The sequence below is a fragment of the Mustelus asterias genome, chromosome 15 (assembly GCF_964213995.1).
Source record: "Mustelus asterias chromosome 15, sMusAst1.hap1.1, whole genome shotgun sequence".
Taxonomy (NCBI): domain Eukaryota; kingdom Metazoa; phylum Chordata; class Chondrichthyes; order Carcharhiniformes; family Triakidae; genus Mustelus; species Mustelus asterias.
The window spans coordinates 77237874-77368302 of record NC_135815.1 but is presented as its reverse complement, the minus strand read 5'-3'; the positions used below and the strand labels follow the sequence as shown (position 1 = coordinate 77368302).

At 49.0% G+C, this 130429-nt stretch overlaps 2 protein-coding genes across 3 annotated transcripts; both read left to right on the top strand.

The window, feature by feature from the left end:
• The first annotated feature begins 10322 nt into the window (after positions 1 to 10322).
• On the top strand, positions 10323 to 55306 carry LOC144504839 (solute carrier family 22 member 2-like). Of its 2 annotated transcripts, none has more exons than XM_078230592.1 (11): positions 10323 to 10824; positions 28280 to 28383; positions 28490 to 28644; positions 32294 to 32462; positions 32553 to 32667; positions 33729 to 33835; positions 36542 to 36756; positions 40400 to 40508; positions 41566 to 41678; positions 51402 to 51501; positions 54897 to 55306. In XM_078230592.1, exons 1-11 carry the CDS (start codon positions 10414 to 10416, stop codon positions 55003 to 55005), a joined length of 1707 nt encoding a protein of 568 aa, XP_078086718.1. In that variant the 5' UTR covers positions 10323 to 10413; the 3' UTR covers positions 55006 to 55306. The 2 variants fall into 2 exon arrangements, with proteins under 2 accessions (XP_078086718.1, XP_078086717.1); XM_078230591.1 differs by having other exon boundaries at positions 51402 to 51519.
• A 15064-nt stretch (positions 55307 to 70370) lies between these two features.
• On the top strand, positions 70371 to 102780 carry LOC144504740 (solute carrier family 22 member 3-like). Its single transcript, XM_078230484.1, has 11 exons — positions 70371 to 70781; positions 75007 to 75110; positions 75195 to 75349; positions 80454 to 80622; positions 80725 to 80842; positions 93947 to 94053; positions 97036 to 97250; positions 98215 to 98323; positions 99365 to 99477; positions 102521 to 102620; positions 102720 to 102780. The coding sequence occupies exons 1-11, from the start codon at positions 70371 to 70373 to the stop codon at positions 102778 to 102780; spliced, it is 1662 nt and encodes a 553-aa protein (XP_078086610.1).
• Positions 102781 to 130429: the final 27649 nt, after the last annotated feature.

The window sequence follows — 130429 nt, the reverse complement described above, 5'->3', positions numbered from 1 at the left end:
TATTGGTGTGGGGGGGAGTGTGTATTGGCGTGGGGGGGTGAGTGTGTATTGGTGTGGGGGGGAGCTTGTATTCGTGTGCGGGGGCAGTGTGTATTGGTGTGGGGGGGAGCGAGTGTGTATTGGTGTGGAGGTGAGAGAGTGTGTATTGGTGTGGGGGGGGGAAGTGTGTATTGGTTGCGGGGGGGAGAGAGTGTGTATTGTTGTGGGGGGGAAAGAGTGTGTATTGGTGTGGGGGGGGAGTGTGTATTGGTGTTGGGGGGGGAGTGTGTATTGGTGAGGGGGGTGAGTGTGTATTGGTGTCGGGGGGGAGTGTGTATTTGTGTGGGGGGGGGAGTGCATATTGGTGGGGGGGGTGAGTGTGTATTGGTGTGGGGGGGAGTGTGTATTGGTGAGGGGGTGAGTGTGTATTGGTGTGGGGGGGAGTGTGTATTGGTGAGGGGGGGAGTGTGTATTGGGTTGGGGGGTGAGTGTGTATTGTTGAGGGAGGGAGTGTGTATTGGTGAGGGGGGGGGAGTGTGTATTGGTGAGCGGGGGAGTGTGTATTGGTGAGGGGGGGAGTGTGTATTGGTGTGGGGGGGGAGTGTGTATTGGTGTGGGCGGGTGAGTGTGTATTGGTGTGGGGGGGAGTGTGTATTGGTGTTGGGGGGGGGAGATTGTATTTGTGTGGTGGGGGGGGAGTGCGTATTGGTGTGGGGGGTGAGTGTGTATTGGCGTGGGGGGGTGAGTGTGTATTGGTGTGGGGTGGAGTGTGTATTGGTGTGGGAGGGGGAGTGTGTATTGGTGTGGTTGGGGTGTGTATTGGTTAGGGTGGGGGAAGTGTGTATTGGTGAGGGGGGGAGCGTCAATGTGTGTTGGTTGCGGGGGGTGTGTCAGTTTGTATTTGTGACGGGGGGGTGTGTGTGTATTGGTGAGGGGGGGGGCGTGTGTGTATTCGTGATGGAGGGGGAGTGTGTATTGGTGAGGGAGGGGGAGTGTGTATTGGTGAGGGGGGGGAGTGTGTGCATTGGTGAGAGGAGGGGGAGTGTGTATTGATGGGGGGGCTGAGTGTGTACGGGCATGGGGTGGTGATGTGTGTATTGGTGTGGGGGGGTGAGTGTGTATTGGTGTGGGGGGGTGAGTGTGTATTGGTGTTGGCGGGGAGTGTGTATTGGTGAGGGGTGGAGAGCGTGTATCGGCGAGTGGGTAATGTGTATCTGCGATGGGAGGGAGAGTGCATTGATGGGGGGGGAGTGTGCATTAGGAGGGGGGGTGTGTGTATTGGTGGGGGGGAGTATGTTTTGGTGAGGTGGGGGGGTGTGTATAGGTGAGGGGGGAGTGTGTATCGGTGAGGTGGGGGGGTGTGTATCGGTGAGGGGGGGAGTGTGTATCGGTGAGGTGGGGGGGTGAGTGTGTATTGGTGAGGGGGGGATTGTGTATTGGTGTGGGGGGGAGAGAGTGTGTATTGGTGTAGGGGGTAGTGTGTATTGGTGTGGGGGGGGAGTGTGTATTGGTGTGGGGGGGTGAGTGTGTATTGGTGAGGGGGGGAGTGTGTATTGGTGAGGGGGGGTGAATGTGTATTGGTGTGGGGTGGAGTGTGTATTGGTGTGGGGGGGCAGTTTGTATTCGTGTGGGGGGGGAGTGTGTATTGGTGTGGGGGGGGGAGTGTGTATTGGTGTGGGGGGGTGAGTGTGTATTGGTGAGGGGGGGAGTGTGTATTGGTGAGGGGGTGTGAGTGTGTATTGGTGTGGGGGGGGAGTTTGTATTGGTGTGGGGGGGGAGTGTGTATTGGTGTGGGGGGTGAATATGTATTGGAGTGGGGGGGTGAGTGTGTATTGGTGTGGGGGGGGAGTTTGTATTCGTGTGGGGGGGGAGTGTGTATTGGTGTGGGGGGTGAATGTGTATTGGCGTGGGGGGGTGAGTGTGTATTGGTGTGTGGGGGAGTGTCAGTTTGTATTGGTGAGGGAGGGGGGCGTGTGTGTATTTGTGATGGAGAGGGAGTGTGTATTGGTGACGGAGGGGGGAGTGTGTGCATTGGTGAGGGAGGGGGAGTGTTTATTGGTTAGGGAGGGGAAGTGTGTATTGGCGAGGGGGGGAGTTTGTATTGGTGTGGCGGGGGAGTGTGTATTGGTGTGGAGGGGAAGTGTTTATTGGTGTGGGGGTGGAGTGTGTATTGGTGTGGGGGGGAAGTGTGTATTGGTGTGGGGGGAGTGTCAATGTGTGTTGGTGAGGGGGGCAGTGTGTGTATTGGTGAGGGAGGGGGGCGTGTGTGTATTCATGATCGGGGGGGAGTGTGTATTGGTGAGGGAGGGGGGAGTGTGTATTGGTGATGGAGGGGGAGTGTGTATTGGTGAGGGAGGGGGGAGTGTGTGCATTGGTGAGGGAAAGGGAGTGTGTATTGGTGAGGGAGGGAGAGTGTGTATTGGTGAGGTGGGAGGGTGTGTATTGGTGAGGGGGGGTGTGTATTGGTGAGGGATGGGGAGTGTGTATTGGTGATGGAGGGGGGGAGTGTTTGCATTGGTGAGGCGTGGCGGAGTGTGTATTGGTGTGGGGGGGGAGTGTGTATTGGTGTGGGGGGGAGAGAGTGTGTCTTGGTGTGGGGGGGGAGTGTGTATTGGTGTGGGGGGGTGAGTGTGTATTGGTGTGGGGGGGAGAGAGTGTGTATTGGTGTTGGGGGGAGTGTGCATTGATGTGGAGTGGGAGTGTGTATTGGTTGCGGGGGGGTGTGTATTGGTGTCGGGGGGAGGAGTGTGTTTTGGTCTGGGGGGTAGTGTGTATTGGTGTGGGGGGGAGATTGTATTCGTGTGGGGGGGTGAGTGTGTATTGGTGAGTGAGGGGAGTGTGTATTAATGTTGGTGGAGAGAGTGTGTATTGGTGTGGGGGGGGGAGTGTGTATTGGTGTGGGGGGGTGAGTGTGTTTTGGTGTGGGGGGGTGAGTGTGTATTGGTGTGGGCGGGAGTGTGTATTGGTGAAGGGGGGGAGTGTGTATTGGTGTGGGGGGGAGTGTGTATTGGTGAGGGGGGGGAGTGTGTATTGGTGTGGGGGGGGTGTATTGGTGTGGGGGGGAGTGTGTATTGGTGTGGGGGGGGAGTGTGTATTGGCGTGGGGGGGTGAGTGTGTATTGGTGTGGGGGGTGAGTGTGTATTGGTGTGGGGGGGTGAGTGTGTATTGGTGTGGTGGGGAGAGACTGTGTATTGGTGTGGGGGGGTGAGTGTGTATTGGTGTGGGGGGGTGAGTGTGTATTGGTGTGGTGGGGATAGACTGTGTATTGATGTGGGGGGGGTGAGTGTGTATTGGTGTGGTGGGGAGAGACTGTGTATTGGTGTGGGGGGGTGAGTGTGTATTGGTGTGGGGGCTTGAGTGTGTAAATTGGTGTGATGGGGAGAGACTGGGTATTGATGTGGGGGGGAGTGTGTATTGGTGTGGGGGGGAGTGTGTATTGGTGTGGGTGGGAGTGTGTGCATTGGTGAGAGGAGGGGGAGTATGCATTGGTGAGGGGGGGAGTGTGTGCATTGGTGAGAGGAGGGGGTGTGTGTATTGGTGTTGGGGGGTAGTGTATATTAATGTTGGGGGTGGGTGTGTGTACACCAACTATTGGTGTGAGGGGGGAGTGTGTATTAATGTTGAGGGTGGGTGTGTGTATTGGTGTGGGGGGAGTGTGTATTGGTGAGGGAGGGGAAGTGTGTATTGGCGAAGGGGGAGTTTGTATTGGTGTGGGGGGGGAGTGTGTATTGGTGAGGATGGGAAGTGTTTATTGGTGTGGGGGTGGAGTGTGTATTGGTGTGGGGGGGAAGTGTGTATTGGTGTGGGGGGAGTGTCAATGTGTGTTGGTGAGGGGGCAGTGTGTGTATTTGGTGAGGGAGGGGGGCGTGTGTGTATTCATGATGGGGGGGGAGTGTGTATTGGTGAGGGAGGGGGGAGTGTGTATTGGTGATGGATGGGGAGTGTGTATTGGTGAGGGAGGGGGGAGTGTGTGCATTGGTGAGGGAAAGGGAGTGTGTATTGGTGAGGGAGGGAGAGTGTGTATTGGTGAGGTGGGAGGGTGTGTATTGGTGAGGGGGGGTGTGTATTGGTGAGGGATGGGGAGTGTGTATTGGTGATGGAGGGGGGAGTGTTTGCATTGGTGAGGCGTGGCGGAGTGTGTATTGGTGTGGGGGGGGAGTGTGTATTGGTGTGGGGGGGAGAGAGTGTGTCTTGGTGTGGGGGGGGAGTGTGTATTGGTGTGGGGGTTATCGGTGAGTGTGTATTGGTGTGGGGGGGAGAGAGTGTGTATTGGTGTTGGGGGAGTGTGCATTGATGTGGAGTGGGAGTGTGTATTGGTTGCGGGGGGGGGTGTATTGGTGTCGGGGGGAGGAGTGTGTATTGGTCTGGGGGGTAGTGTGTATTGGTGTGGGGGGGAGATTGTATTCGTGTGGGGGGGTGAGTGTGTATTGGTGAGGGGGGGGAGTGTGTATTAATGTTGGTGGAGAGAGTGCGTATTGGTGTGGGGGGGGAGTGTGTATTGGTGAGCGGGGGAATGTGTATTGGTGAGGGGGGGGAGGGTGTATTGGTGTGGGGGGAGTGTGTATTGGTGAGGGGGGGAGTGTCTATTGGTTTGGGGGGGAGTGTGTATTGGTGTGGGGGGTGAGTGTGTATTGGTGAGGGGGGGGCAGTGTGTATTGGTGTGGGGGGGGAGTGTGTATTGGCGTGGGGGGGTGAGTGTGTATTGGTGTGGGGGGGTGAGTGTGTATTGGTGTGGGGGGTGAGTGTGTATTGGTGTGGTGGGGAGAGACTGGGTATTGATGTGGGGGGGAGTGTGTATTGGTGTGGGGGGGAGTATGTATTGGTGTGGGTGGGAGTGTGTGCATTGGTGAGAGGAGGGGGTGTGTGCATTGGTGAGGGGGGGAGTGTGTGCATTGGTGAGAGGAGGGGGTGTGTGTATTGGTGTTGGGGGGTAGTGTGTATTAATGTTGGGGGTGGGTGTGTGTATTGGTGTGAGGGGGGAGTGTGTATTAATGTTGAGGGTGGGTGTGTGTATTGGTGTGGGGGGGGTGTGTGTATTGGTGTGGGGGGGGAGTGTGTATTAATGTTGGTGGAGAGAGTGTGTATTGGTGTGGGTGGGTGTTTGTATTGGTGTGGGGGGATTGTGTATTGGCGTGGGGAAGGAGTTTGTATTGGTGTGGGGGGGGAAGTTTGTATTGGGGTTGGGGGGTGAGTGTGTATTGGTGTCGGGTGGGGGGTGTGTGTATTGGTGTGGGGGGGAGAGTTTGTATTGGTCTGGGGGGGGAGTGTGTATTGGTGTGGGGGGGAGAGTGTGTATTGGTCTGGGGGTGGAGTGTGTATTGGTGTGGGGGGGGCGGAGTGTGTATTGGTTCGGGTGCGGGAAGTGTGTATTGGTGAGGAGGGAGTGTCAATGTGTGTTGGTGACAGGGGGAGTGTCAGTTTGTTTTGGTGAGGAGGGGCAGTGTGTATTGGTGATGAAGGGGAGTGTGTATTGGTGAAGGGGGGGGAGTGTGTATTGGTGTGGGGGAGAGAGAGTGTGTATTGGTGTTGGGGGGAGTGTGCATTGGTGTGGAGTGGGAGTGTGTATTGGTTGCGGGGGAAGTGTGTATTGGTGTCGGGGGGAGGAGTGTGTATTGGTCTGGGGGGTAGTGTGTATTGGTGTGGGGGGGAGATTGTATTCGTGTTGAGGGGGTGAGTGTGTATTGGTGAGGGGGGGGTAGTGTGTATTAATGTTGGTGGAGAGTGTGCGTATTGGTGAGGGGGGAGTGTGTATTGGTGAGGGGGGGAATGTGTATTGGTAAGGGGGGGGGAGTGTGTATTGGTGTGGGGGGGGAGTGTGTATTGGTGAGGAGGGGGAGTGTGTATTGGTGTGGGGGGGGTTGTGTATTGGTGTGGGGGGTGAGTGTGTATTGGTGAGGGGGGGGCAGTGTGTATTGGTGTGGGGGGGGGAGTGTGTATTGGCGTGGGGGGGTGAGTGTGTATTGGTGTGCGGGGGTGAGTGTGTATTGGTGTGGGGGGTGAGTGTGTATTGGTGTGGTGGGGAGAGACTGGGTATTGATGTGGGGGGGAGTGTGTATTGGTGTGGGGGGGAGTATGTATTGGTGTGGGTGGGAGTGTGTGCATTGGTGAGAGGAGGGGGTGTGTGCATTGGTGAGGGGGGGAGTGTGTGCATTGGTGAGAGGAGGGGGTGTGTGTATTGGTGTTGGGGGGTAGTGTGTATTAATGTTGGGGGTGGGTGTGTGTATTGGTGTGAGGGGGGAGTGTGTATTAATGTTGAGGGTGGGTGTGTGTATTGGTGTGGGGGGGGAGTGTGTATTGGTGTGGGGGGGAGTGTGTATTAATGTTGGTGGAGAGAGTGTGTATTGGTGTGGGTGGGTGTTTGTATTGGTGTGGGGGGATTGTGTATTGGCGTGGGGGAGGAGTTTGTATTGGTGTGGGGGGGGGAAGTTTGTATTGGGGTTGGGGGGTGAGTGTGTATTGGTGTCGGGTGGGGGGAGTGTGTATTGGTGTGGGGGGGAGAGTTTGTATTGGTCTGGGGGGGGAGTGTGTATTGGTGTGGGGGGGAGAGTGTGTATTGGTCTGGGGGTGGAGTGTGTATTGGTGTGGGGGGGGCGGAGTGTGTATTGGTTCGGGTGCGGGAAGTGTGTATTGGTGAGGAGGGAGTGTCAATGTGTGTTGGTGACGGGGGGAGTGTCAGTTTGTTTTGGTGAGGAGGGGCAGTGTGTATTGGTGATGAAGGGGAGTGTGTATTGGTGAAGGGGGGGGAGTGTGTATTGGTGAAGGGGGGAGTGTGTATTGGTATGGGGAGGGCAGTGTGTATTGGTTAGGCTGGGGGAAGTGTGTATTGTTGAGGTAGGGTGTGCATTGGTGAGGGGGGGGAGTGTGTATTGGTGAGGTGGGGGGGTGTGTATTGGTGAGGGGTGGAGAGTGTGTATCGGCGAGGGGGTAGTGTGTATCTGCGATGGGGGGGAGAGTGCATTGATGGGGGGGGGAGTGTGCATTAGGAGGGGGGAGTGTGTATTGGTGGGGGGGAGTGTGTTTTGGTGAGGTGGGGGTGTGTGTATTGGTGAAGGGGGGAGTGTGTATCGGTGAGGGGGGAAATTGGTGAGGGGTGGGCAGTGTAAATTGGTTGGACTGGGGTAAACACAGTAAGAAGTTTAACAACACCAGGTTAAAGTCCAACAGGTTTATTTGGTAGCAAAAGCCACACAAGCTTTCGGAGCTCCAAGCCCCTTCTTCAGGTGAGTGGGAATTCTGTTCACAAACAGAGCATATAAAGACACAGACTCTATTTACATGAATAATGGTTGGAATGCGAATACTTACAACTAATCAAATCTTTAAGAAACAAAACAACGTGAGTGGAGAGAGCATCAAGACAGGCTAAAAAGATGTGTATTGTCTCTCTACACTATCTAGAGATGTGATGCTCTCTCCACTCACGTTGTTTTGTTTCTTAAAGACTTGATTAGTTGTAAGTATTCGCATTCCAACCATTATTCATGTAAATTGAGTGTGTCTTTATATGCTCTGTTTGTGAACAGAATTCCCACTCACCTGAAGAAGGGGCTTGGAGCTCCGAAAGCTTGTGTGGCTTTTGCTACCAAATAAACCTGTTGGACTTTAACCTGGTGTTGTTAAACTTCTTACTGTGTTTACCCCAGTCCAACACCAGCATCTCCACATCATGACGACTAAGAAGAATATCACAGCTGTACTGTGGGAGGACACCTCAGAGCGCTCATGCAATGGGGCAATATGGATAAAGCTCAGGAATAGGAAGCATGTAGTCACAATGTTGGGGGTTTACTATAAGCCTCCCAACATCCAACGGGAGATAGAGGAACAGATATGTAGGCAGATTTTGGCAAGGTGTGAAATAACAGGGTTGTTGCGGTGGGTGATTTTAACTTCCCCTATATTGACTGGGACTCAGTGCAAGGGGCGTGGATTGGGCAGAGTTTGTAAGGAGCCTCCAGGAGGGCTTCTTGAAACAATATGTAGAAAGTTCAACTGGGGAACAGGCCGAACTGGACCTGGTATTGGGGAATAAACCCGGCCAGGTGGTCAATGTTTCAGTAGGGGAGCAGCTCGGGAACAGTGACCACAGTTCAGTAAGCTTTAAGGTACTGATGGATAAAGACAAGTGCAGTCCTCAAGTTAAGGTGCTAAATTGGGGGAAGGCTAATTACAACAATATTGGGCAGGAACTGAAGAATGTTGATTGGGGGCAGATGTTTGAGGGCAAATCAACATCTGGCATGTGGGAGGTTTTCAAGTGTAAGTTGATAGGGATTCAGGATCGGCACATTCCTGTAAGGATGATGATAAGTATGGCAAATTTCAGGAACGTTGGATAACGAGAGATATTGTGAGCCTGTCAAAAAGAAAAAGGAAGCTTTTGTCAAAGCTAGAAGGCTGGGGCCTTGAGAGAAATCTTTGTATTCTCACTGGCTACAGGGGAGGTCCCAGATGATTGGAGAATAGCCAATGTTGTTCCTTTGTTTAAGAAGGATAGCAAGGATAATCCAGATAATTACAGGCCGGTGAGCCTTATGTCAGTGGTAGGGAAATTATCGGAGAGGATCCTTCGAGACAGGATTTAGTCCCACTTGGAAATAAGTGGGTGCGTTAGCGAGAGGCAACATGGTTTTGTGAAGGGAAGGTCGTGTCTCACTAACTTGATCGAGGTTTTCAAGGAAGAGACGAAGATGATTGATGAGGGTCGGGCAGCGGATATTGTCCACATGGACTTCAGTAAGGTCTTTGACAAGGTCCCTCATGGCAGACTGGTGCAGAAGGTAAAGTCGCATGGGATCAGAGATGAGCTGGCAAGGTGGATACCAGAACTGGCTCAGTCATAGAAGACAGAGGGTAGCAATGGAGGGCTGTGACAAATGGCATTCCTCAGGGATCAGTGGTGGGACCTTTGCTATTTGTAATATATATGAATGATTTGGAGGAAAATGTAACCAGTTTGATTAGTAAGTTTGCAGACGACATAAAGATTGGTGAAATTGCGGATACTGATGAGGACTGTTGGAGGATACAGCAGGATATAGATCGGTTGGAGACTTGGGCGGAGAGATGGCAGATGGAGCTCAATCCGGACAAATGTGAGGTAATGTATTTTGAAAGGTCTAATACAGATGGAAAACTACATCATCAGTCATCTTCGTCACTTCCTCGAAAATCTCAATCAAGTAAATGGCAGAACCCTTAAGAGTATTGATAGGCAAAGGGATCTGGGTGTACAGGTACACAGGTCACTGAAAGTCGCAACGCAGGTGGAGAAGGTAGTCAAGAAGGCATACGGCATGCTTGCCTTCATTGGCCAGGGCATTGAGTTTAAAAATTGGCAAGTCATGTTGCAACTTTATAGAATCTTAGTTAGACCACATTTGGAATATACTATTCAATTCTGGTCGCCACACTACCAGAAGGATGTGGAGGCTTTGGGGAGAGTGCAGAAAAGATTTACCAGGATGTTGCCTGGTATGGAGGGCATTAACTATGAGGAGAGGTTGGAGAAACTTGGTTTGTTCTCACTGGAACGACGGAGGTTAAGGGGCGACCTGATAGAAGTCTACAAGATTATGAGGGCATGGACAGAGTGGATAGTCAGAAGCTTTTTCCCAGGGTGGAAGAGTCAATTACTAGGGGGCTTAAGTTTCAGGTGCAAGGGGCAAGGTTTAGAGATGTACGAGGCAAGTTTTTTACACAGAGGGTGGCGGGCACCTGGAACTTGCTGTCGGGAGATGTAATGGAAGCAGATGCCATAGTGACTTTTAATGGGCGCCTTGACAAATACATGAATAGGATGGGAATAGAGGGATATGGTCCCCGGAAGGGTAGGGGGTTTTAGATCTGATGGGCAGCATGGTCGGTGCAGGCGTGGAGGGCCGAATGGCTTGTTCCTGTGCTGTAATTTTCTTTGTTCTTTGTTCTAATATACTCTCGCTGGTTGACCTATTTTCCCATTTTTGCAATGATGTCATGGTGCTTTTACAAATCTAATGTTCCTCCCTACATGTGAGCAGCATCTCAGAGAGTGCGATTGTCTTCAATATGCCAGCCTTTTCACTCAATGGTGCCTCTGTTCCTAATTCTCAAAGATGACATTTGTTATTGGGATGGTGGCTGTGGAGATAGGAGGAGCAGCAAATTGGAGGAGCGTACCGTACCGTTTGCTGCCTTTACAATGTTCAGTCCTTTCAAACTGCAGGAATTTGCCAGCGGGATTGCAGTTGCTAATTTACAAAACTGATATCAAATGGTTGGCTCCAATGTGAACTGGTCTTGCTCCTTTTATATATTAACTCCATTATTTACACAAGTGCTTTAAAGACCTTTGTTCCCAAACCGCTTCGACTCGGATACTGCCTGGGCATGTATAAAAATCATTGTGCCGACTGAAACTATTTAGTGAAGAGCTGCTGGAAATATCCTGGGGCGATGACCACCTTTGATGATCTTTTGGAGGAAGTTGGAGGATTTGGCATTTACCAAAAGACAGTTTTTTTCCTCATCTGCGTAGCAACGGCAATATTCAACTACTTGTACGTTGGGATTATTTTTCTCGCCGTAACCCCCAACCATTGGTGCAGGAGCCCCGGGGTGGCTGAGCTGAGGGATAGGTGTGGTTGGTCGCTTGAGGAAGAATGGAACTATACGTTGCCTCCTGACCAGACTGGCAGCTCCTTGTACAGTCGTTGTGAGAGATACGATGTAGACTGGAATGCCTCTTCCACCGACTGTGAAAACCCACTCTCGTTTTTCCAAAACAACTCAACCCAACTGCCGCTTACAACATGTGAGGATGGGTGGGTTTTTGAGGATGGTTCGTTCCCCACCATTGTGACAGAGGTAAGCGTGCTAGCCCAGCCATTGTGACAAATACATGTTCGCAAATTAGCGGTGACAACAAGGAAAATATTCGACAGTGAGAACCAAAGGCTGCAAGCTTTTGAAGAACATGATTTCACTGCCTCGGTTGTCCCGAAACAATAAAATCCCGCCCAAGGTCAACAGACCTTCCCATTGTCCGCCCCTTGCCACCTCCAATTCCTATGGCAGGCAGGGCAGTAAAATTCTGTCCCTAGTAGTTAAAAGTGAGTGATACTGGACAGCCCAAAGCAGACCCCCCGTGAATGTGACACTGAATAAATCGCATTATCCCACACGATTCACACAATGAAGCAAGTCTGCTTATCCAGCACAGTTCACCAAGATGCTCAAAATGCATACCTAAACTTCAAAGCCAGGGAAAGACTTCATCAAGCACTTGTCAGCTATCAGAGGCTAGCTTAGACAACTTCATCTCTTCATACTTAGCCAAAAATGTAATCTGTACGCCCAAACAACATGATTTGATTTGAATTCTTATTGTCACATGTATTGCTTCTTGCACGATATACAGAAAACATACTGTTCATAGAGTACATAGGGGAGAAGGAAAGGAGAGGGTGCAGAATATAGTGTTACAGTCATAGCTAAGGTCTAGAGAATATACAAAATAGGTCCATTCAAAAATCTGATGGCAGCAGGGAAGAAGCTGTTCTTAAGTTGGTTGGCACATGTTGCAAGAATATGGGTTAAGACCAGGGGAATTACTGCACATAATGGCAATATTGGCACAGGTGAGATAGACTGAGAAGTTTCTTGATGTACTGTTCTTTCTCTGATCCCAGGGCACAGGCATTAAAGGACATTTGTCCAAATCTCCTGGTATCAGTATGGTTGAAATTGGTGTTAAGTTGGGAAACATGCAAGAGGTCCTGAGGCACAGACATACGAAGAAATTATCCGGGAAGTTTAAATTTCCGATGGGCTGATTTCTGCTGTCTGCACCCTCGGCAAGTGTCTCCAATTGAGCTCGGCTCAAGCCACTTGGGCTGGACACTTACCCAGCAGAGGCTCCACAGGTTAATCTCTAGTCTAACTCAGTCATTAGCCAGCAGAGCTGAACTGAGAACCATACTGATCACCCCGATTAGGCACTGACTTGATCCAATTTACACCACACAACAGGATTCTACCTCCTACCACCATCACCCTGACCCAACCCAGCTACCCCACTCAACCCAGCTTCCCCCCTCAACCCAGCTACCCCCCTCAACCCAGCTACCCCCCTCAACCCGGCTACCCCCTCAACCCAGCTTCCCCCCTCAACCCAGCTACCCCCCTCAGCCCGGCTACCCCCCTCAACCCGGCTACTCCCTCAACCCGGCTACCCCCCTCAACCCAGCTACCCCGTCAACCCAGCCACCCCGTCAATCCAGTTCCCCCTCAACCCAGCTACAGCCCCCCCTCAACACAGCTACCCCCCTCAACCCAGCTACACACCCCTCAACCCAGCTACACCCCCCCTCAACCCAGCTACCCCCTCAACCCAGCTAACCCCCTCAACCCAGCTAACCCCTCAACCCAGCTACCCCCCTCAACCCAGCTAACCCCCCAACCCAGCTACCCCGTCAACTCAGCGACCCCCCTCAACCCAGCTACCCCATCAACCCAGCTACCCCCTCAACCCAGCTACAGCCCCCCCCTCAACCAGGCTACCCCCCTCAACCCAGCTACACCCCCCCTGAACCCAGCTACCACCTCTCAACCCAGCGACCCCCCTCAACCCGGCTACCCCCTCAACCCAGCTACCCTCCTCAACCCAGCTACCCCCCTCAACCCAGCTACCCCATCAACCCAGCTACCCCCTCAACCCAGCTACAGCCCCCCCCCTCAACCCAGCTACCCCCCTCAACCCAGCTACACCCCCCTCAACCCAGCTACCACCTCTCAACCCAGCTACCCCCTCAACCCAGCTACCCCCTCAACCCAGCTACCCCGTCAACCCGGCTACCCCCCCTCAACCCAGCTACAGCCCCCCCTCAACTCAGCTACCCCCTCAACCCAGCTACAGCCCCCCCTCAACCCAGCTACCCCCTCAACCCAGCTACCCCCCTCAACGCAGCTACACCCCCCTCAACCCAGCTACCCCCCTCAACCCGGCGACCCTCCTCAACCCAGCTACCCCATCAACCCAGCTACCCCCCTCAACCCAGCTACCCCCTCAACACAGCTACAGCCCCCCCCCCTCAACCCAGCTACCCCCTCAACCCAGCTACACTCCCCTCAACCCAGCTACCACCTCTCAACCCAGCTACCCCCTCAACCTGGCTACCCCCTCAACCCAGCAACCCTCCTCAACCCAGCTACCCCCTCAACCCAGCTAACCCCCCTCAACCCAGCTACAGCCCCCCCTCAACCCAGCTACCCCCCTCAACCCAGCTACAGCCCCCCCTCAACCCAGCTACCCCCTCAACCCAGCTACCCCCCTCAACCCAGCTACACCCCCCTCAACCCAGCTACACCCCTCCACCTGGCTACCCCCCTCAACCCAGCTACCCCCCTCAACCCGGTTACCCTCCTCAACCCAGCTACCCCGTCAACCCAGCTACCCCCCTCAACCCAGCTGCCCCCTCAACACAGCTACAGCCCCCACTCAACCCAGCTACCCCCTTCAACCCAGCTACCCCATCAACCCAGCTACCCCCACAACCCAGCTACAGCCCCCCCCCCCTCAACACAGCTACCCCCCTCAACCCAGCTACACCCCCCTCAACCCAGCTACCACCTCTCAACCCAGCTACCCCCCTCAACCCGGCTACCCCCTCAACCCAGCTACCCTCCTCAACCCAGCTACCCCCTCAATCCAGCTACTCCCGCAACCCAGCTACCCCGTCAACGTGGCTACCCCCCTCAACCCAGCTACAGCCCACCCCTCAACCCAGCTACCCCCCTCAACCCAGCTACAGCCACCCCTCAACCCAGCTACCCCCTCAACCCAGCTACCCTCCTCAACCCAGCTACCCCCCTCAACCCAGCTACCCCATCAACCCAGCTACCCCCTCAACCCAGCCACAGCCCCCCCCCTCAACCCAGCTACCCCCCTCAACCCAGCTACACCCCCCTCAACCCAGCTACCACCTCTCAACCCAGCTACCGCCCTCAACCCGGCTACCCCCTCAACCCAGCTACCGCCCTCAACCCAGCTACACCCCCCTCAACCCAGCTACCACCTCACAACCCAGCTACCCCCTCAACCCAGCTACCCCCTCAACCCAGCTACCCCGTCAACCCAGCTACCCCCCCTCAACCCAGCTACAGCCCCCCCTCAACCCAGCTACCCCCCTCAACCCAGCTACAGCCCCCGCTCAACCCAGCTACCCCCCTCAACACAGCTACACCCCCCTCAACCCAGCTACCCCCCACAACCCGGCTACCCTCCTCAACCCAGCTACCCCGTCAACCCAGCTACCCCCCTCAACCCAGCTATCCCCTCAACACAGCTACAGCCCCCCCCCTCAACCCAGCTACCCCCTCAACCCAGCTACACCCCCCTCAACCCAGCTACCAGCTCTCAACCCAGCTACCCCCTCAACCTGGCTACCCCCTCAACCCAGCAACCCTCCTCAACCCAGCTACCCCCTCAACCCAGCTAACCCCCCTCAACCCAGCTACAGCCCCCCCTCAACCCAGCTACCCCCCTCAACCCAGCTACAGCCCCCCCTCAACCCAGCTACCCCCTCAACCCAGCTACCCCCCTCAACCCAGATACACCCCCCTCAACCCAGCTACACCCCTCCACCCGGCTACCCCCCTCAACCCAGCTACCCCCCTCAACCCGGTTACCCTCCTCAACCCAGCTACCCCGTCAACCCAGCTACCCCCCTCAACCCAGCTGCCCCCTCAACACAGCTACAGCCCCCACTCAACCCAGCTACCCCCTTCAACCCAGCTACCCCATCAACCCAGCTACCCCCACAACCCAGCTACAGCCCCCCCCCCTCAACACAGCTACCACCCTCAACCCAGCTACACCCCCCTCAACCCAGCTACCACCTCTCAACCCAGCTACCCCCCTCAACCCGGCTACCCCCTCAACCCAGCTACCCTCCTCAACCCAGCTACCCCCTCAATCCAGCTACTCCCGCAACCCAGCTACCCCGTCAACCTGGCTACCCCCCTCAACCCAGCTACAGCCCCCCCCCCTCAACACAGCTACCCCCCTCAACCCAGCTACACCCCCCTCAACCCAGCTACCACCTCTCAACCCAGCTACCCCCCTCAACCCGGCTACCCCCTCAACCCAGCTACCCTCCTCAACCCAGCTACCCCCTCAATCCAGCTACTCCCGCAACCCAGCTACCCCGTCAACCTGGCTACCCCCCTCAACCCAGCTACCACCTCTCAACCCAGCTACCCCCCTCAACCCGGCTACCCCCTCAACCCAGCTACCCTCCTCAACCCAGCTACCCCCTCAATCCAGCTACTCCCGCAACCCAGCTACCCCGTCAACCTGGCTACCCCCCTCAACCCAGCTACAGCCCACCCCTCAACCCAGCTACCCCCCTCAACCCAGCTACAGCCCCCCCTCAACCCAGCTACCCCCTCAACCCAGCTACCCTCCTCAACCCAGCTACCCCCCTCAACCCAGCTACCCCATCAACCCAGCTACCCCCTCAACCCAGCTACAGCCCCCCCCTCAACCCAGCTACCCCCCTCAACCCAGCTACACCCCCCTCAACCCAGCTACCACCTCTCAACCCAGCTACCGCCCTCAACCCGGCTACCCCCTCAACCCAGCTACCGCCCTCAACCCAGCTACACCCCCCTCAACCCAGCTACCACCTCTCAACCCAGCTACCCCCTCAACCCAGCTACCCCCTCAACCCAGCTACCCCGTCAACCCAGCTACCCCCCCTCAACCCAGCTACAGCCCCCCCTAAACCCAGCTACCCCCCTCAACCCAGCTACAGCCCCCGCTCAACCCAGCTACCCCCTCAACCCAGCTACCCCCCTCAACACAGCTACACCCCCCTCAACCCAGCTACCCCCCTCAACCCGGCTACCCTCCTCAACCCAGCTACCCCGTCAACCCAGCTACCCCCCTCAACCCAGCTACCCCCTCAACACAGCTACAGCCCCCCCCTCAACCCAGCTACCCCCTCAACCCAGCTACACCCCCCTCAATCCAGCTACCAGCTCTCAACCCAGCTACCCCCTCAACCTGGCTACCCCCTCAACCCAGCAACCCTCCTCAACCCAGCTACCTCCTCAACCCAGCTACCCCCTCAACCCAGCTACCCCGTCAACCCGGCTACACCCCCTCAACCCAGCTACAGCCCCCCCTCAACCCAGCTGCCCCCTAAACCCAGCTACCCCCCTCAACCCAGCTACACCCCCCTCAGCCCAGCTACACCCCTCAACCCGGCTACCCCCCTCAACCCAGCTACCCCCCTCAACCCGGTTACCCTCCTCAACCCAGCTACCCCGTCAACCCAGCTACTCCCCTCAACCCAGCTACCCCCTCAACACAGCTACAGCCCCCCCTCAACCCAGCTACCCCCTTCAACCCAGCTACCCCATCAACCCAGCTACCCCCTCAACCCAGCTACAGCCCCCCCCTCAACACAGCTACCCCCATCAACCCAGCTACACCCCCCTCAACCCAGCTACCACCTCTCAACCCAGCTACCCCCCTCAACCCGGGTACCTCCTCAACCCAGCTACACTCCTCAACCCAGCTACCCCCTCAATCCAGCTACTCCCTCAACCCAGCTACCCCGTCAACCTGGCTACCCCCCTCAACCCAGCTACAGCCCACTCCTCAACCCAGCTACCCCCCTCAACCCAGCTACAGCCCCCCCTCAACCCAGCTACCCCTTCAACCCATCTACCCCCCTCAACCTGGCTACCCCACTCAACCCAGCTACCCCCCTCAACCCAGCTACCCCATCAACCCAGCTACCCCGTCAACCCAGCTACCCCGTCAATCCAGCTACCCCCTCAACCCAGCTACCCCCTCAACCCAGTTACCCCCTCAACCCAGCTACCCCCTCAACCCAGCTACCCCCTCAACCCAGCTACCCCCCTCAACCCATCTACACCCCCCTCAACCCAGCTACCCCCCTCAACCAAGCTACCCCCCTCAACCCAGCTACCCCCATCAACCCGGCTACCCCCCTCAACCCGGCTAAACTCCTCAACCCAGCTACAGCCCCCCCCTCAACCCAGCTACCCCCCTCAACCCAGCTACACCCCCCTCAACCCAGCTACAGCCCCCCTCAACCCAGCTACCCCCTCAACCCAGCTACCCCTCTCAACCAGCTAACCCCTCAACCCAGCTACCCCCCTCAACCCAGCTACACCCCCCCTCAACCCGGCTACACCACCTCTCAACCCAGCTACACCCCCCCTCAACCCGGCTACACCACCTCTCAACCCGGCTACACCACCCCTCACCCGGCTACACCACCCCTCAACCCGGCTACACCACCCCTCAACCCAGCTACACCCCCCTAAACCTGGCTACAACCCCCCTCCCCCCCCCCTCAAACCAGCTACACCCCTCGTCAACCCTGCTACACCCCCCCTCAACCAGGCTACACCCCCCCCCATCAACCCGGCTACACCCCCCCCCTTAACCCGGCTACAACCGCGCCCTCCCCCCCCGTCAACCCGGCTACACCCCCCTCAACCCGGCTACACCCCCCCCTTAACCCGGCTACAACCGCCCCCCCCACCCCCCGTCAACCCGGCTACACCCCCCTCAACCAGGCTACACCCCCCCCCCTCAACCCGGCTTCACCCCCCATCAACCCGGCTACACCACCCCCTCAACCCGATTACACCCCCGCTCTACCCGCCTACACCCCTCCTCAACCCGGCTACAGCCCCTCCCACCTGCCTCCCCCGCCTCAATAACATAAGAACATAGGAAATAGGAGCAGGAGTAGGCCATCGAGCCCCTTGAGCCTGCCCCGGCTGATCTGAAGTGGATCAGTTCCACTTACCAGCCTGATCCCTATAACCCCTAATTCCCTTACCGATCAGGAATCCATCTATCCGTGATTTAAACATATTCAACGAGGTAGCCTCCACCACTTCAGTGGGCAGAGAATTCCAGAGATTCACCACCCTCTGAGAGAAGAAGTTCCTCCTCAACTCTGTCCTAAACTGACCCCCCTTTATTTTGAGGCTGTGCCCTCTAGTTCTAGTTTCCTTTCTAAGTGGAAAGAATCTCTCCATCTCGACCCTATCCAGCCCCTTCATTATCTTATAGGTCTCTATAAGATCCCCCCTCGGCCTTCTAAATTCGCACGAGTACAAACCCAATCTGCTCAGTCTCTCCTCATAATCAACACCCCTCATCTCTGGTATCAACCTGGTGAACCTTCTCTGGACTCCCTCCAAGGCCACACCACCCCCCCCCTCCCAACCCGGCTACACCCCCCCTCAACCCAGCTACACCCCCCTCAACCCGGCTACACCCTCTCAACCAGGCTACATCCCCCCCTCAACCCGGCTACACCCCCTCAACCCAGCTACACCCCCCTCAACCAGGCTACACCCACCCCTCAACCCGGCTACACCACCCCTCAACCAGGCTACACCCCCCCTCAACCCGGCTACACCCCCCCCTCAACACAGCTACACCCCCCCTCAACCCGGCTACTCCACCCCTCAACCCGGCTACACCACCCCTCAACCCGGCTACACCACCCCTCAACCCGGCTACACCACACCTCAACCCATCTACACCCTCCCCTCAACCTGGCTACACCCCCCCCCCCCGCGCCTCCTCAAACCAGCTACACCCCTCGTCAATCCGGCTACATCACCCCTCAACCAGGCTACACCCCCCGCAACCCGGCTACACCCCCCCTCAACCCGGCTACACCCCCCCTCAACCCGGCTACACCCCCCCTCAACCCGGCTACACCCCCCCCTCAACCTGGCTACACTCCCCCCTCAACCTGGCTGCACCCCCCCTCAACCCGGCTACACCCCCCTCAACCCGGCTACACCCCTCGTCAACCCGGCTTCCCCCCCTCAACCCGGCTACACCTCTCCCCTCAACCCGGCTACAACATCCCCCCTCAACCCGGCTACACCCCCCCTCAACCCAGCTACAACCCCCCCCTCAACCTGGCTACACCCACGCCCTCAACCCGGATACACAGACCTCCCCCCCATCCCGGCTACACCCCCTCAACCAGGCTACACCCCCCCCCTCAACCCAGCTACACACCCCTCAACCCGGCTACACCCCCCTCAACCCGGCTACACCCCTCCCCCTCAACCCAGCGACACACCCTCAACCAGGCTACACCCGCCCTCAACCCGGCTACGCCCCCCTCAACCCGGCTACATCCCCCTCTCAACTCGGTTACACCCCTCTCAACCTGGCTACACCCCCCCTCAACCCGGCTACACCCCCCTCAACCCGGCTACACTTCTCGTCAACCCGGCTTCCCCGCCTCAACCCGGCTACACCTCTCCCCTCAACCCGGCTACAACACCCCCCCTCAACCCGGCTACACCCCCCCTCAACCCAGCTACAACCCCCCCCTCAACCCGGCTACACCCACGCCCTCAACCCGGATACACAGACCTCCCCCCCATCCCGGCTACACCCCCTCAACCAGGCTACACCCCCCCCCTCAACCCAGCTACACACCCCTCAACCCGGCTACACCCCCCTCAACCCGGCTACACCCCTCCCCCTCAACCCAGCGACACACCCTCAACCAGGCTACACCCGCCCTCAACCCGGCTACGCCCCCCTCAACCCGGCTACATCCCCCTCTCAACCCGGTTACACCCCTCTCAACCTGGCTACACCCCCCCTCAACCCGGCTACACCCCCCCTCAACCCGGCTACACCCCCCTCAACCTGGCTACACTCCCCCCTCAACCTGGCTACACCCCCCCTCAACCCGGCTACACCCCCCTCAAACCGGCTACACCCCTCGTCAACCCGGCTTCCCCCCCCTCAACCCGGTTACACCTCTCCCCTCAACCCGGCTACAACACCCCCCTCAATCCGGCTACACCCCCCCTCAACCCAGCTACAACCCCCCCCTCAACCCGGCTACACACACGCCCTCAACCCGGATACACAGACCTCCCCCCCATCCCGGCTACACCCCCTCAACCAGGCTACACCCCCCCCCCTCAACCCAGCTACACACCCCTCAACCCGGCTACAGCCCCCCTCAACCTGGCTACACCCCTCCCCCTCAACCCAGCTACACACCCTCAACCAGGCTACACCCGCCCTCAACCCGGCTACGTCCCCCTCAACCCGGCTACACCCCTCTCAACCCGGCTACACCCCCCCTCAACCCGCCTACACCCCCACTCAAACCGGCTACAACCTCCCTCAACCCAGCTACACCCACCCCCCTCAACCCGGCTACACCACCCCCTCAACCTGGCTACACCCACCCCTCAACCCGGCTACACCCCCCCTCAACCCGGCTCCACCCACCCCTCAACCCGGCTACACCCCCCCCTCAAACCGACTACCCCCCCTCAACCCGACTACCCCCCTCAACTCGGCTACACCCTCCCCCTCAACCCGGCTACACCCCCCCTAAGCCCATCTACACCCGCCCTCAACCCGACTACCCCACCTCAACTCGGCTACACCCCCCCTCAACCCGGCTACACCCTCCCTCAACCCGGCTACACCCCCCCTCAACCCGGCTCCACCCACCCCTCAACCCGGCTACACCCCCCCTCAAACCGACTACCCCCCCTCAACCCGACTACCCCCCTCAACTCGGCTACACCCCCCCCCTCAACCCGGCTACACCCCCCCTAAGCCCATCTACACCCGCCCTCAACCCGACTACCCCCCCTCAACCCGGCTACACCCCCCCTCAACCCGGCTACACCCCCCCCCAAATCCGACTACCCCCCCTCAACCCGACTACCCCCCCTCAACCCGGCTACACCCCCCCTCAATCCGGCTACACCCCCCCCCAAATCCGACTACCCCCCCTCAACCCGACTACAGCCCCCCTCAACCCGGCTACACCCCCCCCTTCAACCCGGCTACAACCCCCCTCAACCCGGCTACAGCCCCCCTCAACCCAGCTACACCCCCCCTCAACCCGGCTACACCCCCCCTCAACCCGGCTACACCCCCCCTCAATCCGGCTACACCCCCCCCCAAATCCGACTAGCCTCCCTCAACCCGACTACAGCCCCCCTCAACCCGGCTACACCCCCCCCTTCAACCCGGCTACAACCCCCCTCAACCCGGCTACACCCCCCCTCAACCCGGCTACACCCCCCCCCTCAACCCGGCTACACCCCCCCTCAACACGGCACACCCCCCCTCCACCCGGCTACAGCCCCCCTCAACCCGGCTACACCCCCCCTCAACCCGGCTACACCCCCCCCCCCTCAACCCGGCTACAACCCCCTCAACCCGGCAACACCCCCCCTCAACCCGGCTACAGCCCCCCCTCAACCCGGCTACAGCCCCCCCTCAACCCGGCTACACCCCCTCTCAACCCGATTACCCCCCCTCAACCCGGCTACACCCCCCCTCAACCCGTCTACACCCCCCCTCAACCCGGCTACACCCCCCCTCAACCCGGCTACAGCCCCCCCTCAACTCGGCTACACCCCCCCTCAACCCAGCTACACCCCCCATCAACCCGGCTGTAGCCCCCCCTCAACTCGGCTACACCCCCCCCCCCAACCCGGCAACACCCCCCCTCCACCCGGCTACAGCCCCCCCTCAACCCGGCTACAGCCCCCCCTCAACCTGGCTCCGGCCCCCCCTCAACCCGGCTACAGCCCCCCCTCAACCCGGCTACACCCCCTCTCAACCCGATTACCCCCCCCCTCAACCCGTCTACACCCCCCCTCAACCCGTCTACACCCCCCCTCAACCCGGCTACACCCCCCCTCAACCCGGCTACAGCCCCCCCTCAACTCGGCTACACCCCCCATCAACCCGGCTATAGCCCCCCCTCAACTCGGCTACACCCCCCCCTAAACCCATCTACACCCACCCTCAACCCGGCTATACCCACCTCTACCTGTCTACACCCCCCCTTCAACCCTGCCGCACCCCCCCTCAATCCGGTTACCCCCCTCAACGCGGCTACACCCCCCCTCAACCCGGCTACACCCCCCATCAACCCGGGTTCAGCCCCCCCCCTCAACCCGGCTACACCCCCCCCTCAACCCGGCTACCCACCCCCTCAACCCGGCTACACCCCCCCTCAACCCGGCTAAACCCCCCCCCTCAACCCGGCTACAATCCCCCCCCTCCTCAACCCGGCTACACCGCCCACCCTCACCCCGGCAACCCCCCCTCAACTCGGCTACACCCCCCCTCAACACAGCTACACTCCCCTCAACCCGACTACTCCCCCTCAACTTGGCTTCACCACCTCTCAACCCAGCTACACACCCCCTAAACCCGTCTACACCCGCCCTCAACCCGGCTACACCCCCCCCTTCAACCCTGCTACACCCCCCCTCAATCCGGTTACCCACCCTCAACCCGGCTACACCCCCCCCTCTCAACCCGGCTACACCCCCCCTCAACCCGGCGCCACCCCCCCCTCAACCCAGCTACACCCCCCCCCCCCCAACCCGGCTACACCCCCTCCTCAACCCGGCTACAGCCCCCCCCTCAACCTGGCTACCCCCCCTCCTCAACCCGGCTACACCCACCCCCTCAACCCGGCTACACCCCCCCTCAACCCGACTACCCCCCCTCAACCCAGCTACACCCCCTTCAACCCGGCTACACCCCCCCCCCTCAACTCGGCTACACCCCCCATAACTCGGCTACACCCCCCCTCAACCCAACTACACCCCCCCTCAGCCCGGCTACACCCCCCCTCAACCCGGCTACAGCCCCCCTCAACCCGGCTACACCCCCCCTCAACCCGACTACCCGCCCTCAACCCGGCTACACCCCCCCTCAACCCGGCTACACCCCCCCTCAACCCGGCTACACCCCCCCCCTCAACCCGACTACCCGCCCTCAACTCGGCTACACCCCCCCTCAACCCGGCTACACCCCCCCTTAACTCGGCTACCCCCCTCCTCAACCTGGCTACACCCCCCCTCAACCCAGCTACACCCCCCCCTCAAACCGGCTTCATCCCCCCTCAACCCGGCTACACCCCCCCCCTGAACCCGGCTACAACCCCCTCTACCCGGCTACATCCCCCCCTCAACCCAGCTACACCCCCCTCAACCTGGCTGCACGTCCCCAACACAACTATCCTCCAATCCAATTCTCTTATCCACAACCCTGATCCAACTACTCCCTCACCTGACTCTCTCTCCCACCCCAACCTACCCAACTGACTAACCCACTCACTCACCCACCTACCCACCCGTTCGCCTGCCTATTCGCTCACCCAACCACTCACCCACTGAAAGAGAAAGGGACAACATCTTCACTTGCACTCTCTCGCCATTTTTCTGTGGGGTTGTCTTGTCCTTATTGGAACGCAGATGTCCCAAATTGTATATCCGCAGGTTTGAAACAGACATCAGACACCACTCTGAAGACCATGGAACTGAACCATTGATTGATGCAATGTTGCGATTTCGAAATATGTTTTTTCCATCCAAATCACCTGGTCTAATCTCGGCCTCTCTTCATGCTATTAATGTTTTAATTCCCTGTTGCTACCCTCTGAAGTGTTTTTTAGCAGCAAATCTCACATTCCAATCACCCACTGTGTAAAGAATACATTTTGCATAAATTCCTGTTTCACTATTTTTGTGATTATCTTCAAATTGTGTCCTCTTGTTGACCAGTTGAAATAATTGGTCACCAATTACTTTATATAATCCATGATATACTCCATGACCTTTGTGTGGCCTCCTATTAATTTTCTTGGCTCCAGTGAAAGAATTCCTAACTGCTCAATGATGTTTTCCTACAGTTGCCCTTTCACCTCCGGTTACAGCTCTGTGAATCCCTGCTGTAATGTTTCCCGTTCTTTTCAAACTCCTTCTACAGTGAGGGTTTTTTTTCTCTATTTGCCCAATCCTAATTGCCCTTAAATGAGCAGGTCAGACTGAGCCACTGGGTCAATGGTGGAAGGAGTGAATACTTTTTGTAGATTGGGTGCTGATCAAATGGCCTGCTTCATCCTGGACCGTCTCGAGCTTCTAGAGTGTTGTTGGAGCCGCACTTATCCGGGCTAATGGAAACATACATCTGAGATAGTGGACAGGCTTTGAGGAGTCATGAGCTGTGTTACCACAGAATTCCCAGATCCTGACCTAATCTAAGAGCTACAGTAATTATATGGCTTGTCCACTTAAGTTTCTGGTCAGTGGTATCCCCCAGGATGTTGATGGTGGGGATTCAGCAATGGCAATGCCATTGAATGTTAAGTGGAGATTGTTAGATGCTCCTTTTGCATATGTTCATTACTTAGCAGTTGGACAGTTATCAGCTCAAGTCTGAATGTTGCCCAATGGGCACAGACTGTTTCAGTATCTGAGGATGGTGCTGATTATTGTGAAATCAGCAGTGAACATTCCCACTTCTGACCTTAACCATAGAGTCACTGCAGTGCAGAAAGAGGCCATTCAGCCCCATTGAGTCTGCACCTACTTTCTGAAAGAGTATCTTACCCAGGCCATCACCTCCGCCCTATCCCCGTAACCCCCATGCATTTACCTAACTAATTTCCTGTAAACTACAGATCTTGGGACACTAAGGGGCAATTTAGCATGGCCGATCCACCTAACCTGCACATTACAAAGATATGTAGAGGGGCAGGTAGTATTGAGGAAGCAGGGGGGCTGTAGAAGGACATGGACAGGTTAGGAGAGTGGGTAAAGAAGTGGCAGATGGAATACAATGTGGAAAAGTGTGAGGTTATGCACTTTGGAAGGAGGAATGGAGGCACAGACTATTTTCTAAATGGGAAAATGCTTAGGAAATCAGAAGCACAAAGGGACTTGGGAGTCCTTGTTCAAGGTTCTCTTAAGGTTAACTTGCAGATTCATTTAGCAGTTAGAAAGGCAAATGTAATGTTAGCATTCATGTCGTGAGGGCTAGAATTCAAGAGCAGGGATGTCCTTCTGAGGCTGTATAAGGCTCTGATCAGACCGCATTTGGAGTATTGTGAGCAGTTTTTGGCCCTGTACCTAAGGAAGGATGTGCCGGCCTTGGAAAGGGTCCAGAGGAGATTTACAAGAATGATCCCTGGAATGAAGAGCTTGTCGTATGAAGAACGGTTGAGGACCCTGGGTCTGTACTCGTTGGAGTTTAGAAGGATGAGGGGGGATCTTATTGAAACTTACAGGATGCTGCGAAGTCTGGATAGAGTGGATGTGGAGAGGATTCCATTGGTAGGAAAAACTAGAACCAGAGGACACAGCCTCAGGCTAAAGGACCGATCCTTTAAAACAGAGATGAGGAGGAATTTCTTCAGCCAGAGAGTAGTGAATCTGTGGAACTCTTTGCCGCAGAAGGCTGTGGAGGCCACGTCATTGAGTGTCTTTATGAGATAGATAGGTTCTTGATTAATAAGGCGATCAGGGGTTATGGGGGAAGGCAGGAGAATGGGGATGAGAAAAAAAATCAGCCATGATTGAATGGCAGAGCAGACTCGATGGACCGAGTGGCCTAATTCTGCTCCTATGTCTTATGGTCTCACATCTTTGGATTGTGGGAGGAAACTGGAGCACCCGGAGGAAACCCATGCAGACATGGGGAGAACATTCAAATTTTGCACAGGTGAAGTCACCCAAAACTGGAATAGAACCCGAGTCCCTGGCGTTGTGAGACAGCAGTGCTAACCACTGTGCCACTGTGCTGTCCTTTGCCATTGTGCCACCCATAAGATATAAGGAAGGTCATTGATGAAGCAGCTGAAGATAATTGGGCCTGGGACACTGCCCTGAGGAACTCCTGCAGTGATGTCCTGGAGCTGAGATGATTGACTTCCAACCACCACAACCATCTTCCTTTGTGCCGGGTATGACTCCAAGCAGTGGATTCTCATTAACCTCAATCATGTCAAGGTTCCTTGATGCCACACTCCAATAAATTCTACCTTGATGTCAAGGACAATCACTCTCACCTTACCACACAAATTCAGCTCTTTGTCTAGATTTACACCAAAGCTGTGATGCGGTTGGGAGCTGAGTAACTCTTGGCTGAACCCAAACTCTGCGTGGGTGAGAGCTGTTGACAACACCCTCCATTACTTTAATTTGTTGATTGAGTGTAGACTGATGGGGCTGTAATTGGCTGGATTAGATTTGATCTGCTTCTTGTGTGGATAGGACATGTACCAAAATCTTTATGCAACACACAAAACTATATTCCAATTCAGATCCTGTGCAAGTTTCACCTCCCCTCCTTGCTACTGCCACTATCACTAAGCATAGCGTGGCCTATCTGCCCGTCTACTTTGTTAGAAGCTGACTATTTAAGGTTTATGAATTTTTCCTATTCTTACTTCCAAAACATATTGTGTCATGGGTCAATTTCCATTTTCACAAAAGTTTAGGTAATATTCTAAGTCCGAGCCTCTACCATTTCCTCCCTAAAGTCCCTCCCAGATGTAAACAATGAGGTTCTGGTGATTTTTAGATTGAAGTAACTTTCTCTTGGAATAGTAACCTTCCCTACGTATACCTTTGGAATTATAACCTCAAACCTCACCCTCTCTGTGAAAACGATGACAATTTATTGACTATCAACCATTTCCCTCATTACTCACTATCCTTTGTCTCCTTCACAATCATCCTCTTATTTGCCTTTTGTTTTTTGCTAGCTTTTTCCCCCTCATTTTCACATTTAGCCTCCCTAACCTCCCTCTTTAGCTTTGCTGCTGTCTGGAACAGAAAATCCTGATCCCAACAAATTAATAACTGGGACCTTAAGCCCGGGATTCTGGAGGTGAAAATGTTCTTCATTGTTGGTGCTAAATGGATTCCATTTCAACTCTTTAATGTTCCCAGTGGCACGGTGGCAGAGTGGTTAGCATTGCTGCCTTACAGCGCCAGGGACCCGGGTTCGATTCCCGGCTTGGGTCACTGTCTGTGTGGGTTTCCTCCGGGTGCTCCGGTTTCCTCCTACAGTTTGAAAGACGTGCTGGTTAGGTGCATTGGCCATGCTAAATTCTCCCTCAGTGTACCTGAACGAGGCGCTGGATTGTGGCGAATAGATTTCACAGTAACTTCATTGCAGTGTTAATGTAAGCCTACCTGTGACACTGATGCGCGATCTAACACACGAGAGGCTGGATGTACTCGGGAAATAAAGGCTTTTATTGCCAACAATAACAGAGCTACTATATACAGTATACGATCCCAGACTAAAGGGTCACCAGGCAGAGCAGTGACCTTTATACCTCTCCCAGGAGGCGGAGCCAACTGGGGTGTACCATAGGACTATATTAACAGGTAGAACAGCCCAACCCTAACCCCAACAGTAACATATCTACAGACTCATAGTACTGGCCAGACCATGGCTCAGCACTACCTAGTGGGAACCAACAATGGTTCACCACAGACACTAATAAATAAACTTTAATCATAGAATTCGTAGAATCCTACAGTGCAGAAGGAGACCATTTGGCCCATTGAGTCTGCACCGACCACAATCCCATCTAGGCCTTATCCCCATAATCCCATGCATTTACCCTAGCTCATCTCCCCGACACTAAGACCAATTTAGCATGGCCAATCCACCTAACCCGCACATCTTTGGACTTTAAACTTTATAAGCGCAGCTCTTCACGAGACTACCCAGTTCAGGATCCACAGAAGGACTTCTCAAAGGAGTGGCTGATAAAGAGGCAGCGGCATTGTTGTACTGTTGCTGTACTAGTAATCCAGTGAGCCAGGGTAATCCTCTGGGGACCCGGGTTTGAATCCCACCATGGTAGATGGTGAAATTTGTATTCAATAAAAGTCTGGAATTGAAAATCCATTGATGACCATGTAACCATTGTCTATTGTTGTAAAAATCCACCTGGTTCACTAATGTCCTTTAGGGAAGGAAATCTGTCATCCTTATCTGGTCTGGCCTACATGTGACTCCAGATCTACAGCAATGTGGCTGATTCTTAAATGTCCTCGGGGATGGGGAATAAATGTTGGCCCAGCCAGCGACGCCCACATCCCATGCACCATTTTTTTTAAAAAAGGGAACATTAAGAGGAACTGAACTATATAGATCATGAAAATCCCAGGTTGAGTCCATGGTCCATTCCAAGTTCACCATTCTCAGCTTGATCAGGGCGACATCACACTTAACCTCAGTATATTTGTGCTAAGGAGTTAGAACATTAGCAAAGGTCCCTTATCACACAATCAATGATCTTGCTGGATAGAGGATATGCATGGGTGTGTGATGTGCACAGTATCAGGCTTCACTGTGGCAAAAAGCAGTTTAGAAGTATGGAATGTTGGATTAATAATGTAACGTTGTCATGCTTGTTTACCCACAACACTTTTACAGTTCGGGCTTGTGTGCGCTGAGGCTTGGAAGGTGGACCTATCCCAGGCTTGTCTAAACCTGGGCTTTATGCTTGGAACAATATGCCTGGGTTTCGGAGCAGACATGTACGTATAACTCAGAACTACGCAGTCACTTTCCAATGACACATTTGATAATATCCAATCTTTTTTCACATTTTGAAACATGAAACTGCTCCTTTGCTTTTTGTAGATACGGTAGAAAACGGTGCTTCCTGTTTTCCGTATTTGCCACCTCGGTTGCTGGACTGGCAGTGGCGTTTGCACCAAATTATATTTGGTTCACCATTTTCCGCACTTTGCAAGGTTTGCTGAGCAAGGGTGGCTGGCTGAGTGCCTACGTCTTAAGTAAGCTTTTACATTTTTCTATTCATGATAAATATTGAGGGGGGCACAGTGGTTAGCACTGCTGCCTCTCAGCACCAGGGACCCGGATTCAATTCCGGCCTCGGGTGACTGTCTGTGTGGAGTCAGCACGTTCTCCCCGTGTCTGCTCCAGTTTCCTCCCACCGTCCAAAGATGTGTGGCTTAGGTTGATTGGTCATGATAAATTGCCCCTCAGTGTTAGTGGGGGGGCTAGTGAGGGTAAATGCTGGGTGTTATAGGAATAGGACCTGGATAGGATTGTGATTGGAGCACAATGGGCCGAATGGCCTCCTTCTGCACTGCAGCGATTCTATGATTCTCTGATTTGTCCCCACAATGATTATTTACTCCCAGTAAACAATCCTCTTTACTTGCTTATTGCACGGGCATCATTTTCAGTATTCCATTGGCCAAGAAACACTTTGGGATGTCCTTATGAAAGGCACTATATAAAATAACTTTTTAAAAAGTTTTTATTAGATTGGCCTCAGTTGTTGATTGTAGAGGCTCCAATTTAATCAACTATTCAACATAAGGAAGATAAGGAAGAAGAGCAGGAATAGGCTGTACATTCCCTGGAGCCTGCTCTGCCATTCAATAGGATCATTACTGACCTTTGACCTCAATTTCCATCGAATCCCTGGAACCCTTGATTCTCTTTAGAGTTCGGAAATCTATCTCATCCTCAGTGTCTAAGCATTCTGTCCTCTCTCTGGAGTACTGGACAGGGAAAACTTACCAATCCTCTTATTGAATGGGCCATTGGAATGATCCCATTTGTTACTTGTAGATATTTGGATTTAGATGAACCTGCACCGTCAGAGTGTACTGGTAGACATTCCTGGCAGGCAAAGCCAGTTATAAGTAGGTTAGAGGGATTAGTGGGTAAATATGTAGGGATGTGGGGGTAGGGCCTGGGTGGGTTTGTGGTCGGTGCAGACTCGATGGGCCGAATGGCCTCTTTCTGTACTGTAGGGTTTCTATGATTTCTATGATTTCTATAAACCACTCAACTGGAATTCAATCATGCAATCTACAAAGGAACAGAGCAGTGTCCGTCATAGAAAGAGCTGGTGGCTAAAGGGTTAACATGCGATAATTGTATCCCTGGTTTAATGTCTATGAGGCACCACCTGATTCTGAGCATGGTGGCAGGGACTCGGGTTCAATTCCAGCCTTGGGTGGCTGTCTGTGTGGAGTTAGCACATTCTCCCTGTGTCTGAGTGGGTTTCCTCCAGGTCTCCGGTTTCCTCCCACAGTCCAAAAAATGTGTGGGTTAAGTAGATTGGCCATGGTAAATTGCCCCTTAGTGTTACAGGGATTAGCAGGGTAAATATGTGGAGTTACTGGGATAAGGCCTGGGTGGAATTGTTGTCGGTGCAGGTTCGATGGGCTGAATGGCCTCCTTCTGCACTGTAGGAATTCTATGACCTGGCAAAGTATTTGCTCTTTGAGTAAATGATTGAAATCAGTTATAACGTACAGTACCATCCACACAGTGATGAAAGAGGACACAAACGATAATTTTCCATCACTAACACCCTTTATTGTGCACCAAAGGAAAGGGTTGCGCCTGTGGTTTACAGTCAGGTAGTCTTCACCTCGGGACTCACTCAATAACACAGCTTGTACTCCACAAAACTCACGGGGGAGATCTATCGATGATCCCCTCTGGCCTTCGTGGCCATCATAACATGACCAAGGACTACAACCTAGAGGTGAATGTATAAGGAGCTGGTATGAAGACCTCTCCATACCCACTGCAAGTATGTACGTAGTTCAGTCTTGTTAATAAAGACTTCCTGGTTAATTATGCAAGCACTATCCTTCAAGTGTAGCGATATATATCATGGCTCCAGCAGTAAGATCCATCATTTTTCCAGTAAGGGTCAATCGATTGAAACAAAATCATAACATTCCTACAGTGCAGAAGGAGGCCATTCAGCCCATCGAGTCTGCACCGACTCTCCAACAGAGCAGCTTGCCCAGGCCCACGCACCCTCCCCCCCCTCCCCTATCGCTGTAACCCCATGTAGTTAGCCCACTGATCCTCCTTGTTAGGAACACCCTGGGACTGATTCCCTTCTTCTCCTTTTAAACAGAAACAGAATAATCAACTAATGGACAAAACAATTTCATCCGATTGCATTAACTATTTGGATGCTAATTTGGGATGAATTCACTACAAAGCACAAGATTTAAGTGAGAAGTTAACTTCCAATTATCTGTGCTCTTTTTTACAATGCAACTGTCTATTGGGAACATCCTTTCCTTCAGCCTGGGGCCACCACCAAAGAATGTGTCCTCAAATATAATTTAGAGTGTGTAAAGTCACAAGGAAACTTGACAAGGTGTAGGCAAAGAATTTTGTGCAGATGAAAGAAAGGGGCAGATGCATTTATATAGCACCTTTCACAACCACTCGTAGTCTCAAAGCGCTTTACAGCCAATGAAGGACTTTTTTGTTTGTAAGTGTAGTCACTGTAGGAAATGCAGCAACCAATTTGCCCACAGATCAGGCAGGATCTTATTGAATGGCAGAGCACTCCAGGGATAACTCCCCTGCTCTTCTTCAAAAACAGTGCCACCTGAGAGATTTAACATCCCACCTGAAAGATTGCATCTTCAGCAATGCAGCACTCCCTCGGTGCAGCATTGGAATGTTAGCCTTGATTTATGCCTTCCAAGTTGATTGAGACTTGGGGGGGGGTTGGTGGCACAGTGGCACTGGTTAGCACTGCTGCCTCACAGCGCCAGGGACCCGGGTTCAATTCTGGCCTCGGGTCACTGTCTGTGTGGAGTTTGCATGTTCTCCCTGTGTCTGCGTGGGTTTCCTCCAGGTGCTCCGGTTTCCTCCAAAGATGTGCAGGTTAGGTGCATTGGCCATGCTAAATTGCCCTTTAATGTCCCAAGATGTGTAGATGAGGGGGATTAGTGGGGTAAATACAGGGGGTAATGGGGAGAGGGCCTGGGTAAGATGCTCTATCTCTGCACTGTAGGGATTCTGTGATAACAGGGTGTTATTAATTGAGCCGTAGACAACACATCAGAAGCAGGAAAGAGAATCCAGTGGAAAAATAGATTTGCAGAACAGAAGGAAGTCACCCAGCGCTGATAATATTTAATATTATAAGTGGGGAGAATTGCAAAGTGATTGTGTGTATACATAACATGGTGGATAAGCTGGCATCCAGCACTGTGAATGCTGCTGTTTGCAACATTCAGGAAGGAAGCTTGATTCCTGCCTTCTGTTGATTCGATGCGAGGCAATAGAATCATAGAATCCTACAGCACAGAAGGAGGCCATTTGGCCCATCGAGCCTGCAGCGACAACAATCCCACCCAGGTCTATCCCACGTATTTACCCTGCTAATCCCCTGACACTAAGGCGAATTTAGCATGACCAATTCACCTAACCTGCACATCTTTGGACTGTGGGAGGAAACCCACGCAGACACAAGGAGAATGTGCAAACTCCACACAGACAGTGACCCAAGCCGGGAATTGAACCCGGGACCCTGGCGCTGTGAGGCAGCAGTGCTAACCACTGTGCCACCGTGCCGCTTGTTGCTAAATGGAATGGAAATGACCAAAGCAGGCCCTGATTAATGTGCTGTTTTTGCCTCTCCAGTTACAGAAATTGTTGGAATGGAGTACAGAAGGACAGTGGGGATTGTCAACCAGATGTGTTTCAGCTTTGGGATGATACTACTCGCTGCTGTCGCTTACTTCATCCCGGCCTGGCGGAGCCTGCAGCTGACAGCGACCTTACCGAATTTCTGCTTCCTCGCCTACTATTGGTAATGTCCACCAAAGAGACCGCGATTGTTAGCTTGGCCCTGGAAAACCAGCTGTGCAGTGACAACAACTGGGCTGTCTTACCTTTGCAGGTTCATGCCAGAATCTCCGAGATGGCTACTGTCTCGAAAGAAAAAGGAAGAAGCCATGAAAATTCTGCAGAAGATGGCGAAAAAGAACGGGCAGACTTTCTCGATAAATATTGAGGTGGCTAACATGGCGATTGCCCATCAAAAGTTAGACATTTCTTTTCTACCAAGGTTTTCTCCCTCCCTCCCCTTGTGCTGGTATGGAAGGCCATGGATAGCAACAGCCCTCTTGGGTGGCTATTCTTCAGGTGTGAACTTTGACCCTGAGAGTCAGCAGGCTATTTGGCCTTGGTGAGAAATCGCAGCGGTGGGTGAACCTGCCCTCACCCACCAGCTGCTTGGCAGGAGTCATTCGGGAGTGACCAACCAGAAGCGGTGCACCATGGGTGAGATCGCCTAATAGAATCCCTACAATGCAGAAGGAGGCCATTCAGCCCATCGAGCCTGCATTGACTCTCCGACAACAATCCCACCCAGGCCCTATCCCCATAACATCATGTATTTACCCCGCTAGTCTCCCTACACATCTTTGGGCTGTGGGAGGAAACTGGAGCACCCAGAGGAAACCCACACAGACACAGGGAGAACATGCAAACTCCACACAGTCACCCAAGGCCGGAATTGACCCTAAGTCCCTGGCGCTGTGAGGCAGCAGTGCTAGCTCCGTGCCCGCCCCTGTACTTTGGCTATCCCAAGGAGATGGCAATTATGACTTTAGTCCTGGGCTGATGGTTATTGTAATGTCTTCACTATGTTAGGAGTTGTGCATTTTAACAGAAAAAGGAAAGACTTGATTTGCACGTGTAGATTCAACCTATACACAACAGGTTTTATTGAAGAGCTACTCTCTGCCATGGCAGTTTACAAAACTGAGGGGCGAATGTTCCCATTCTGCCTGCCATTGGAATCTTAGCGGGCAAGGGGCGGACCATGGAACGGTCTGTTGACCTTGGGCAGGACTTTCCAGTTTCGGGCGGATCCCGCCCTGAAAATAAAACAGCAGCAACAGCCTGAGCGCACACTCTACTGGCATCGCCGTTAAATCATATGATCAGCTCTTAAAGCAACCTGTGATGCTTTTCAAATATATAACAGTTTTATTAGAGCCTTCCTTCTCGCGGAGTTTGTTAGCAAGTGACATTCCTGAACATTTTAACATTTTGAGGTTTTCTTTGGCAGACAGTTCAAATTGAGGATTGTGATGTAGAGTTGAAGAGTCCCTCACTTACAGACCTGGTAAAAACACCACAGACAAGGAAACATACTCTGATCCTGATGTTCAACTGGTGAGATCATCTTATAACTCATATATATTAACATGAATTAGCATGCGTGCCTCGATTGTCACTGGGGAAGATTTTGAGACCTCTCAGAAAGTGGGAAAAGGCCGTATTCCCTTGGAGTTTGCCTGGAAGAACTTTCCTGCTTAGACTTTTGGTCATCCTTTTTTTGCTGGGATCCATGCACAAAGCTAATTTAACCATTTAACTCGGGATTCCTCTGACATCCAGTGACCGAGGATTCAACTAGGTAAAGCATCTGACATGTACACAGAATCGTTCTCCATCACAGTATCTAGAGGTGGAATTTGAGGGAATGCCCTTTACAGATTGTGTGACTTATTCCTTCAGCCGCAGTTTTAATTGAGTCTTTTAGCAAAATGTTATTTGTCTGTTGATCACTACTTGTCCATTGACTGGGTGTAATGGCTATGAGGAACTATGATGGCCAACAAGACAGATACGAATGGATTTATTTGGGGGAAAATAATTAAATACAAGATAGAGATAAGAATGCTTCCGAATTCCACAACCCCCGGGCTCCAACTGACAGAAAGCCCATTCTCTCCACTCTCAATTCATGAACCTTGCAGCGATTGGCCCGATGGGTCATTTAACACCCTCCCCCCAACCAATAACTCACCCCTTAAAGGGACAGGCTACCACACTGGGAGTGGAATGAGAGTCCACAGTTAATATCCAAGAGGGGCAACTCGACCCTACATAGTTCACCCCTGCCGTTTCTCCCACTAACCACAGGCATTCCATTCATTCATTGGCTTGTATGCTCATCTGAAATAAGAATTGGGAGAGCACGGGCTCAGTCATGGCTGTTCTAGTTCTTTCATAAAAAGCTTTCTGACCAAGCAACAAATAAATGCATCTCTCGAGTCTCAAACAAACAATTTTGCTGATGTTCGGAATTCCATCCATTCCTGAAAATTCTGCTTTCAAAATGTAATGTTCCCACCTCATCCTTGGCCCTTGCTCGAACCAACCAACCATAGAATCCCGACAGTATAGAAGGAGGCCATTCGGCTCTTTGGATCTGCACCGACTCTCCAACTATATCAAGTTTTCGGAGGCAGATGTCCCTTTACCAAAATCCCTTTATTTACAACTCCAACAGCAATACGCGGAGTGCTCTCAGTCAACAGTCTACCTTCAGAAGTCCCAGAGGAACCGACACTCCTGGTTAAGTACAAAGAGATTGGCCCATCAATTGACTCCTTAATCAGGGAGTTCATATTCCAATAGGCCAAGCTCAAAGGCCTGATTGAAGTCATTACACCAATAGAACATCTTACCCCAGGCCCTATCCCTGTAACCTCACGTGTTCACCCCACTCACCTACACATCTTCGGACTAAGGGGCAATTTAGCAAGGCCAATCCACCTATCCTGTACATCTTTGAACTGTGGAAGGAAACCGGAGCACCCAGAGGAAACCCACACAGACACAGGGAGAACGTGCAAACTCCACACAGGCAGTCACCCAAGACCAGAATTGAACCCGGTTTCCTGACGCTGTGAAGCAGCAGTGCTAACCACCGTGCCACCGTGCCACCCAATAGCTGGCATGATCCATTTCTCTCATCTTTACACAAACTCATTAATCGCACACACCGATTGGCAAAATAATATCAGTGGGTTCAATTTATTTGAAGACCGCAACTAATATATAACTTGTTCCAGTATAGCTCAACAAACAGATCCACTCCAGGGATTCAAAACACACAATGACTGCCACCATTACTAACAGCAGCACTCGACTACATCTGAGACTATTGATCACATCCTGGTTATTCAATGATGTGTATATTATTTGCATATTTTCTTAAAGTGATATCACAACAGAATGCAGCTGATCAGCGTTAGAAGTGTGGGGTGTAAAGTTGAATTGATATGATGGACTCTTTCTTAATGACTCTTAAGGTATCAGAAGGGACTTTAGTGAACTTTATGAAATTTTTGTCTTAAAAAGATTGGATGTAATAAGTGGAGTTGATGATGGCACAAACATACTAGCATGATATTTAGAGAGTGAAGTTCTGTTCCAGCATAGTGAAAATAAACATGGGTGACACGGTGGCACAGTGGTTAGCACTGCTAGCTCACAGTGCCAGGGACCCAGGTTCAATTCTGGTCTCAGGTGACTGTCTGTGTGGAGGTTGCACCTTCTCCCCATGCCTGGGTTTCCTCCAGGTGCTCCGGTTTCCTCCCACAGTCCAACGATGTGCAGGTTAGGTGGATTGGCCATGCTAAATTGACCCTTAGAGTCAGGTGGTTAGTGGAGTAAATACATGGAGTTAGGGGGGTAGAGCCTGGGTGGGATTGTTGTCGGTGCAGGCTCGATGGGCCAGATGGTCTCCTTCTGCACTGTAGGGAATCTATGATTCTATGGATATCTAGGCAAGTGAATCAGTAGTGTCTCAAACTCTTAAAAGGACCATGCCCCTTGAGATTTTTCTCTACCAAATTGGAGTCACAGAATGAAGGAAAGTATGCTGAAGGCAGACATCTAATTCTTTACTATAGGTTTACGCTGATGCCTTATCTATTACTGTATTAAACTGATAACTGCAAGAACAATTTCAAATATGGGGGCTGTCATTATCTTATCCAAAGCAATCAGATCATGGCAGTTGCCTTTGTGGCTATTGGCTTGGCCGCTTAGTGATGAGTTAACTCAAATGCGAATCCTCTGTTTCAGGTTTTCCAGTGCTCTGGTGTATCTTGGGCTTGTCATGCGTTTGGGAATTTTGGGAGGAAACATTTACATCAATTTCTTCATCTCCGGAGTTGTGGAAATACCGGCAGCGATCATTATTATTCTACTTATTGATCGCATTGGACGTCGCTTTCCCTTTGCGGCTGGCAATTTCCTGGCCGGGGCATCCTGCTTGCTAACTGCCCTCATACCTGATGGTAAATCACTTGTCGTGATCTTATATTTGAATCCAGGTCCTATGTATCTTTATATAGTCTTCAATCTGATGTCTATGATTTAATGGTACACCTAAAAGTAACAGAACATGGAGCTTCCTCATCATTCTATCGTGGTATTTTATCTTGGCTGGAATTCTCCGGCCGTTCACGTCCCACCGCCGCTGTCGGCGAGAATGGAGAATTTGGCGCTCAGCCACATCCCCATTCACTGCAGCGGGACTGGAGAATCCCAGACATGTGCAACTTTGGCCAATCCCACCTATGGTGTCGGTGGGGGGGGATTAAAATTAAATTAAAACAGCTGGTCACATGCTGTTTTGCACCCTGGTTTCTCAGCGACATGTGTATATAATTTGCATATTTTCTTCAAGCGATATCGCAACAGAATGCAGCTGATCAGTGTTAGATATATGACTTGGATTGATAGGACGGATTTTTTCTTAATTGCTCTTAAAGGGTCAGAAGGGATTTTAGTGAACTTTATCTTTTTGGAAGTTAACCAGTGATTTTATTTTTGTCTTAAAGCGATTAGATTTTGCAGGTGGTGTCAATGATGACACAAACATATGGGTGGCACAGCGGTTAGCTCTGCTCTCTCACAGCTCCAGGGCCCAGATTCGATTCCAGCCTCGGGTGACTGTCTATGTGGAGTTTGCACGTTCTCCCCGTGCCTGTGTGGATTTCCTCCGGGTGCTCCGGTTTCCTCCCACAGTCCAAAGATGTGCAGGCTAGGTGGATTGGCCATGCTAAATTGTCCCCTTAGTGTCCCAAGACGTGTAGGTTAGGGGAATTAGCAGGGTAGATACATGGGGTTACAGGATAGGGTGGGGATGACCCTTGGTAAGATGCTCTGTTGGAGAGTCAGTACAAACTCGATGGGCTGAATGGCCTCCTTCTGCACTGTAGGGATTCTGGGATTCTATATAGAGTGAATAGTCTTTGAGATCATGTCATACTTTCTTGCGCTCTTAAAATATATATATCCTGATAACTTACCTGGAGCTCTTAATTTAGAATTAAAACATAAATTAAAACATTTTAATTTTGGTGATACTGTAAAACGAGCAACATCAGGTTGTCTCCACTTTGTGCACCCGGGTTAAACAGACCTGGAAACAAAGACGCAAGTTGTTTAAATGATATAAACATTTTCCACTCTCTTATACTATCAGAGACTGTAAGCACTATAACATAGAAACATAGAAGATAGGAACAGGAGGAGGCCATTTGGCCCTTCGAGCCTGCTCTGCCATTCATTACGATCACGGCTGATCGTCTAACTCAGTAGCCTAATCCTGCCTTTTCCCCTAACCTTTGATCCCATCCTCCCCAAGTGCTATATCCAGCCGCCTCTTGAATACATTCAATGTTTTAGCATCAACAACATCCAGTGATAATGAATTCCACAGGCAACAAATAACAAATAAGGGAAAACAAGTCTGCCAAGAAAAAGCACGATGTGGAGATGCCGGCGTTGGACTGGGGTAAACACAGTAAGAAGTTTAACAACACCAGGTTAAAGTCCAACAGGTTTATTTGGTAGCAAAAGCCACACAAGCTTTCGAGGCTCTGAGCCCCTTCTTCAGGTGAGTGGGAATTCTGTTCACAAACAGAACTTATAAGACACAGACTCAATTTACATGGTTGGAATGCGAATACTTACAACTAATCCAGTCTTTAAGAAACAAAACAATGGGAGTGGAGAGAGCATCAAGACAGGCTAAAAAGATGTGTATTGTCTCCAGACAAGACAGCCAGTGAAACTCTGCAGGTCCACGCAACTGTGGGAGTTACAAATAGTGTGACATAAATTCTGATTCTAGGATCGCATGATAAAGACTCAGGAGGAAAAAAGCAGAAATATTTATGTGAAATAGTGTGATCTGCTCGGATGAGGAGGATCGCAACAGACACCTCCAGACGCTGAAAGATGCCCTCATAAGAACAGGATATGGCGCTAGACTCATTGATCAACAGTTCCAACGCGCCACAGCGAAAAACCGCACCGACCTCCTCAGAAGACAAACACGGGACACAGTGGACAGAGTACCCTTCGTTGTCCAGTACTTCCCCGGAGCGGAGAAGCTACGGCATCTCCTCCGGAGCCTTCAACATGTCATTGATGAAGACGAACATCTCGCCAAGGCCATCCCCACACCCCCACTTCTTGCCTTCAAACAACCGCACAACCTCAAACAGACCATTGTCCGCAGCAAACTACCCAGCCTTCAGGAGAACAGTGACCAAGACACCACACAACCCTGCCACAGCAACCTCTGCAAGACGTGCCGGATCATCGACACAGATGCCATCATCTCACGTGAGAACACCATCCACCAGGTACACGGTACATACTCTTGCAACTCGGCCAACGTTGTCTACCTGATACGCTGCAAGAAAGGATGTCCCGAGGCATGGTACATTGGGGAAACTATGCAGACGCTGCGACAACGGATGAATGAACACCGCTCGACAATCACCAGGCAAGACTGTTCTCTTCCTGTTGGGGAGCACTTCAGCGGTCACGGGCATTCGGCCTCTGATATTCGGGTAAGCGTTCTCCAAGGCGGCCTTCGCGACACACGACAGCGCAGAGTCGCGGAGCAGAAACTGATAGCCAGGTTCCGCACACACAAGGACGGCCTCAACCGGGATATTGGGTTTATGTCACACTATTTCACATAAATATTTCTGCTTTTTTCCTCCTGAGTCTTTATCATGCGATCCTAGAATCAGAATTTATGTCACACTATTTGTAACTCCCACAGTTGCGTGGACCTGCAGAGTTTCACTGGCTGTCTTGTCTGGAGACAATACACATCTTTTTAGCCTGTCTTGATGCTCTCTCCACTCCCATTGTTTTGTTTCTTAAAGACTGGATTAGTTGTAAGTATTCGCATTCCAACCATGTAAATTGAGTCTGTGTCTTATAAGTTCTGTTTGTGAACAGAATTCCCACTCACCTGAAGAAGGGGCTCAGAGCCTCGAAAGCTTGTGTGGCTTTTGCTACCAAATAAACAAGAAAAAGCACAGCAGAGGAATTAGTCATGAGAATATTATTCATTTATGCGAGAACGTCAACATGATTGGGCTGTGCTTTTGTTTTAAATGATCTCAGCGCTCCGAACTGAGACAGTTGGGTGATCAGAGATGAGAGTACTGAATACACAACGGTGGGTAGCCTTCTGGGATGAACATCCTGATTCCCCGCTCACAGGCTACACACGTTGGGATGTTGTGCAACGACATAGGTTCTGTACATTAGAACGAATGGAAAGTCCAACAGGCTAAGACCGGAATTCCCAAAAATCAGTCCCAGGATTTATCGGCCCACCACTGGGAGCTCCGCATCGTAGACTGAACCCGGATTTCCCGCCACAATCGTCACTACACAATTGCGTGGGACATTTGGGGGATTTTTTTTTATCAGTGGTGCACAAATGAACATTCTTTGCTGTGTATAAATGTCAGAAGTGAATAAATGCGAAACCCTATTACACTCAAGTAATATGAATTGCTAAAAGAATAGTATTGGAAGGAACATGCAAGTGAAATTTTCATATTTGTGTGAGAAAATGCTTTCTCTTTTTCGAATCATACATTTAACTTTTTTCTAATTCAGATCTGTACTGGCTGAAAGCAGTAATCTCATCTTTGGGCAAACTAGGAATTACAGTAGCCTTTTTAATGGTCTGTTTTGTAAATACTGAGTTATATCCGACATTCTTAAGGTAGGTACAGAGTACGAATTCTTTATAAAATGCAACAGTTAACTTTTAACAAATCCACTCAGCTACAATCGACACTCAGTTCTGAAGAAATTGCTGTGGCAAAAATTCACATCATATCCTATTCTTTAACTGATAGGAACATAGGAATTAGGAGCAGGAGTAGGCAAATTCAGCCCTTCGAGCCTGCTCCCCCATTCAATCAGATCATGGCTGATCTCTCCCTGGTCTCCAATCCACCTCCCCACCTGTTCCCCATATCCCCTTATCCCTTTTTAAAATTAGAAATATGTCTATCTCCTTCTTGAAACCATTCAACGATTCAAACTCCACCGCGCCATGGGGCAACAAGTTCCACAAATTCACCACCCTCTGCGAGAAGTAGTTCCTCCTCATCTAAGTGTTAAATCTACCACCTCTCAACCTATACCTGCGACTGCTTGTCCTAGATTGCCCCATAAGAGGAAACATTTGGTCTACATTTACTTTATCAATCCCTTTTAAAATTTTAGACACCTCGATCAGATCCCCTCTCGTCGTTTTAAACACCAACATGTCTAAGCCCAAACTGTTGACCCTCTCCTCATACAACAACCCTTTCATCCCCGCAATCAAATATTGGAAATGTAAAAAGGAAAGATAGTAATGCACAAGTTAATGGAATGACATTCTTCCCATAAGTAATCTTAGCAAAATGCAAGTGTGAGTACATGTTTAGTACATGCACTCAGAATTTTACTGAGATTATTGATGGGTGGAATTGCCCTTCAGATGCATTTCCTGCATTAGAAGCATTGTTTAAGCCATGGTCAAGATCTAATGGAGCTCTTTCAACTCTTGGCCACGCACGCACGCACACACACACACATGCATGCACACATATGCACAAACACACACGCGCACACACACAAACACACGTGTCTAAACTAGATAAAGTTTCCATGGAAAATGTGTTATATTGTAAACATAAATGTTGTTGGCTTCTGATTTTGGAATAAGAATTATTCGAATTGAAATGATGCTTTACCCAGGTATATAAAATGTTGATTTTCTCCAACAGAAACTTTGCTGTTTCAGTCTGCTCCACACTGAGTGACATCGGGGGGATAGTGGCACCATTCATTCTGTACAGGTTGGCAGTTTTCTGGATAGAAATGCCCCTTATGGTTTTTGGTGAGTGAATTGAGTTGTATTGCAATGGATTAATCCTCCATATTAAATGGAGCAAAGCATTCTTTTTCAGAGCAGCGCCGAATTCAGTGTACGGGATTCTCCGGCCGTTCATGCCAGCGGGATTCTCCGGCCGTTCATGCCAGCGGGATTCTCCGGCCGTTCATGCCAGCGGGATTCTCCGGCCGTTCATGCCAGCGGGATTCTCCGGCCGTTCATGCCAGTGGGATTCTCTGGCCGTTCATGCCAGCGGGATTCTCCGGCTGTTCATGCCAGCGGGATTCTCCGGCCGTTCATGCCAGCGCGATTCTCCGGTTCCGCTGCAGTGATCGGAGATTTGGCTGAGAACCAAATTCTCTGTCCTCACTTACAGTAGCGGCGGGGCGTGAATGGCTGGAGAATACCAGCCAATATGTTTTTTCTATTTGGGTAACAAGATCACAAGATAATTGCAGACAATGTCCATGAGATCATCTTAATTCCTCAATCCAAATTCACTTTGCACCTTATCTGAGATTGAGAATCTACTGATGACCAATGATGACAATCATTGTTGATTGTTGTAAAAACCCATTTAGTTCACTAATGTCCTTTAGGGAAGGAAATCTGCCATCCTTACCTGGTCTGGCCTACATGTGCCTCAAGACACATAGTTGACACTGAGCTGCTCTCTGAAATGGCCCAGTAAGCCACTCAGTTCAAGAGCATTTAGGGAAGGACAATAATCGCTGGCCCAGCCGCAATGCCCACATCCAGTGAATGAATGGATGGGTAGCATGGTGGCACAGTAGTTAACACTGCTGCCTCACAGCTCGAGGGATCTGGGTTGGATTCCCAGCTTGGGTCACTTTCTGTGTGGAGTTTGCACGTTCTCCCGGTGTCTGTGTGGGTTTCCTCCAGGTGCTCTGGTTTCCTCCCACCGTCCGAAGATGTGTGGGTTAGGTGATTGGTCATGCTGAATTGCCCCTTAGTGCCTTTACCCTTCGGGCACTAGCTAGGGTAAATGCATGGGGTTGTGGGATTGTGGTTGGTGCAGACTTGATGGGCCGAATGAACTCCTTCTGCACTGTAGGATTCTATGATTCTAAAAGACTCCCACACCCGCTACCAATACCATTACTGTCTCCAGTTGTTTCCGAGAATTATGCCAGGTTTTTCTACCCTGAGTCCATTCCATTTATTGGTCATTCAGTACAATGCAAAGATTTTTGATGGCAAAGATTACTAGTTTGGACTCCAGACCCTCCTCTCAGAATTTAATCCAAAACATCAGTCTTTTTCCTTCCCAAAACTCTCCACCTGATCTCCACATGGTCTTAATCTTCACGTTTCCTCAAAGCCCAATCCCCTGAGAGTAGGATTTAGCCTCCTGGTTCCTATTGAACTGTGCTTCCAGGGCTTGGACCTTGTGTTTCTGGGTCCATAGCATTCTATTAAGTGGGCTGGAGCACTATTGTCTGCATATCCTGAATCAGTTAGAGGGGACCTGGGGTACAGCTGGTATTGGGTATGGAGTCTCAGTTCAGTGGGTCTGGTAGGTTCCAGTCACCACCTGGGCCTCCACAGGGAGATTACCAGAGAATCGGCATTGGATTTCAGCTCTTGAAACTTTGGCCGGAATTCTATGGTCCTGCTGCCATGGGAATCAGAGCAGGCGAGGGGCCGTTGTGAAAGATCCTTGACCTCAGGCGGGATTTTATGGTTTTGGGACAAGCGAGGCTGTAAAATCCCGCCCATTAACTCTGACCCTTTCTCCACGGGTGTTGCCGGACCTGCTGAGTTTTTCCAGCACTTTCTGTTCTTATTTTAGCTTTCAGCTCGCTTGAGTTGGCGACAGCAGTTGTCTGAAGGGTCTCGGGAACAGAAGTTCACAGTATTACGATTCGTCTATTATTTAGTTCTCTCCTGGTGACTTACATCAATCAATAGTTTGTTAATGGCTTGTGAAGCTGGTGGTGTTGTTTACCATGGGAAGGATCACTTCTTATTCGATGCATCCCTATAACAAGTAACTGGTCAGATCCAGCACACGAACTCCTGTACAGAAAAAAGGCTGCAATTTGAAAGGTTGTAAGACAGAAGCCAAGGGTGGAATTAATCCAGCCCATGAAAGGTCATGGATAGGTTAGAGGGCAGGAGCGATTAAGTGACAAAGATCTCATGGAACTCAAGAAGAAGGGAGCGGTAATATAGAATCAGAGAAACACAGAAGATAGGAGCAGGAGGAGGCCATTTGGCCCTTCGAGTCTGCTCCGCCATTCATCACGATCATGGCTGATCGTCCAACTCAATAGCCTAATCCTACTTTCTCCCCACAACATTTGATTCCATCGCCCCAAGTGCTATATCCAGCCGCCTCTTAAATACATTCAATGTTTTGGCATCAACTACTTCCTGTGGTAATGAATTCCACAGGTTCACCACTCTTTGGGTGAAGAAATGTCTCCCCATCTCTGTCCTAAATGGTCTACCCCAAATCCTCAGACTGTGACCCCTGGTTCTGGACTCCCCCACCATCGGGAACATCCTCCCTGCATCTACCCTGTCTAGTCCCGTTAGAATTTTATAAGTCTCTATGAGATCCCCCCCCCCCTCATTCGTCTGAACTCCAGCGAAAACAATCCTAACCTAGTCAATCTCTCCTCATACATCAGTCCCACCATCCCCAGGATCAATGATAGTATTAAAGGCTAAGACAAAAGCAAAATACTGCGGATGCTGGGATCTGAAACAAAAACAAAAAATGCTGGAACATCTCAGCAGGTCTGACAGCATCTGTGGGGAGAGAATAGAACCAACAGCCGCGATTCTCCCACAAGTGCTGAATTGGTGGGGAAACTGTTCTAGATCCCGACTGTTTTTTCAGTTCAACTTCTCGCTCAAATCTCCGCACTCTGTGCACTGCAGAGGTCCCAATCGTGAATCTCATTAAAAACCCAGGGGAGTTGGGTCTATTCGCGCCGGACTCTGACTGTTCTGGAACTCTGTGCATGCGTAATGGCCCCGATCTGTCAGTCTCCCTGTTTGCTGGCTAGCTCAATCGCTGGCCAGCCTGGGACACCTGCAGTGCTGCCCCTCCAGCAGCCCCCCCCACGCCCCACGGCCCCCATAACAATTCCCGGGCTAGCCCTGACCCTCCCCCGCTCCAGAGCGCCCCGATGTCCAGGTCCCACCCCCCTAGCAGTGGTGATTCCCCCCCAGTCCCCTCACTCTGGCAGACCCTGCCCCCCGAGGAGGCAGGCCCCCCTCTGGCACACCACCTCCCCCCAACAGTGACAATCCGCTGAACCCCCCAGGAGGCAGGCCCCCTCCGGTAGATCACCCTGCCCAGCCCGCCCCAATCGCTGCCCTCCCTCCATCCCAGACTGATCCCAATGCAGAGTGGCAGCGGGATCCCCACCCCCAACGATTGCTCCCTAGGCCCCGCCCACAATAGGCCCTGCCCACTTGGCACTGCCTGATGCCCGATGGGCAGTGCCAAGGGGCCCCCAGCCATGGGCACTTTGCCCTTTGGGCAGTGCCAGGGGGCACAGGCTGGCAATGCCAGGGTGCCCATACCCAGGGGGCACCACCACCTCCATCACCTGAGCCCTGGGGGCCCCAATTGCCTCCCACTTCATTCTGGCGGGGTCTCCCACTAGTTCCCCGAACGTAGGGAGCTACTCTAAATCCCGCCGGAATGAAGTACTCCATCAGGGTGGGCGATTCAATCGGGACTGGTAAGTTCCCGATAATTACATTTAAAAGACATTTAAAACATATTAAAAACAGATTCAAATGACTTACCTGCCTTCCCGCCGGTTTCCAGCGTGGTCTGACCACCGACTGTTCACCGGCTCTGGGAAATGCACATGCGTTCCTGGCGCATGCACAAATCCCGGAACAAGGCCGGTGACGCGCATCTCCCACCGCGACCCGATAGAAAAGTTGCGGATCGGGATGGGAGAATCACGGCCAATGTTTTGAGTTTAGATGACTCCTTGTCAGAGTTCTGACGGATCTGCTGAGATTTTCCAGCATTTTCTGTTTTTGTATTCAAGGCTAATGCTGGTCCTGAGTAGGTGTCAATAGCAGAATAAAGGTCAGCACTGCCTGAAAGCAAAATAGCAGAATGTGTTAATAGCAGAAAAAGGGTCCGTGCTGTCTGAATTTAACATTGTTGGATTCAGTGTTGAGCCCAGCAAGTTAACGCTGGACACAACTTATGTGGAGGGGGCAACAGACAGTTCGTCAGAACTGTGTGTAGATAGATACAGAAATGTGTCATTATCTGTATGGCCAAAGAAGATGGCCACCAACACAAACAGTTGAGATAATGCAGGGCATGCATGTGTACTGCTGTGGTCTTGTCTACCTAATTCCTGAGCTCAAACTGATGGATGTGAATTTGTCCCTGCATGTTGCAGTTCCCATGGTCTATCAGCAGATGGCAACCATGAGACATCGCTATCTATTTCTGCTTCAGTGCCTGCCACTGCCATGAGCAACACTGACCCACCAGCATCCAGGGGTCAGTTGTGTTCATTTCTGTCGGGCTTGGTGTATACACAGTTCTGCTGTCAATATGAGGAGAGTAAGAAGTCTCAGAACACCAGGTTAAAGTCCAACAGGTTTATTTGATAGCACAAGCCACAAGCTTTTGGAGCGCTGCTCCTTCATCAGGTGAGTGGGAGTTCTGTTCACAAACAGGGCATACAGAGACACAAACTCAATTTACAAAATAATGGTTGGAATGCGAGTCTTTACAGGTAATCAAGTCTTAAAGGTACAGACAATGTGAGTGGAGAGAGGGTTAAGCACAGGTTAAAGAGATGTGTATTGTCTCCAACCAGGACAGTTAGTGAGATTTTGCAAGCCCAGGCAAGTCTTGGGGGTTACAGATAGTGTGACAGCCTTCAGGAGAACAGTGACCACGACACCACACAACCCTACCACAGCAACCTCTGCAAGACGTGCTGGATCATCGACACGGATGCCATTATCTCACGTGAGGACACCATCCACCAGGTACACGGTACATACTCTTGCAACTCGGCCAACGTTGTCTACCTGATACGCTGCAGGAAAGGATGTCTCGAGGCATGGTACATTGGGGAGACCATGCAGATGCTACAACAACAGATGAATGAACACCGCTCGACAATCACCAGGCAAGAGTGTTCCCTTCCTGTTGGGGAACACTTCAGCAGTCACGGGCATTCAGCCTCTGATCTTCGGGTAAGCGTTCTCCAAGGCGGCCTTCACGACACACGACAGCGCAGAGTCGCTGAGCAGAGACTGATAGCCAAGTTCCGCACACATGAGCACGGCCTCAACCGGGATCTTGGGTCCATGTCACACTATCTGTAACCCCCACGACTTGCCTGGGTTTGCAAAATCTCACTAACTGTCCTGGTTGGAGACAATACACATCTCTTTAACCTGTGCTTAACCCTCTCTCCACTCACATTGTCTGTACCTTAAAGACTTGATTACCTATAAAGACTAGCATTCCAACCATTATTTTCTAAATTGAGTTTGTGTCTTTATATGCCCTGTTTGTGAACACAAATCCCACTCACCTGATGAAGGAGCAGCGCTCCGAAAGCTTGTGGTTTGTGCTACCAAATAAACCTGTTGGACTTTAACCTGGTGTTGTGAGATTTCTTACTGTGCCTACCCCAGTCCAACGCCGGTATCTCCACATCATGTCAATATGAGGGCCAGCTGAGGAAAACCTTACATTCTGTTCTAATCCTACTACCACCAGAGGTTCATTAGCTGCTGCACTCTGCTGTAACACTGCAGAATAAAGTAAAGTTTATTTATAGTCGCAAGTAGGCCTACATTCACATTGCAATGAAGTTACTGTGAAAATCCCTCAGTTAAGTATTATAGTCGCTCCTGCTGTGTGATCAAACCAACACCCACAGCTCTTAAATGTGTTGCTCAAAGCTCCCACAGCGGTACTGGCAGAACATAGCCTTCAGCTATTAAGTTTAAAGTTTATTTATTGGTGTCACCAGTAGGCTTACATTAACACTGCAATGAAGTTACTGTGAAAATCCCCTAGTCGCCACACTCCGGCGCCTGTTCGGATACACTGAGGGAGGATTTAGCATGGCCAATGCACCTATCCAGCACGTCTTTCAGACTGTGGGAGGAAACTGGAGCACCCGGAGGAAACCCATGCAGACACGGGGAGAGCGTGCAGACTCCGCACTGACAGTGACCCAAGCCGGGAATTGAACCCGGGTCCCTGGCGCTGTGAGGCAGCAGTGCTAACCACTGTGCCACCGTGCTGCCCACAGCACAGGCCACAGGGTTGTCACTTACCGTGCTTCAAAACTCAGAATCTCCACTTTATCCATGTTGCTGAGCTTACTGAAGGTTTGCAGCCATGACTCTTATGGAGAATTTTCTGTTGTTATCTAGTACTCAAATAAAATCAGCACTGCAACCACATGTCCCGGGTTTGCAGAGAGGCCTGGTTCATTTGATGTACTTGAACATGATCTAAAAGAGCTGTTGCCATCACCAGTTGTACCATCAAAAGCAATGTACATCATTCAGTGGGGACAGAATTCCACTGTCCTTAAAATGGGCATGAGGTTCACAATGTGAAATTAACCTGCGTTTGTCCCTTCCAGTGCAGGCAGCAATGCCAACTTTGTGCCGCTGCATGATTGCTGCATGTAGCCCAGCACAAAACACCCTAAAAAGTGGCTGCACACCACAGAAGGAGGTCCAAGTTTTGATCAGGCTACAAGCATCACTTGGGGTGGTCTTCTGAAACAGTGGTAGTGCCCCTGCTTCTGAGCCAGAAGCTCTGGGTTCGAGTCTCACCCCAAGACTTGATGGTCAAGGAAGGCGCGTTCATAAGGCAGTCAAACAGATCAGCCTGCAGATCCTTCCAAACACGCCAATAGCTGGTGGGAAGAGTGGGGGAGACTCCTGGTCAGCTACAGTTGATGTGGAGTGGTGCCCCCCAAGCCCCCAGTGACAGAGTAGCGACCTGCTCCAGGAATTACTGGCTATGGAAACAGATAAAAGTCTGCCTTAGCACACAGCTAGGTATGGGAAGAGAATTGGAGTAACATCACTTCAAGTCAGAATGCACCTCTTCAAAGGCAGGTACATTCTGGCTGGAACTTGTTCAGGAACTGTTTGTAGAAGAGAGTTTGAGTAGGAAGAAGAGAAAGTGCTCCAAATTTCGTGGGTCTCCAATGCAGTGTGGCGGAGAAGGTGGGCGGGGGGGTGGTTTGTATGATCTATCCATGGGAGGCCAGTGAGCTCTCCAGACCGAATGTGCAAAGGCATTGGGAGCAGATAACCATGGGTGGCACAGTGGTTAGCACTGCTGCCTCACAGCGCCACGGATCCGGGTTCAATTCCCAGCTTGGGTCACTGTCTATGTGGAGTTTGCACGCTCTCCCCGTGTCTTCGTGGGTTTCCTCCGGGTGCTCCGGTTTCCCCCCCACAATCCAAAGATGTGCGGGTTAGGTTTATTGGCCATGCTAAAAATTGCCACTTAGTGTCAGGGGATTAGCAGGATAAATATGTGGGGTTACGTGGATAGGGCCTGGGTGGGATTGTGGTCAGTGCAGGCTCAATGGGCCAAATGGCCTCCTGTAGGATTCTATGGTGGTCGATGCGGGAGTCAAAACCCAAGGTGTTGGCTACAGTAACTGCAGAAAGTTCAATCGCATCACATGAGTGGTCAAGGTCAGCGAATTTAGCTTCAAATGTCAGATCCAACCATTAGCCTCTTTGGCCTGCTCAATGCACCATAATTACCAACAATCTCCATCAATCAGAACTCCTACCTAATATTAATATTCCTCACCCTCACACACTTCAAACTGCCGCAACACTCACACCCACATCTCACAACTTGCACCCACTGTCCCAAAGATGATGGCCCTATCACCCAAATACATTGCTCCATCCTCACTGACAGATCGCCTGCCTTTTGCAGGACAAGGTGGCAAATCAGCAGGTCAGAGCTCGGGCACGGCTGCATGTCCTTACCACCGCGTCAGACACAATGCTCACCGTCATCGGAGCGTTCACTGCTCATCCCATAGCTAGCAGTGGAGGTGAAACCATAGACCATTATCCTCATTCCTAATCCTCCTTCTCACATCCCCACTTCCTCCTTGTCCCAGAATCTTTTCTGTTTCTATGCTTCCGATGGGCATTGCAATTCTTTCTTTCCTCACTCCCTCATCACAGCCCTGCCTTTGTGCCTTTCTACTTTCAGATACCCAAGGACTGTAGCCTGGTCCGGCAGTGATGGAACAGCAAGCAGACACTGATGATGATTTCACTCGATTCTACACTCTCAGCTCCAAACTATCACCGCACCTCATTTCGAGTCTAGTGCAGCATCTGCAGGTGTTTGAGCCGGGGCAGGGGGGAGGAGGGTGCAGGTAGAAGCTAGCAGGAGAAGGAGAAGCACATAAACGTACTGGAATGGTCCATGCAGCAAACACACTGCTCCAGCACCCTATTGCTCTACTCAATCACCTTTCATTGTATGTAGGTGGCTGCCCATGTACACATGGATTGCCCACTGAAGTCATGTGTTGTGTCATCAGAAGAGCGTTCTTGTTGCCCAGTAGCCACTCCCTGGTTAGCCATGGGTGTACCAAATACCGACGGACAATGGACTGTTGCAGAATGAAACCATCCTGGCTGCTGCCAGGATAATGGGCATGGACATGCATGATTCTCTGTGTATAATCGTGTTCATTCAGCAGCTGGGCATTGAGGGAGTGGAATCCTTTCATAGTTACAGTACGTCTTAGGGCTTATATAAAACACCCACAAAGTGATGTGTATACAGTCAATAGCACCCAACACAATGGGGAGACCTGTGGCCCTTGAGAAGCCATAAGCACACTCCTCCTGTGTCTTTCTTGGAGAAAATGAATGTATTCAGCACTCCTAGAATATAGAGTCTCAGTGACCCTCCTTCTGCACCAGTGCAGAACAAAATGTGAGATGTTACAAATATCACCTATTCTAGCCTGGTAAGAGCCTAACATAAAAATGTTCATGGCCATCTTTACAATCACAGCCACTGGTAATGATGTCTCGCCCCTCTCTAAGGTTGAGGTTGTGGTTGCAATACGTTACTGATTTCAGTGAGGATGTCCTTTCATAAGTGTGGACACGTGACGCACTGTTTCTTGCTGAGATGTTTCCTGGGTGAATATGACCTCCTGCTAAGGATGCTCTTCCCCCCTCCATCTTCCAGCAGCTTTTCCTACTCTGTGCCACCTCTGCTCATCCTCCCTGCCATGGTGTAAATCAAGGGGAATGGACACTATAACACCAAGTCTGGGAGATGCAGTATTCTTCAAGTCTGGTCAAAGTCCTTCAGTAAGGTGCCGCACCAACCACTGTAGATTTCAGCAACTTCAAAGAACGCAAGGAACTGCCAAAAACTTTTACAATTTCAACAAGGGTCAATGGAAGTTCATCAACATCTTATCTGTAAGCAGTAGAACTGGTGAGGGGTTCTTCCTGCTGCTTGGCACATGTTCAGTTGTGCGTGTTGCCCAATGGACACTAATTTTGAGTCAAAACTGCACTCTTAGCATAGAAAAACCAGGCGCTAAGAGGACAGATTTTGTAGCCAGTGTTTTGAAAATGCATTTTAAAATATCAGCCTGCTTGTTGGTGGAGTAAGTTAAAAGAACATCATCAGTGTTCACATACATTGTTCCCGTTCATTTACAGGGGTGATTGCTTTGATTGCTGGTGGCCTTGTCTTGCTTTTACCTGAAACCATGGGGGTGACCTTACCAGAGACCATTGAAGAGGCAGAAAACATTGGACAGTACGTAAAGTGTGAACGGTGTGTGCAGCTAGCCTTAAGCTTGGAGCTGGATAAACTTTGCCCTAATATATAATGAGTAAAATGCACTCATAGAATCACAGAATGGTTACAGCACAGAAGGAGGCCATTCAGCCCATCATGTCTGTGCCGACTCATTACGAATGAGCAATTCAGTGGCTGCCATTCTCTCACCTTCTTCCTGTAACCCTGCAGTCACAGTCGACTTCCCTCTTGAATACTTTAGTTGAACCTGCTTCCACTACACTTCCAGGCAATACATTAATTAAGCCCAGGACACTATATGCTTTATTAACTGTTCTCTCAACTTGTCCTGCCACCTTCAACAATTTATGCACACATACATCCAAATCTCTCTGCTCCCGCACCCCTTTTGAGTTAAGTGGATAGAGCCATGAAGAAGGCCTATAGTGTGTTAGCGTTTATTAACAGGGGGGTTGAGTTTAAGAGCCGTGGGGTTATGCTGCAACTGTACAGGACCTTGGTGAGACCACATTTGGAATATTGTGTGCAGTTCTGGTCACCTCACTATAAGAAGGATGTGGAAGCATTGGAGAGAGTGCAGAGGAGATTTACCAGGATGCTGCCTGGTTTGGAGGGTAGGTCTTATGAGGAAAGGTTGAGGGTGCTAGGGCTTTTCTCTTTAGAGCGGAGGAGGTTTATAAGGTGATGAGGGGGATAGATAGAGTGGACATTCAGAGACTATTTCCTCGGGTGGATGTAGCTGTCACTAGGGGGCATAACTATAGGGTTCATGGTGGGAGATATAGGAGGGATGTCCAAGGTAGGTTCTTTACGCAGAGAGTGGTTGGGGTGTGGAATGGACTGCCTGCAGTGATAGTGGAGTCGGACACTTTAGGAACTTTCAAGCGGTTATTGGATAGGCACATGGAGCACACCAGGATGATAGGGAGTGGGATAGCTTGATCTTGGTTTTGGACAAAGCTCGGCACAACATCGAGGGCCGAAGGGCCTGTACTGTGCTGTACTGTTCTATGTTCTATTGTCACTCCTTGTTTTTCCTACCAAAATGAATCACTTCATATTTCTCCGCATTGAACTTCATCTGCCCTTCCCACCAACTTGTCGATGTCCTTTTGAAACTCCACACTGTCCTTTTCACAGCTCACAATGCTTCCAAGTTTTGCATCATTCACAAGCTTTGAAATTATCTCCAGCACACCAAGATCTAGCTCATTAACACATATCAAGAAAAGCAATACTCCCAATACCGACCCTGGAGAACTCCACCTTCCTCCAATGGGGCGGCACGGTAGCACAGTGGTTGGCACTGCTGCTTCACAGCTCCAGGGTCCCGGGTTCGATTCCCGGCTCGGGTCACTGTCTGTGTGGAGTTTGCACATTCTCCTCGTGTCTGCGTGGGTTTTCTCCGGGTGCTCCGGTTTCCTCCCACAGTCCAGAGATGTGCGGGTTAGGTTGATTGGCCAGGTTAAAAATTGCCCCTTAGAGTCCTGAGATGCGTAGGTTAGAGGGATTAGCAGGTAAATATGTGGGGGTAGGGCCTGGGTGGGATTGTGGTCGGTGCAGACTCGATGGGCCGAATGGCCTCCTTCTGCACTGTAGGGTTTCTATGATTTCTTTCTTCTATGATAACCCAAAAAACACCCATTAACCATTATTCTCAGTTTCCCTTTACTCAGCCAATTTTGTAGCCATGTTGCCCCTCCCCCTTTTATTCCATCAGCTATAACTTTCATCAGAAGTCTGTTGTGTGGCATTGTATCAAATGTCTTTTGGAAGTCTATGTACACCACATCAGCAGCATTATCCTCATCAACCCTCTCTGTTAACTCTTCAAAAAACTCCAACAATTCAGTTCATCATGGTTTTCCCTTAAGACATTCACATTGGCTTTCTTTAATTAACCCACGCTGACCATGTGACTAATGATTTTGTCCCGAATTATTGGGCCTGATTCTCCCATTGTGACTCGCAACTTTTCTGGCGGGTCGGGTTGGGAGATGCGCGTGTCGGCCATTTTGCGGGTTCCTCGCGCATCTCCCAACTGGAAGAAAATGGCGCCACCAGGAATGCGCAGAGGTCCACCGGGAAGTGAGGTAAGTCATTTGAATATGTTTTAAATATATTTTAAATGTAATTTAAATGTGATTATCGGGCCCGGCACTGAACTTGCCGGGCCCGATAGCATCTCCCACCCCGCCAGGAGTACTTTATTCTGGCGGGGTTTAGAGTAGCTCCCCATGTTCGGGGAACTAGCGGGAGACCCCGGCAGAGTAAAGGGAGGGCAATCAGGGGCCCCCCCCCAGGGGGATGGGCAGTGGGGGGTGGTGCCCCCTGGGCATGGGCGCCCTGGTAGTTCTAGTCTGTGCTCTCTGGCACTGCCCAAGAGGCAAAGTGCCCATGCCCAGGGGACACCTTGGCAGTATCCATCAGACATTGGGCACTGCCAAGGGGTGGGGCTTATTGTGGGTGGGGCTTAGGGGTGATCGGTGGGGGGGGAGGGGGTCACGCTGACACTGCATTGGGATCAGTCTGGGCTGGAGGGAGGCCAGCGATTGGGGCGGCCTGGAGGGGTGGGGTGGTGGTCTGCTGTGGGGGGGGGAGAGGCTGCCTTCTCGGGGGGGGGCTCTGAATCCAGGGGGCGGTCAGTGGAGGGCGGGGTCTGCTGGCGTGAGGGGGTGGGGTGATCGCCACTGCTGGGGAGCTGGGCTGGACATCAGGGCGCTCCGGGATGGGGGGGGTGTCAGGGCTGGCCCGGGAATTGTTGTGGGGGCTGTGATTGGGCGATGGGGGGGGGGGGGGGGGGCGGCGGGGTGGGGGTGGCGGGAGGGGGGCTGGAGGGGCAGCACTGTAGTGGTCCCGGGCTGGCCAACAATCGAGCTAGCCAGCAATCGTGGAGACTGACAGATCGGGGCCACTGCGCATGCGCAGAGTTCCAGAACAGTCAGACTCCGGCGTGCATAGGCCCCGCCCCCCCTGGGTTTTTAATGAGATTCCCGATTGGGACCTCTGCAGTGCACAGAGTGCGGAGATTCGGGTCTGAAGCTGCATTGAAAAAACAATCGTTTTCCTACCAATTCAGCACTTTTGGGAGAATCACTCCCATTGTTTCTAGAAGTTTCCCCACCACTGAAGTTAAACTGACTGACTTGTCGTTGTTGGGCTTATTTTTATACCCTTTTTGAACAAAGGTGCAACATTTGCAATCCTCCAGCCCTCTGGGACCACTCCTGATGGGCCCTCTGTAAATTCCACTCTCACTTCCCTCACTATTCCTGAATGTATCTCATCCGGTTCATGTGCCTTGATAACATTAAGCTCAGACAGCCTCTCCAATATCTCCTCCTGATTAATTTTAAATGCTTTTGATAACAAAAGCTTCCTCTTTCCTCCAGAGAGAAGAAAACAGCCCCAAAGACGAATTATGAGCTGTCTGCTCTCCATCCTCCAGTAGAACCAAGTAACAACAAGGAGCCGGCTTCAGAGAAGATGATCCCTTCTTGAATTAGATTAAAATGTTGGAAACAAGTACAGTGGAACCCCGATTTTACGCGAAATCAGATATGACGCGATGAATCATTGGACCCTTTTTTTTGCCCTTTCCGGTTTAGTGATTTAGCGCGACCCCGATAACATTCGCGATAACATTTTATGGACCCCAACCATCACGTTACAACAGGGCTGCACTGTGTTAACTATATTTAACGGTCTTTAATAATCTATACACAACTTTAAATGCATTCCATAGTCTGCTAAAATTTCATGCAATTCAGTTTTATTGTAATCAAAAAAGTTGGGGATTAAAGATTTATGATTATGGATCACTCTACAGAATCTTCATGTAAGGCGTGTGTGGATGTACAAGTGATGCTTGCAACCTTTGCTACCTCAGTCCACACACTGTGTAATAAGAATATCTGTGAAATTCTGGTGGCTCGGTTACATTTTTGGACTTAAGAAGGAATATCCGTAGTTGGTTTCCACTTGTCAGAAGGTAAAGTGTTTTCTAAGTTCAGTAACTCCCCAGTCAATATTACTGTAAAATCCTGGAAGTTTCACTGTAGGGCACATTCCAATATGGACCTCACTCCATCCCCTTCTCTGACACTCTAAACTATGGCTTGGTCACTGAGCTTACATCCTTTTCATCTCCATCACTGCTGCTACATCTCCTTTTCGTGGGCCTTAATTAGATTTATAGATTGATGCTTTGACTTGATTTGATTTATTATTGTCACACGTATTGGGATACAGTGAAAAGTATTTTTTTCTTGCGTGCTATACAGATAAAGCATACTGTACATAGAGAAGAAGGAAATGAGAGAGTGCAGAATGTAGTGTTACAGTCAAAGCTAGAGTGTAGAGAAAGATCAATCTAATGCAAGGTAGGTCCATTCAAAAGTCTGATGGCAGCAGGGAAGAAGCTGCTCTTGAGTCGGTTGGTACATGACCTCAGACTTTTGTATCTTTTTCCCGATGGAAGAAGGTGGAAGAGTATGCCCGGGGTGTGTGGGGTCCTTGATTATGCTGACAACTATGCTTTGGAGCTTGTACTGAGATCAACAGATTTTTGTTGGGTAGCAAATAGGAGTAGGCCATTCAGCCCATTGAGCCTGCTCCCTCCTGTTGCTATTATCATGGCCAATCATCCACTTCAATCCTCGTGTTAAGTTGATTTTTCTCTACACCCTAGCTATGACCCTAGGGTCCATTCAAAAGCAGGGAAGAAGCTGTTCTTGAATTGGTTGGTACGTGTCTCAGACTTGTCGCGCTTGTCTGTGTTTCTGCACCTTGTGCTCACAAGAAAGATCGGGCACCCGAACAAGAAAGATCGGGCAATTGCTTTTGCTGATTTTTGGGGCAACCTGTTAGGGGCACCTGGCTGTGAACCTTCAGTAATTCCAATGGGAGAGAGGGGGCTCCGTGAGGTTCATGTTAATACCCCCACAATGGGGAGGAAAGGATCTTGTGGGGAAGGGGAGGTGGGGGGAGTGGGAGAGAGGGGGCTCCGTGAGGTTCATGTTAACACCCCCACAATGGGGAGGAAAGGATCTTGTGGGGAGGGGAGGTGGGGGGAATGGGAGAGAGGGGTTAAAAATGGAAATCAGGAAACATGTCCTCAAACTGTGATCCTGGGTTGTGTTGAACACACTTGGGTGTTTTGAGAATTTGTGAATGTGGGGCGCTGAGAGATGAAGAGGATAAAGAAGGAGAGGTTTGCATAGGCCAATAGTCCGACCCAAACTCAACCGCTGCCCCTCTTGTTATGAGTCGAATGTCCTGTCTGCCTATTTAGCTAATGTATCGTACCTCAAATGTTGTTCCTTAATCTAGTGACTCCTGGATTACATCGCTGGTGGCCTGCCTATGGGAAAGGTTTGTGTTCACAGTGTTTGTTCAGAGGCTAGGACTTCATAGAATCATAGAATCCCTTCAGTGCAGGAGAGGCCATTCTGCCCATCGAATCTGCGCCGTCTCTCTGGCAGAGTGTCTTACCCAAGCCCTCTCCCCAGTCCTATCCCTGTAACCATTTCCCAAGGCTAATCCATCTAACCTACACATCGTGTGACACTAAGGAGCAATTTAGCATGGCCGATCCACCTAACCTGCATATCTTTGGAGTGTGGGAGGAAACCGGAGCACCCAAAAGAAACCCATGCAGACATGGAGAGAATGTTCACACGGCCACCCAAAGGCCAGATTTGAAGCCGGGTCCCTGGCGCTGTGAGGCAGCAGTGCTAACCACTGTGCCACCATACCTCACAAGTGATTTCCGACTTTCAAGAAGTCGCTTTGCCGACTTTGGTCTTCCTTTTACTCACCTTGATCCGAAATTCCCAGCTGTCGGTTTTCTCTGGGAGAGGATCTTCTGCAGCTTCACCTTGGACTGCTGATGAGGAGAAACAGGAGCAGCAACAACGTCAGCAGCACACAGAGCCCCGGCCTGGAGGAGGGGATACATCCCGCTCTGGTTATACAGCGGGAGGGTCAACCCTCCTCACCGTGATCGAACACCAGAGCCTCAGGAAGCTCAGCTTTTTACCCAGGCCCTTACAGATATCTGTACACTCCTGGATCAAGATCTCCTTCCAAGTGAATCAGGTGGGTAGATATTGTTAGCAAACATCACACTCAGAACTCCTTAGAATCTCATTCCTTCCAGGGATCTGATGGTGACATTGATAGGATTTCACAATCAATTGCCCACAAGAGTTGAAAAGCATTTTAAATAAAATTTAATAAACATTTGGATATGTATTTGGATTCTGTGACCTATAGAGCTATAGACCAAGAGCTGGAAGGTGGATGTAATAAATGGAGGGCGACTGGCGGTGGCTTTATTAACAACGTCTTTGCTGCCAACGATAAATAAATATTTTACAGCAGAAGGTCAGACTGAATCAACGATGCGACTGAACAACTCTCCCCCCAGGTTCCAACCATGGGACCTCCTCGACCCGGGATACCTGCCCTTTGCTCCCGATTGGTTCAGCTTCCTGCCTTGACAGTCCATAGGATCCGGCCCAATCAGGTGGCCCTCAGGTAATGCCCCATTAAAGGGTCGCACTATCACAGTGGGATTACAAACAAAGAACAAAGAACAATACAGCACAGGAACAGGCCCTTCGGCCCTCCAAGCCCGCGCTGCTCCCCGGTCCAGGATTGAATCCTGAATCCAGGATCCCCGCCCAATTTTCCAGCCTATCTACATGCTCATTGATCCACTGGAGCAAGCTGAGAGGGGTGATTGAAAAGCAGCAGTGCTGGTAAGAGATTAATTGGATTAATTGAATTGTTTATTTATTTAATTAGTCAGCTAGTGTGTGTATTTTTTTGGCCTTTACTTTAACAGCAGTTTTTCAAGTTTAAAGTGAAAACTAGAAGTGGGCAGCAAAGGAGTCTGGGAAGGGTTTTTATTTTAACTTTAAAAGTCAGTTACCTGGGTGGTTCCCCCTCAGTAGTAGTTTTTTTTTTCTCTCGGGCCCCGAGCCCTATAAATTGGTGCAGAGGAGATACCCGATCCTCTACACTGGTAGAGGATCCCACCCTTCCATCCTCCTCTAACCTAATTATAAGTGTGGGGAAGTTTTTTGTTTTCTTTTTTTCTTGCTGGTAATGGCTTCAGGGATGGCAGTTCAGGCAGTATGCTGCATCTCCTGTGGGATGTATGTGGTGAGGAAATCCAGTAGTGTTTCAGGAGATTTTAGTTGTAAGAAGTGCATTAGATTGCAGCTTCTGGAGGAGCGTGTAAAGGAGCTGGAGGGGGAGGTAGAGGAACTCCGCATAATTCGGGAGGCGGAGGTGGAAGTTGATAGGAGTTATAGAGAAATAGTAACTCCTAGAAATGAGGCTTGGGTCAATGCCAGGAGGAGGGGTAAGAAGCAATCGGGAAGACAATCCCCTGGGGCGGTTCCCCTCCATAATAGGTTTTCGGTGCTGGAGGCTACAGTTGAGGAGGAATCAACTGAGCATAGAGAGCAGATCTCTGGGGGTGAGCCGAGTGAGAAAGCTCAGGTGGTTAGGGGCTGTAAAAGACTGGGCCTTGTGATTGGGGACTCCACAATTAAGGGGACAGATAGGAGGGTCGGAACTAAAGGTAGGGACTCAGGGTTGGTGTGTTGCCTACCAGGGGCTGGGGTCCGGGATGTGTCTGACAGGGTATTCAGGACTCTTAGGGGGGAGGGAGATAAACCACAAGTTATTGTACATGTGGGGACACACGACATAGGGAGGATAGGGGAAGGGGATATTAGGCAGGGATTTATGGAGTTGGGGTGGAAACTAAAGGCCAAGACTGACAGAGTGGTTATCTCTGGACTCTTGCCTGTACCACGGGATAGTTTAGAGAGGAATAGGGAGAGGGAAGGTTTGAATTCATGGCTGAGGGGATGGTGCAGGAGGGAGGGGTTCAGGTACTTAAGCAATTGGGGCTCGTACTGGGGAAGGTGTGACCTCTATGAGAAGGATGGTCTACACCTTAATCAGAAGGGGACCAATATCCTGGGGGGTAAATTTGCTAAGGCCATGCAGGGAGGTTTAAACTGATTCGGGGGGGGGGAGGGATCCTGAGTAGTGGGGCTGAAAGTGAGGGATGCATGGATGGGGACTGCAATGCACGGCATTGCAGAGGTGGGGTGGAGCAGGGTTTGAAATGTGTATACTTCAATGCCAGGAGTATTCGCAATAAAGTGGGTGAACTTGCAGCGTGGATCAGTACCTGGGACTTCGATGTTGTGGCTATTTCAGAGACATGGATAGAGCAGGGGCAGGAATGGATGCTGCAGGTCCCGGGGTTCAAATGTTTTAGTCGAAGTAGGGAAGGAGGTAGAAGAGGGGGAGGGGTAGCATTATTGGTCAGAGATTGTATCACAGTGTCAGAGAGGAGGTTTGATGAGGACTTATCTGTTGAGGTAGTATGGGCGGAGATTAGAAATAGGAGAGGAGAGGTCACCCTGTTGGGAGTCTTTTATAGACCTCCTAAAAGTTCTAGAGAGGTTGAGGAAAGGATTGCGGAGTCAATCCTGCTTAGGAGTGAAAGTAATAGGGCAATTGTTATGGGGGATTTTAACTTGACTAATATTGACTGGAATTGTTATAGCTCTAGCTCGTTAGAGGGGTCAGTTTTTGTTCAAAGCGTGCAGGAAGGTTTTTTGACTCAGTATGTAGACAGGCCAACTAGAGGTGAGGCTATATTGGATCTGGTGCTGGGAAATGAGCCAGACCAGGTGCTAGACTTGGAAGTTGGTGTGCATTTTGGTGATAGTGACCACAATTCGGTTACGTTCACCTTAGTGATGGAAAGGGATAGGCATGAACCTCGGGCCAGTGGTTTTAGCTGGGGGAAGGGTAATTATGAGGCTATTAGGAGAGAATTAGGAAACATAGGTTGGACTAGGAGATTACAGGGACTGGGAACGTCCGACATGTGGAGTTTTTTCAAGGAGCAGCTACTGCGAGTCTGTGATAGGTATGTCCCTGTCAGGCAAGGAGGAATTGGTAGGGCTAGGGAACCGTGGTGCACCAAAAAAGTTTCTTTGTTGGTTAAAAAGAAAAAGGAGGCTTATGTTCGGATGAGACGTGAGCACTCGGGTAGTGCACTAGAAAGCTTTAGATTGGCTAAGAGGGAGTTGAAGAGCGAGCTTAGAAGGGCTAAAAGGGGACATGAGAAGACTTTGGCGGATAGGGTTAAAGAGAATCCTAAGGCGTTCTATAGGTATGTCAAGAACAGAAGGTTGGTTAGGGCAAGTTTAGGGCCAGTTATAGATGGCAGAGGGAAGTTATGTGTGGAACCGGAGGAGATTGGTGAAGCATTGAACCAATATTTCTCTTCGGTGTTCACGCAAGGGGACATGAATATAGCTGAGGAGGACACTGGGTTGCAAGGGAGTAGAATAGACAGTATTACAGTTGATAAGGAGGATGTGCAGGATATTCTGGAGGGTCTGAAAATAGATAAATCCCCTGGTCCGGATGGGATTTATCCAAGGATTCTCTGGGAGGCAAGAGAAGTGATTGCAGAGCCTCTGGCTCTGATCTTCAGGTCGTCGTTGGCCTCTGGTATAGTACCAGAAGATTGGAGGTTAGCGAATGTTGTCCCATTGTTTAAGAAGGGGAACAGAGACTTCCCCGGGAATTATAGACCGGTGAGTCTCACTTCTGTTGTCGGCAAGATGTTGGAAAAAATTATAAGGGATAGGATTTATAGTTATTTGGAGAGTAATGAATTGATAGGTGATAGTCAGCATGGTTTTGTGGCAGGTAGGTCGTGCCTTACTAACCTTATTGAGTTTTTTGAGAAAGTGACCAAGGAGGTGGATGGGGGCAAGGCAGTGGACGTGGTATATATGGATTTTAGTAAGGCGTTTGATAAGGTTCACCATGGTAGGCTTCTGCAGAAAATGCAGATGTATGGGATTGGGGGTGATCTAGGAAATTGGATCAGGAATTGGCTAGCGGATAGGAAACAGAGGGTGGTGGTTGATAGTAAATATTCATCATGGAGTGCGGTTACAAGTGGTGTACCTCAGGGATCTGTTTTGGGGCCACTGCTGTTTGTAATATTTATTAATGATCTGGATGAGGGTATAGTTGGGTGGAATAGCAAATTTGCTGATGACACCAAAGTCGGTGGTGTGGTAGACAGTGAGGAAGGGTGTCGTAGTTTGCAGGAAGACTTAGACAGGTTGCAAAGTTGGGCCGAGAGGTGGCGGATGGAGTTTAATGCGGAGAAGTGTGAGGTAATTCACTTTGGTAGGAATAACAGATGTGTTGAGTATAGGGCTAACGGGAGGCCTTTGAATAGTGTGGAGGAGCAGAGGGATCTAGGTGTATGTGTGCATAGATCCCTGAAAGTTGGGAATCAAGTAGATAAGGTTGTTAAGAAGGCATATGGTGTCTTGGCGTTTATTGGTAGGGGGATTGAATTTAGGAGTCGTAGCGTTATGTTGCAACTGTACACAACTCTGGTGCGGCCGCACTTGGAGTACTGTGTGCAGTTCTGGTCCCCACATTACAGGAAGGATGTGGAGGCTTTGGAGAGGGTGCAGAGGAGGTTTACCAGGATGTTGCCTGGTATGGAGGGGAGATCCTATGAGGAGAGGCTGAGGGATTTGGGATTGTTTTCGCTGGAAAGGCGGCGGCTAAGAGGGGATCTTATTGAAACATATAAGATGATTAGAGGTTTAGATAGGGTGGATAGTGATAGCCTTTTTCCTCTGATGGAGAAATCCAGCACGAGGGGGCATGGCTTTAAATTGAGGGGGGGTAGTTATAGAACCGATGTCAGGGGTAGGTTCTTTACCCAGAGGGTGGTGAGGGATTGGAATGCCCTGCCAGCATCAGTAGTAAATGCGCCTAGTTTGGGGGCGTTTAAGAGATCCGTAGATAGGTTCATGGACGAAAAGAAATTGGTTTAGGTTGGAGGGTCACAGTTTTTTTTTTTAACTGGTCGGTGCAACATCGTGGGCCGAAGGGCCTGTTCTGCGCTGTAATGTTCTATGTTCTATGTTCTATGTTCTAATATCCTATCCACCGAGCTGTCCCTCACAGCTATGATGCTTTGTTCATCACAACCTATTAACTCACCCCCACCCCCCCATTCCAGACCATGTGATCTCCAGGGAGAGGCGAAAACCCAGAGTGAAAACCCCAGGGCCAATATGGGGAAAAAAAATCTAGGAAATTCCTCTCCGACCCCCTGAGGCGATCGAAACGAGTCCAGGAGATCACACTGGCCCTGATCAGAAAATGCTTCCCAACCCTATTCATTTCCACTTCTGCTTTACGAACACCATCTGAATTCCCTGCCCCCGAGACAGGTTCCCAACTATCCGCAGTCTCGCTCTGTACTGGCACCAGCAAGATGATCATAGAATGAAGCCTTGAAACGAGAAACAAAGAACAATTAGCCCGCGCCGCTCCCTGGTCCAAACTAGACCACTCTTTTGTATCCCTCCATTCCCACTCCGTTCATATAGCTGTCTAGATAAGTCTTAAACGTTCCCAGTGTGTCCGCCTCCACCACCTTGCCCGGCAACACATTCCAGGCCCCACGACCCTCTGTGTAAAATATGTCCTTCTGATATCTGTGTTAAACCTCCCCCCCTTCACCTTGAACCTATGACCCCTCTTGAACGTCACCACCGACCCGGGGAAAAGCTTCCCACCGTTCACCCTATCTATGCCTTTCATAATTTTATACACCTCTATTAAGTCTCCCCTCATCCTCCGTCTTTCCAAGGAGAACAACCCCAGTTTCCCCAATCTCTCCTCATAACCAAGCCCCTCCATACCAGGCAACATCCTGGATTAGGCTGGATGGTTCTATTTCAGCTGCCACAGGTACATTGGGCTAAATGGCTCAAGCTGCTCAAGATACGGTTCCGCTGCCAGGACCACCCTGGTGGTGCTGTTCATTACAGCCCCCAGAGGGTCTCCTGCATCGTGATGGTCTGCTGTGCCCTCCACAACCTGGTGCAGTAATGGGGCGACATTCTGGAGGAGGAGGACCATGTGCATTCCTCGAAGGAGGAGGTGGACTAGGAGGGAGTGGAGGGAGAGCCAGAGGAGGGCCCCAGGATGGAGGACAGGCGGCAGCAAGGGTCCAACATGCCAGGAGGTCCAGGAGGGCCCGGATTGCTGTCAGATGCTCCAATCAGGAAGCTTGGCGTCCAGCAGCTCCAGAGTCTCATTGGCATCACACCAGGTGATGGGCCTGGGTTGGGCAGGTGATTGTACAGGCGGGAGGTTGATGATGGCTCACTGTGATGCTGCCCTGGTGCTGCCTAAATCTGATTCCTGCCTGTCTCCTGACTGCTCACAGACTTCCGGCCTCATATCTGAGTGAGGGTCGGGGCACCATTGCTTGGCCCAATGTTCCGGAGGTGGCGAGGGGGAGATGGGGGCAAGGCCTAGGGTTCAGTGAGTGACAAAGCTGTTTGTCACCATGGGTCTCCATGGTTCTCACTGTTGGGATTCCCTGGTGGGCCAGCAAGAGACCCTGAGTACAGATGGGGAGATAAACTGACTCCCTGTGGGAAACAGGACAAATAGAGGCATTGTGGCTTTAATGCTGATTATTTACAGTGCCAATTACCCTATCCCTATTCACCTGTGCCCTCTTGGCGCTCCTAAATCTTTTTAATCTTGTGTGGCCTATTGCTATGTCTAAGTGACTTCCCAGGATGCACATCAGAGGTGGAGGTGGCCTGCTGTGTACCATGCCCAGGGTCTTTGATGCCCTTGATGGGCATCCTTTGGACCTGGAGGGCCCTGGCCAACTGTCATGGATGTAGCTGTGCCACTTTCTTCAGCTTGTTGACCTTGAGATGCATCAGTGACAGGAAGGGGAGGGATTCAGAATGGCAGGAGTCTTCCAGCGTCTCCTGGCTGGAAGGCCCTGGGATGGCCTCCAGTGCTTCTTCCCTCGGGGCGATTGTGGGCCCCTGGGTCACTCCATGGGATGGAGAGTAGCTGGAGTGAGCTCCAGAAGCCTCTGTATTACCCGGCACTGCCAATCCTGGAGGCCAAGTATTGTCTGTGCCATGGTGTGTGAGCCCTCAGCAATGGACCTCTGCATCTGGACCAAGTTCTGGGGGCCCTCAGTGATAGTCTGCTGTAACTGGGCCATGCTCTCAATGCCCGCAGCCCTGACCCTCAGAGACCTGGCCATGCCTTGGACCTTGCCACCCATGACAACCATTTCCTTCCCCAGACTTTCCACTGCGGTCGCCACCCTTGCAGTGTTGGCCTGGGTGCCACACAATGCCAACACCACCACCTGCACCTGAGGGCTGTGGGACACCTCCATCCTGTGCTGGCACTCCATCCTGCAACCCCCAGCTTTGCTTCTGCATCTCCAGCAGCTTCTGGAGAACTGACCCCAGCAGCACCTGGCTGGCGGCCAACCAGCTCCTTGCCTCTGACAGACCTCCGATTGCCTGATCCTTTGGACATTTCTGCCTCCACCTGATGTGCATCAACAGCTGTGTGGTACCCACCAGGAAGTGGTCCAGAAGCCTGACTGCTAATCCCGCCCAGCGAGGTGGTGTCTCTGCATTGGTGGATGGTGCGGGTGATACTTGCGCTGATTGGTCAACGCTTTCCTCGGAACTTTCCTCCGAGCTGCTGGTGGGGGTCGGGGGGGGGGGGGGGGGGGGGGGGGGGGAGGGGTGCGGGGGTGGTGGGTTGCCAACTTCTGTTGGCCTCTCATCAGCTGTTGCTCCTGCGAGGCAAGGCATGTGGTTCAGTGCAAGGGAGGGGCAAGTATCGGGCAGCTTGGAACTTACTTGCGCCGGGTCATATAGATGAAGGTTCTGTGGATCCTCACCTCTGTGGCGCACGCCGACCTCAAAGGCACTCATGGCTCTCTTGTGTGGCTCCCGAGATCCCCATCGCTCTCTCCTCATAGGTGGTGAGGGGGACATAACTCAGGAATTCCTCTGCCAGTCTTCCCCCTCCCTTATTTTTATTATGGGCTACCTTCTCCTGCGGGGACAAAAGGGGATGATTGAAAGCCTGACGGCTGGAGGGCCTGGGGAGGGGAGCTGTGAGGGGGGAGGGGAAACCAGGGGGCACCGTGCCTGGGCAATCAGGGGTTGGGACGGGGTGTGCCAGCAGGGTTTGAGAAAATGCCGGGGGATCGGGTGCTGAAAGGCCGCAGGGTGTCAGGGAGTGGATTGATGTTGACATTCCAGGTGTAAAGACGGGACTGATGCCAGAATAGGACAGATGGACACTCACCCTCGAAGCACGAATGAGGTCATTCATTTTCTTGTGGCATTGGGTGCCAGTCTCGATGTCAGGCCACGGGCACTGACTGCTGCAGCCACCATATCCCAGGCTACATTTGCTTCCCTGCTTCTGGGTTGTCTACTCAGTCGGGGGTGCAGGATGGCCCACCTCTCCTCCAACTGCATCCAGAAGCCTTCTGAGATCTGCCTCCGTGAAGCGTGGTGCTGCTCTCTGCGATGCCATCATCCTGGCGTGACAGGCTGTGAATGCAGAGGGAGCGTTTAAATGCAGCTCCCCCTTTGTTAACGCAGCTGTGAGCCAGTTGGGTGAGTCACACGCCTGGGGACTCCATACCTTCATGCTTCACATGGGAGTTCATTTCATGCACTAAGAAGGGACAATTGTGATCTGATTCACACTGGACACACCAGCATGGATTGCACCTGTTTTCTCACCCAAAATGGTTTGGGAAATTCCACTCAGTTTTCTAAACTTAAATAAGGGCAATCATGAGAGCACGGAAGCAGAGCTGGCTGAAGTGCATTCGCAAATCAGGTTAAGGGATTGGTCGGTAGAGATGCAATGGCAGATATTTAAGGGGATATTTCAGAATACACAAAACAGACACATTCCAATGAGTAAGAAAAAGTCTAGTTAATTTACCCATGGTTAACTAGAAAGGTTAAAGATAGTATCAAATTGAAAGAAAATGAATATAACTGTGCAAGGATAGGTGGCAGGTCAGATTGAATAGAACATAAGAAACAGTAAAGTATGTCTAAAAGAGTACAAGAGAAAGTTAGCCAGAAATATAAAAACACAGAGTATGAGTTTTCATAAATATTTTTAAAAGAACAGAATTCTCTGCCTCTTTTTAATCTGTTGTGGAGATGCTGGTGTTGCCTGGGGTGGGCACAGTAAGAAGTCTCACAACACCAGCTTAAAGTCCAACAGGTTTATTTGGAATCACGAGCTTTCAGAGCGCTGGTCCTTCATCAGGTGAGTGTAGACTTTTTAATCTCTTGAGAGATTTAATCTGTCAAAGCACTGCATCAACTGCAAGGGTCAACGATTCTGTTCACTATCTCAGTAACCTCAAGCCACACTTTTTAGCTTCACTCTTCCTCCCATTCACAGGAAATTGTCCCTTCTCTCCCTCACCCCCTCTAGCCTCACACCAGGGACAAGTGAATGAATTTGGGGAACAGCCTTTCCATGTCTTCCTATTATCATCCTTCTTTCGTCTTGTTATGGTTCAGGTCAGAAACTCCAAAGTGTTTTATGGAGCCTGCCTGGATCATAAGTTTTGCCTCTTGAATTTGGCTAGGATAAGCATGATATGTTTCACTTCAGGTCTGATTCAAATGATCCACTAGGGAGCTTTTATCAAGCAAAGTTTACTTAAAAATATAGTTAACATGTATAGTAAGAAAATTAGCAAGAACTCTTATTAATTACAGACAAGAAACAAAACAACCACTATAATGTATAACCCTTAACAAATACATCTGATGTGTTCCAATCAAATCAATCCCATAGACAAAAGACTCTATTCATACAGCAAAGACTAATGCTCACGTGATACTGGACTTGAGACCTTTAGATGAAGTCTGCAGTTCTCTAGATAAACTCAGAACAGTTTGAAGTCAGAATAGCTTCCGAAAACACCAGGCAAGCCTAAAACACTAGGCAAGCCACCAATGGCCGATCCCCCCATTCAGGAAAGCAAGACCTTGCTTTCAGCTAACCAGCAGAATTTCCAAAACCCGGGAGAGAGAGAGACTTCTTTTCAGCTTAATGCCCCTTCTAAAATTAAAACTCAAACCTGCAGCTCCAAACTGAAAATGAAAAAAGACACTTATCACCTGACCTGCCAAATAGTTTTTCTCCTAACAATGCAGAGACATAAACCTCCCAGTAAAAATAAACAAACCCCCTATTAAGCAGCAATACAATGACTCTCATAGCCCAGCAACAATGAGAAAAACAAACTGAAAAAGGTTGCTTACAACTGCAGAGTACATTAAAAAGACACTCTTTAAAGGTACACTAATGTCACAAGGAACATTGGCTGCAGCCTCTCTGACCCCTGTCAGCGTCCCTTTAAATGGGAAGCCTTTCATTGGCATGTGTTGTTATCAAGCCCACATTTTGTGATTGGTCAAGAAATCTAAAAAGCGGGATGCTGAGTTAAACAGCAAGGAGAAAGCTGCAGCTGAAACAAATGGCTTTCTGAACATGTAAACATATGAGCAAGGAGTAGGCCATTCAGCCCCTCGAACCTGCTCCATCATTCAATAAGATCATGGCTGAGCTGATTATAACCTCAACCCCACGTACCCCCAATAACCTATCACGCCCTTGCTTATCAATAATCTATCCACCTCTACCTTAAAAATATTCAAAGACTCTGCTTCCATCGCCTTCTCAGTAAGAGAGTTCCAGAGACTCGCAACCCTCTGAGAGAAAACATTTCACCTCAACTCCATTTTAAATGGGCGACCACCTTATTTTTGAACAGTGACCCCGAGTTCTAGATTCTCCCACAAGAGGAAAAACCTCTCCATCTGCACCCTGTCAAGATCCCTCAGGATCTTTTATGTTTTAATCAAGTCGCCTCTTACTCTTCTAAACTCCAGCAGATACAAGCCTAGCCTGTCCACCCTTTCCTCATAAGACAACCCTCCCATTCCAGTATTAGTCCAGTAAACCTTCTCTGAACTGCTTCAAAAACATTTTCAACCTTCCTTCAATAAAGTGTGCAATACTCCAAATGTGATCTCACCAGTGCCCTGTGCAACCATAACCTCCCTTTGTAACCAATTCCTCTCGCAATAAACAACAACATTCAATTAGCTTTCCTAATTACTCGCTGTACCTTTATACCAGCCTTTTGTGATTCGTGCACTAGAACACCAAGAGCCCTCTGCATTTCACCATTTAGATAATAAGCTTCTTTTTTATTCTTCCTGTCAAAATGGACAATTTCACATTTGCCCACATTATTCTCCATTTGCCAGATCTTTGACCACTCACTTAACCTTTCTATATCTTTTTGTAGCCTCCTCATGTCCGCTTCACAACTTACTCTCCTACCTATCTTTGGTCACCATCAAATTTGGCAGCCATCACTTCAATCCCTTCATCCAAGTCATTCAGATAAATTGTAAATGGTTGAGGTCCCAGCACTGACCCCTGTGGCATGCCACTCCTGCCAACCAGAAAATTACCCATATATGCCTACTCTCTGCTTCCCCTTAGCCAGGCAATCTTCAATCCGTGCCACTGTGTTACTCCCTATCCCATGTGCTTTTATTATCTGGCTTTATTATCTGGGGCAAGGTTTAAAGGAGATGTACGAGGCAAGATTTTTACACAGAGGATGGTGGGTACCTGGAACACGCTGCCAGGGGAGGCAGTGGAAGCAGATACGATAGATATGACTTTTAAAGGGCATCTTGACAAATACATGAATAGGATGGGAACAGAGGGATATGGTCCTCGGAAGGATAGGGGTTTTAGTTCAGTCGGGCAGCATGGTCGGTGTAGGCTTGGAGGGCCGAAGGGCCCGTTCCTGCGCTGTGATTTTCTTTGTTCTTTTTTGTTCCTAACCCATTGCCATCTTCCTGATCCAATGTCAACTTCCTGACCCAGTGCCATGTTACTGACCCAATGCCAATGTCTCGATCCAATGCCATCTTCCTGACCCAATGCCAACTTCTTGACCAATTGCCATCTTCCTGACCCAATGCCAACTTCCTCACCCAGTACCATCTTTCCTGACCCAATGCCAATGTCTTGACCCAATGCCAACTTCCTGACCCAATGTCATCTTCCTGATCCAATGTCAACTTACTGACCCAGTGCCATCTTACTGACCCAATGCCAATGTCTTGATCCAATGCCATCTTCCTGACCCAATGTCAACTTCCTGACCCAGTGCCATCTTACTGACCCAATGCCAATGTCTTGATCCAATGCCATCTTCCTGACCCAATGCCAACTTCTTGACCAATTGCCATCTTCCTGACCCAATGCCAACTTCCTCACCCAGTGCCATCTTCCTGACCCAATGCCAATGTCTTGACCCAATGCCAACTTCCTGATCCGATGTCATCTTCCTGATCCAATGCCAACTTTCTGACCCAATGCCAACTCCCTCTAACTGAGTGCGGATGTGAGGGGATAATATTCTGTCCAAAATTCACTGCCTCGGAAGCAATGCATATTTGAGTACAGCTCCAGCTTAGATTACAGCAAGCTCACGGGAATTTGGGGAGTTCTTGGGTCGGGAGAGTAAGATATTTAGTAAGACGGAGAACAACACGTGCTGTTAAAACAATGGCCTTGCCCCGCATTCGCCCTTGTAATAAGTCCACATCCTGATCATCATTATGTTAAATTATTTTGAGATACTGGACTGTATTCAAAACTATTTCTGAATTTTGATTTTGAGTTGTTGCGAGGCTTGTGTTGTCAGAGTTTTCTGTGTGGTGTGTAGCTGAACTCTGTACCAGTTTCACTCTGTACCACTGAACCGTGACAACCAAGGAACAAGGAATACGAGCCTGTGAAGTTGGGAGAGCAGTAAACCTTTGTCTCTTCATACAAGACACTCTTCTGCACAGCCTGCAAAAATGTTAACCTATGATGATGTTTTGAAGGATATCGGGGAGTTTGGAAAATGCCAGAAGTGGATCATTCTGATTTTGTCTTTAAGTGGGGTGACTTTTTCATTCCTGATTGTTGTATCCGTTTTTCTGGGACAGATTCCAAATCACTGGTGCAGGGGTCCCCCTGGCACGCTGGAGCTGAGAGAGAAGTGTGGGTGGTCTCTGGAACAGGAAAGGAATTACACAGTTCCCCTGGAGAACCCGGGAAGCTCCTCACACAGTCGCTGCGAACGTTACAATATAGACTGGAATGCAACTTTTGTCGACTGTGACTATCCCGTCTCCTTAATCACAAATAGTTCTGGTGACATACTACTCACACCTTGTAAGAATGGTTGGTTTTTTGATGGTTCACGTACAACAATCGTAAGCGAGGTAAATAAGATTCATTTGTTTTACCAATTCGTAACAGGATCTGCATTAATAAACTGGTAATATCTTTGCTGATTCCTTTTGGTCTACAAGTGGTTAAACGTGAAAGTGAACCTTTTTAAGGTTGATTGCACCAAGTATAGCCGGAGGCTTTGTAGTATCAAAGAAGTTTACAATGCAGAAGGAGGCCATTCAGCCCTATGTGCATGTGCTAGCTGTTTAAAACAGTTATTCAATGTGGACCCACACCTCAGTTTGTTCCTCTTGGCCCTGAAAATCAGTCACCATGAACAAGGATTCTCCAATCTCACCCTTAGCTGTGATTCTCCAGTCCCGCTGCACTGAATGGAGATTTGGCTGCACGCCACATTCTCCACTCTCGTTGGCAGTGGCGGTGGGGCGTGAATGGCCGGAGGATCCTGGCTGCAGAATTTCCTTTCGAGCGTTGCTATGTACTCTACTTGCACCTGCCTTTCAAGTTGTGCATTCTAGATCTTAACATGGTCTGTGAAAAAAATTCTCCTCATATCAATCCTTGTTCTAACACCAATGATTTCAAGTGTGCATCCTCTAGTTACCAACCCACTTGCCAGAGGAAACAGTTTCTCTCTTTGCTGTATCCAAACCCCCTCACAATTTTGAATCGCTCTCTGAGGTCTCCTTTCAACAACATGCTTAGAGGAGAACAATCCCACATAATTGATGTCCGTCACTAACCCTTGTATCACCCCAGTAAATCATTAGCAAAACGACCGGAAAAAAAGATGACAAATTCTGTTCATTTTTCCTTCAGGCATGCGTAGTAATTAAAATTTAATTTACAACTGTGAATAATTTATCGGAATCGCAATAAACCATCGTAACTCGCCCATTCTGCAATCGGGACACATGTTTGTTTCCTAATTCATGGAATGCAAGTGTCCTTTCGTCCTCGTGTCTTGTTTGGTTGAAGAAAGGTACAGAGTTCAGACCCTCCAGCTTTTTCCAGGCAATGAACAATCTTGGATAGCATTGGTACATCTCCACAAAATGGTTTCCTTCTCACCCTATCTGCTATCCGGTCTTTGCATAGGGGAGGCAGTGGAGCTGTGGTATTTCTCTGGACTAGTAATCCAGAGACCCAGGGTAATCCTCTGGAGACCTGGGTTCAGATCCCACCATGGTAGATGGTGAAATTTGAATTCAATAAAAATCTGGAACTTAAAAACCTAATGATGACCCTGAAACAATTGTTGTAAAACCCATCTGGTTCACTAGTTCTCCTTTAGGGAGGGAAATCTGTCATCCTTACCTGGTCTGGCCTACATGTGACTCCAAATCCACAGCAATGCATTCTGAAATGGCCTAGCAAGCCACTCAGTTCAAGGGCAATTAAGGATGGACCACAAATACTGGCCCCGAGAGTGACACCCACATCTCACGAATGAATGAAAAAAACCTCAGGAAGATTTTATAATCCAAATTGTGGCTAGGAATGAGAATTTAAAAAAGGCAAGATCAGTTATAGAATCCTACAGTGCAGAAGGAGGCCAGTCAGCCCAGCAAATCTGCACCGACCACAATCCCACCCAGGCCCTATCCCATTACCCCATGCATTTACCCTACCCTAGACACTAAGGGCAATTTAGCATGGCCAATCCATCTAACCCACACATCTTTGGACTGTGGGAGGAAACCGGAGCACTTGGAGGAAACCCACCCGGACACGGGGAGAATGTGCAAACTCCACACAGACAGTGACCCGAGGCCGAAATTGAACCTGGGTCTCTGGTGCTGTGAGGCAGCAGTGCTAACCACTGTGCCACCATGCCGCCCAGTAAATAAAATTATTGTGTATCTTGTCTGCTAACACCATTGTGTGGATTGACTAACTTGACTTTTTGATTTTAGACTTTCATTGGGCCCATCCTCTAAGGGCTGCAACTAACTATCTAAAATAACGGATTTGTTTTAATCACACATCCTTTAAAAAGATTGCAGATTTAATTCCTAGAAACCCCAGTTAATAGCTTCTTGCCTAGGTGTCCCTCATAATGTTTCCAAATCCTCCCCTCCATTCTGCTGGCGTGGTTGCTTACTCCCATGGCCTGACATTTCCTTTCCAATCTATTTGAAACATCTTGGTGAAGAATCTCTTTCCATTGCTTCAATTGGCATACGGAAGAAGATTCTTTTGGAGAGATTAATGGGACTGAAAGTTGTTAAGTCCTCAGGACCTGATATAATGCATCCCCTAGTGTTGAAAGAGGTTGCTGTAGAGATGGGCTGAATGGCCTCCTTCTGCACTGCAGGGATTCTATGAAAACAGGTGCAAACCAATTTTTAGCCCAGATATTGATGAGAAAGTCACACTGGATGTTAATTAGGAAGATGAAGGAGGTGGGATTGAGAATCAGATGACTCCCCCCTCTCTCGAAGGTGACTCAGGAATAGTCAGAGGTTATGATCACAGACAGGGAAAAGTAATACAGTTTTAGTTAATTCAACAAGATATAGTCACATCTTTCGCTGGCGTGGGGTATCTATAGTACCCTGTTAGTTAGAATTGTTCAGGTACGTTCAAGTTTTAGCATTCTTTGCCCCCAGTGGACTGAGTAATCTTCATCTCTGATGTGTGATTCCAGGATTTCTTCACTTGCCATGTTTGGATTTGAGGGTTGTTGACTTAAAAAGTTGATCTTAAATCAACATCTCTCTGCACATGGAAGAGAAAGAACTTGCATTTACGTTGTGCTTTTTAGATCCTTAGGACATCCCAAATCGTTTCAATACCAACAAATTAGCTTTGAAGTGCAATTAAGGTTGCTGTTAGGGGCTGTTGCAATGGTTTTCTTGTTGTATTTAAAAACTATCGTTCCCCTCAAGTAGCCAAACAAAGTAACAGAGTGGTTTCAAGATGAACTTTACTGTAACCAGCTACAGGACCCTGAATGTCCATTCAGGGCAATCAGAGTGAAACATTCAGAAATACAAATGTAATTAAAAACTTAGCTTTGATTACAAGAAATTAGCACATACCAATAACAGAATAGGCATTATCTCCATCCAATTATAGTCATGGTTACGTCATGCATACATAAAGGTATAATGTCCAATTAAAACTTGTGCATGTTATATCATCAAGAACTGATAGCTATATCTCTGACCAACCTCCCTTTCCATTGTTCCTTGTTCTAATGGGCAGACATGAAATGCAGCTGCACATCATTTGACTAATAGTCCTTGACCCTTATCTGGGCTTACTTTAATCAAAACCTGTCATTTGCTGTGTGAGGTTCAGCTTCCAGCTTATGTGATTTTTAAACTTGTGTGATTTTTAACCCTTTCACTTGCCCTGAGACAAATGTAGCAGCCAATCTCCACACAATACAGAGAAATAATCAATCAATCTTTTTTAAACACTGAACATTGGCCAGGCCACCTGCCCAGAACTCCCTGTTACTGGGCCATGAAGTCTTTCCCTTTTCCCTGTTTCGGGAGATTGAATCTTTACCTGACAGGCATGAGAATGAAATGATATTTCCTACCCGGATTTTGCCGGGACTGGAGGTTTAAATGATAAGGAGAGGCTGGATAGGCTGGTATGTTTTTCCCTGGAGTGTAGGAGGATCAGGGGTGACCTTATAGAGGTTTATAAAATCATGAGGGGCATAGATAAGGTGAATAGCCAAGGTCTTTTCCCCAGGGTAGGGGAGTCCAAAACTAGAGGGCATAGGGTTAAGGTGAGAGGAGAAAGATTTAAAAGAGACCTGAGGGTCAGCTTTTTCATACAGAGGGCAATGCATATATGGAATGAGCTGCCTGAGGAGGTGGTGGTGGAGGCGGATACAGTTACAACATTTAAAAGACATTTGGACAGGTACATGGATGGGAAAGGTTTAGAGGGATATGGGCCAAACGCAGGCAAATGAGACTAGTTCAGTTTAGGAAACCTGGTCGGCATGGACGAGTTGGGCTGAAGGGCCTGTTTCCGTGCTGTATATCTCTGTGACTCTAAGTTTCCTTGGGACCTCTGGCTGAAAGGGAAATGAGGAAGAGGTTGTCAATTAGCCAGACTAATCCACTTGGTCAATGCCAATGGAAGGAGAGTATGTGTATATTAAATGTTCATTTGCTAATATTGCCGAGTCTAGTTTCTAGACTTGTGAGTTTTGTAATGTCTGAGATTGTAAATCTATACATGTAATGAACTCGCTCCGTTATCTTCCTCTATTTTCTCCTTTTAAAGTATGAACTTGTATGCGAAGATGCCTGGAAAGTGGATATGTCTCAAGCCTGTCTTGAAATCGGCTTTTTTCTTGGTGCACTGACCACAGGCTACACTGCAGATAGGTAAGTGACACCCACAGTCTGACTGTTATCTTGTCCACTTGACTCCTTCAATCGCCTAAGTGAAAATAATCATTCCGTTTGCAGGTTTGGCCGAAAGCTTTGTTTACTGGCCTGTTTGGCTGGAACAGGAGTATCTGGGATTGCTGTCGCAGTTGCGCCGACTTACTCAGCGTTTGTGATTTTTCAAATCCTGGAAGGCTTGTTTGGAAGAGGGGTATGCCTGATCAACGCTGTCATTGGTAAGCCTTAAGCCTGAATGTCACTTGAGTGTAGCAAATGCCTTTCAAAAATACAATTTTGCATTCACGACGATAAACACTTACGTAGCCCAGATTTCACAATCAGCAAGAACACAATAGCACTTACCTGATAGAAATTTGTCTACAAGGATCTGGCAATCTTTGTGGGATGAATTCCTCTTTTCCCAATGTTGGTTGGAACCTGGCGTCAACTCCAGCTGCGTAGCAACAGTGATGGAAGCCAATCACGTTGGAATATTCTCACAGACAGCAAAGAAGGAAGTAAGCTTACAGGACTATCATTCGCTTTCTAAGTTATCATTTTACAGAAAGCAACAAAAACATTGGGAAATATAGATTGGATTAAGGTAGAATCTGAACTATCAGCAAATATTTATTTAAGAAAACTATTATTTTTTAAATATGCATTTTTTAACATGATAGAGAAACTTGACATTTCACAAATATAAAATTAAGTTTTCAGGATCATTCAAGCAGTAATTATGCATTTAGTATGACATTAAAACCCCAGTTAAGTGTCATTCAATAAGCTGTAGTTTCTTCAGTGCTTTTTACAGTGAAGACTAGTAATGTAAACAGGAAAGCTCTCGTCAGGTGGGTGCACAGTGGCACAATGGTTAGCACTGCTGCCTCACAGCGTCAGGGACCTGGGTTCGATTCCGGCTTTGGGTCACTATCTGTGTGGAGTTTGCACGTTCCCTGTGTCTACGTGGATTTCCTCCGAGTTCTCCGGTTTCCTCCCACAGTCCAAAGATGTGTGGGCTAGGTTGATTGGCCATGCTAAATTGACCCTAATGTCAGGGGATTAGCAGGGTAAATATGAGGGGTTATGGGAATAGGGCCTGGGTGGGATTGTCGTCGGTGCAGACTCGATGGGCTGAATGGCCTCCTTCTGCACTGTAGGAATTCTATGATTCTATTATTCAGTTCAGTGATTTCCAATTCATTGTAACATTGGGGCTGCCTTCAGCTGTTTAGTTTAGTTTATTTGTGTCACAAGTAGGCTTACATTAACACTGCAACGAAGTTACTGTGAAAATCCCGTAGTCGCCACACTCTGGTGCCTGTTCGGGTACACTGAGGGAGAATTTAGCATGGCCAATGCACAAACTATCATGGCTTTCAGACTGCGGGAGGAAACCGGAGCACCCGGAGGAAACCCACGCAGACACGGGGAGAACGTACAGACTCCGCACAGACAGTGACCCAAGCCGGGAATTGCACCCCAGTCCCTGGCGCTGTGAGGCAGCAGTGCCAACCACTAACCCTGGAGAAACATACAAACACTGACAGAACATTCTAGATTTCTGTGGCTAACTGAAGATGCAGACTTCAGAAAAAAGCCATCTGTTTCCAAGGAGTAATGACAGCAAGTTTTCCCATTACAAGCACAAAGTTCAGGCCAACGGTATTTAGAATTTTTAAAGCTGCGTTGGCATCTCTATGGGATGTTATAATTTCTTCAGAAAGGCTTTGGACTGAATTTTATGCAGGGGGTGGGATACCCAATCCCTGGTGTAAAACCTGGTGTTGAGCTGCCTGCCCTGATCAGCTCACCCCACAGTCATTTTATGGCCAATGGCTCATTAATTGGTTCGAGGGTGACCTGCGACCTCCATCAGAGAGGAAGCCCCACTTCAGAGAGCTGCCATCCAATCAGATGGCTGATGGGTCCTTTGTCCCACCAGCGTTCCGCACCCCCACCCCTTACCCCCCCCCTCCCCCGCCTTACCCCCCACTCACCGGGAGTGGTGGTCACTGATGGAGTTACAGGTAGTCCCAAAGAAGAGACGCATGGATCTGGACTTTTAGGCTTTGCCAAGCTGACTGGTCATAGCAATGGGGATGGGGTGCTGGGATTCACAGGAGAGAGGGAGGGGAAATGTTCGGGCGGGGTGAGGGCGACGTGGAGAGGGGGTACTTGAGTCGAGCCTTGGGAGCGGGCCTTCAGGGGACACAGTGGCCCGAATTGCCCAGTTCACACCCTCTGCCGCTGCAAGTGAAGACAGAAAATTTGGCGCTTGGCCAAATCTCCATTCACTGCAGCGGGACCGGAGAATCCCGCCGGTGTGAACGGCTGGAAAATTCCGGCCAGTATGCCTGACCATCAGGCACCTCACTTACAAGAACAGAAAACCCTGGAAAATCTCAGCAGGTCGGACAGTATCTGTGGAGAGGGAATGGAGCCAACGTTTTGAGTCTGGATCTCTCTCCACAGATGCTGTCAGGCCTGTTGAGATTTTCCAGCATTTTCGGTTTTTGCTTCAGATTCCAGCATCTGCAGTGTTTTGCCTTTATTTTATGCACCTTACCTAACCTGGCCATGATGTTATATATGGTGATAATGTTTCTCTGTATTAAAGCTGATCTAGGGTGGTGTTTGAGACTGTGCTGAAAAGGTGTTTATTAAATGTCGGAAAATGCTCACAGATGAATGAAGTATTTCTATTATTTGTTTGCAAACATCATTATTTGTTTCTCCTCCCCCAAAAAAAACTCATGTTTCAGGAGGCTTGAACTGAGCTTTTCATTTGTTTGTTTGTCCGAAGCTGTTTTGTACTTTTGGTGAGTGGTTAAACAGAACCAAATGACCAACAAAAGTTCTGAATGAAACCACACGAAAGTGTTTCAGGGGGAGGTGGGGGAGAGGACCAGTCTGGTCCTGTCATCAATAACGAATATGGGTGGAGTCAGGGCCATTGGTGAACACAGTGCATGTGAAGCGTGAATGAAGGGCTCTGATCCAGCTCTGGGATGTCTCGGGATTTGAAGGGTGAGCAAAGGGATGGAGCATATAGATGTGAGGCGTGAGTCTTTAAGATCAGGCTGCCTGTTACCATGTGGTCCTCAAGCAACACTGCTGGGGCCTCCTGCTGCATGCAGAGTTTACTTGTTGCATTCAGAAGCCACCAGCGCTGGAGATGCACCGGCTAGCCCCACAATCCTGCAGCTCCGGTTGGTACGTGAGTTTTGTATGTTGCCTAACTGGATCCAAACGGGGGGTGGGCAGTTCACGTAGCATTGATGGAGAGGGACCTTCCGCCTACAGCATGCCCCCGCCTTGGCTTTCACAGCGGCAAGGGATCCATTCAACAGGAAACCCCATTGACGGCGGCGGGATCAGAGAATCTTGTTGCTAGCCAATAGCAGGCCATCTCGTGCTGGCGCAAAACACACGGCAAGTTGCGCAATAAATCCCACCCAATGTTTCAGGTCAGTGACCTCCCATCGGAACTGAGAAAAGTTAGCGATGTGACAGGTTTTAAACAAGTAAAGAGGCAGGGAAAGGGGAAGAGACAGTGGAAGGTAAGAACAGAGCTTGGTGCAAGGTGTGCTATTGTTGTGATACAATCCTTGGGCTTATTTACTGTACAAGACACAAGGCATCAATCACAAGAAGGGATTGGGTAAGCATGTTGTGGGCACATTTATTAAAATTAGACAGCTATACATTAGCATATCGCTTGAAGACACCAGAGCTGTGTTTGCTGTGCTCTGTTCAGATTAAAAGTAAAGCTAAGACTGGATTGCATGACAAATTTCCATTCTAGTAATGTCATGCTGATATACCTTAAAGATATATGACAGGGCAAGTTATGTTTATGAAGCTTTGAATGGACTCAAGTTTTCAGAGTGTGCAGGGTAGGATGCTGACTATGATATTAAATGATGTGGAGATGCCGGCGTTGGACTGGGTGAACACAGTAAGAAGTCTCACAACACCAGGTTAAAGTCCAACAGGTTTATTTGGTAGCAAATACCATAAGCTTTCGGAGCACTGCTCCTTCGTCAGATGGAGTGGAAATGTGCTCTCAAACAGTGCACAGACACAGAAATCAAGTTACAGAATACTACTAATTAGAATGTGAATCCCTACAGCCAGCCAGGTCTTAAAGATACAGACAATGTGGGTGGAGGGAACATTAAACACAGGTTAAAGAGATGTGTATTGTCTCCAGACAGAACAGCTAGTGAGATTCTGCAAGTCCAGGGGGAAAGCTGTGGGGGTTACTGATAATGTGACATAAATCCAACATCCCGGTTTAGGCCGTCCTCATGTGTGCGGAACTTGGCTATCAGGTTCTGCTCAGCGACTCTGCGCTGTCGTGTGTCGTGAAGGCCGCCTTGGAGAACGCTTACCTGAAGATCCAAGGCTGAATGCCCGTGACTGCTGAAGTGCTCCCCCACAAGAAGGCGTTCAGGTAAGCGTTCTCCAAGGCGGCCTTCACGACACACGACAGCGCAGAGTCGCTGAGCAGAAACTGATAGCCAAGTTCCGCACACATGAGGACGGCCTAAACCGGGATGTTGGATTTATGTCACATTATCAGTAACCCCCACAGCTTGCCTCCTGGACTTGCAGAATCTCACTAGCTGTTCTGTCTGGAGACAATACACATCTCTTTAACCTGTGTTTAATGCTCCCTCCACCCACATTGTCTGTACCTTTAAGACCTGGCTGGCTGTAGGGATTCGCATTCTAATCAGTATTCTGTAACTTGATTTTGTGTCTCTGTGCACTGTTTGAGAGCACATTTCCACTCCATCTGACGAAGGAGCAGCGCTCCGAAAGCTTATGGTATTTGCTACCAAATAAACCTGTTGGACTTTAACCTGGTGTTGTGAGACTTCTTACTATGATATTAAAACCATGAGTGTAAGCTACAGCTTTGACCAGGATTTAACTGGAAGTAGTAAAAATGATACATTTTTCCATGCACAGGCCCTGCCTAGGTAGATATTATGGGTGCAAACTCGATGGGCTAAAGGGCCTTTCCTGCACTGTATGACTCTATAGCCAGATTTTTCCTGTCCCGCCACCATGGAAATTGTAGCGGGTGGGACACGGACCATGCAAGGGTCTGATGACCTAGGGCGGGATTTTCCAGACTTGGGGAGAACGTGGCCGGAAATTCCCACCCTATGACTCTGCGACAAAGGATCTTGTATTCTTGTCATTGGCAGCTGTAAGGACAACCCTCATCGGTTATAGTCAAATGCAGACCACCAGGTAAATGTAATGTTTTGTTATGTACCGTCCATTATAATCTTCCAAAGCAAATGACCTTGTTATCTCTTTCAGCCACAGAACTGGTTGGACCAAGATACAGAAGAGTTGTCATATTTGTAACCCAAGCGGTCTTCTCATTGGGTGTGATGTTACTTCCTGTTTTTGCCTACTTGGTTAAGTCTTGGAAAGGAATCCAAATGGCCATTAGTGTCCCACACTTTGTTTTGCTGCTTTACTGCTGGTAATTTGAATTTACGGCAAAGATTCCCATTGATTAACATTGTGCCACAGTCACATGCTGCACCATGGAATGGATTTTACATGTGATCCTTTCCAATTGTAGCTTAATCCCAGAATCTCCTCGTTGGTTGTTATCGCGCAAGAGAATTAAAGAAGCATTGAAAATCGCCCAGGATATTGCAGATCGGAATGGCAAGAGTCTCCCATCAACTTACAAAGAGGTAATGGACTGAGTTTTATACTAGAAATATTGGAAAGGGGACAGACTGGTCAGCAAGTGGACTCTGATTTGTGGAGGTGTTGCCATGGAGAATGCACCAGGAAACCATTATCCCCAAGCTTTTGTTTAGATTAAAACCAGGCAAGTCAAATATGACTGGCCAAGGTGTTGCCATGGGGAATGCCCCTGGGAAATGTTGTCCCCCAAGCATTTGTTAAATTGAAAAGCATGCAATGTCGGAGCATGTTCTATTTCTTTACAGAGGACATGGCCCAGTGTAAATATATGTATCTTTAAGCAAGCATAAATGAGTCTCACTGGAGGCCCAGCTGATAACCTTGATTTGGTTGTTGGTGTAATTCTTAGCACAATCAGGGTTGTTAAGTAAGTGCTGCCCAACCATAGAATCACATATAATGTTGGACCCTACGGTCTGAGTTTTCTGGCTCAGTACAATCCAAACTCTGCCTGTTGTGAACTACAAAAGGGATTCACCAGTTGTGGTAATACTGTCTTTATACCTAGTACTCTGTCTCCCATGCAAATGAGAGATGTGGGCCAGAATTCTCCGACTTCGCCCGTGGCTGGGATTCTCCGGTCTCACTGCGGTGAATGGCGTTTTGGCTGAGAATCAAATTCTCTGTTCTCGCTGGCAGCGGTGGCAGGGCGAACAAGATTGGAGAATATCAGCGCCAGTGTGATGCAACCAAATCATCTTTCCCAGAAGATTTCCTATCCCAGATCAGCAAGCTGCTTATGAAGGATACCCTTTGCACTGGCAGCTCATCAGATTAATTGAAATGAAAGCACTAAAGTTAAAGCAAAATACTGCGGATGCTGGAAATCTGAAATAAAAACAGAAAATGCTGGAAAAGCTCAGAGGGTCTGGCAGCATCTGTGGAGAGAGAAACAGAGTTAATGTTCCATAGAATCAAAGAACCATACAGTGCAGAAGAGGCCCTACGGCCCATCGAGCCTGCACCAATACATGAGAAATACCTGGCCTCCCATCTAATCCCATTTACCAGCACTTGGCCCATAGCCTTGAATGTTATGACGTGCCATGTGCTCATCCAGGTACAAGAGTACGTATGACTCTTCTTCAGAGCTCTGTTAAGTTATGCCATTCAGGGTGCTTCAGTGCAGAGGGATCTGGGTGTCTTTGTGCATGAGTTGCAGAAAACTGGTATGCAGATACATAAGGAAATAAGGAAAGCAAATTGAATTTTGGCATTTATAGCTAAAGGAATAGAGTATAAAAGTAAGGAAGTGTTGCTGCAACTAAACAAAGCATTGGTGAGATCCCCTCTGGAATACTGTGTACAGTTTTGGTCACCTTATTTGAGGAAGGATGTAGTGGCTTTAGAGGCAGTTCAGAGGAGGTTCACTGGATTGATTGTCTTATGAAGAGAGATTGAGCAGTTTGGGCCTATACTCTCTCGAGAGCATAGAAGAATGAGAGAAGATCTGTTTGAGGTACATAAGATGCTAAAGGGGATTGACAAAGTAGATGTAGAGCAGATGCTTCCTCTTGTAGGCAATCTAGAGCAAGAGGTCATAGTTTTAGGATAAGGGGGTCACAGATTTAAAACAGAGATGAGGAGAAACTACTTCTCTCAAAGGGTTGTGAATCTGTGGAATTCACTACGCAGAGTGCAGTGGATGCTGGGGCATTAAGTAAATTTAATGAGGAAATAGACAGATTTTTAATTAGTAATGGGCTAAAGGGTTATGCAGCATGGACAGGAAAGTGGAGTTGAGGCCGAGATGAGATCAGCAATGATGGTATTGAATAGCGGAGCAGACTCGAGGGGCTGAGTTACCTACGCCTGCCTCTAGTTCTTATTTTCTAATGAGACATGTTGAAAGCTGATCAAGGGTGGAAAGTAAATATTTCAGTGTGCACAATAGTTCAGAAAGGCAGACAGAATGGCAAAGGAGGAGAGGTAGCCCTGATAGTGAAGGATGACCTAAGGGTATTAGTCAGAAAGGCTTTAGAAGATCATGAACTTGGATCAGGATGTGTGGATGTTAGCAATAGCAAGAGTTAGACGCACTGGTGGAAGTAACCCAGAGGCCACCTAACAGTAGTTATACCATTAAACAAGAAAATATGGTTGCTTCTAGTAAAGGCAATGTATTAATTGTAGGGACTTCAATCTTCAAATAGACTGGGATAATCAAAATTGGCAAGTGTGGTCTAAAAGGTCAGTTTGTAGAATGTTTTTATGAGTGTCTTAGAACAGGTTTTTTCAAAATGGGGGTCATGACCCCTGGGTGGGTCACGGGCAGGAGTACAAAGGGTTGCGGTGTTCCCCAAAGATCACTGGGCTTAGGTGCCAAAAACTGCACACATTATAAATGTAGCCAAACCCCTCTGCCTCAATTTATACTGATGTGGAGATGCCAGCGTTGGACTGGGGTAAACACAGTAAGAAGTTTAACAACACCAGGTTAAAGTCCAACAGGTTTATTTGGTAGCAAAAGCCACTAGGTGTGGCTTTTGCTACCAAATAAACCTGTTGGACTTTAACCTGGTGTTGTTAAACTTCTTACTCAATTTATACTCCCCTGGAATATTAGTCTCTGACCATAAGAGGCACAATTGAGCAGGTCAGTGTGCCCTGCATATACATTGGCGCCATGCATCTTGTACGTACGTGTTTCTGGCGCGAATACACTTGGCGGTGAGCTCCTTTCACTTGCAAGCAAGACAAGAGGGCGGTGGGCATGAATCATTTTGTTACAAGCGACGGCCAGTGTACCTACTGGCCAGGATTTCACATCGGAATCTGCTGGAGAGTATGATAAGACAGAGCAGTGTCACTGTTAGCTCTGCAAAGAATGCCAGGGCCTCCAGTGAACAGCCTACAAAGAAAAAACTAAAATCAGGAATAAAGCAGTATAAAGATGATTTTTTGAGGTATGGTTTTGTTAATTGTGACAAAGCAAATCAGGATGCAAAGCACCCGTGTGTTATAGAATCATAGAGTCCCTACAGTGCTAAGAGACCATTTGGCCCATCGAGTCTGCACCAACTCTCTGACAGAGTATCTTACCCAGGCCCTCTCCCCTGCCCTATCCCTGTAACCTCATACATTTAGCATGGCCTACCTACCTAACCTGCACAACTTTGGACTATGGGAGGAAACCGGAGCCTTTGGAGGAAACCCATACAGGCACAGGGAGAATGTGCAAATTCCACACAGACAGTGACACAAGGCTTGAACTGAACCTGGGTTCCTGGCACTGTAAGGCAGCAATGCTAACCACCCTGCCACCCTTGCGGGGAAATATTGGCGAATGAATGAATGTGGCATGGGTCCCGAAGCTTGGCCAGTTAACAAAAGTGGGTCCTGGGGAAAAAAAGTTTGAAAAACACTGCCTTAGAACAATATGTTGTGGAACTGACTGGAGATAAAGCTATCTTAGACCTAGTATTACGTAATGAAGCAGGGTTATTTAGTAATATCACAGTCAATGAGCTACTGGGAAATAGTGATCATAATATTATTGAATTCCACATTAAGTTGGAAAGTGACATTCTCCAATTACAAAGAAATCTTAATATTAAAACCAACAACTTAGGCATGTGGGGGGAACTGGCTACGGTTAATCGGGTAAATAGATATGGAGGTAAATGAACAATTCAAAATATTCAACAAAAAAATATGCAATTGAAAACCAAGAACTCAGCAAGAAAAACACATCTATGGTTCACTTGGAAGTTTAAATATAATATTAGGTTAAAGGAAGAGGCTTAACATGTTCCAAAACAAAATAACGACTCTTGAGGATTGGGACAGTTTTAGAAACTATCAAAGGGCCAACAAAAAAGTTGATAAAAATGGAAAATCCTTTAATGCCGTTGGCTGCTTGGAGATCCTGATGACATCGCTCCATCTCCACACTGGGAAGTTTCCAACGCCGGCATCTTCACATCAAGTTTCAGGGGGCCAGGCCGCAATCAGGTGTAGCACCACTGGATGGCGATAGAGCTGAAATTCACACCAGCGAGGTTGCTATGTCTTTCAGCAAGGCTTGCTTTGAGGCCTGTGATGGGCACTGACTGCAAACTCTGGGTCACCAGGGCAAAGTGTTGTTTTTCCCAATTCATCAGTTCATAGAATTTATCCCTCAATCAATCTCTCAGAAACTAATTATCTGGTCGTTGCTGTTTTTGGGAGCTTGCTGTGCATGAATTTGAAACATTAAAACAGATTGTAAGAGTTCCTGAGGGATGCTTGATGTGGCTCTGAAAGATGAAGGGCATGAGTTAGAACTGGCGTGATGAGAGAGTTGATCATCGCACACATTTCAGTAGTTGCTGCCATCACATCAACATGAGTGAGTGTTGTATGTCACAGGGCTGTGTGTATGTGATTTTGTCATGATGTGGAGATGCCGGCGTTGGGTGATTTCCCAGGTGATTTTGTCACCAGGTGTCTGGGAGATATACATGTTTCCAAGTCGAATTCTCGGAGACCCGGCTTGCCTCTGCGAGCAGTCAAGGTGGAGATGACACAAGAAGAGACACCTCTGGTTCTCTGCCTCCTCTCTTGCGATTTTGTTTTTTGTTATTTTTTTCTTTCCTGGTTCAGCTTCTGCGAAAATCCTTTAGTGCCATTGGCTGCTTGGACATCCTGATGGCATCGCTCCATCTCCACACTGGGAAGTTTCAGAAGTAGTCTCACAACACCAGGTTAAAGTTCAACAGATTTATTTGGTAGCACAAGCTTTCAGAGCGCTGCCCCTTCATCAGGTGAGTGGGAGTTGTGTTCACAAACAGGGCATAGAAAGATACAAACTCAATTTACAAGATAATGGTTGGAATGCGAGTCTTTACAGGTAATCAAGTCTTAAAGGTACAGACAATGTGAGTGGAGAGAGGGTTAAGCACAGGTTAAAGAAATGTATATTGTCTCCAGCCAGGACAGTTAGTGAGATTTTGCAAGCCCAGGCAAGTCGTGGGGGTTACAGATAGTGTGACATGAACCCAAGATCCCGGTTGAGGCCGTCCTCATGTGTGCGGAACTTGGCTATCAGTTTCTGCTCAGCGATTCTGCGTTGTCGTGTGTCATGAAGGCCGCCTTGGAGAACGCTTACCCGAAGATCAGAGGCTGAATGCCCGTGACTGCTGACATGTTCCCCAACAGGAAAAGAACACTCCTGCCCGGTGATTGTTGAGCAGTGTCCATTCGGCCAATGTTGTCTACCTGATACGCTGCAGGAAAGGATGTCCCGAGGCATGGTACATTGGGGAGACCATGCAGACGCTACGTGATGCGCTACTCAAACACGAGGCCTGAAGCTCGGTAAATGAAAGGCTTTTATTTACTGTAATGAAGCAGCCAGTAATTATATACACTATCCCAGACTGAAGGGGTCCCGGCCAGAGCAGGGACTTTTATACCTCTCCCAGGAGGCGGAGCCCGACTGGGATGTGCCACAGCACTACAGTACAAAGGTGTAACAACCCCACCCTAACCCCAACAGCAACAATAGCACAACCCAACAGTAACATATGTACATCCTTGTAGTACTGGCCAGACCCTGGCTCAGTACTATCCAGTGGGAACCAACGATGGTTCACCACATACACCCCTCCTTTGAGAACAAAGGCCGGTGGGGTACAAAAGAACAGAATAAAGTGTCAGCAGTCTATAAGTTCAGACGGTCAGGGGGACCGCACCGTCGTTGTGACCTCCTCAATACCGGCGGTGACACCGGAGTAGGCACTTGCGGTGGCGTTCTCCCCAAGGCGGCGTCCAGCTGTTCTTCCACGGACTCACAGGCCAGTTGATCCTGAGGTGACGGTAGTCCATGGGATCCTGACACGCCCTGCAGTGGCGAACATCTTCTGGGCTCAGGCAAGCTGTACATGGGAGTAAAATGGTTAAGCAATGGTCCCGATGCTGCCCGCGCCGTGTCCGGGGAAGAAAGAAGAGTTAAAGGGTTTGTAACAGGGGGTATGGGAGCGACAGGGGTTGCTACGTCCCCTGCTGGCGCCAGGTCTCGGATCGAGACCGTATCCTCTTGGCCGTCAGGGTATGCCACATAGGCATACTGAGGGTTGGCGTGGAGGAGATGGACCTGTTCGACCAACGGGTCGGACTTGCGGGCCCTTACATGTCGCGGCAGGAGGACGGGTCCTGAGTACATCAACCAAGACGGTAATGAGGTCCCCGAGGAAGACTTCCGAGGGAATGAGAACATCCTCTCGTGGGGAGTAGCATTGGTTGCCATACACAGGAGGGAGCGAATAGAATGGAGCGCATCAGGGAGCACCTCTTGCCAACGGGAGACTGGAAGACCTTTTGACTTCAACGCCAGTAAGACAGCCTTCCAGACTGTAGCATTCTCACGTTCCACCTGTCCGTTACCCCTAGGGTTGTAGCTCGTGGTCCTACTAGAGGCAATCCCGTATGAGAGCAGGAATTGCCTCAAGTCATCGCTCATGAACGACGAGCCCCTGTCGCTATGGATGTAGCCGGGGTACCCGAACAGGGTAAAGAGATCACGGAATGCCTTGATAACCGTGGCAGCGGATGTATCAGAGCAGGGAACAACAAAAGGGAACCGAGAGTACTCGTCAATGATGTTGAGGAAGTACACATTCCGATCTGTTGAGGGAAGGGGGCCCTTAAAATCGACACTCAGTCTCCCGAAGGGACGAGTGGCCTTGACTAAATGTGCCCGGTCAGGTCGGTAAAAGTGTGGTTTGCATTCCGCGCAAACCCGACAGCTTCTTGTTACTGACCTGACGTCCTCCACCGAGTAAGGCAGGTTGCGGGCTTTTATAAAGTGGTAGAGCCGAGTGACCCCAGGATGGCATAGGTCATTATGGAGGGCCTGCAAACGGTCCTCCTGTATACTGGCGCATGTTCCACGCGAGAGGGCATCCGAGGGCTCATTGAGTTTTCCTGGACGGTACATGATGTCGTAGTTATAGGTGGAGAGTTCAATTCTCCACCGCAAGATCTTGTCATTCTTGATCTTGCCCCTCTGCGTGTTGTTAAACATGAACGCCACGGACCGCTGGTCCGTGATCAGGGTGAACCGTTTTCCCGCCAAGTAATGGCGCCAGTGCCTGACGGCCTCCACAATGGCCTGGGCCTCCTTTTCCACCGCTGAATGCCGAGTTTCGGGGCCTTGGAGGGTGCGGGAAAAAAATGCGACGGGCCTGCCCGCCTGGTTAAGTGTGGCGGCCAGGGCGAAATCAGATGCATCGCTCTCCACCTGAAAGGGGATGGACTCGTCTACAGCGTGCATCGTAGCTTTCGCGATGTCGGCTTTCAATTTATCGAAGGCCAATCGGGCCTCTGGCGTTAGGGGAAAAGTCGTGGACTTAATGAGCGGACGGGCTTTGTCCGCGTAGTTGGGAACCCACTGTGCATAATAAGAGAAGAAGCCTAAGCATCTTCTCAGTGCTTTTGCACTAGCAGGCAAGGGAAGTTCAGAAAGGGGGCGCATACGGTCTGGATCAGGGCCAATGACCCCGTTTTCCACCACGTATCCTAGGATGGCTAAACGGCGCGTACGAAACACACACTTCTCCCTGTTGTAGGTCAAGTTCAGGCGAGATGCAGTGCGTAGGAAGTTCAGGAGATTCGTGTCATGGTCCTGCTGGTCATGGCCGCAGATGGTGACATTATCCAGGTACGGGAAGGTAGCCCGCAGCCCGTTCTGGTCCACCATTCGGTCCATAGCACGCTGGAAGACCGAGACCCCATTGGTGACACCAAAGGGAACCCTGAGAAAGTGATACAAGCGACCATCCGCCTCAAAAGCCGTGTATTGTCGGTCCTCTGGGCGAATGGGGAGTTGGTGGTAGGCAGACTTGAGGTCTATGGTGGAGAACACCCGGTACTGCGCAATCTGATTGGCCATATCAGATATGCGCGGGAGAGGATACGCATCCAGCTGCGTATATCGGTTAATGGTCTGACTGTAGTCAATGACCATCCGGGGTTTGTTCCCGCTCTTGACCACCACGACCTGCGCTCTCCACGGACTAGCGCTGGGTTGTATGATCCTTTCTTTGAGGAGCCGCTGAACCTCAGATCTAATGAAGATCTGATCCTCAGCGCTGTAACGCCTACTTTTAGTCATGATGGGCTTGCAGCCTGGCACAAGATTCTGGAACAAGGAGGGTGTGGTGATCTTCAGCGTCGAGAGGCTGCAGGCGGGGCGCGTTGGGCAATTTGAAGGCTGCTGCTGTTTTCCCACTGCCAGTGAAGGGAGTGGCCCACCGTACTGTAGGATTACACTCCTCAAGTGGACCATGAAGTTTAGTCCGAGAAGTATTGGCGCGCAAAGATACGGCAACACGAGGAGCTTGAAATGCTCGTAAACTGTGCCTTGCACCTTCAAAGTTACCACGAAACTCCCTAGCACGGCAACAGACCGGGACCTTGATGCCATAGAGATTGTCTGTTTGGCAGGTTGAATCTGGAGTCTACACCGCTTCACAGTGTCTGGGTGGATAAAGCTCTCAGTGCTCCCGCTGTCAAACAGACAATAAATCACGTGGTCATTTACCTGGATATTCATCATAGATTTGTCAAGTCTATGAGGCTTGGCCTGGTCCAGGATGATCGACACCACCGTTGGTTCATGAGCGCCACTGCAGGCAGCTGAAATCGATGAGGAGGACCCCTGCTGGTCGTTCGCGGTCAGTGTCGACCAACATGGCCGCTCCCATGAGTCGCACGTGGGTGAGGGCGCCAAACTCAGTGACCCCTGGTGGTCACACACGTCCAACTCCGTCGACCGTAATGGCGTCGTCCTGGCCTCGCACATGGACGAACCCCTCGATGACTTCGACAACGAAGACCCGAGCTCTGAAGAATCGCAGGCCGCACTGCCATTCCTGGGTTTAGATCGGCACACTTTCGAATAGTGCCCTTTCTTACCGCATGCGCTGCACAACATAGCTTTAGCGGGACACCGTTGCCAAGTATGCTTCGCTCCCCCACAGAAATAGCACCGCGGGCCGCCCGGAGCTGCTGCCGTCGTCTGGCCCGAGTGTGAGCACGCCATTACGCAGCATTTCGAACCCGAGGGACGGGGAGGGATTGGCGACTGCTCCTGCCACGTTGTCTCCACATGGTCCTCCGGATATAATACTAAGCTTTTGGAGGCCGTCTCGAGCATCTCCGCTAGCTTGATGGCCTGGGTAAGATTAAGGTTACCCTTCTCCAACAGTTTAAGTCGAATGTACGACGATCCGACCCCCGCCACAAACGCATCTCGGGCGAGGTCGTTCATGCTCTGCTCAGCCGACACAGCTTTGCAGTTACAGCCCCTGGCTAGCTGTAGGAGCTCGTTCGCATATTCCTCCATCGTTTCGCCAGACTGCCGTCGTCGAGTGGCTAGGAGGTAACGAGCGTGTATCTCATTAGGTGGTTTGATATAGCGCTTCTTCAGAAGCTCAAGGGCCTTAGTATAATCGGTGGCTGGACGGATCGCGAGGTAGACAGTGTCGCTTACCCTCGCATGGAGGACCCAGAATCTGTCATCATCTGTGGTGACCGCTGCGGAGGCTGCCAGGTAGTCTTCGAAACACTTCAGCCAGTGGTCGAAGGTGTTAGAAGCGCCCACACATGTGGATCTAGTGTAAGGCGTTCCGGCTTCAGAATTTGCTCCATACTCTCTTTTTTTTTCTTCGACGAGAGTTTAACGACAGTAAATAAAATTGATGCGCTACTCAAACACGAGGCCTGAAGCTCGGTAAATGAAAGGCTTTTATTTACTGTAATGAAGCAGCCAGTAATTATATACACTATCCCAGACTGAAGGGGTCCCGGCCAGAGCAGGGACTTTTATACCTCTCCCAGGAGGCGGAGCCCGACTGGGATGTGCCACAGCACTACAGTACAAAGGTGTAACAACCCCACCCTAACCCCAACAGCAACAATAGCACAACCCAACAGTAACATATGTACATCCTTGTAGTACTGGCCAGCCCCTGGCTCAGTACTATCCAGTGGGAACCAATGATGGTTCACCACACTACGACAACGGATGAACCCCTACAACTTCACTGGGCTTGCAAAATCTCACTAACTGTCCTGGCTGGAGACAATACAGACCTTTTTAACCTGTGCTTAACCCTCTCTCCACTCACATTATCTGTACCTTTAAGACTTGATTACCTGTAAAGACTCACATTCCAACCACTATCTTATAAATTGAGTTTGTGTCTTTCTATGCCCTGTTTGTGAACACAACTCCCACTTACCTGATGAAGGAGCAGTGCTCCGAAAGCTAGTGCTACCAAATAAACCTGTTGGACTTTAACCTGGTGTTCTGAGACTTCTTACTGTGCTTACCCCCGCCCAACGCCTTCATCTCCACATCAAGTTTCAGGAGGCCAGGCCGCAATCAGGTGTAGCACCACTGGGTGGCGATAGAGCTGAAATTCACACCAGCGAGGTTGCTATGTCTTTCAGCAAGGCTTGCTTTGAGGCCTGTGATGGGCACTGACTGCAAACTCTGGGTCACCAGGGCAAAGTGTTGTTTTTCCCAATTCATCAGTTCATAGAATTTATCCCTCAATCAATCTCTCAGAAACTAATTATCTGGCCGTTGCTGTTTTTGGGAGCTTGCTGTGCACAAATTGCCTGCCAAATTTCCAACAGTACAAGAGCTGATACACTGTGTCGAGTTTGCACGCTCTGCCCGTGCCTGCATGGGTTTCCTCCAGGTGCTCCAGTTTCCTCCCACACTCTAAAGGTGTGCAGGTTAGGTGGATTGGCCATGCTAAATTGGTCCTTAGTGTCCCAAGATGTGTAGGTTAAGGGATTAGTGAGGTAAATGCGTGGGGTTAAGAACATAAGAACATAAGAAATAGGAGCAGGAGTAGGCCATCTAGCCCCTCGAGCCTGCCCCGCCATTCAATAAGATCATGGCTGATCTGACGTGGATCAGTACCACTTACCCGCCTGATCCCCATAACCCTTAATTCCCTTACCGCTCAGGAATCCATCCATCCGCGCTTTAAACATATTCAGCGAGGTAGCCTCCACCACCTCAGTGGGCAGAGAATTCCAGAGATTCACCACCCTCTGGGAGAAGAAGTTCCTCCTCAACTCTGTCTTAAACCGACCCCCCTTTATTTTGAGGCTGTGTCCTCTAGTTTTAACTTCCTTACTAAGTGGAAAGAATCTCTCCGCCTCCACCCTATCCAGCCCCCGCATTATCTTACAAGTCTCCATAAGATCCCCCCTCATCCTTCTAAACTCCAACGAGTACAAACCCAATCTCCTCAGCCTCTCCTCATAATCCAAACCCCTCATCTCCGGTATCAACCTGGTGAACCTTCTCTGCACTCCCTCCAATGCCAATATATCCTTCCTCATATAAGGGGACCAATACTGCACACAGTATTCCAGCTGCGGCCTCACCAATGCCCTGTACAGGTGCATCAAGACATCCCTGCTTTTATATTCTATCCCCCTCGCAATATAGGCCAACATCCCATTTGCCGCCTTGATCACCTGTTGTACCTGCAGACTGGGCTTTTGCGTCTCATGCACAAGGACCCCCAGGTCCCTTTGCACGGTAGCATGTTTTAATTTGTTTCCATTGAGATAGTAATCCCATTTGTTATTATTTCCTCCAAAGTGTATAACCTCGCATTTATTAACGTTATACTCCATTTGCCATATCCTCGCCCACTCACTCAGCCTGTCCAAATCTCTCTGCAGATCTTCTCCGTCCTCCACACGATTCACTTTTCCACTTATCTTTGTGTCGTCTGCAAACTTCGTTACCCTACACTCCGTCCCCTCCTCCAGATCATCTATATAAATGGTAAACAGTTGCGGCCCGAGTACCGATCCCTGCGGCACGCCACTAGTTACCTTCCTCCAACCGGAAAAACACCCATTTATTCCGACTCTTTGCTTCCTGTCGGATAGCCAGTCCCCAATCCACTTTAACACACTACCCCCAACTCCGTGTGCCCTAATCTTCTTCAGCAGCCTTTTATGGGGCACCTTATCAAACGCCTTTTGGAAATCCAAAAACACCGCATCCACCGGTTCTCCTCCATCCACCGGTTCTCCTCCATCAAATGCCCGTGACCACTGAAGTGCTCCCCAACAGGAAGAGAACAGTCTTGCCTGGTGATTGTCGAGCGGTGTTCATTCATCCGTTGTCGCAGCGTCTGCATAGTTTCCCCAATGTACCATGCCTCGGGACAGCGGTCACGGGCATTCGGCCTCTGATATTCGGGTAAGCGTTCTCCAAGGCGGCCTTCGCGACACACGACAGCGCAGAGTCGCTGAGCAGAAACTGATAGCCAAGTTCCGCACACACAAGGACGGCCTCAACCGGGATATTTGGTTTATGTCACACTATTTGTAACTCCCACAGTTGCGTGGACCTGCAGAGTTTCACTGGCTGTCTTGTCTGGAGACAATACACATCTTTTTAGCCTGTCTTGATGCTCTCTCCACTCCCATTGTTTTGTTTCTTAAAGGCTGGATTAGTTGTAAGTATTCGCATTCCAACCATTATTCATGTAAATTGAGTCTGTGTCTTTATAAGTTCTGTTTGTGAACAGAATTCCCACTCACCTGAAGAAGGGGCTTAGAGCCTCGAAAGCTTGTGTGGCTTTTGCTACCAAATAAACCTGTTGGACTTTAACCTGGTGTTGTTAAACTTCTTAGAGAGTTGGTAACCAGAGGGCACAGATTTGAGATTGTTGGCAGAATAGCAAGCAGGGCGATGAGGAGAATTGTTCTCTATCAGTGAGTTGTCGTGGCGTGAAAGGCATTACCTGAAAGGCTGGTGGAAATATGATTTAATAGTGACTTTCAATAGGGAATTGGATACTTACTTAAAAAGGAAAAATAGCCAAGGTAAAGGCAATGCTCCCTCTAAGCTGCAGAGTGCCTGGTTCTATGGCATTCAGGAATGTACTTCACAGGATCTGGGCAAATAGGTCGCACACAAGCAAAGTTCCCTTTAAGATGTATGCGTAGTCCCGTGTTAGTCTTAAAGGGACCATGCAGTCCAACTAGCTAATTGCAAACAGAACTTTGAGGGAATTTAAAATTATTTTATTCCAATGACACGACTTCCTGATGTTTTTCAGATGGTAAGAGGAGAGAACAGTTCTGAAGAGATCAAGAATCCTTCCTTACTGGATTTATTTCGGACACCACAAATGAGAAAGCGGACACTTATTTTGATGTATTCTTGGTGAGATCACAAATAGACACTGTAGATGGTAAGATGCGTTACTGAATGAATGAGATTGTTTGGCTCCCATAAGTATAATGATGCTCTACTATTGTATACTATTCGCATGACCCTTGTGTAGGGACTAGATCAGAAATTCCAAGATATATTATGAAGTTAGACTAGACCCCATTCTATTAACACACCAGGAAGCTTTTATCAAAACAAACTTATTTTAACAAACAGTTTAACTATAACAAATGAATTAGCTTAACTTTACCAATTGAAATACTTAAGCATGACAAGATATAATTCTTAATTTCTAACTATCTCTATATTTTTTATTCGTGGGACATGGGCGTCGCTGGCTGGCCAGCATTTATTGCCCATCCCTAGTTGTACTTGAGAAGGTGATGGTGAGCTGCCATCTTGAATCGCACATACTGTTGACACACAATGTTGTTAGGGAGGGAATTCCAGGATGTTGGCCCAGCGACTGCGAAGGAACGGCGATATACTTTCAAGTCAGGATGGTGAGCGGCTTGGAGTGGAACTTGCAGGTGGTGGTGTTCCCATGTGTCTGCTGCCCTTGTCCTTCTAGATGGAAGTGGTCATGGGTTTGGAAGGTGCTGTCTAAGGATCTTTGGTGAATTGCTGCAGTGCATCTTGTAGATAGTACACACTGCTGCTACTGAGCACCGGTGGTGGAGGGAGAGGATGTTTGTGGATGTGGTGCCAATCAAGCAGGCTGCTTTGTCCTGGATAGTGTGAAGCTTCTTGAGTGTTGTTCGAGCTGAACCCATCCAGGCAAGTGGGGAGTATTCCATCACACTCCTGACTTGTACCTTGTAAATGGTGGATAGGCTTTGGGGAGTCAAGAGGTGAGTTACTCGCTGCCGTATTCCTAGTCTCTGACCTGCTGTTGTAGCCATTTATTAATGTGGTGAGTCCAGTTGAGTTTCTGATCAATGGTAACCCCAAGGATGTTGACAGTGGGGGATTCAGTGATTGCTACACCATTGAATGTCAAGGGCCGGTGGTTAGAGTGTCTCTTATTGGTGATGGTCATTGCCTGGCATTTGTGTGGCGCTAATGTTACTTGCCACTTGTCAGCCCAAGCCTGGATATTGTCCAAATCTTGTTGCATTTGAACATGGACTGCTTCAGTACCTGAGGAGTCGCGAATGGTGCTGAACATTGTGCAATCATCGGCGAACATCTCCATTTCTGACCTTATGATGGGAGGAAGGTCATTGATGAAGCAGCTGAAGATTGTTGGGCCTAGGACACTCCCCTGAGGGACTCCTGCAGAGATGTCCTCGAGCTGAGATGACTGACCCTCCACAACCATCTTCCTCTGTACCAGGTATGACCCTAACCAGAGGAGAGTTTGCCCCACTAACAATTGATTCCAGTTTTACCAGGGTGCCTTGATGCCATACTTGGTTGAATGCGGTTGAGTGCTTGATGGTTCACCCAGTGAAAACTCCACTGACCTACTGACTACTTTCTTTTATTCAGACTTGGGATGTGTGTGTTGCTGGCTAGGCCAGCATTTATTGCCTATCCCTAATTGCCCTTACAGCTGTATGGCTTGCTAGTCCATTTCATGGAGCAGCCATATTGCCTTGGACTGGGAATCACAAGTATTATGGTTCTTGTGAGAGGTATGTTTAAAATTCAGCTCTGGTTTACCTGGTGCCGATCTGTCTACAGACCAAACAGCTCCATGCTGAGAATACAGGAGAATAATTAATCCTAGATAATGGGGTGTTTGTTTTAATGCATTTTTGTTTACTCTTAGTTTTCCCCCTGGGGTTTCAGAGTAGAGTTTAATTAGGTTGATTGACAAGAGACAGAGTTATGTGAATGGGCGGAATTAAGTTTACAAGGGGAAAACAGGTTAGTTTCTGCCTGATCCTGAAAGAAGCAAGAGTTGTTTTTCTCTCTCTCTGGAGGCTGCTGTTTGAGTGTCGGGAGACAGGAATCCCACTGTATCTCTCTCCAGAAGTGTGCAAATGCTCTCAGACTGTTAACACATAGCATCACATAAGCCTGTGATGTTTGCTAACTGATTTTGAAGAGGGGCTTAAATCTATGAGAAATATTGCTTAAATTGGAACTAATAGAAATAGACTAGCAGTTAAGAATTATATCTTGTCATGTTTTAAGTATGACGGAGGGAAGGCCATTGATGAAGTAGCTAAAGGGTGGCATGGTGGCACAGTGGTTAGCACTGCTGCCTTACAGCATCAGGGACCTGGGTTCAATTCCAGCCTCGGGTGACTGTGTGGAGTTTGCACATTCTTCACGTGTCTGAGTGGGTTTCCTCCGGGTGCTCCGATTTCCTCCCGCAGTCCGAAGATGTGTGGGTTAGGTTGATTGGCCATGATAAGTTGCCCCTTAGTGTCAGGGAGATTAGGAGTGTAAATATGTGGGGTTACGGCGATGGAATCTGGGTGGGATTGTTATTGGTGCAGGTGAAATAGGCCAAATGGCCTCCTTCTGCACTATAGATTCTCTGATTCCATGAATTGGTAAAAGTTAAGTTAATTCATTCATTATAGTTAAACTGTATTGTTAAATAAAGTTTGTGTTGATAAAAACTTCCTAGTAGGTCAATAATACCAAAGATGTGCGGGTTAGGTTGATTGGCCAGGTTAAAAATTGCCCCTTAGAGTCCTGGGATGTGTAGGTTAGAGGGATTAGCGGGTAAATATGTGGGGGTAGGGCCTGGGTGGGATTGTGGTCGGTGCAGACTCGATGGGCCGAATGGCCTCCTTCTGCACTGTAGGGTTTCTATGATTTCTATGATTTCTATGAATACCTGGAGTAAAACACCTTATCCTCACACTAATGTCGCAATCAAAGAAAATAGTTGGGGTTTGGCCTAATTTCATAATGTACCTTGGGGTTTCTGATCTGGTCCCTAACAGTGGGTTCAGAGGAGGAATGGCTTGAGTGATGTAGCAGTTTATTTGATTGTGCTTCCTTTTCTCTCAGGTTCACCAGCAATGTGGTGTACCTCGGGTTAATCTTGCGTTTGGGAATCCAGGGAGGTGATAGCTATGTTGACCTGTTTGTAGCTGGAGCTGTGGAACTGCCGGCAACATTACTGGGTTTCCTGCTGGTTGAACGTGTGGGAAGGCGGAGTCCCTTTATGGTCTCCCAATTACTGGCAGGAACATTCTGCCTATTAGCAGCGTGTGTTTCAGAAGGTAAGTGCTGACTGCTTCTGTATCAAAAAATTTATCTGTACAACACGTGGGAGAAATGTTGAAAAACTCAAGTTTTAAAGTGGACTTTGTGCTTCATTCTTCCGGAGATATTCTGCCTTTTCGTAAGGTGTTATCTGTTAGTGTCTTAATTTTAAGAGTGAAATCTGTTTCATGTCTTATTGGGATGATCACTGTTGGGGTAAAATCTTGCACTTGCTATTATTAAATTGCAATTACACTCAAACAGTGGCACTCAGAGTATTAGAGTTCCCAAGACCATCCTGACCATAGCCTAGATTTCCCCGTGAGCATTACCACAGAATTGTTATGGTGTAGAAGTAGGCCATTCGGCCCATCGTGTATGCACCAGCTCTCTGAATGAACATTTTGCTCACCAAAGCCTGCTTCCTTATGAACCAGGCCCAGTACTGGCTGCTTGTTTCTCTGTACACACTCAGTGTCCCCCTTCACTCACTTTGGGATAACGTGTGAGTGAAGGCTGCGCAATAATAATTGACAATTGTTTTTGAATATTTAGATGGGTGGCTTACCTTCTGGAAAATTATTGTCTGTACTCATTGGAGTTTAGAAGAATGAAAGGTGACCTTATTGAGACATAAAGGATTCTCAGGAGGTAGATGCAGAGAGATCTTTTCCTCTTGTGGGAGAGTCCCGGACCAGATGGCAAAATCTCAGAGTAAGGGGTCGCCCATTGGAGACAGAGATGAGGACCATTCACGATCTCATTGAATGGCGGAGCAGACTCAATGGGCCAAATGGCCTAGTTCTGTTCTTACATCTTATGGCCTATTGCCCATTTTAGGGGCATTTCCTTAAAAATGTAACTTGATTTCATGGTTGTGTTTAAGATTTGGTGGAAGTCTTGTAGCAGCTGTAACTGAGTGCTCTCCTGTGTTAGTAACTCATTGCACCTTATGTTACCTTTGTTTTTTTCATCTTGAAGATATGCACTGGCTCAAAACTGCTGTTGCCACACTGGGTAGATGCGGAATAACGATGTCAATCAGTATACTTTTCCTTGTGACCAATGAATTGCAACCCACGTCAATAAGGTAACTAATTAAAATCTTTACAACAATCTTAAACTGTATGAATAAGGGATAGATACACCATCACAGTACGACGGTTAGTTGGTAACCGCTCTGGGAACCCAGCGTTGACATTGCTACTAACTTAACTGATCGCTTTTGTCACTTGGTCATACAGAACCTGAGTATTGTTGAAAAAAGAGACAAGCTGTCAAAGTTTTTCAGCTTGCACACATCAGGGTAGATGTAAGAATGTCAAATTTAAAAGGGGAGGAAAACAATTTATACTGCATGAGAAATGGGTGCTGATTGGTTGGCAAGTTGATTCTAATTTGTTGAGGCATTGCAATGGAAAATTCACCAGGGAACTATTGTCCCCCCATGCTTTGATTTAAGTCAAAAAAGGCACCATGCCTGGACCTGTTCCTTTTGCTTATAGAGGACAGGCTCGTGCATCTGAATGTATGAAGCTTCGAGCGAGAATAAGTGAGCCACATGGTGCAACTTTTAATGCAAATTCTTAGTGTAATTCTTTTTCAGTGCAAATAATTTTTGTCTTGCTACAAAAGGAGAGCTGCTATCAAAGCTTTTCTTCTTGTATTTATCAGGACAGCTCACAAGATAAAGAAAACAACAATTTATACTGCATGGGAAGAGAATGGCGGTGGTTGGCAAGTGGACTCTAATTGAGGCCTTGAAAAAGGCACAATGTTCCCTTCTGTCCAGGCATTCGCAATCAAACAAAAGCTTGAGGGGCAGCCATTCCATGGTTCATTCCCCATGGCAATGCCTTCATCAATCAGAGTTGACCTGCCAGGTTGAATTTGAACAACAGCTTGGCAGTTAACAGTTAACTGTTCCCTGTTGCATTTGCCATGCCAACATCTCTACCAATCAAAGTCCAGTGCCAACCAATCTCATCTTGGGCAGTATAAATTGTCCACTTTACTATTGGGTTAACTTTCCTAGTGACTGCGAGATGGAAAGCTTTGATAGCATGTCTCCTTTTCTCAACAATACTCAAGTCTGTACCACCAAATGAGAATTTTTGTTTTAAACTAACAGGAATTTTGGCGTTTCGATATGTTCATCCCCGAGTGCTATTGGTGGGATCGTAGCCCCATTTGTGCTCTTCAAATTAGCAACCGTTTGGAGTGAACTTCCTCTGGTAATTTTTGGTGAGTGTTTTTTTAATTTATTCTTTGCTGGGACGTCGCTGGCAAGGCCAACATGTTTTTTGCCCATCACTAATTGCCCTCAGATTGAGTGGTTTGCTCGGCCGTTTTATGGTCAGCCACATCACTGTGGCTCCAGAGTCTCGTAAGCCAGACCAGGTAAGAATGGCAGATTTCCCTCCCTCTGGGATATTAGCAAACACGGTGGGTTTTTATGACCATTGATGATAGTTTCATGGTCACCGTTATTGAGATTGGGGCCGGGATTTTACCGACGCGCCTGCCCCGATTCCGGGGGTGGGCGAAGCTCAGAGAACAACATTCTCCATAGGCCTTGGGCGGGATCGTACAGCCCCTGCTGGTGTCTCAGTTTCACTGCAACAGGGGCAGAGGTCACCCAATGTCTCAGTGTTGCAGTGAGGATTGAGGATTAAGCACCTAGAGAAAGTTAAACTGAGCGGAGTGATCTGACATGGATTTTGTACAGGATAGGTCATGTCTAATAAACCTAACTGAACCTCTTTGAGGAAAAGATTTAGGGAAATATTTATGGGTGTAGTTAAACGGACTTCAGAAAGTATTCACAAGTTTCCACATAGGAGACTGACCTTACTACAAAATTGGTTAAGGGAGAGGAGGAGAATCTATGCTCAAATCTTCACTATACTTATTAGTGACTCAGTTAATACAATGGTCACACAAAGATTGGTGGAACAGATTTTCTAATATAAAATTACAAAGAAACAATGACGGATATCCAGAAAGATCTTGACGAATTGAGAGTTCATTCTGGAGCAAAAGAGGATAGATCAGTACTTTAAAAAAAAATTTTGAGCAGCTAGGAACAGGCCTAAGAACTTTAGGGATTCATGCCTACGCAACACTGAAACGTCAATGCAAAATATTCATCAAACAATGTTGATGTAATGCTGCTGGCCTTTGCGGCTAAGAGGGTTAGAATGTAAGGGAAGCAAGTTTTACAACAGCTGTATAAAGCAATGGTTAGACCACATCTGGAGCACCGAGTACAGTTCTGGGCATCATATCTTAGAAACTATCTCCTGGCCTGGAAGAAGTGTGCGTCCTATCTTTTAGTTATGAGGTGTCCAGATCACCAACAACCTGCCCTGGTTCCCCCACGCCGACACTACAGTTAAGAAAGCCCACCAATGCCTCTACTTTCTCAGGAGACTAAAGAAATTTGGCATGTCAGCTACGACTCTCACCAACTTTTACAGATGCACTATAGAAAGCATTCTTTCTGGTTGTATCACAGCTTGGTACGACTCGACTCCTGCTCTGCCCAAGACTGCAAGAAATTCCAAAAGGTCGTGAATGTAGCCCAATCCATCGTGCAAACTGGCCTCCCATCCATTGGCTCTGTCTACACTTTCTGCTGCCTCGGAAAAGCAGCCAGCATTATTAAGGACCCCACGCACCCTGGACATTCTCTCTTCCACTTTCTTCCATTGGGAAAAAGATACAAAAGTCTGAGGTCACGTACCAACCGACTCAAGAACAGCTTCTCCCCTGCTGCTGTCAGACCTTTGAATGGACCTACCGCGCACTAAGTTGATCTTTCTCTACACCCTAGCTATGACTGTAACACTATGTTCCACACTCTCTCCTTTCCTTCTCTATGAATGGTATGCTTTATCTGTATTGCGCGCAAGAAACAATACTTTTCACTGTATACTTATACATGTGACAATAATAAATAAAATGAATCAAAATCATCAGAGTGTTACCAGAGTACAAGGATTAAATTATGAGGCGAGATTACATAAAATAACCGACATTGCTGTGGATCTGGAGTAACAGGTAGACCAGACCAGGTAAGGAAGGCAGGTTTCCTTCACTAAAGAGCATCAGTGAACCAGATGGATTTTTTGACAATCCATGATAGTTGGTTTGTGGCTGAAAATCCTCAGTTTTATATTTCATAATTATTTAATTTAAATTCAACCAACTGCTCTGGTGGGATGTGAACTCATGCCCCAAGGCATTAATCTGGGCCTTTGGATCACTAGTCCAGTGATATTACCACTACACCACCACTTCCCCAATATCAGGAGCACACCAGGAGGAAACTCAATCTTACATTAACAATACAACAGAATTCCAACTATGCGTGCTACACCAGAACAAAATACAGCACGTTTGTTCATAAATAAGTATTGAAATAAAAATAAATACGTTGATTTTAGAAATCTGAAGTGAAAGTGGAAATTGATGCTATGGTTTTTTATATTTGTTCATGGGACATAGGCATCACTAGCATTTATTGCCCAACCCTAGTTGCCCTTGGAGGGTAGATCAGAGCCAACCACTTTGCTGAGACTCTGGAGTCACATGCAGGCCAGATCAGGTAAGGACAGCAGATTTCCTTCTCCAAAGGACATGAGTGAACCAGATGGGTTTTTCCGACAATGGTTTCATAGTCATCAGTAGATTCTTAATTTTTTGATATTGAATTCAAATTCCACCATCTGCTGTGGCGGGATTCGAACCCAGGCCCTCAGAACATTAGCTGAGTTTCTGGATTAATGGTCTAACGATAAGACCACTCAGCTATCGCCTCCCTGTGACAGATAGCATCAGAATACAAGGGATAATTAGCAGTGTTGACTTTTGTTCTTTGTAGCTGAGAATTAATGTGTCAGCTACATCGGCAGAAACATTTTCCTTTATCCGTTCTCGAGATGTGGGCGTTACTGACCAGGCCGATATTTATTGCCCTTCCCAGATGCTTCGAGCAGGTGGGAGTAAACGTTCTTCTTCAACCAATCCAACTATATTGATATAACCCTGGGGCTTGCTGGGCCACTCTGGAGAGCGGTTCAAGAGTTTCCAATGTGTTCTGTCGTGACTTGCGACTTTATTTGTGTACTTTATTTAACCTGAGACAGCCAAGTTTAGGTTCGCATTTTCTATGCATTCAACTTGCCCAGAAGTTTCCTAACTTTGGCCAGAACCATTGTGGACTCGAACAATGCAGATTAGCAACAAATGCAGTGGACTTTAATAGGTCTCCCTTTTCCTCCAGGTGTCCTTTCTCTGGCAGCCGGTGGTTTGGCGCAGCTTCTGCCTGAAACCAGGGGCACGAGGTTACCTGAAACGGTCGACGATGTGGAAAATATCATGCGGTAACTATCAACGTGGGGCCTGTGTTTGAGAGGAGGTTGCTGTGCTTACTTTGGAACTGTGACCGGTGGCTCACTCTCTGTTCTGATTTGTACCGACAGGCTTTATGAATATGACCAGGATGAATGCAAGGAGATGATTGACCTCCACGTTTCCACCTAGGGATTGAAGAGAAACGTGTGGAGGAGGGCCTTGCCAAGCTGGCTCCATCCTAAATCAGAACTTAAGAAAAAAAGAAATCTTACTTATCAATGACATTGCAATCAGTTACATTCATTCTGCTGGTAGAGTATTGTGTAAAGGCAAAATTGAAGGAATAATTTTCTACTTAACGTATCAATTGGAAATCTGTTGTGTATTATTCTCATAAGGTTGCAAAATGAACAATAATAGATTGGCTGCTACAACTTATGTGGGAAACATAAAGGAATAGAGGAATCCCCAGCTATAACTCACTAATGATCACAAGGAGTTTAATCATCAAGATTCACGGTTTCTCAAATACAACACTAGTTCAATGAAAATAAAATGACAGTCATACATTTTGAAACAACAGTCTTTCACATATTGTTAAGGAAAAAAACTGGCAATAAATACTCAATGGAAGTGGCTTTCAAATTCCCGTGTCTGCGTGGGTTTCCTCCGGGTGCTCTGGTTTCCTCCCACACTCCAAAGATGTGCGGGTTAGGTTAGGTTGATTGGCCATGCTAAGCTGACCCTTAGTGTCAGGGGGACTAGCAGGGTAAATACGTGGGGCTATGGGGATAGGATGGGATTGTTGTCAGTGTGGGCTCGATGGGCCAAATGGCCTCCTTCGGCACTGTAGGATTTTTATGATTCTTTGATGAACAATATTAAAAAAGGCAACGAATCAAAATGGAAGTAACAGTGAAAGGCTTCAAAATGGAAAAAGCAAAACTAAGGGAAATATTTGTTAAAATTGAATTAAAATTGCGTGACTGATTCTGCGTTCTGTTTGAATGTTGATATAGAAGTCTGTGGAAATGTGCACAGCAAAATAAATCAGGACTCAATAGATTGCTATTTCTACATTTCTGCCCACTTGGGTAACACTGGATTCTGGGCAAAATGCTATGGATTGGTGTAACAGACAGCAGAATTTTAAATATATGTTGCATCATACGATGGCACAGTGGTTAGCATTGCTGCCTCACATCTCCAGTGGACCCAGGTTCGATTCCCAGCTTGGGTCACTGTCTGTGTGGCACATTCTCCCCGTGTCTGTGTGGGTTTCCTCCGGGGGCTCTGGTTTCCTCCCACATTCCAAAAATGTGCAGGTTAGGTTGATTGGCCATGCTAAATTGACCCAGTGTCAGGGAGGTCAGCAGGGTAAATATGTGGGGTTACTGGAATAGGGCCTGGGTGGGATTATGGTCGGTGCAGACTCATTGGGTTGAATGGCCTCCTTCTGCACTGTAGGGATTCTATGATTCTATCAATTTACACCGGAGTATCCGCCACCTTTTACACCACAGGGGCCAAATGTCCATTCATCCTCGCCCACATCCATGCCCCTGGGTCGGCCTGAAGCCAATACAACAGTAAAACCAAAGGCATGAATTGGTCAATGAAGAATGGCTTATTTCTTGGTAATATCTTGTGAGGCAGCGGGAGAATCCAGTCCAGTCACATGTGAGTGAGGAGAGGGTGAATAAACTAGGATTGTTTTCACTGGAAAGACAGGGGCTGAGGGGAGACCTGATAGAGGTCTACAGAATTATGGGAGGCACAGACAGGGTGGATAGTCAGAGGCTTTTTCCCAGGGTGAAAGTGTCAATCACAAGGGGGCACAGGTTCAAGGTGAGAGGGGGAAAGTTTAAGGGAGATGTGCGGGGGAAGTTTTTCACGCAGAGAGTGGTGGGTGCCTGTGACGCACTGCCAGAGGAGGTGGTGGAAGCAGGCACATTAACAACATTTAAGAGGCATCTAGATGGGCACATGAATAGGGAGGGAATAGAGGGATACGGGCCATGTAGGGGCAGAAGGTTTTTTTTGGTTTATTTAGGGCATCATGATCGGCGAGGGCTGAAGGGCCTGTTCCTGGGCTGTACTGTTCTTTGTTCTTTGTTCAAATCAATTTTGATGGAGTGGACTACAAGGGAGATTTAAATCAATGCTTCTACTGATGAGTTTGCACAGACACTTGAATAAAACTTTACCTCAGCAAGGCAGTGTCCAGCGAATCCTGGGTGTGTTTTACATTGTGTCGCAGTGGAAGCTCACTGATGCTATCATGCTGGAATGTTCTGTTGGATGTATCAGGAGCAGGTCCATCCCCATCAATGTTACCGTGTTTTTGGATTGATTGGTTCACAAGTAGGTTCCAGAGCATTGAACATTGTGAGGCCTAGTGCAAGGTAGCAGCAAAGTGTGGACTGTGATTGTGGGGAAAGATCACATTGTCACATCGCACAGCACAAAGGTGGATGGATAGTGGGGGGAATTTAGAAGCAATGTTTAATTTAATCTACCTATTATTTAAACTAGATTCAGGCATTTGTAATTATCCCACTTCCCAGGATGAGTGCAGCTTGAACAACACACAAGATGCTTAACACAATCCAGGACCCACTTGATCAGCACCCCATCCACCACTGTGAATGTTCTCTCCCCATCGCGATGATAGTGGGAGCAGTGTGTACCTGTGGGATCCTCTGTATGGCTTGCCCAGTTAAAAGGCTTCTTTTTAAGGTATTTCTGCCTAACGTAACTAATTGTACTATGCTTTGAGCTAACTTAAGCTAATTTGGCCACATCAGCTTGGAATTCTGGGTCCAGCCTGGAAACTTAGCTACATTCTCTGAAAGTACAATGTAAGGTAAACAAGCTTTCTCATAAAGTAAACAGAAGTTTCCATGGCGCCAGCTGCTAAGTGTTATTGTGCAGCTGGAAACTGCTTGTACCCAACTCTTTAATAACACAAGATAAGTATTCAGTAATATTGTAGACACAGATCGATGTTTAGTTAGTTCGATCCAGGATACGTTTTGAGTTGTTTGATCCAGTGCTGGCTTTTGCTGCTTTCTCTCTCTCTTTCTCTTTCTTTCTTAAGTAATCCTTATTTTGCTTCCTATAAAATGCTAAGTATAAAGGACACTTAATAAAGAAGTTTCCACTTTGAACCAGTCGTGCTCAAGTTTATTCTGAAGAAGCAAGCAGAGCCTACAGTACCATTTACACAATGCACTGTGGCACAGCTCCTTTGACAGCACCTTCCAAATCCACCTCTACCACCTTGTGCCGTGAAGTCACGTTGCAATTTTTCTTGTTGCTTCCTGTCCGTTTAACTTGCACCATGTAACTCGGTGCTGTAGAGTTGTTGGTCCTTAAATCTGTGTGAGGTTAGTACCACCTAAAGCTAACCTTAAAAAGGATTCTGGCTGGGGCAGGTGTTGGAAGTGGCTGAGGAAGAGAGTCTGATCCACAAGAATAGCAACTAATAGTGCAACACGGGGTGAGAAGCTGCTGCAATATTCTCAGCCGCTGCACTGGAGGCCTTGGTGGAGGAGATGGAGAGGAGGAGGAATGTCCTCTACTCACACGGGGGCTGATAGGCCATCCTGCAGACATTGAGAAAGCAAAGCAGTTTCAAATACCACCACGGCAGATGGTGAAATTTGAATTCAGTAAAACAAAATCTGGAATTAAGAATCTACTGATGACCATAAAACCACTGCCAGTTGTCGGAAAAACCCATCTGGTTCACTAACGTCCTTTAGGGAAGGAAATCTGCCATCCTTACCTGGTCTGGCCTGCATGTGACTTCGGATCTAAAGGACATTAGTGAACCAAATGGGTTTTCCCGACAATCCACAATGGCTTCACGGTCATCAGTAGATTCTTAATTCCAGATATTTTTTATTGAATTCAAATTCCACCATCTACTGTGGCAGGATTCGAACCCAAATCCCAAAAACATTAGTTGAGTTTCTGGATTAATAGACTAGCGATAGTCACCTTCACAGCCACTGGCAGTGCTGTCCCTGCCCTGCTCAATGGCTAAGGTTCAGACTGTGGCAGGTTTGAGGGGGAATCTCCTCAGCGAAGCAGGGGCATCCTACACACTGTTCCTCACTGAGGTTCAGGTGGAGAGTTTAATCCCTGGGTGACAAAGATCTCCAGCTGAGAGCTCTCTTCTTCCTCCTCCTCCTCCCTCTTCCAGCAGTGTGTTCTGTGTCACCGTGGGCCATTTTCTCTGCTGCGCTGTGAGCCAAGAGGGTTGATTACAAAGGTTAAATATTAGTAAATGCTATCACACGCTTCTACAAAACTCAGCACAAGCCAATAGAACCAATCGTCAGATCATCTGAAAAGAAGTGATAACGCTATAAAAAGCACTAGTGTGAGGTCCTTCCTAATGCTGAATGCATGCCTGGCTGTATGTAATTAAGAATGGGTGACAGCTGGAGAACTGAGTTCTAAACTGGCAGCACTGGTGTCAAATTGGTATAAAATGTGCTGTTTGTAGTTATAATCTGCCTATTCTGCAAACTCTCCGTTTAGTCTCCCTGCACCGTCCTACCCAAGAAGGCACCGGGCTAGCCTGCGCTAGCTAGTCACGCCATTTTGGATCCAGGCCTCCATCCGTTAGGTTGAAAATATAGACACTAGACCACCAAATTTTGCAGCCATTAAACTTAAATTCATTCCTTCATTGAAGCAAAGTTAGATGGGGATGGCATGAACAGCATGCCGGGGTTTGCAGAGGGTAGCGTGATTCAGGCAGGGATTTTCCACTCCTGATAGTGTGGAAAGAGTTTCGTAACGAGAGCAAAATATATCGCGAGAAAACCAAAGTCACATTTTACACCGGCCATGAAAGCTTGCGGCAATAATCTTCAGTGGCGGGCCGCGACTCCCGCTGCTCAATGTTGGGAACCTCATTTGAATACATTTGCATCTCATTATCGGGCCCATACAAAGAAGACAGAAAATGACAGGAACAGGCCCTTCGGCCCTCCAAGCCTGCACCGACAATGCTGCCCAACTGAACTAGAACCCCAAAGAACAAAGAAGCATTAGAATCATACCCCCACCCCCCTCCCATCCCGTCCCGTCCCATTCCCTCTGCACAGTAGAGATTCTATGGAAACAGCCAAAATTCTGCCTTAGTTTACCACTCGGTGTGGGGAAAAAATTAGAAGAGGGAGAGATCCAAAAGAGGCGGAGGTACCTTCGGACTCCCCCCACCACCCCCCGCCCACCCCTCCCATGTACCCTTCCAGTATTACCATGGTTTTGTTCCAGTGTTATCCAGTCTCTCTCCAATCAAGGCTGGTCACCCCCAGCCAGAGCCGATACTCCTGAGGAAGCCCCCTAATAAATGGAGCCACTTTGTGAGCTCACTTCTGAGTTCCAAATAGAACTCCCTATCTAACTTCGCTTCAATGAAGGATTGAATTTAAGTTTAATGGCTGCAAACCCCTGAGTTCCATCTGTGGCAGCGAGATAGTGGTGCGAATCATAACAGGCATGCCCCTGGCGAGCACCCACCCCTCCGAGGGGGACTCAGAGGTGAGCAATTAGCGATGGAGAATAAATGTCCCCCACCATTATGCATTGCAATGTGCCCTGTATTCATAGCCTCCAACACTGGCCAACCCACAAGCCACTGCAGTAAGTGTAACACCTTTTTATTTATCTCCACCCACACTACTGGCCAATAGCCCAAAAATCCACGGCATTCTCTGTTCCTGGGGCAGTCATCTCTCAAAAGCGGGGAAACAAGATCTCGATTCAGGAACCTCTTTGGGTTACTGTACACGAGTGTGGAGCGAAGCTATCTGTCGCCTGGCCACTCTCTCACTCTCATTCTGGCCTCTCCCTCTTTGGCATCCTCCAGCATTCCATCCGATCCCAATGCGGGCTTCAGGAACAGGGGGAAAAAGCTATCTGGGATTTAGGGCCAGCGGCTGGGCCGCTCACACAATGGGTGTGTCTTCGACAAATGACGGGTTCTTATTGCTCCCCATACAAAGTGACGGGCAACCCTGGCTTAATTCCCCTTGCTGTGTGCCAGGCATTGCTGGTGGCATGTATTATTGGGAAATGTTGTCCAGTATGTTGCCTTTCTCCTGCATACTCTACAGCTCTATCATCTGTACATTGACTATTGTAAAAGCAGATCTACACGACCTCCTTAATTTCCTTTAGAGCAGGGGTACTTGTAACGTAGAGTTAGGGCTGTCAGTTTGAAGAGGGTGATGGGATGATATTCAGGGTGTAGACCCTGGATTGGATTTTCTTCATCAACAAGTTTACCATTGGAAATATCTTATAATGATTATGGCTGTCGGCGATAAACTGCTGAAAATTTACCTGAGTTTCCTCAACATCTTGATTATATATTCAAGTAACATTCAAGTATCATTTCTGCCACACAAATGTCAGGCAGTCACCATCTCCAACAATAGAGAATCTCCCCTTGACGTTCAATGGTATTACCATTGCTGACCAGTAGCACAGTGGTTAGCACTGCTGCCTCACAGCTCCAGGGACCTGGGTTCGATTCCCGGCTTGGGTCGTACTCTGTGCAGAGTTTGCACGTTCTCCCTGTGTCTGCATGGTTTTCCTCCCATCTCCAAAGATGTGCAGGTTAAGTGCATTGGCCATGCTAAATTGCCCCTTATTGTCCAGGGATGTGTAGGTTAGAGGGATTAGCAGGGTAAATATGTGGGATTACGGGGATAGGGCCTGGGTAGGATTGTTGTCGGTGCAGACTCGATGGACCAAATGACCTCCTTCTGCACTGTAGGGTTTCTATGATTCTATGAATCCTCCTCTATCAACATCCTGGGGGTGTTATCATTAATCGGAAACTTAACTGGACCAGCCATATAAACACTGTGGCAAAAGCAGGGGAATCCATCCTGCAGTGTGTCGAACATCTCCTGACTCCCCAAAGTCTGTCCACCATTTCCAATGCATAAGTCAGGAATGTGATGGAATACTCTCCACTTACCTGGATACATGCAGCTCTAAGATCACTCAAGAAGTCTGACACCATCCAGGACGAAAGTCTGCTTGATCGCCACTTCATGCATCAACTTCAACCTTCACTCCCTCTAAAACCAATGCACAATATCAGCAGTGTGTGCTATCTACAAGATGCACTGCAGGAACTCACTAAGGCTCTTTAGGCAGCACCTTCCAAACTCATGGCCCCTACCACCTAGAAGGGCAAGGGCAGCAGGTACTTAGGAACACTATCACCCGTAAGTTCCCCTCCAAATCACACACCATCAGAACCCCTGCAGCGCAGAAGGAGGCCATTTGACTCATCAACTCATCTCTGAAGAGTATCCTACCCTAACCCCATAACCCCACATAGCTGCCATGGCTAATCTATCTAACCTGCACATCTTGGGACACTATGGGGCAATTTTGCTATGGCCAATTCAACTAGCCTGTGCATCGTTGGACTTGGTTTGATATCAGTGCTCCTTCGCTGTCGCTGGGTCAAAATCCTAGAATTCCCTCCCTAACAGCACTATGAGTGTACCTACACCAGATGGACTGCACTGCTTCAAAAAGGTGGCTCATTGCCATCTTCTCAAGGGCAACTAGGGATTGGTGGAGCCTTCTCCTCTGGTTAGTGGTTTAATTGTCCATCACCATTTACGACTGGATGTGGTTGGACTGCAGAGTGTTCATCTGTCCATTGGTTGTGGGATCACTTAGCTCTGTCTGTCACCTGCTGCTTCCGCGTTTAACACACAAGAAGCTCTGTGTTGACACCTCATTTGTAGGTGTGCCTGGTGCTGCTTCTGGCACGCCCTCCTGCACTCTTCATCGGACCAGGGTTGATTCTCCGGTTTGATGGTAATGGTGGAATGGGAGATGTGCCAGGCTGTGACGTTATAATTTGTGGTTGAGCACAATTCTGCTGAGCACCTCACGGGTGCTCAGATTTCAGTCATAGAGTCGTAGAGATATACAGCACAGAAACAGGCCCTTCGGCCCAACTCACCGTGCCAACCAGGTTTCCTGAACTGAACTGGTCCCATTTGCCTGCATTAGGCCTATCTCCCTCAGAATGGGAGGCACGGTGGCACAGTGCTTAGCACTGCTGCCTCACATTGCCAAGGACCCAGATTCGATTCCCGGCTTGGATCACTGTCTGTGCGGAGTCTGTACGCTCTCCCCGTGTCTGTGTGAGTTTATTCCGGGTGCTCCGGTTTCCTCCCACGGTCCAAAGATGTGCAGGTTAGGCCGAATGGCCATACTAAATTGTCCCTTAGTGTCAGGGGGACTAGTAGGATAAATAGGTGCGGTTATGGGGATAGGGCCTGGGTGGGATTGTGGTCGGTGCAGACTCGATGGGCCGAATGGCCTCCTTCTGCACTGTAGGGATTCTATGCTGATTCTATGAAACCTTTCCTATCCATGTACCTGTCCAATACACAATCATAAACAAACTGTTTCTGAACCCTACTTAGCACAGTAGTTGTTCCACACAATACGATGGCGGTTATGCTTAGGGTAAAGTCAGAGCCTAGTCTTCACAAGCAGTGTGTGGTGGTCACTCTTACAAATACTGGCTTGGATAATTGCTGTCTCTTGAACTTCATTAGATGATGTTGTCCAAGAACAGTTACGATCAGCGTGGAAGTGCGGGGGAGAAATGAAGCGATCAGTCCCAGGAAGCTCATGGTTATGCGTGTGGACTGAATGGAATTGTGTTGTAACCAATCTCCATTTGGTTGCCCCAGTGTGGAGAAGACTACATCGTGAATAGTGAATACAAGGTACTAAATTGGAAAGAAATACAAAGAAATTGCTGTTTCCCGTGGGAGGAGAGCTCAGGGCCTTGGATGGTGAGGGAAGAGAAAGTAAAATGACGGATGTGGCATCTCTTGCGCTTGCATGGGAGGGTGTCGTCAGGAAGGGAAAAAATGTTGGGATGACTGAGGAGTGGACCAGGATACCATGGAGGGAATGATCCCCTCAGAATATTGAAAGGAGAGAGGAGGGAAGGATGTGTTTGGTGGTGGTGGCGTCACATTGAAATGGGGAGGGGAAGATCCATTGAATATGGAGGCTGATGGGATGGTAGACAAGGACACGGGGAAACCCTGTCAGAGCTCTGGAGGTCTGGGAGCAGGAATAAGAGCAGAAGTGCATGAAATGGAACAGACATGGCCGTGAGACCTGTCAAGCCCTGTAGAGGGTGGACAAGCATCAGGTGAAGAGAAAGGAAGACATGTTAGAAGCAATTATATGAAAGGTTGCATCGAAGGCCGGAGAAAGTGTTAACAAGGTAGTGCTGGGCTTATTTTTTAATAGGCTACCAACAGAAAGGGAGACAGAAAAGTCAAGTAAGGGAAGGAAAATAAACAGAAAATGGCACCAATACTGTCATCAATGTTCCAGGAAAAGAGGTGGGGGTGGCTATGAGCAGGACTAGAGCAAAGAATGTTCCACATATCCCACAAAAAGATAGGCACGGCTAGGATTCATTCCAGTCACCTCGCAACGAAGAGAACACCTTTTATTTGGAGCAAATGAGCAAAGTTGAAGGAGAAGTTTTTTTCAATGAGAGAATAGGTTCCGAGGGGGGGATGAGTGAGATAGTGGATGGGAACTGTTGAGACCTCTATTCAGGGGCGAAGCGGGGAACTTTCATTCTGTCCTGGTGGAGGATGGAGGTGTAGAGAGACTGGACGTCCATGGTGAAGAGGAAACAGAGCCAGGAAACCGGAAACTGTGAGACCCTAATGAGAAAAATCACAAAGCTGCCAAGCGTAGACACCATACGCAGGGTCTTGAGCCCACTCTCTCCATCCGGGAAAATGGCGGTGTGGGCTCAAAATGCAGAGAGTTTGGAAAAGCGTGATTCCCGCCAGTGAGATTGCATTTTCTGATTTTGAGCTCGCCTCACCAGTGCAGCGATATGGAACAGGTCGGGGAAGGGCGGGAACCTAATTTGAATGCATCAGCATGTCGTTGGTGAGCACTCACTCTGGATATTGAGGCCGCACCGAAAACTCAGCTGGTGCCGACATGATGTCACGGCAGTGCCATTTATAACAGCTCTATGTTAGCGTGACCCTGGCACTGTCTCCTCTGAGGTGGATATTGGCGGTGAGCGCTGAGGCAGCCATTATTTCTCGGGCAGTCCAAAACTCAAGGAGCACCAGGGAGAAAGCCGGGGACGCAGAGAAGTACAGCTCAGGCCGGGGTGAGGGTCACTGTTGCCTTCAGGGGGGGTGGGGGGGGGGGGCGGCGAGGGGGGGGTTGCTGGGGGATGTGTGAGGGTTGCTGAGAGGCCTTACCTTGCCTGCACTGGCTGACCCCTTGCTCTGAGGGAATGTGCTGGCTGCCAAGCCGGCATCGCTTCCCGGTTCCTCCATGCTGGGTTAGTGTTCAAACAGTAGCTGAGTGGGTGCCCTTCCTTGCTGCAAACTGGCTGGGAGGCGGCCACAATGGAGGCACTGGGTGCGACTATGAGGTCTTGGGGTCCTGCGTGGGGAGAGCCCAGGCTGCAAGGGCAGTGTGGGGGTCTCAGTGATGGGGAGAGACGCTGCCTCATGAGGCATAAAAACCCTCTCACTTGAGAGGGGGGGAATGCAGTGAAATCTACACCCCTCTGTCAGTGGTGTGAGGCCAGAGGGGATTATTGGAAAGGAAGTTTATTTCTGAGGCTCACGCTTCCATGCACATGTTGGTGGAGCAGGCAATCGGACTGTTGAAGCTGTGGTTCCAGTGCCTAGGCCGGTACAATACAGCCCCAGAGAATCTCCCGCATTACTGTAGTCTGCTACGCTCTCCACAACATAGCGCTTCAGAGGGGAGACAACCTAGACATGGGGGAGATGGGCGAGTGCCAGATCTCCTCGGAGCAGGAGGATGTTGAGGAGGGTGGTGGGCCTGATAATGCTGAGGAGCAGAAGGAAGAACGCTGGCACTGGACAAGGCCAGAATTGGCTATCGAGCAAAGGGATGCCCTGACCACCTCTTGTTTCATGGACGAGCGGGAGTAGCACGTGGTGCGATCTCCCACAATGGATGCAAGGCCAAGCTAATGATGTAATGTCACCTTGATCTAACCATTTGGTTGCATTTCAATGGCAGGGGGTTGCAGCCATTGGCCTGACTCTGCAAGAGAATGATGATGACTTGCAGTGAGGACAAAGTGATGCTTCTCTCATCCTCAGCAATGTGTCTGACTCCTGCCTAACAGAGAGTTGCATGTGCCCTGCCAATGAACGGGTACACCATGGGGTTCATCGAAGCTGGAATGATCAGTCTCAGGCACTGTAGATGTATTTGCCAGGTTTTCACTTTCATCTTATACCCGAGGTGGGTAGAAAATCAGCATCTCGACAGCCCCTTGGCCTCTCCCGCTCAGGTGAAGAGGTGCAACATTGAACTGCTCAAGTCCGCGTGGATGGGGGGTGTGTTTGGGGGAAGGGGGGAGGGGTGTTTGCTCCTTCCATAAACGGGGCCTCAGGAAGGGTGGTCCGTGCTTAGGGGGCTGGTAGGTTGCCTGCAGCAGGGCTTCTTTACCCTGTCCTCAGTGTGGGAGAGACAAAGCACGGCCATTCACACACTCCACAGGAATGAAGCGCCAGATATGTGTGTGTAGGTCTGCCGAGTTTGGCTGCATGATGTGACAAGATAAAAGCTCTGTGAGTGAGCAAAGTGATTTATTATTGATAACTATTTACAGTGGTGACCTCTCGACACTAGTGCTTACTTTTACCTGTGACCACTAGGTGCCTATCACTTCTTAATCGTCCTCACCCTCCATTACATCTAGCTGCTTCCCAAGGGTCCGCAGTTGAGGTTGAGGAGACCTGCTGACTTCCCCGCCTTGTTACCTGAGGTGACCTTGGCGGGCATCCGCTGAGGGGCCTGGACCTTGAGGGCCCTGGCCTGCTTTTGGGCAGCACAGGTACTGCAATGGTGCTCTCATCAGTGTGTGGGGATGGAGCTGTGTTGCTCACAGGAAGGGGAGACTCAGATAGGCTGGACACCAACAGGGTCTCCTGGGCGGAAGGCCCCGGGCTGTGCACCAGATGATCCTCATTCCTTCGGATGCCCGATTGGCCCAGTGGCCCTCTATGGGATAGAGGGGCAGCTGGAGTGAGTCCAGAAGCCCCACCATCTTCTGGCACAGACACTCCTGAACACCCACCAGTACCATGCAGGTGAAGCCCTGCACCATGGAGTTCATACCCTCAGACATGGAGGTCATGAGGTGAACCATGATGTGGGCAACTCCTACCACGGAGTGCATGTCCTGTGCCAAGCTCTCCAGTGCGGTTGCCACCCTCGCAGTGTCGGCCTCGTGTGCTGAAGTAACAGGGCAATCTCCTCGGATAGAAGGCAATGGAACTCCTCCAGTCGGCCTCGCACCCCGTGGAGGGATGCTGCCATCCCCTTCTGATGCTCGCGACTCTGCCTTTGCCGTTCCATCCACTCTGGGATGACCGGGCCTAGGGGCACATCATCAACAAGGGGCCCAGCAAGTTCTGGACTCCGGCATCCCTCTGAGTGCCGGATCCCTGGGACATCTCTGCTGTGGATCTTCAGCTGTGAGGTGCTCACTGGTGAGTGACAGAGAAGCCTGTCTTCTTAATGATGCCACCGAGGTGTGAGTATCTGTGCTGGTGCCGGGTGTGGGTGACAACTGTGATGCCTCTTCAAGAAGCCACCCTTGGAGCTGTGCCAGGCACCCAGAGTCCAGAGAGTCCGGGGGCCGTGAGGATGGCTCGAATGCTTTGTCTGCAAGAGAAGGGACATGGCATTAGTACATTCCAGGGAGTAAAGGAGGGAACATTGATTACTCACGTGAGATTTGAGGAATGACAGCATGTCTTGAGGATTATCACATTTGTCTGTTGACCCCATTTCACTATCAGTGGATGCAAACTCTTCCTCCTCCCCTGCAGCTTGAGGGCTCTCCTCAAATGATGTGAGGGTTCTGAGCTCTGGCATTACTCCGGCAGGGCTCGCTTGCTCACACTTGTTGTGGTTGAATTTGTCCTGCAACAATACAGATAGGGAGAGTGTAGGCAGCAGTGTTGGCATTTAAAATGGTGATGAGATGTGGCAGGCGTGGGTCTTGAGTGGGGGCTGGAGTGTGAGGAGTATGGCAGTGAGTAGGGGGGTCATGGTGATTGGGGGGAGGAGGGCCTTCTTACAGGTGTTGGCAAAGGCTGAAGTGACTGGATGAGGGGTGAAGGTGGAAGTGGGAGGGGTGTGTGAGGGGGTCCAGAAAAAGGACTACTTGAGGCTGACCTACCCTGGCTGAGTGCAGAAGATTGTTCATCTTCTTGGGGCACTGCTGCCCCGCCCTCTTCTGGGGTGAACTGGCACTCACCAAGGCTGCAAATGAATCCCATGCGGGGGGTGGTGACCTTGGCGGGAGGCCTTCTCCTGGAGCGGGGGGGGGTGATGGGGAGTAGAATGTGTTCCACTTCTGCTGCTCTCCATCGAGAATTCTGGCCCAAGCTGCTCTGGGAATTGCTGCGTGGGTTTCCTGGTTGCCATCCCCTGCAGTCGCTGTGGAACAAGCACTGGGGAGCCGGCCATTTATAGGCAGCTCCCTCAGTGATTGGTGTAATGAAGTGGCCAATCAGAGGCAGGCCGGCGTGGGCGTGGCATGATTCTCATGGCCATAAAAGCTTTTGGCAATGAGGTGCATGATTCAGTCTGAAATTACTCCGGAGCTGTCGGTGGGATTCACTCCATTTTTCTCGCTGGAACTGACAATTTGCCAAATTCTGGTAAGATTGTCCTGCACTGGATCTGATGCCAGCCCTAGGATCAGTGTGGTTCCCACCACAGGAACATCCCTTCACTCCAACCCATGACCACAACCTTGAATTTGCACCATCAATGAGATTGGGGCTTTAGTCTCTAATAGCTCGATACAGAAGCTCCATAGGTTCTTTCGTGTTATTTAATTACACTTGTCGCTCAGCATGTGAAGGATCATGGGAGGCTCCTCACTGAGGCCTCTTTAAAAACCTGTAGCGGTTAAAGGAATCAGAAAGAGACTATAAAAAGAATAATCACAGGGTATTTAGATAGTGTTTAAAATCCTTTAGAGGGTTTAATTTTTGGGAAAAAAGTCAAGCACACACATCTCAGACCATTTCGATAATGATATCCTCCCAGGGAACAACTTGCCTCTGCAGTCACTTGAGTAAGAGATAGTTGGTTCTGCGTGTCTACTGTTCTCTCTGCTACTTCCCTCACCTCAGTGTATGGTAATCTTGACTATCCTATGGGTGCCAATACAAATGATCCGAACTCTAAAATTTCCAAAGCTAAAATAATAAGCAATAGTGTACTAACACCTGGTTACATATTAGCAATCCATCAATATCTTTCTACAGATTTGAATTTTTTTTTAATTATTAGGAGATTTTCACAGTAACTTCATTGCAGTGTTACTGTAAACCTACTTCTGATCCTAACAAATCAATTAAATTAAACTAGTATCACAAACAGTATTACATTAACACTGCACTGCGTCTGTTCGGGTAAACTGAGGGAGAATTTAGCATGGCCAGTGCAACTAACCAGCACGTCTTTAGACTGTGGGAGGAAACAGGAGCACCCAGAGGAACCCACACACACATGGGGAGAACGTGCAGACTCCACACAGACAGTGACCCAAGCCGGGAATTGAACCCGGGTCCCTGGCGCAGTGCTAACCACTGTGCCACCGTGCTGCCCATAATAATTCTCCATTAAGAGGCCAGCCCCTAGAGATTTTTGTTTCTCTCCTTGCCAGAGTGGGGCATGTTTTCCAAACCCTAAGCTGATCCATTTCCTGGCAATTTGCTGCATGTTATGGAGATAGTGGGTGGAACAGTGACACAATGGTTAGCACTGCTGCCTCACAGCGCCAAGGACCCGGCTTCGATTCCTGGATTGGGTCACTATCTGTGTGGAGTTTACACATTCTCCCCGTGTCAGCGTGGGTTTCCTCCGGGTGCTCCAGTTTGTTCCCACAGTCCAACGATGTGTGGGTTAGGTTGATTGACCATGCTAAATTAACCCTAATTTTGGGGGGATTAGCAGCATAAATATGTGGGGTTACGGGGATAGGGTGGGATTGTTGTCGGTGCAGGCTCGATGGGCCAAATGGCCTTCTTCTGTACTATGGGGATTCTATTCTATTCTATTCTTCTATTCTATATCTTGAAACAAAGTCACACAAGCCTTAACCAGGGCTTTACCTCTGATAATTCAGTCCTTCTGAGTTGCAAACACTCATCCGTTATTTCAGGCACTGATTCAGAAAGCCCATTCCCCAAGCATTAGATCCGTCAGGTTAAACAGGCCAGCCAAACAGAGGCAACGGCTTAGTGGCACATTTGGAATGTTGGAAAAAAAAGAAAATGAAAGGTGACAGAGGACCAGAAGCGGCAGGAAGAGATACCCAGGATTTTTTATCCTGAAACCTTGCAAATTACTGATTCCGTCTATCTCCCTAAAGACAGTCACAATCTGTTTGGCTGCTTCCTCTCTTTCAAGGAACTCACTGAAACTCTGTCTCTGTCAGGCAGTCAGTTGAAAATAAGATGTACATTGAAATAAAACATTGTACAAAAGACAGATCATCAGATAATATATAGCATGCTACAATGTATGATTACAGATTGGATGGCAAGGATTACACCAAAGGAACCGTTTCTTTCTGTTGGACATATTTGACTCCAACGGGTAATCATAGAAATCATAGAAACCCTACAGTGCAGAAGGAGGCCATTCGGCCCATCGAGTCTGCACCGACCGCAATCCCACCCAGGCCCTACCCCCACATATTTACCCACTAATCCTTCTAACCTACGCATCTCAGGACTCTAAGGGGCAATTTTTAACCTGGCCAATCAACCTAACCCGCACATCTTTGGACTGTGGGAGGAAACCAGAGCACCCGGAGTAAACCCACGCAGACACGAGGAGAATGTGCAAACTCCACACAGACAGTGACCCGAGCATCGAACCCGGGACCCTGGAGCTGTGAAGCAGCAGTGCTAACCACTGTGCTACCGTGCCGCCCCTAACCACTGTGCTACCGTGCCACCCTAATGAGTAGTCTATAGTCTGAGGGTTAATACTTCAACTAATGGCAAAGCCATATTTTTCCCTGTGAACCACAACCTCGCAACATCAAGGAAATTGGGGCTTTAGTCTCTAATAGCTCATTACAAAAGCTCCATTGAGTTCTTCATGTTACTAATTACACTTGTCCCTCAGCATGTGAAGGATAATGGAAGGCTCTTCATTGAGAACCACTAAGTGCTTTTCTAACACAGAGATGTTACACATGGCAATGGTTCCAGAGAAGAGTTTAAACATTAACCAAGTTAGTATTGAGCTGGTTCAGATACTCTATCATGAGAAAGCAGGGACCATTCACCATCGCCTCCTGTAGACCCAATATAATAAGCAGGACTGGCTTGTAAGGAAAATTAGACAGAAAAGCAAAGAAATGATCCCAAAACATCAGCAAAATGAATTTAAAACATCACATCAACAGGATGGGATTGCCTGCATCCCCCTCCCCCCTTCCCGTCCCCCACAACACACTTTTGGCAGCAGAGGCGCCCCACCATTGGCCAGCGACAGGATCTTCCAGTCCTCCCACTGTCTACAGGGTTTTGCATGCTCCCCGCACTCTCTCCCACCAGGGAACACACCATGGGGGATCACCATTGGCGGGACTGGAAGATTGTGCCGGTGGGAAGGAAATTTTACCCATCTCCATAAATCAGGAGCTTTTGGAATTTGTTTACTAAGGATTAGCGAAAATATATTTCATTTTCTGACTGAGGCAATAACCAGTAATTCTGGACATTATTCTCTGACGTCAATGGAGTGGCAAGTCCAGACTGAAAGTGGGTGTGTTTGATGTACTGAGTGGAAATGAATGCCATTACTAACCCAGTCAGTACTTAGCAAGAAATGTAAACATGACGATTTATTCAGATATTCATTCTGTTCCCAGCTTGGTCGTCCATGCACAATGCCTGATATATCCCGGGGAGAATATGAAAAATCACTTTCCAACATCCTCGAGCATTGAGATCAATCTGAGTTAAGCCTCAGTGAATCGTTATTAATCTGTCCTGAAGGCTGGAGAACACTTGTCAGTTAGACTGTGATGATTCAGAGCCAACAAACATTGGCAGCACAACTGGTTGGCAGAATGACGCTACAGAAGCCCCGTGACATTCACCAGGTGGCACAATGGCACTGCTGCCTCACAGCGCCAGGGACCTGGGTTCGATTCCTGGCTTGGGTCACTGTCTGTGTGGAGTTTGCACATTCTCCCTGTATCTGCGTGGGTTTTATCCAGGTGCTCCGGTTTCCTCCCACAGTCTGAAAGACGGGTTGGTTAGGTGCATTGGCCATGCTAAATTCCCCTTCAGTGTACTAAACAGGCACCGGATTGTGGCGACTATGGGATTGTCACAGTAAACTTCATTGCAGTGTTAATGTAAGCCTATTTGTGACTCTAATAAATAAATTTAGACTTATGTGTGTGAGCTGACATGTCCAGGAGAATGCTGGGAATGGACACTATGTCAACATTGTACCCAACTGCTGTGATGTCAGGATTGTAAACTTGGAGCGCAAATATCCTGTCTATATCCGTGTTAAAAACTCAATAAAACAGAAGGTAAGTGGGCCTTGAATTAGTGCTATTTAAAGGACCACTCAAGTTGTAAGTGAGGTGTTTTTCAATGACATGCTCAGTTAGTGCTGAGTTGGGGAAATACTATGGCGTCCTGTTGGAGGTGTTTTATGGTGGTTGGTGATTACGGTCAGGGAGAAGAGAGGAGTATTGGATCCAGGGATGTCAATGCTTGTTGCAGTATCTCTTAGCTTGCAACATAATCAGCAAATGCATCAGAGGAGGCAGAGAGGGTGTGGTGGACCTCAGTTGTGCCTTTGTCCTATATGGACCACCGTTGTGTGTGTTTGTCATACCTGGACACATCCCCTTCCAGTTTGGTGCCTCCCCTCAGCACCTTGTATAAAGGTGGCTGTCTCCTCCCCCTTGTTCAGTCCAGGTCGGTTAATTGTTGGGATCTGCTCCTGATTCTGTTGTGAATAAAAGCCTACACTTATATTGGCATATCGGTAGTCTTTCGCCTTATTGATAGTGCATCAGAGGGGAAAGTCTATGAGGAGGCAGCAGTGAAACCCCTACCCACCTGTTGTACTCAGGGAGTGACTCGTGTTCTCTAAGCAATGCCTGAGGAAGTTCAGATTTTCCAAGGAGATTGTCCTTTTTCTTTCAAGATGGCGCCTGAGCGAGGCGACTTTTTGTAAGCTGTGCCCAGCATATCTTCTAATTCTATCTCTCACTCTCGTTCTATGCTTCTAAAACTTCATTCTAACTCTTTTAAACTCTCTAACAATGCTCTAATTCAATCGCTTACAGATTTGGCGATCCTTAGGACCCTGGAGACACCCAACCTGAAATTGACCTGGACCAGCACTTCCCTGATGCCGTCAGACTTTTGAATGGGCCTACCTCGCACTAAGTTGATCTTTCTCTACACCCTAGCTATGACTGTAACACTGCATTCTGCACTCCCCTTTCCTTCTCTATGAATGGTATGCTTTGTCTGTATAGCGTGCAAGCAACAATACTTTTCACTGTATACTACTACATGTGACAATAATAAATCAAATCAAATCAAATCCAACACATGTCAGCTCCGTCATGTCTGACCTCGTGCCTCACACCTACCAATGGCCATAAGGGTCACCATTGACCTCACCTTTTACCCTTCGGATCCTTCCATCTGGTCGTGGGAAAGCATCATGAATATCTTGCAAAATGGAGTTCACTGCAGTATCTGGGGAGTGATAAAGGCCTGATGCTCAATACAAGAGCGAAGAACACAACAAAAGGGGTCATTATTTTGCAGTCCTGCAGAGTGCAGGGTGCCACCGATTGCAAGTATGTGGCTCTGAGGCACCCCACCTTCTCGCCCACCTCTCACCGCCCCCCCCCAACCCCCATGCCAACAGAGAGAGAGATACAGAAATCGCAAAGATACAGAAACTGCGGCACGGTGGAACAGTGGTTGGGGTGGCACAGAGCACAGTGGACAGCAACCGCTGCCTCGCAACACCAGGGACCTGGGTTCGATCCCGGCCTTGGTGACTGTGCGGAGTTTGTGCGTTCTCCCTGTGCTGCGTGGGTTTCCTCCGAGCACTCCGGTTTCCTCCCACACTCCAAAGATGTGCAGGTTATGTGGATTGGCCATACTAAATTGCCCCTTAGTGTCCCAAGAGGTGTAGTTTTGGGGGATTAGCAGGGTGAATGCGTGGGGTTGAAGGATTGGAGAGGGAGTGGGGGCAGGCCCGGGTAAGATGCTCTGTTGGAGATGCAGTGCAGACTCATGGGCTGAATGGTCTCCTGCTGCACTTCAGAGTGATGAAGGAGCAGCGCTCCGAAAGCTCGTGATTCCAAATAAACCTGTTGGACTTTAACCTGGTGTTGTGAGACTTCTTACTGTGAATTATATGTCATCACATGTGGATGGATCCAAATGGGATTCTGTTTATTTCGGTAGTCCCAGATGTTATATGGTTTTGTCAGCCAGTATGTTTCTTATTTTAATGCATGATGATGTACACACTAAATGAAATGCAAAACTTTACATTGGTGCAACATGATTCACGCTTGTCAAGGTGGAACATTGTTGGGTTTAGAAGGAAGCTTTACTCTGTGTCCGTCATACTTTACCTGTCCAGCAAGTGTTGGTTGAGAAAGAAGTTGTAATGCCCAAGACTGCCAACCCTCCCATTGATAAGAGGATAACTTGTCTTTCTGGAATAACAGTCAAAGGCTGATTACTGAGAAGGAACACATTGTTATGGTTTAATTCTTCGATTGTTAATACTGAACTGGAACATTAGCAATGTTACCAGCAACAATGCAAAGTAAGAGGCGGCTCTGTTCTATTTCACATCGATAAAGGTTTTGAAAATGTTTTCCTTTCAGAGAAGCGATTTTGTTAAATACTATTGTTTCTGGCTTAGTAAGATGTCACTTGTCATTAAGCCAAGGCTGCGGTGGCGATCTTACCGGGGGCAATGTCCAGGTGGGCGGGGAGGTGGGGGGAGAGGGGGGCGGGGGGGAGGTGGTGGAGTGACAGATCTGTACATTTGTACACAGTGCATTGGGAGATCTGGGCGCCTGTGCAGTATCACCCTTACAGCTCAGCAGCCGGCTTTCTGGCTGTGAAAAGGCTCTGCTCACTCCTCCGACTGGTGAGGATGACACTTTGCCTCATTTTTTTCTCTAGGTGCCATACGATTGCATCTGGGAGCTCACCCAAAAAATGGTTGCAATTCTCTCCCATTTTCACACTTGTTTGGCACTTAGAACTTTTTTGGTAAGATCGCCCCCTGCAACTTTTTACAAATGAGCAGCAGATTCTGTCATCAACTAAAATACAACTGATGATCTGCTATACATCTGCTAACAATGTTATAGAGGTTTACAGCATGGAAACAGTCCCTTCAGCCTAACATGTCCATGCCTCCCAGTTTTTACCACCAATGTTATATTGCAAAGTTTCACGTGAAGTTCTTCTTTCCACTTTCCACATTGCCAACTCTCATGTCATGTTTGCTTTTTAATCAGGCATTGGCACCTTGATTAGGGTCTAAAACATATCAAACATTTTCCTTATTCCTCAAGAAATCTGGCTAAATGCACTACCCGTACTGCATCAGGTGTCCCATCCAGAGGACAGGAAGGTTCGTATCAAACTGGCTACTGCATTAAATTATTGTTTTATTTTAAAATTTAACAAGGATGCCCTGATCTCAGTCCAGCCAGGCATGCCAGTGTGTTTAGGCTCCGCCCTCTACATGGTGGCGTGAAACACATCCACCTATATTTTTGACAAAGTGTTCGAAAATCTGGAGAGAAAATCGGCCTGTGTCTCTGGAGAGATGATGTGGAGATGCCGGCGTTGGACTGGGGTAAACACAGTACGAAGTCTCACAACACCAGGTTAAAGTCCAACAGGTTTATTTGGTAGCAAACACCACTAGCTTTCGGAGCGCTGCTCCTTTGTCAGGTGAGTAGGAGTTCTGTTCACAAACAGGGCATATAAAGACACAAACTCAATTTACAGAATAATGATTGGAATGCAAGTCTTTACAGCTAATCAAGTCTTAAAGGTACAGACAATGTGAGTGGAGGGAGCATTAAGCACAGGTTAAAGAGATGTGTATTGTCTCCAGACAGGACAGTTAGTGAGATTTTGCAAGTCCAGGCAAGTCGTGGGGGTTACAGATAGTGTGACATGAACCCAAGATCCCGGTTGAGGCCATCCTCATGTGTGCAGAACTTGGCTATCAGTCTCTGCCTAGCGACTCTGCGCTGTAGTGAAGGCCACCTTGGAGAACGCTTACCCGAATATCAGAGGCCGAATGCCCATGACTGCTGAAGTGTTCCCCAGCAGGAAGAGAACAGTCTTGCCTGGTGATTGTCGAGCGGTGTTCATTCATCCTTTGTCGTAGTGCCTGCATAGTTTCCCCAATGTACCATGCCTCGGGATATCCTTTCCTGCAGCGTATCAGGTAGACAACGTTGGCCGAGTTGCAAGAGTAGGTACCGTGTACCTGGTGGATGGTGTTCTCACGTGAGATGATGGCATCCATGTCGATGATCCGGCACGTCTTGCAGAGGTTGCTGTGGCAGGGTTGTGTGGTGTCGTGGTCACCGTTCTCCTGAAGGCTGGGTAGTTTGCTGCAGACAATGGTCTGTTTGAGGTTGTGTGGTTATTTGAAGGCAAGAAGTGGGGGTGTGGGGATGGCCTTGGCGAGATGTTCATCTTCATCAATGACATGTTGGAGGCTCCGGAGGAGATGCCGTAGCTTCTCCGCTCCGGGGAAGTACTGGACGATGAAGGGTACTCTGTCCACCGTGCCCCGTGTTTGTCTTCTGAGGAAGTCAGTGCGGTTTTCCGCTGTGGCGCGTCGGAACTGTCGATTTCACTAACTGTTCTGTCTGGAGACAATACACATCTCTTTAACCTGTGCTTAATGCTCTCTCGACTCACATTGTCTGTACCTTTAAGACTTGATGAGCTGTAAAGACTCGCATTCCAATCATTATTCTGTAAATTGAGTTTGTGTCTTTATACGCCCTGTTTGTGAACAGAACTCCCACTCGCCTGACGAAGGAGCAGCGCTCCGAAAGCTAGTGGCTTGTGCTACAAATAAACCTGTTGGACTTTACCCTGGTGTTGTGAGACTTCTTACTGTCTCTAGAGAGAAACAGCCCAATTTTCAGTCAAATCCTGACACTGGTAATTCTGGTAAGATTGTCCCTGGTATGTCTGCAAGGGATAAAAGAGCCCCTGACTCATCTATTCAACATCTCCAGGCCTAGGCAAATATATCCTTTGTCCAACACCCAGGAGAAGAAAGAAGAAGTATGTCACATGACCCCCCCTCAAGCTGCGAGAATCTGTAATATTGCCAGGTGGAATTGAACCAGGCAGTCTATCATTTTACCACTGAACAGGTGGCTGCAGAAAGAGCTCAGTCCAGGTAAATTGCCTGGCCCTCATCTACACTGTGAACACTGGAACATTGGAACTCCTGTATTGCTGTCTATGGGGCCGATTTTACCAAATCGGCTCTAAGTGCCGGGTGCGGTCGTAAATCAGACCCACGCCCGGCAGCCGCGCTCCAGCGCCCCCATACGCCTTTTTTCGGCGCGGGTCCAGTGGGCGGGGCCTAGCGCATTTGCATCTGTCGGAGCACCGAACTGCACATGTGCAGTTCGGGGCCGACAGCACTCAGCGCGCCCGAGCGAGAAAGTCAAAGGCAGCGCTGACAGCACTGCTGCCTGCGCTGCCTTTGACTTTCCCTAGTGGGGGGGGGGGGAATGTGACGTCTCTTCCCTGGGGGGGGAAAGGGGGGGGGGGGATGGGGGGGGGATCTGATGTCTCTTTCCTGAGGCGGGGCTGGGGGGGATGTGACGTCTCTTCCCTGAGGGGGGGGGATCTGATGTCTCTTCCCTGAGGGGATGTAGGGGGGGATGTGACGTCTCTGCCCCCCCCCCCCAGGGGCATTTAAATCGGTCCACTGGCCGATTCAGGTGCGTGCCGGATCGGCGCCCGGATCGGCCGTTGGTAAAGGCGCGATTGGCCTTGGGTTGGGTCTGGACCGCGTTTTAGGCCCGACTCCCAACTTTACCACGATTTCGTGCCCGAAAATGGGCGTGAAATTTTGGTAAAATCGGGCCCTATAATTTAACTCTACGTGCCATCTTCCATTGTGAAAGTCCTCACTCCTGGAAAGATGGGTCACCTCGCAACAGTTTAGCCTGCTCGCCTCTGAACGAATACACCACCGGATTCTGGACTCACGTGAAGCCGTAACTCTTATTTTTATCGTGGTCTTGCCCTGTAGCCCTTCCTTTCCCTTATCCCTCTTTTATTGTGTGAGTCCTAAAAGGGACAGACTTTGTGAAACCCCTTTCCGCATTTTGTGTGTGTGTAAAATAAACCAATTCTCTTATCCGACTTTATCTGGAGTTCACTGTGAGGTTATTAATGGAAGATCAGACCACTCCAAACTGAAAGGTTGGGGAAAATGTGTCACCACTTATAAAGGAGAAATCAGAAATCAAAAACACCTTTCTGCTTACAGATGGATAGTGAGAGGAGAAATCAGGAAAAATTAATCCCCCTCCTGTCCAAAACACAGTGCTCTTTAGTAAACATGACAGCGATCTCCTTTAACATGGAAGCTGATATCAATCTCATTCAGAGCATCACCAGCCTGACTTCTGTGCAAGGAATAAAATTCCAGCTCCTGTCTCTCCCCCAAATTCAGAATCAACCAGAACTTACTTGACATTCAATTCCATTTGCAGCATTAAACAAATGCACAATTCCTCTCCAATTCTCACTCCGGAGATCTGTTTGCTTCAATCAATTTTACAGTTAGTTGGAAGGTTAACTGTCCTATTACTGTCAGTGCTAACCTTCTGTTGGTTATTACCCCCTCCAGCTAACATCGTTAAATTAATGCAAATTAATGTGTGTTGGTTAAATAGAAAGAGTTTGTGACAATGTCTCTGAAGAACGGCTGGAGGTGAACTTCATCTCCTTAGATGGGTTTTACCTTTTTGCTTCTCTGCAATCCCAGGCTGTATTATCCTGGGGATTCCCTCCATGTTGACCTGTTCCAATAGCTACAGTACTGGCAATGTCCCTACCTGAACAGCAGGTGGAGCTACATTTCAACTCAGCATCAACGCAAATTAATGATTCTTCCAGCCCAACAATCATTGTCACATCTTAACTTTAATAACTGTTGCATCTTAACTTTAATAACTGTTGCATCTTAACTTTAATAACTGTTGCATCTTAACTTTAATCAGTGTGTCACATCTTAACTTTAATAACTGTTGCATCTTAACTTTAATAACTGTTGCATCTTAACTTTAATCAGTGTGTCACATCTTAACTTTAATAACTGTTGCATCTTAACTTTAATAACTGTTGCATCTTAACTTTAATAACTGTTGCATCTTAACTTTAATCAGTGTGTCACATCTTAACTTTAATAACTGTTGCATCTTAACTTTAATAACTGTTGCATCTTAACTTTAATCAGTGTGTCACATCTTAACTTTTGTTACATTTTACTTTTAAAACTCATTATTTAAAAAGATCATAAACGATCACGGTGGCACAGTGGTTAGCACTGCTGCCTCACAGCGCCAGGGACCCGGGTTCAATTCCAGCCTCGGGTCACTGTCTGTGTGGAGTTTGCACGTTCTCTCCGTGTCTGCGTGGGTTTCCTCCCACAGTCCAAAGATGTGCAGGTTAGGTTGATTGGTCATGCTAGTGTCAGGGGGACTCGCAGGGTAAATACGTGGGGTTTACCGGGATAGGACCAGGATGGGATTGCTGTCGGTGCAAGCTCGATGGGCCGAATGCCCTCCTTATGCACAGTAGGGATTCTATTCTATTCTATTTAATTTTATCATTGTCCTTGGGGTTCAGTATGACCAGGTAAACTTCCTTTGCCATGCACTGACTGCTAAGTACATTTGACTTTGCATAATTTGACAAGTAATCTATTATATCAATGTGCATAAAATATACTGCCCAGAAAAGGCCATGTGATCCAACCAGTTCACACTGGCATTTACAGTCCACTGGAGTCTCCTCCCATCCTTCCTTATCCAACTCCATCAGCATAATTCTCTAATCTCTTATCCCTCATATTTCTTATCTTACCTCTCCTTAAAAACGTCTATAATATTCATTTCCACTGAACTTCATGTTTAATTTCTTCCTCTTTTATTTATGTGCTCATGGGATGTTTGCGTCCCTGGCTAGACCAGCATTTATTGTCCATCCCTCATTGTCCTTGAAAAGATGGTGGTGAGCCACCATCTTGAACCGCTGCAGTCCCTGAGATGCAGTTACAGCCACAGTGCTGTTAGGGAGACAGTTCCAGGATTTTGACTCAGCAATAATGAAGGAGCAGTGATATAAGTCCAAGATGGTGTGTGGCTTGGAGGCGATGTTGCAGGTGGTGGTGTTCCCATGCATCTACTGCCCTTGTCCTTCTAGGTGGTAGAGGGTTTGAAAGGTGCTGTCGAAGGAGCCTTAGTGAATTGCTGCGGTGCATCTTATAGATGGTACTCACTGCTGTCACTGCAATGGTGATGGAGTGTTGGAAAGTTTATGGTGATGGATGGGGTACCAATCAAACAGGCTGCTTTGTCCTAGATGGTGTCAAACATCTTCAGTGTTGTTGGAACTGCACTCATCCAGGGAAGTGGTGATTATTCCATTACAGTCCTGACTTGTGCCTTATGGATTGTGGACAGGCTTTTAGGAGTCCGGATGTGAGGTACTTGCTGCTGGATTCCTAGCTTCTGACCTGCTCTGGTAGCCACTGTATTTATATGGTTAGTCCAGTTCAGTTTCAGGTCAATGGCAATCCCCAGGATGCTGATAGTGGGGGATTCAGCAATGGTAAAACCAATTTATGTCAAGGGGCGATGGTTAGACCCTCTCTTGTTGGCAGATGGTCATTGCCTGGCACTTGTGTGGTGTAAATGTTACTTGTCACTTGTCAGCCCAAGCCTGGATATTTTCCAGACCTTGCTGCATTTGGACATGGACTGCTTCAGTATCTAAGGAGTCCCAAATTCGCCATGACTCATACCAGTAGTCTTGGTTTTCCCTACAGCCTTCTCTCTGGATTGGATTTTCCAAGGGGTTGTGGGTCAAAATCAGGGTCTTGGGATCCATACGCCCGCAGGACAATCTTGAATTTTCAAAGGATAGAGTGGGGGGAGCGGGGAACATGGTCACTATCAACCAATGCTCCTTAAACTCCTCCAAAGAGCCTTGTGGGGTCTGCACATTCAGGAGTGCAATTTTCAAAATGTTCTCTGTTGAGTTCGAACAGTCTGGTGGAACTTTACGTTCTTCATGGAACCCGAGTAATTTTCTTTGTGGTGTTTTGAGGTCAGATCTGAAGGGCCAATTATCACCAGCATAGGTGCTGCACCAAACCTTGCCGGCCATGGATGCTTTCGACCTTCTGAGGAACATCCTGCTCAGATCAGCAAGGCAGTGACAGCCTCCAACATGGCTGCCATCTGCCTTTGCACCTCCTAAAGACCTTCAGCACCTCCGATTGGACACCAAGCTTGTGCCCTGGCCAATTATGACACCGGCAATCAAAACTGTGTCACAAACGCCACACAAGCTGAGGCACAGGGTCAGGATCCAGAATTCATCTGGATGTTAGGCTCTCGACCCCATTTGAAAATCTGGCCCTCTGTGCCAATCTGTCAACATCCTTTATACTTTTAAAGACTTCCATCAGGTCGCTCCTTATTCTTTTCATTTCAAGGGAAAATGGATCCAGCCATTCATTCTTTCCTGTTATGTATAACTTTACATTTTGATTTGATTTGATTTATTATTGTCACATGTATTGGGATACAGTGAAAAGTATTGTTTCTTGCACACTATACAGACAAAACATACCGTTCACAGAGTACATAGGGGAGAAGGAAAGGAGAGGGTGCAGAATGCAGTGTTACAGTCATAGCTAGGGTGCAGAGAAAGATCAGCTTAATGTGACGTAGGTCCATTCAAACGTCTGATGGCAGCAAGGAAAACGCTCCCGACTTTCTCCCGACAGAAGAAGGTGGAAGGGGGTATGTCCGGGATATGTGGGGTCCTTGATCCGGGATGCGTGGGGGTCCTTCCTGCTTTTCTGAGGCAGCAGGAAGTGTAGACGGAGTCAATGGACGGGAGGCTGGTTTGAGTGATGGGCTGGGCTTTGCTCACAACACTTTGTAGTTTGTTGTAGTCTCGGACAGCTTGGTCTGGGATGGCCATTATGTAGTTCTTGGAGGGGACTGGTACAGTCTGTCTGGAAGGTGGGTGGGCGAGAGTTTCAACAACAGCTGAGCTAAAGCAGGCAGAGACGGGCAATGCTACGCAAGTGGAAGGAGATGGCCTCGGTGATGGGGAGGAGCTGAAGGTGGAAGTCCATCTCAGGGTCAAACAGGATGCCAAGCCTGAGTGCAGTCTCTCTCAGCCTGAGACAGTGGCAAGCATCCATGGCCGGCAAGGTTTGGTGCAGCACCCATGCCGGTGATAATTGGCCCTTCAGATCTGACCTCAAAACACCACAAAGAAAATTACTCAGGTCCCTGGTTGTGGAATGATGGCCACCATAACTGAGGTGTGGACAGTGGCCATGGTGGTGAGGTGGAGCTGGGTGTTATCAA

What these genes read in the sequence shown, in the direction of transcription:
- LOC144504839 (XM_078230591.1), top strand. Translation starts at nt 10,414, where the DNA reads ATGACCACCTTTGATGATCTTTTGGAGGAAGTTGGAGGATTTGGCATT. An exon ending in CTGGGTTTCGGAGCAGACAT is followed by an intron (nt 28,384 to 28,489) that starts GTACGTATAACT and finishes TGCTTTTTGTAG; the next exon opens with ATACGGTAGAAAACGGTGCT. An exon ending in CTTTCTCGATAAATATTGAG is followed by an intron (nt 32,668 to 33,728) that starts GTGGCTAACATG and finishes TTTCTTTGGCAG; the next exon opens with ACAGTTCAAATTGAGGATTG.
- LOC144504740 (XM_078230484.1), top strand. Translation starts at nt 70,371, where the DNA reads ATGTTAACCTATGATGATGTTTTGAAGGATATCGGGGAGTTTGGAAAA. An exon ending in CCTGATCAACGCTGTCATTG is followed by an intron (nt 75,350 to 80,453) that starts GTAAGCCTTAAG and finishes TATCTCTTTCAG; the next exon opens with CCACAGAACTGGTTGGACCA. An exon ending in ACTTCCTCTGGTAATTTTTG is followed by an intron (nt 99,478 to 102,520) that starts GTGAGTGTTTTT and finishes CTTTTCCTCCAG; the next exon opens with GTGTCCTTTCTCTGGCAGCC.